Source organism: Mauremys reevesii, linkage group 11 (assembly GCF_016161935.1).
Source record: "Mauremys reevesii isolate NIE-2019 linkage group 11, ASM1616193v1, whole genome shotgun sequence".
Taxonomy (NCBI): Eukaryota; Metazoa; Chordata; order Testudines; family Geoemydidae; genus Mauremys; species Mauremys reevesii.
Window position 1 is genome coordinate 27229741 of NC_052633.1, and position 107461 is coordinate 27337201.

Sequence of the window (107461 nt, forward strand, 5' to 3'; positions counted from 1 at the left end):
TCGGTACAAACTTTTAAAAAGTCTTAAGAGAACAGCCAAGGGCAAGGAATAGGCAGCAACACTAAACAGACTGCGGATAGATTATTGGTGGATTAGTAACGTGAAGTCACAAGTACCTGCAGGTTTAAAAAAAAAAAACTTTCAGAAAAGCCTCCACAAACTTTAAGGGCCAGAATGTAGCAGAAAGTCACAAGTCTCCTGTGGGCTGAGGCACAGCTGTACTGCTCCAGGAGTTGTTGTAGTATGCACAACTCCTACTAGTTCTCCTCAGTGCAAGAACCATCCCTTCCAGTGGTATAATTTTCTCCCTCTGCATCTCTCCCACCATCTGCTTGGCTAAATCCAATAGCTGCTTTCTTGGGCAGAGAGTTCGTGTCCATGAAATTCCTCCCAGCACTCCCTTGAGTGCAGGGCCTGTGATTATACCTAATGCTTGACTAGGATGTGCTGGGGGTGCATGATAGCTTCTTGTTTCTCTTCTCCTCCTGAATATCTATGCAAGCACAGGGTACAATCCAGACCTAAGACTTCTATCAGAATATTTAAAAAAACCTTAGACCCTCAAGCAGGACTGAATAAAACAGGAAAGATCAGTAAATAAGTACCCAGGAGAGAATAAGATGTCCCTATAACCTTTAACATACAGGCCAAATCTTCAGGTGGTAGAAATTGTTGTAATCCTCGGGGAGAGGAGGAGGGTTCACAGAGTCTCGGTTGGATAAAAAGTGCTTTAGTGTCTGCCAAACACATTCATGGCTTTTCAGAACTTCTGCTGTAATTTCCATGATTTATGACATGGTTACCATTACTCCTTCATGACTTTTCCAGAAATGTATCTTAATAATCAACCAACACAACCCCAATTATAATTATAATGTATTATTTCAAAATAAGAGACGCTCTTTTCAAGAATCTCTTTACTACAAAACAACCTTCTTTGATCTAAAAATAAGTGACAACCTCCTTTGATAATGCAAATATTTATCTTTAATGTAGTCTAACACACTGGAACTAAAATATAATCCCAGGAAATAAAGGAAATTTGGAGACACTCATTCTTTACACATTTTCAAATGTTGTTAGCAAATCATTTTTCCAAGCATGTAATGTCAGGCTCCAGAATAATTAATAAAAGCTACTACAGTAGAATCTCAGAGTTACAAACACCAGAGCTATGAACTGACTGGTCAAACACATGCCTCATTTGGAACCAAAAATACACAATCAGGCAGTAGCAGAGACAAGACATACAAAAAAAGCAAATACAGTACAGTTCTGTGTTAAATGTAAACTACTAAAAAAATAAAGGGAAAGCAGCATTTTTTCTTCTGCATAGTAAAGTTTCAAAGCTATATTAAGTCAATGTTCAGTTGTAAACTTTTGAAAGAACAGCCATAACATTTTGTTCACAGTTATGAACATTTCAGAGTTACAAATAATCTCCATTCCTGAGGTGTTTGGAACTCTGAGGTTCTACTGTATATTGATATAATAATAAGGAAATCTGTTTATATGAATGCAGATCTGAAAATGCAAGGCAGAGAGCCATACTATACGTCCATAAACAAGACAAACATTGTTCCTATAGTCTCTTAACAAAGCCAGACTATGTGTGATGTGAATTCTAATGGAAGCCAGGGTGGGTTTAGTTTTTCTGTTAGGTTTTGTTTTAGACAATATTTAAAACTAAACATCTTGTGAATGTAGTCCTCCTGAAAGCTGTTTGATTGACAGGTCTGGAGATGAAATCCTCTGTTTAGTCCCAGAACAGACACAGAATGATCAGTGGCCCTGAAAGCCACTGCTTAGCCTTTCTGCTTCAATCATAAACTAGAGGGAACACCTTTAAGGTGAAGCTGTTCAATTCCCGTGCCTACTCAAGCCTTGGCCACTCTTCTGAGACTGCCAACAAGGGTGCCAACCAGGGTGGTGGAGCGTGATGTGCTTACTTATCAGCTAAAGCACCAATTCAATTCACACAGACCATCAAAAACCATCAGATAGTAACAGATTTTAGTAACTACTGGTTTGGCCTGGATTGAAACCATTAGACTTGTGGCGAAAGGCTACATAATACCACATTAGTGTATCTGTATTATAGCATCCTGTGTATTAATGTGTTATATCCCATTATGTTGAGCAGGGGTTGAGGTTACTCCATATACGGATCTCCCCATACATTGAAGCTCACTCATTTCATTCACATTTTTTCTTCTCCTATCTCCTGCTCCTTCCTCCCTGCAGAAGCCTCTCTGCACAAGCTAAGCAGAAAAGAAAGAACAACATATACTATATTTATATATTATTTAAGAAAATAGAAGTGATGGATCCATGTATCCATATATGTATACACACACCAACACACAAAATCAATACAATAGAATCATCAAAATCATCACTTTCCAAATATCCAGAAGGTTCATTCTTGATCTTCTGGTTGCAGACATTAGAAGGAAGGGATAAGTGAGGGGACTGACGACTGACTGCTTCAAGATCATAGCCTCTGTTGAGATCAGATCCAATTTTCTCCCAATACCGCCTACTTACTTTCTTTACACCTACCTTATTTTATCTTTTAATTTAAAAAAAAAAAAATATTTGAAACACAAACACAAAGAAAGCATTACAGTCTTAATATCTCTGCTGTAATTGTTTCTGAAAAAAATATGCAGCCCTGGGTGCTTGAGGGACCACTTCTCCACAGTCCAGTCCCCATTCTCTTTTTTCTTCACACACAGCACAGTTCAACAACTGAACCTCCTGAGAGGTTGGTTGAAAGGCTAGGACTATAACAGCGTTTAAAAGAGAACTGGATAAATTCATGGAGGTTAAGTCCATTAATGGATATTAGCCAGGATGGGTAAGGAAGGGTGTTCCTAGCCTCTGTTTGTCAGAGGGTGGAGATGGATGTCAGGAAAGAGATCACTTGATCACTGCCTGGTGGGTTCACTCCCTCTGGGGCACCGGTGGGCTCTGCATTTTAATTTAATTTTAAATGAAACTTCTTAAACATTTTATAAACCTTATTTACTTTACATACAACAATAGTTTAGTTATACATTATAGATTTATAGAAAGAGACCTTCTAAAAACGTTAAAATGTATTACTGGCACACGAAACCTTATATGAGAATGAATAAATGAAGACTCGGCACACCACTCCTGAAAGGTTGCCGACCTCTGATATAAGTATTTGGCACTCAGGTTAAATATGCAAAGAGTTAAGAGAAAAACACAGGGCGTAAGAGAGTGCAAATAACATGATCCATTTGCCTAATCAGTAAAAAGCGACACTTTACTAACCTTTCAAAAATCATTTATATTGTTCAGTTCCAAACTGAACCTCAACATGCATTATGAAAGATATCTAGAGTACTTACATTTTAGAAGTAGTAAATATTCCTAACAGTGCAGAATCTGGCCCACAATCTATAAATATCAAGCATAGAAATTAGCATAAACCTACTGTAACAACAAGTAGCTCTACCTATTTTCTTGTAGATCATTTTTTTCTCCCACAAAAAAACACCACCATATATTAGCTGAAAAATATTTCAAACTAATGCACTTCTGAAAAGGCGGTTAGAGATTAACAAAATAGTGTGAAATGGCTCTTCTGACTATTTTTAACTATGAGAGCTCATTTAAATCAAATATAAAAAGACACCATAAAGTACTTGGTTATAAACTGTATTATTTGCAAGGGCACTTACGGAGCATGAATGATTTGTATTGTCAGAATAAACATTCAACAGAATACACAAAAGCATGTGATGTTGTTTAAAGGGAAATAAAGTAGCTCTCAATTCCAAATAAATGAAGGCAAAGACAGATGTGTGCTTAAGCACATACAGATACTGTGCTATTTTGATTACATGGGGCAAGCTAAAAGCAGAAAGGCTCTCTGTTTTGCCATTTTCTCTTGCTTTTCTACAAAGCCAAATATTAAGTACTTGGGTTACAAATCTCCTTTCACAGTCAATCCCACTTCCTTTGACGTTCACCTCCTACGAATGACACACAATCCAACACCCACCTGCCAGCCCCGAGAAAAAGAGAATAGCGGTAGATCTAACAAACCTGTACCACTGGTTCCGGCCAAAAAGATAAAACATTCTGTAAATGCAAACAAATTATACCATTTGCTGATGTCAAAAGAGAAAAGGTGGAGGAGGGAGGGGAAAAAAGAGGAAATGACCAGAGAAAGAGCCCTTAGTCATCTTGACTTTGTGAAGTGATTTCAACTGAGGGTTGAAATTAGAATCCTCTACTAGCTTTTAAGAGCTATGCAATAGGCTGTAAAATATATTTTAACAAATCATTGCATCACAGTAGTTGGGAATGGACAGACTTATCGAATCCTCCTGCAAAGGCAGTTTATACTCTTCACCAACCCCACAACAGAGAATATTTCAGACGTTAAAATTTTTTTAAAGCTTATATTATCTAAAACACGGATTAATGAAAAAGTTTCTATTCATCTAGGTATAATGCTTAAATTATCCAAAAGTAGAAAGTTTGGTTTAAAAAGTCATAAAATGCATATAGTTAATAATCTGCAATATCCCAAATTAAGGATCTTAACCAAAAGGTCAAGAAGAAGAGATGCTGGCAGAATGGCTGGGGTCTTTGAAGGAGAGTTGAAAGGTAATTCAGTGTTATACCAAAAATTGTATTAACTTTTCAAACAGTTGCATGCAATCATTGCAGATGATATGATCTTATTTTAGGGGAGTCTCAAATATTGGGTGATGTAACATAGCCTTATGGAAGATTCAGATGGGGAAAAAAACTCATTGTGTCCAACTGCAGCAGGTCCCTGATACAGAATGAAACAAATACTAAAACTGATGCTACACTTGATTGAAAGTGTGCCTGCTGTTTGTTACTTGAGTTTCCCATCAGGGATTATTGTGGGATCCCCAGTTGCTTCAGAGGATCATATAACAACAGTGTGTCCAGGGTAATTTAATCTTATCTTCATCTGGTCCAGAGGATTCTGAAAAGCAGCAGTGAAAACTAAAATGACTCTGGGGAGTTTTCACCCTGCTGCAGCTTGGGAAAGCCATGAGAAGCAGCCAAGGCTCAGGAGACATGATGGGACAGCACTGCACTGGTTTATACTTGGTTCCCATTTGAAAGGTTCTCTTTGTCAACCGTAAAAGATAAAACTCACTTTTTGCATAATAAAAGCTTAGATGCTGAAGAAGTCGATGGCTCTCACCTCAGAAATCTTCCAACTCACCATGGCCTCTTAGGTTTTTTATGCTACACCTTAGGATCCTCTCTACCCACCACTGAAGGTTACTATTCAACAGCACACCGCACACAGTTAAGGACTGGAAGTGTATCTAACTGGAATTGTACAGGGAGTGTATTGAATCAGAATAGAATGGTCCAAATTGGAATGTGTCCAAGACACCAGCATTAACAATACTGCAAAATGTACCACTGAAATTTTAGTCACCACAGATAGGCATGGTAAAAGAAACTAGAAAGTTAGATTATCATTGTGGTATCTGAGCTCCTGATGCCACAGCCTGGACCTTGATTTTATATCTCATCAAAAAGAGAGCACAAGGTCTTCTACACTGATGTACTGTTTGACTCAGTATTGGCTGAGAGTCTACTGAATCATCAAAATCACTGCCTGCAACACTTACATTTTCTCTACCTGTCTCCCAACCAAATATTCTAATCCTGCTCAGTCCTATTAATCTTATAAGGTATGGTGAGGGAACATCTTCAGCTAGTATGGCCAAAACCAGTAAATAACTTCCCCCATTCTTTCATACCATATTTGTAAATAAATGTATTTTAAAAAAATCATTTGCCTTTAAGCTTGGACACCACGCTTTAGCTAGGGCAGGGTTGGGCAAACTTTTTGGCCCAATGGGGCATATCTGGATGGGGAAATTGTATGCAGGGCCATGAACGTAGGGCTGGGGTTGGGGTGCAGGAGGGGATGTGGTGTGCAGGAAGAGGCAAGGGGCTGGGGTGCAGGAGGGGGCTCAGAGCAGGGAGTTGGGGTGCAGAGTGCAGGAGGGGGCTCAGGGCAGGGGGTCGGGGTGCAGGATGGGTACAGCAGGAAGCTCAAGGCAGGGAGTTAGGGGGCTCAGGGCAGAGGTTCGGGGTGTGGGCTCCAGCCTGGCACTGCTTACCTTGAGCGGTTCCCGGGTGGCAGTCGTGCGCAGCAGGGCTAAGGCAGGCTCCTTGCCTGCCCTTACCCCGTGCTGCTCCCAGAAGTGGCTAGTATGTCTGGCAGTGGCTCATGGGGGTGGGGCAGTTGGCTCCGCCGCATGCTGCCCTCACCTGTAGAGACCACCCCCAAAGCTCCCATTGGCCGCGGTACCCCATTCCTGGCCAATGGGAACTGCGGTGGGTGATGTTTGCAGGCGAGGGCAGCGCACGGAGCCCTCTACCCCACCCCAGGGGCCGCAGGGATGAGGTGCCGGATGCTTCCAGGAGTGGCGTGGGGTCAGGGCAGGCAGGGAGCCTGCCTTAGCCCCGCTGTGCCACGGGGCTGGTAATCCCGCAGGCCACAGTTCACCCTCCCCTGAGCTAGGGCAACATTACAACTGAGGTCAAACACCCTGAAAATAAGAGTTGCAAATAGGAAATGATTACATCCTTAACTGTAACAACACTAGCAGACACCACCATAACAGAATTATAGCCTCTTTTATCAAGGAATACTTAATGTGGTAGAATACTGTCTAATAGATATTGTACCTTGCTTGATTGAATATGTTCTCCTTGGAAAAGTTTCTAATAGTTTTTGACACAGTGTGGTCCCCTAAAGCTACATTTTACTTCTGATTCATACTGACTGACTGAAACCCTAATATACTTATTCAAAGTTACCCAGCAGTGAAGTGCAAAGAGCTCTAGGAATGAAAATGCAAAGGCAGAAAATTGAACACAGATCTGCTCTCTCAGAAAAAAAAAGTCAAATAGGTTAACATAGAATATTTCAAATCAAAAATCTGAGAGTGATTACTTTAATAAATGTTGCTATTAACAAACCAGTTCTGTTAATAAATATAACTGAGAGGTGACATATTTATAGGAATTGATTCATTACATGAATAAACATAATTAACATGTCCAACATTTCAGCCATGACTTCAGTTGTGACAGAGAGGCTGGTAAAGGCAATCTTACAAATATCCAAACTGGATAAAGACCGTTGAAGAAACAAAACTGTTGGTGGCTCCTTTCTTTAGAGTCTGAAGTTTATGCTTAGTAAATCAAAGATATTGCACATTGTATCTAATGTAAACTATTTTGGGCCATATTCACCACTGCCTTGAAGCTTGCAAGGTAGAATCCACATTTATATCTGTGCTGAGTGAGTGCAAAGTGGGTGTAAAAGGCTACCAAATCAGAATGACAGTGCTTAACCACCCACTTGGCTCAGGTGTAAATGACTAGACAAGGTGCAAGGCAGTGGGCAGGCCTTGTAGATGTTAAAAAAAGCCAAGATGAAAAACAATATTGGCCATGAAGGAAAAGGGTTAGCTATTCAAGGGTCTGATCCAATTCTCATTGAATGCAATGGACTTCCCCCAGTGACTCCACTGGGAATTGGATCAGGTGCTAAATAATCCAGATTAAAAAAAAAAAAGACCACGACCATCTGGCACACATATTAATTGTGCAGTGACAAAAAGTATGAAGTCTGACAAAACAGAACGTAAAGGACAAATAAAGGATTGGCTATAAAATTAGCCATTAGTAATGTCAAAAAGTCTTGACCTATTCGTGCTTATTGATTTTCACAGTATATGATAAAAGAAAACATTTTACAGACACACAAACAAATGCTTAAACATCCTTCTTGTTCTCCAGCCACATCCTCACATCTTGCCCTGAGTTGCGGATGACCTGTGAAGCAAGAAAGAGTAGCGCACTTGTGGTGGAGCACTCAGACTGCATCTGACCTAGCAAAGGTTTTGATAGGTCAGACTAAAGGTTTTTTAGAAGTCTTCTGCTGTGGCTATGAAGGAGGCAAAGAAAAGTTTCTTTGTCTACACCATAACATCTGCAAAATCTCACTCAGGAGATTGCTTCTGGGAGGCAGACGGCCTGGTTAATCTGTGCTGTCTCAGCTTGGTGGCTGACACAAGCGTCCCCTTCAATGAGGAAATCTTGTTTCTTTCCAAATAGAATTGTGTGGATCCAGACCAAACTTTATGTGTCCGGAGAGGAAAGGGGAGAGTGTGCAGAGTAACAGATTGAGAAGACAAATACTAAATCCTCTATGCCTGAGTTTTGGCTGGTTTCTCAATCTGAGGTGCTAAAGTGGTGAAAGCACCTCATGCCAGCTCCTGTGCTTTGGATCCAAGCCCAGTCCTATCTTGGCTCTTGAAGATCAATTGAGAAGAACTGAGTCCATTGTTGGTGAAGACTGTCAACATTTCTTTTGGGGAGGACAGAGTGGGGGTGATGTCCCTCCAGGAAGCTTTTGTATTTGACACTGACCATGTGGTCTATTATTACCCAACATGTGATCTATTTTTAACATGCGTAATGTTAAGCATTTGCAGAATCAGGCTCTAAAAAGACCAAAAACTGATGAGGGGAGGGAAATGGAATGTAATATACAAGCAAAGGACCCAATCCTGTTAACACTTGCACACTTTAATGGGAGCTAATGTGAACTTTTCAGAACTTCAGTGGCACGGCTCATAAGAGTAAAGTTAAGCACGTGTGCAGGGCCTTACACTGTAAATTCTTTGGTGCAAATTCTTTGATTTTTTCATATACGTTTTTAAAGCACTTAATGAAACAGGTACCTGAATAGGGCTTTTTGGTACTAATTAACAATCATAAATAATTAATACCCCATTTCTTTTTTAAATATGTATTTAACACATAGGGAAACTGAGATACAGAGACAGAACCAAATCCTGTTGATGCCCTGTCCTGTGCTTTAACTACAGGATCATGTATGCACCTGATTCTGCTCCATTAAAGTAGGGCTGCCAGGTGTCTGGTTTTCGACTGGAACGCCCGGTCGAAAAGGGACCTTGGTGGCTGCAGTCAGCACTAGTCCCTACCTGTCCTGGCACTGCGCTGTGCCCCAGAAGCAACCAGCAGGTCTGGTTTCTGGTGGGGTGGGGGAAGAGCATGGGTCTCCAAACCCACCCCAAACCCAAAGCCCGAGCCCAGAGCCCATACCCCCTCGTGCACCCCAACCCCCTGCCTCAACCTGCAGCCCCCTCCCACACTCCAAATCCCTCAGCCCCACCCCCCAGCCTGGAGCCACCTCTTGCACCCCAAACCCCTCATCCCCAGCCCCACCACAGAGCCCGCATCCCCAGCAGGAGCCCTCACCCTCTCCCACACCCCAACTCCCTGCCCCAGCCCAGAGCCCCCTCCCACACCCTGAACCCCTCATTTCTCCCCCCACCTTGGATCCCGCACCCATAGTTAGAGCCCTCACCCCCTCCCACACCACACCCTTTGCCCCAGCCCAGTGAAAGTGAGTGAAGGTGGGAAAGAGCGAATCACCGAGGGAGGGGGAATGTAGTGAGTGGGGGGCAGAGCCACAGGGAAAGGGTGGGGCAGGGCTAGAGTGGTCGGTTTTGTGTGATTAGAAAGTTGGCAACCCTACACTAAAGTCAATAAGAGTTTTGCCACCGGCTTCGCTGGGAGCAGCATCAGGCCCTACCTGAAGACTAGCCAGCAGGCAGAGAAGACTCCTGAGAAATAACAATTCTGTTTTCGTGCAAGTGTCCCTACCATTGGGGAAAAAAATGAGTTTCAAAATATAACATATAAAACAGAATGGCTCCTAAACAGAATGTTTTTCAAAGTTTTCTCTAAAGTATCATCTGCTCTTTAACCTCCTTATTACTACATTGTCTAAAGTTTAAAATACATGTAGCTCAGAGACTTCTTGCAAATTATTCCAATTCAAATCCAACTGTTTCCCAACATGTCAAAACAAAGTTAAATAACAAAACTAGAGTTAAATAACAAACAGTGAGACAGAAATATTAAAAGATTAAGACAAGAAAAGATACATAATTGAGTGAGACTGAAGTAAAATGGACAGTTGATGAGACAAAGCCTGTTCCAGATGATAATAGCTGCAAAGAAAGTGGGTCTCATGTCAACAGTGATGAGACTCTTTAAAAAAAGACAGAGGAAGCCAGTGCTAAAACTGTGGAAATAGGGAAGAAGATAGACAAGGTCCATGTGCTCTATAGCACCACAGTGTAGACACTTCCTATATCGATGAGAGGGGTTTGTCCATTGATGTAGTTAATCCACCCCTCCATGAGGTGGTAACTAGGTTGACTGAAGAGTTCTCCCACTGACCTAGCCCGGTCTACACCAGGAATTATGTCAACCTAACTATGGCACACAGGGCCATCCCTACCCATATGCAAACTACGCAGCTGCATAGGGCACTAGGAAATTTGGGGCACCCTATGCAGCTGCATGCTGCATCCAGCTCCAGCGGCCAGCCCGATCCCCCGGATGGCTGAGCAGGCCCCTTGTGGACTATGCACAGCAAGGCCCATGAAGCTGTCTCAGCCCCCGCCCCTGCTCTGCCCCGCCTTGTCTCTTCCCACCCCCACTCCGCCCCAGCCCTGCCCCCACTCTGCCCCTCCCCCCAACCCCATACCCTGAGCTATGCGTCCTGGGGGACTACAGCAGGGTCAGGCCCGCCCTGCGCTCACTGGGTGGTGGGAAGTGGAGCGACCGGGCCCCAGCCATGCTGCCAGTGAGTGCTGGGAGGCAGTTCCCCCTCTTCCCCCAAGCCTGGGACCGGGGGAGCAGAGCAGGTTGGGGCTGGGTTGCTCCACTTCTCACCACCCCATTAGTGTGGGGGTGGGCCCAAATCCTGCTGCTTTCCTGAACTGGCTGCTCCTGCCTCCCAAAGCCCTTGGGCACAGACTCCCACTGCAGAGGCCTGGGGTGCCCCCCCCCCCAGAGGCACAGGGCCGGCCCCCCCTGCAGGGGGGCTGCATAGGGCACCACAATCTCTAGGGATGGCCCTGATGGCACACAGGTCACAAGATCTTTTACAGCCTGTGCAATGTAACTAGGTCCATCTAATTTTTGAATGTAGCCCAGGTTTGAGAAAGGCAGGAGCAACTTGTTAGATGATTTTAAGCATAAGGAAGGAATTTTTGAAGTAGATCCTGAAATAAATAGGAAGCTGTGGACTGGAGCAAAAAAGGAAATTCAGCAGACACATATAGATGTTCTGTTGAACAAAGCAGAGATGGACCAAATCCAGAACATCAAATTCAAACCCTTCCAACTCCAGGGTATTGGGATGTGCTTCCAGGGCAGATCTAGGGTTGTCAGCCCTTCAGAATTGCCCCGGAGTCTCCAGGAATTAAAGATTATTTTTTAATTAAAGACTATCATGTAAGGAAACCTCCAGGAATACATCCAACCAAAAATGGAAACCCCAGCCAGATCCAAAGCCATCAGGGCCCTATCTTCCGGTTCGGATGTGACCAAAACCTGGGTGAACAGGAGGGGAGAATTCAGCGCGGCCACACTCACACCCCAGCCCCAGCCCGCGCCTGTTCTGGCGGGACCCCAAACACTGTCTGGGCCACTCAGGTGAGGCGCAAAGGTTTCAACGTTTCCCATCCACAGCAGCTGCAGAGACCTCCCCTCAGACGCCGAGGCTCCCCGGGGACACTGGGTCCGTCCCCGCCGAGGAACAGCGGGAGCGCGATCTGCGGCCGAGGCAGCTGCCAGGGGACGGGGAGCCCGAGCAGCCGCACAGCTACGAACCCCACCCCGCCCGGGCTTCCCCAGCCGGGCGCCCGCCTTAGCCCGCCCCTCCCCGCCTCAGAGGCGGGGCCGCCCCTTCCAGACCCAGCCAGCCGATCGCCTCGGCCCGGCCTCCGGCTGCCGCCATTCGCAGCCAGGCGGAGAGTCGGGCCCCGCGGCGCCGGCCCATCCATCGGCCCGGGCTCGTGGCGTCTCGGCTGCCGGCTCCACGTTCCGACGCGCCCCTTCAAACGGCGGCGGGGCCGATGCAGCCCGCGGGCTCCCCGCTGCGGCTCCTCTTCCTCCTCTCGCTGGCCAAGGCGGCCAGGGCGAGCGGGGCGGCGGCGGGAGCAGGTAACGGCTGGGGCGGCCGCCCAGTGGGAGGGGGGTTCTTCAGCCGTCCCCGCGGAGCCGCTGCTAGGCCGACGGGGCTTCCGCAAAGCCCCCGGCTCTCGCCGGTGGCGCCTCTCCAGGGAGCGCGATCCGCCTGAAGCGCGAACCGGGAGCAGCCCGGCGGAGCTGGCCGTTTGGCCGCTTCACGTTATTTCTTGGGCAGGACAGCGGGGTACCGGGTGGGGTCTGAGATTCCGCAGAGGTGGCCGGGACGTGCCCCGGAACAAAAGCCCTGAGAGAAACTTAGTTTCTGTATAAAAATCCACGTGAAGCAGGTTTGTGCCCCCCCCCCCCCACAAAGGTTTTATGAAACGAAACGCGAGGCACGCTCGGTGATTCACAGTGTTAGTACAGTCATTCTTCAAAGGTAAAAAGACACACGTTGTCGAAAAGAAAAATAGGCAGTTCGGTAAGTAAAATGTAATAATGGAGTCTCCTCTCCACTCTTAGCTCTTTGAGCATCACGCTTTTTATCTACCCTTAGATGCACCCTGGCCAGTTTATTTCCATTTTCACCAGTGAACCAGTTACACAGTTTTGACCAACCAGTGCAACTGTAAAAAGAGTGATTGGACTGGCCAGGAGTCCTGGCTTTTCACTCATTAAAGGCCACCAGGAGAATTTTCTGCCTTCTAACTTCTGCAGACTTTCCACTTGTCTGTTCTTGATCTCTCCCACCTATTGATACAAAGCGACCCAAGATTTATTCAGCCTTTTAGCGAGGAATATTGCCATTGTCACAGAACCTTTTGGTTTACAATATGCATAAGATGTGAAATTGTGGCTGTATGCTCACTGCCTTTACTTGTGATGGAGGGACCCATTTGGGGGATCCAAAGTTCAAGTTCTAATAGAACTAGTAGAAAATAAAAGTTCCAGCCCAGTGTCTAGGGAGGTGCTATCCTTCTGCTAGCTTTATAAAAGACCCAACTCTAATGTTTGCTGTTTTTCTTCTATTGACCAGGTAGGAAATAGCCTTACTATAATTATTCCAATCAAGGTAACTCTGCCAGAGGTAGTGACTGGGGCTATGTCTACACTGCCAAGTTTTTTCACCAAAAGTTATGCCACTTTTATTAAAGCACTTTACTTAAACCGCTGTTGCATGTCCACACTATGCTCTTTGTCTCGCTGGAGCACATTCACACTAGCAGTTCTTTCAGCCGTGCACTATCGATAGCTATCCCTCTGTACAACTGGCCACAGGGTGCTCATGGAAGGGTTTGCAATGCCTCATGGGATAGGTACAGCATCCCCTGATGCAGGTTTCTCAGTCTCATTGTTCCATGGGCATCCTAATAGATTTCCAGCCATTATGTGTGACAGGGTGGATATGTGTGTGTGGAGGGGAGACAGACCGTGTGTGCTGGGGGAGAGTGAGTGTTGGCATACTATCTCATAAGTTCAGTAAGCCACGGGAAGCAACCAGTCCTGAGGCGGGGGAGGGGGAAACCCCGACATCAGCCCCTGCCTCCCTCCCTGGCTCTGCGCAGCACAGAGTCTGTCTGTCTCTCTCACTCACTCTCACACACACACACTCTCTCTCTCTCCTGCCTGGCTCTTGTGTTCAATGTGGGAGACAGCAGGAGCATTCTGCATTAATGGTAGGGTTGCCAACTGTCTAATCGCACAAACCCAAACACCCTTGCCCTGCCCCTTTCCTTGCACCTTCTCCAAGGCCACGACCTTGCCTCACACCTCTGAGTCCCCGCCCCACTCCTCTCGCTCTCCTGCACCCTCACTTTCACTAGGCTGGGACAGAGGGTGGGGGGTGCAGGCTCTAGGCTGGAGGTGGTGGAGGCCAAAGGGTTTGGAATGTGAGAGGGGGCTCTGGACTGAGCCTAGGGCAGAGGTTTGGGGTGTGGAGGGGGCGAGGGGTGCAGGCTCCAGGAGGGAGGTTGGATGTGGGATGGGGTTGGGGTGCAGGAGGGGGTGTGGGCTCTGGGAGGGAGTTTGGGTGGGGGTGGAGGCTCTGGGCTGAGCCTGGGGTGGTGGGTTGGGGTGCGGGCTCCGGGAGGGAGTTAGGGTGCAGGAGAGGGTTGGGGTGTGGGAGGGGGTTTGGGGTGCAGGCTCTGGCTGGGCGGCGCTTACCTCAGGTAGCTCCCTCAAGCAGCAGCATGTCCGACAGAAGCTCCTGGGCTTAGGGGTGGCCAGGTGGCTCAGCAGGCACCGCCCTCACAGCTTCCATTGGCCACGGTTCCCCATTCCCGGCCAATGGGAGCTGTGGAGTTGGTGCTTGGGGCAGGGGCAACACGTGGAGGCCCCCTAGCCACGCCTCTGCCTATGAGCTGCTGCAAGACATGCCAGGAGCGGCACTGAGCCAGGGCAGGCAGGGAGCCTGCCCTAGCCCTGCTGCGCTGCTGGATTTTTAGCGGCCTAAAATCTCCCAGATTCGCTTCAGTAGTGTCTGGGAGATTGAGCCTGATTCTGGGAGACTCCCGGCCAAACCAGGAGGGTTGGCAACCCCAGTTAATGATTTGCTCTTTGTTTCCCCGGAGCAGAGCAGAGCAGCACAGCACACTGGTTGTTAGAATGGAGTTTTGAAAGTGGAGGGGCGCATGCCTGCAGGGCTACTGAGTTCAAAACAATGAGAAGAGTGGTCACTTCAGGCATTGTGAGACACCTCTAAAGGCCAATGACAGCGATAAAAGCAGGCAAGGTGTTTATACTGGCACTTTGGCGATAAAATCTTTGCACAAAAAACCTTATCACTATCATTGAGGTGGTTTTATTAAAGTGCTGCAACTAAGGCGTTTTGTCACAAAAAGTGGCTTTGGACTCTGTACACCTCTGCTATTTCATCGCCAAAAACTGTCTTTTGGCAAAAAAACTTGGCAGTGTAGACCAGCTCTGGGATAACCAGTTCCATCCCTTCAGAAGATCCCGACTGCATCCCAAATCAGGCATTTTTCAGAGAGAAGGCAGGCTTCTAGAGGTTCAAAGGTAGTGGAAGCAGATTGCCTCCAGTCAGTATTGGCCGAGGGGAATCTCCTAGAGTTTCTAAAATTTCCACTTCTACCTAAAATAGCATTGCCCTGTAGAAAGATCCAGAGGCCTGAAACCTACAAATCTCTTAGAATCAATATTTTTCTATTATGTTTATTTCTGAATTAGAACAATAGGTATCATCCCATTCACAACCTGAAATGGCTACATCTATTTGTCTTAACCCCCCAACCCCAGCCAAGAAGTTCAATATACAGCCTACCTACTCAACCATCTTTGCTGTGACTCTTGAGGATTTCCTAGTCCCACAGAACTTCAAGAGATGATAGTAATGTGGTATAAGCTACATGTGGGGAAAATATTTAAGAATGGGCTCTTCAGTCTAGCACAGAAAAGTATAACACGAAACAATGACTGGTAGGTGAAGTTAGAAAAATTCAAACTGAAAATAAGGCGTACATTTTTGACAATGAAAGTACTTAACCATTGGAACAATTTCCCAAGGGTTGTGATGGATTTTCCATCACTGACCATTTTTAAATCAAGATTGGGTGTTTTACTATAAGATCTGCTCTAGGAATTATTTTGGGGAAGTTCTCTGGCTTGTGTTGTACAGGAGGTCAGATTAGATGATCACAGTGCTGCCTTCTGGCCTCAGAATCTGTTAATCTAGTTGATTCTGCCTAGGTGAGCTGCATGGTAGACTGCCACTGTTCATACAACAGCTCCCATAAAATGGGTGCTGATAGTGGCAGCATTTAAAGAGTCAGGAAAATGTACTTCCTTACTTGACTCATTGCTAGCTCCTCCTTTCTGAATACTCAGTTTGCTATACACAAGACACTGGAACTTTTTGGAACCTGTAGTGAATGAATCAAAGAGCCCACTGTTCCTGAGACAGGATTTCAAGGGAAACTGTCTACTTGAAATCTAGCCAATTAAATAAAAAGTTAAAACAGTTGCAGGTACCATACCTGTCCCAGAATTCCATGTCTATTTTTGTGTTTTTACAATCACACTTTCCTATATTTAACAATATTTTCTCTCCCTTGATGCTATGTGAGAGACCCACTTAAACACAAAGGGGCAGCTGACTATTAACTGATTGAACAGGGAAAACCATGAATATTCCTACAAATAAAGTGTTGTCAAATGCACAAAGTAAACACCCTGGAAAAAATAAAGAAAAATAGTTGCCCCCTCATCTTTTTTCAGTTGCAATAAACCAAGGTCTTTCTTGTAATAGTAGATAAAGCCAGTTCACGCAGAAGAGTGATTTTAAAGGTGATGGTGTCCCTTCCGTTCTCCCTGTAGTCTGGTTCATGATAGCTGAGGCAGAGTGTATCTTTCATCAGAGAGGACAATGAAATTCAGAGGGACTATTGAGATTCCAGTTGCAGCACTGATGCATAGTTCAAGAGGCATTTTACCTGCTTGTTTCCTTATTTCTTGCACTGAAGGTCTCTGCCCTTGGTTCTGTTTTAGGATTCTATAGTTGATCCTGATTCTCTCCACAGTCGTAATCTCTCACATTTAGACAGTTGCCTTCCCTTCCTTACCTCAGGTTAAGTCTTGTTTCTCCTGACGGTGAAGTCACTTGTTCAAAGGGATCTTCCTCTTGGAACTCATTTGGTTTATAGTTGCCCCAGATGTCACTCTCATGGAATTGAGGGCATGCTTGAAGTGGAGGATGGCTTGAGTCGGGTGGTTTTCTTCAGAGAGAACATGCATATTGATATGTTAATGCTTAGGGTGGTACTCGTAAGAAAACATCTACTAGCTCTCTGGGAATAACTAGCAGGGAAACCAGTTCTAACCGGAATAGACCGTTTATTGTAATCACTTAACAAATAGGGCAGTACCCTCAGCTCTTGCTTCTGGAAGGAATCCAAACTACCTTTTCCCTGGACCAGCAGAAATCTCCCTGCCCTAAGAACCTGTTACCTAGCAGGGAAGATAAATTACCTGCAGACAGTCTAAGCTGAGGTGCAGTCCTGCTTAGAGAATGGAGTTCCCTTACTACTAGGTTCACCTGACTTTTAGCCAGTGAAGGTGCCCTCCATGAACCTGTTTTTGACACCAGCAAGTAACAAATTCCCCAGATAATACAGCAAGTACCAGGATCCTCTGTCGAGCCAGATGGATGCCTTTGTGATTCCCTTTTCCAACATCATCCTTTATTCATCCATCCCCCCTAATTCTTCATAAAATAGTTAAAATATTCTGGCCAGACTAAAGAGCCATATTCACTCTTTCATGACCCAGAAGGGTTTGGTTTACAAGTTTGTATATGGACAGCTAGTGACCATTCTCTCCAGACTCCAAATCTGTTACTAGCTTTGCCCATTACTGTGGGGTATGCTCATTTAGTAGGGTTACTCTTCTGGGGTGGGGGAGGGTCTTGTACGTCTATCAATGTACTGCTTGTGTCACTTGTGTTCTCATATGGAGCTCTACTTCCTGCTGCAAGTTCCCTCCCAATGGAGCTATCCTGCAGGACCTAGGTTCCTCAGGGCTGGGTTCTTCCAGCCCCAGAATTAGATAAACAAACACACACATTAACAGAGCGTGTCTGAGAGGACCAGGTTAATCAGCACTCCTTACATGTCCCTGGACTCAGTAGGCTGGGTCGAGCAGCACTTCCAAGCTGTCACCCTCAAATGCCTTGGGCACCGCACCGGAATAGAGCACACCTGAGCAGGCTAGGTCAAGCAGCACATTCAGTCTGTCCCCCTCATATGCCCCCGAATTCAGCAGACTGGGTCGAGCAAGCTGCCACCCTTATATGTCCCAGGCTCAGCACGTCTTCATCTCCACTTCCACATTACAGTTGTTCCGGTAGTAATCTACTTGATGAGCAAACCCCACAGGATTTTTGAGCGCTGCAGGAATCTTTTAGCTTAGGTATGAGGAGCATTGCTGCAGAGCGAATGAGGAAACCAAAACACACCGAAGGGGCGGGGGGGAAGGGAGAAGCAACCAGTTTAATCATGAAAGTCATTTATTGTCAGGTAATAACCATAGGGGAACCAAACAGACAAAACAGTTATAATATTAAATCTAACTTAAGCTTGATTATAAAAGTCAGGTTTAGAAAACTATAACTGATCACACAAGTCAGGGTCAGAAGGCTACACAGAGAGAGCGAGAGAGAGAGAGCTGGGTTCTCACCATTCCATGAAGCTTGAATCGATCAGGGGTCCCAGGTGGTGGGGGTAGCTGAGGGTCTGGAGTGCTGGAGACAGGCAGAGCCCCCAGCATGATCAGTCAGGAGAAGATGAAGTCCCAACGGAACTGATGCAGATTTTGGATCCAGGCATCAGAACACTTACTTGAGCATGGATAGGGGGGTTTGTAGGGAAAGAACAATGGTTCAAGGGAGAACACTAGATTTGTTCATGCTAGACATGGAGCTGATCATTCCTGGCTTTGGGTAGTGTTCCTTGGAGGTAGCTCACAATGCAATTAGGGAGCTTCACTATTTTGGATACCAGTAAAGGATTTATTACTAGCATTGGTCTGGTAACTGCTGAGCTGGGTGGGTGCAGGCGTGGGTTTATTAACTTCTGGAGCAGAGATTCCCGCATCATGCAGTGCTCCCCTGCTTTCCTGGTCCCAGAGTTCCATGCGGTTCTTACCTTGGAATCTCTGTTCTCCATTCTGTATGCTAATGGAGATGCCTCCTTGTCCCATCTGCGACACAAATGAGGCTAAGGGAGTTTCCTTAATTGTCTTCCTTATCCCAAGAGTTTAGGTGTGTCTCCCACTGCCTTTTCGTTGCTTTTTGTAAGTCTTTCTTCTGATGCAGATTTAGTTCTAGCAGAGGCTGGATAGTCTTCCGTGAGTCAGACAGGCTGGGTACTGTGCCCTGGTTCCCCAAGAACACAGAGCTGCTAGGTAAAAAGTCCCCCAGTTGATGGAATACTTGCGACGAGCGAGTATCCCCATCACATCCTTTCTCTGTAATCTGATCTTCAATCCATTGCAGCTGCTGCATCAGTCACTGAATCCAGCAAACGAGTAGAACCAGGCCAATTTCTAGTATAATGTGGAAACTGATTATCACCACAATAGGGTGAAGCATGATATTTAAAAGACCTGTTGCACTGGGGCTCCACCCAAGCAAAGTGTCCCACCAGAAGTGATGGCCTAATGTTTTTAACTGTAGATGCTAGCCTAGAGATCTCCTGGTTGTGGTATTGAATCTCGAGTTTGCCATTCTCCTCCAAAGTTCAGAGTTTCTGCAGCTCAGTTTGTAAGGAGGAATGAGTTAAACTTGATCTTAGCCAAATGGCAGCGAGACCCATTCCCAGTGAAATGGGGGAAACCTCCTTGTAAAGCTCAGGATAGGCTTTCAAATGTTGTACAGTCTATATAGGCACAGTAAACTTAATATCACAATTAACAATAGTGGTTACATTACAGAATCAGCGATAAATGTAAGGCACCATGGGTTGAATCCAATGTCCATTAATCAATACAATATTACATTTTGTTCTTACACACACACACATGCTTTACCAACAAAGATAATAACAGACCCCTCTTCCTGGATAACATTGAAGGAAAAGTGAGACCTATTCCCAGGTGGTGGGAAGAAGCATTCATGTTCCTGCAACGCTTGGTCTTCACAGATATAGCCCAAACCTTCTTTTCTCCTACACCCCTTTACATTTACTGTGTTCCAGACATTATCTTTCTGCTAGGCCCAATTGTTAGGATCTCTGGAGTACATTAGTGAGTTATCAATAATCTGTAATCCCAGTGGGACTACTGGGTGGATTATTCTAAGAATAACTGCAAGCTTTGCTGGTTCTGATTGTATGAAGCATTAATAGTCTCCACCAGGACCGGAGGACTAATTCTTCCTCGGTTACATGGGGCTGAATCAAGTTGATTGCCTCCATGGGAATTTGTCCTGCTATGGCTTACCGAATCATTCCCATGATTATGCTCTGGGTGAGAGCCTGAGCTTGCTCACACGCTGAGGTCAATGAGACATTATTTTGGAGGGACTCTACACCAGACATTATTAACTCTTCATTTTTTTCATGAGTCTTTTCCACCCAGGAAATACCTTACTTATTAACTGCTCTTCCTCACTTAACTGTTTCAAAGATGCTATTAATGGGGTTCCCATCTTTTCTATATTTTCGGTGGCATATGATAGTTTATTAGCCAGAACTTTTAGTTTGCGGCATCAACTAAAGAGATTCCTGTTCCTACAGGTGCAATCCTATCCCTTAATTCCCTTTTTACTCTATTTACATGGTCAGCCCCTTGCCACATTCATCCCAATCCTCAAAGCTAGTTCCAGTCAAGGGAGATCATACAGGTGCTATATGAGAGATATTAATGCGTTTTAAGTGGATTTGAACCTCCTTCAGAGAAGTCTGAGGTTGAGGAACCAAATGTTCTTGATCCAATTTTAACACACGGGGCCCTTAAACGTCAGAGGGGAGCAAGGTTTGTGATTAGAGGGTCAAAATTTAAAACTTTTTTGTTGTTGGCCCAATTCCATTCTGTACAATCTGGGCTCATGGAATCCCTCCGAAATGTCAATGTGCTCAAATTGTTGGCATGAGCTTGTCACAGTGTGTGCTCTTTAATGGAACTACCCAGTCTGGGGGACCTTGTTGAATCAAGTCAGGTCCAGCTAAAGGCCAGTTCAGCAGTTCCCCATTTACGAGGAACCGTGTGATATTCTTGCCTTCTGGCTTGATCAGAGACAGCTGCAGTTCATCTCTGAGTAATGGAGGTGTCTGGATTCCGACGACAATGATGACATGTAGGAGCATAGTTACTCCCCAAGCAGCGGAGGAAACCATGACTATCCTGCACCTTCCGCCACCTAGGAGGCGGTTACTGGTTGCATTTGATGGTGTTTGTCTCTTTTGAGACCACAATGGCTTACAGAAGAATGAGACAGAGTCTGGGGTGGTCTTAGTTTCACAACAAAACTTGAGTGACTCCCCGGGGCACTCTGCATGCAATTGGCAACACTTTCCCAGGGGCAACCCGAGGAGTTGCCAGCAGCGTAGAACTGGTAGAGACGCTGCAGGGCCAGGGGGTTGCTTCCATTCCCATAGAATCCATGCATGTGGCACAGCAGTTTTACTTCCCGGGCTCCAGCTGGCAAGCACCTCCAGGGGCTCAGAGGGATCACAGGTTCAGCATAGAGCCTGGGCAGCATCAGACTCCAGACACTTATGAACAGCAGAGTGCTAGTTGAACAGTGGGATGTCATGGCTCGTGTTTGGGACCTGTGAGGGGGGCAGAGAAGAGAGAACAAACTCCCACACTCCCCCCATATATAGTGGGAGAGTCTGGGACCAATATTGCAGGGTGAACATGAAGCAGTGACCTTCGTGAGGGTGGCAATAATAAGTCGAGGACTTCTCTGGCCTTTTCCTGCCTCGACATCAGGGTAGGCACTGACAAGCCCACCCAATACATATTTTCCAACGGCCCAAAGCCGTTCCTTCTTGCTAGCCAAGAAGGGTGGCTGGCAGGATGGAGAAGACAGTTATACTATTCCTTGTGAGTCAGGTGGTTTTCTCTTCCACTCTTTGAGCTGTGAGGAATGAAACCATTTCTTCCAGGGTTTCCCATTTTTTCCATTCAGGATTTCTACCTGATAAACACAGGGGTTGGCCCGATTCACAATAAAGCAGGAGCCATCCCAGGTGTGTATCAAAGAGTGCTCCTTTGCTGAAAACTTTCTGTAAATTACTGGTTGGCCTAATTGTTACCAGCACAACATTCTTTGTTACTTACACATTCTAGGGGCATCCACTTTTACCCAGTTTGTAGGGCTCCAGGCGAAAGGCACCTAACTATACTCCTCCATGGGCTCCAGGCAAACACTCTTTCCCTGTGGACTCAGAGAAAACACCCTGTCCCTGTTCATAGGGCTGCAGGTGAAAGGCACCTAACTTAACCCCTCCATGGGCTCCCAAATCTTTTGTCCATTGCAACTTCAGATGCTAATCTATTGGAGTTAAGAAGCAATTCATTAGAAAGACAGAATGTTGGGAATAATTAAGACAGGGATAGATAAGACAGAAAATATATTGCCTCTATATAAATCCATGGTATGCCCACATCTTGAATACTGTGTGCAGATGTGGTCGCTCCATCTCAAAAAAGATCTATTGGAATTAGAAAAGGTTCAGAAAAGGGCAACAAAACTGATTAGGGGTGATACAGGTCTATAAAATCATCACATGACGTAGAAAAAGTAAATAAGGAAGTGTTATTCACTCCTCATAACACAAGAACTAGGGGTCACCAAATGAAATAAATAGGTAGCAGGTTTAAAACAAAAGGAAGTATTTTTTACACAACACACAGTCAACCTGTGGAACTCCTTGCCAGAGTTCATGGAGGATAGGTCCATCAATGGCAATTAGCCAGGGTGGGCAGGGACAGAGTCCCCAGCCTCTGTTGGATCACTTGATGATTACCTGTTCTCTTCATTCCCTCTGGGGCACCTGGCATTGGCCCCTGTCAGAAGACAGGATACTGGGCTAGATAGATCTTTGGTCTGACCCAGGATGGCTGTTCTTCTGTTCTGAAGGAGTAGTCCTTCATCTCCATCTCAAGCTGTTGGTGTTGATAGCTTCCTGAGTGAGGCGCTAAACTGCTGTACTCAAGGATTGGGATTGCCAGTCAATCCATGGACCATATTCAGTCCTGGCCTGAGAGTTTCCAGCTTCTGTTGGCTTCAATGTGGGTGAGAGTTAACTAGTCAAAGGGCTTGTCTGCAGGAGAAAGTTTCACCAGTTTAACCTAAAGTGTGGATTTAAACCAATTTAGTTAAACCAGTGCAAACCCTTGGGTGGGCAGATTTAGGCTAGGTCTACACTGCGGGGGGGAGTCGACCTAAGATATGCAACTTCAACTACGTGAATAGCGTAGCTGAAGTTGGCGTATCTTAGGTCGATTTACCTGGCCTTGAGGACAGTGGCGAGTCGACTGCTGCCGCTCCCCCATCAACTCCGCCTCTCGCCACGGTGGAGTTCCGGAGTTGATGGCAGAGCGATCGGGGATCGATTTTATCGTGTCCACACTAGAAGCGATAAAATTGATCCCCAACAGATGGATCACTACCCACCGATCCGGCGGGTAGTGTAGACATACCCTTAGTTAAGTTTCAGAGTGGCTTATTAAAGTGAGATAAGTGTGTCTAGACTGGGATTTGCATCGGTTTAACTAAATCAGTTTAAAACACAAATTAAACTGGTGCAACTTTCTCATCTAGCAAGATCAATTTTACCTACAAATAGCATTTCTTTGAGTTGACTAAAGGGCTTGTCTACACTGGCAATTTACAGCGCTGCAACTTTCTTGCTCAGGGGTGTGAAAAAAACACCCACCTGAGCACAGCTAGTTTCAGCGCTGTAAAGCACCAGTGTAAACAGTACATCAGCGCTGGGAGCTATGCTGCTCCTTGAGATGGTTTTTTTTAGAGCTCTTGGAGAGCTCTCTCCCAGCGCTGCACCGCGACCACACAAACCATGTTAAAGCGCTGCTGCTTTAGCTTTGCAAGTGTAGTCTGCACAGGAGCTCCTTTTGCTATCCTCAGTGTCTGACAACATTCTGTCCTGTATTATTCAGATAGTTGTTACATTCATACCTAGTTTTCTCTTCAGTGGACCAAATTCTTCCCTGAGTTAAAGCTATATTATGTTTTTTTATTCTGCTCTTTAATTATGTTCCTGAAATCTTGAGATGATACACTATAGGGCAGTTTGTGTGTGTGTGTGCAGGTTTGCATGTACGCTCTTGAAAATTCGCCCCACAAATCAGTTAAGGATATTTATACTGTGAGGTATGTATCTAATCTTGAAAGCAGTAGGGAGTCTCTAAAATTTCCATGAAGCAAGACAATGGAAATGATTGATTAGACAAGTTGCCAATGCCATTAGGACTGCTAGAGACAGCTAATTACCCTCACCACAAGGTGTTATCACTGAAAATTATGTTATCGTTCAGAAAATGTAGGAGAAATAATTTGATTACATATTTTAATATACTACTTAAAAATAACAAAATTATACTATTTTTCTGCTTCAAATAGGTTATGATGTTAAAACTTCTTCAATCAGCAGCAATATCGTGTAATAAATTACTATTTTAACATTAAAAGCCTGTTTTCCTCAGACTTCTACAGTCAAATTCACCATTGGTTTAAGCACTGGAGTTACACCTACTTATGCCAATAGTGAATTTGACCCATGGGCCTTATCCCAATGCTATCAAAATACTAGCACAAAAGCCATTTTTTTCTAAACGTAGTAAAAAGCCAAAACTGGCTAGAGACAGAATGTTCCAAAGTGCCAGAGTGATGTAGGCACCTAAATTCCATTGAAAATCATTGGGACTTAAGTTTCTAAATGCCCAGGCCATGTCTGAATTTTCAAATTGGGCTCCTAAGTCATTTCAGAGCTTCTAAAAATATTAACCTGTAGCAGGTTTTTTGTGCCAGACTTTCTGCAAATTGCTTATGTCCCCTGGAATATCAAACTACAGTACAACAAAAGCATGAATGGAGGAAGTGAACATGTACCTACACTTTGAAATGCACTTCATTTAGTGTTTTTCTTTCTTTAGATAAAAACTGTAGCCATTTGAAAGAAATGGACGTCATCCAAAAACCAGATGCAGATTGTTACTGTTATATGCAAAATGGAACAATGAACTTAAAATATATTTGGTCAGCTCTTCAGGTAAGATTCTGTGTTTGGAGCTTGCTTCAGATTTTTAATATGTTACATGTTTTCCCAGCAACCAATCTGATCAAGATATAAGATATCAGGTGCATCTCAGTATGAAATCAGTCTGAGGGTTGCATAGACAGAACCTAAAAAAAGCATCTTTTAGTGGCATGCTGCTTTCACTTCTAGCGTGGCTGACTTAGTAGTCTGATGTCTCTTATTTGTTGCACGGATGGGGGGCTTTATTTCTTTGCTGAGAGGCAGAGAAATGTCAACTCAACTGTGTTGTGTGTATTGGATGTTATATGATGACTTTTTGACAGCACAAGAACAAGAACAAGGCTACATAATATCAGATGCATATTTCCAATACTGACAGGAGTGGCAAGGGTGCACCTTGTAAGATATTCGCCTTGGGCTGCAAAGTACTAAGTCTCAATTACTATTGAAAGCACCAGAAGCTTAGAGCACCTCTTTAACCCCTGTGCTAAAGAGCAAGTTCAGGATCTTCTCCTTGGCTCTTCTTCTGAGGAGTTGACTCCCTGGGTGGGGAAAGAAACAGCTTCACTTCACCTCTGCTGGAGGAATGGGCTTCCAGGTGTAAGGAACTGGAGATTCCACTTCATCCCTGCCCAGAACTTTTTTCTCCAGGCAGATACAATGTGTATGGTCATTTTTATGAGCGGTGGCAGACTTTAGGCAGTGATCACATCCAGCAACTGGGAAAGTTTCTTGACGTAAATGCTTAAAAGTGAGCAGCTAAGATTTTCCCCAGCAGATCACTCTCTTCTTGCATTTCAATAAAGAAGCCTCTCTTATTAGATGAGATAATGCTTCTTCTTGTCGTTGGGCATCCATTATTTCAGATGCCCGGGCTCATTAGTTCACAATTTAAGCATCAGGAGGACTTTTCCTGTTCAGAAGGTAGAGAAGATCAGTGTTATAGCTCAGTCTTTCTTGAAGAGAAGAGGGATGGATTTTTTATTCCAGTTTTCGTCGCACTCTCTTCTGCTTTCTGACAATTTCCATTTTTGTTCTCCCTTAACATCTAATGTGCTGTTAGCATCCTTAACCACAAGAAGATTCAGGAACAGTGGGTTCATAGCCTATGAGAAAAGTGAGCCTGGGCATCTGCCAAAGAAAATGCGGGCAGTCAATGTTAGTAGTGTGTCAAACGTGTAGCATCACAGTGCCCATGATGGAATTGTAACCCTAGGATCTGGTTCTTCAAATGGATCCATGCACCCACATGGGGGCCCACTGACTTCAGTGAGGCTGTATATGAATCATTAAGTACAGTAGGACTAGGTACCTGATTTAAGAGACTGCAGTGGGATTATTATTCCCTAGGCTTCTGCTCTGTTATTTCTCCCTATGTTATGTTCAAATACTCAGAGTGTTTTTGAAAGATACTATCGATCCGAGTTCCTACTATGTATGTTTTGTTTTGCTCTGTTTACAGGTGAAAATTAACAGCACAGAAATGTTCAAGTTTGTGCCTATCTCAGCTGAAAGCAATTGTCATAATTCAGAAACTATTTTTGCATTTTTCAAGTGTGTTGTTCAAATCATTTGGCAATCAGAGGCATCTAAAGAAACTGTCATAAACATAAACCAATATGGAGAGAATGTGTGTTTCACAGTCCAACCCTACAAGAAAGTACCCTACACCGTGAGTGTACAACGAAACAGTAAGTAGAGTGATGCTTTCCATTCATCCAATGAATGGGCTGGATAATATTGCCAACATTATTGCCTGAATAGTGCATTCTGAGTTGTAAGTTACCATAATGGAACAGCTGAGACTTGTCTGATAATATTTGAACAATTAAAATCACCCAGATGAATTAGCCTAAAATGCTGTTTTTTGGATTTTCAGTGGTGGATAGGAAACTCATCCTTTTGTTCGTAGCTGGTGTTTTACTGTTCCATTTTGCAAACGCCTTGAGTAGGTAAGTATTAGCCCCTTTATCTTGGTATTCTTTCCAGAGTCATTGCATTCTTGGTGTGTTCCTATTCATTCATTGTCTTCTCTATTTATTTGTATAGCTCAATGATCCCAAGCAACTGTTTGTTTTTTAAAAAATGAAATAAGAAAAATGTATGTAAACTATCATAATAACGTAGCCATGAAGAGGAGAGATGTAATGTAAAGATATGTCACTTGTGTGGCTGTGTTAGGGCTTCCCAGATCATGGCTCCTAGCACTTGTGGGTGTATAAGGACTTTTACCTGGGATTCTCCCTATGAGCAAGTGAGCAAAGAGTAAGCAGAGCCATCACCTCCCTCCCAATGAATCCTGGGGTGTGCTGCATAAAGGGAGGTTGCAGATTTCCCACCCCCAGAGTGTGGGAATCTTAGGGAGGCAGTGTGTGTCAAATGAGGTCATCTGGGCCTCACTGTCTCTGCTGCTCCCCGCCTCCACCTCAGCCTAGAAACATGATAAACAAAAGTGGAACTGAGATGTTTTCACTGTTGAGATTTTTAGATATGGAAAAGTAAATAAAAGCTGAAATAAGGAAAAGGCAATGAGATGATTTTTAATTCTCTCAACTCTAGTAATCTAATGCTGTTTGTTTTTTAAAGAGTACTGGATCCTCAGCTCCCTTGAGTTCACACTCAGCCCAGCAGAGGAGCTGGCTGGGACCTAATGTGACTCTTGTGTAACTTAAGAGCCACTCTAAGTTCTGCCAGCTGCCCCCATCCCACAAGGTCATCTGGGCACCATTCAGGGAATGCCATGCACTGCCCCCCATCCTCCCACAGACCTCTTGCCACCCTAACACAGGGGTTGGGGATGAACAGGCAACATACAGCCATCTGTGACACCCAAAGATTCCTCTGTCAGGGAATTCTCAGCTGCCTCTTTATGGGAGTTTTCTGGCTGCCTCGTTCTGCGTCCGCAGTGCAAAGCAGATGAAGCCAGAGCTGACAATCTGTGTGATTAAGTGCAGCATTACACTTTTTGGTACTTCCAAACCAGTTGAAACTCAGTAAAAGGTTTTTACAGTGTCCCCCACCTTGCTGTTCCCTAACAGGAGTGCTATGTTCTATTACTCTGCTGGAGTGGCATTGGGTGTTCTTGCTACGCTAGTCTTTCTCCTGTTGACACTTAAAAGATTTATTCCAAAGGTAGGTGTACCATGTGGAAAACAAAATAGCAAATAGCAAGTCTGGAGCCAGATTCTGATCTCTCATTGGTTTTATGACAGAGTAACTCCATTGACATTGATGGGGGTTTACTTCAGTGTAAAACCAATGTACCTAAGATTAGAATCAGGCCCTAGATAGACTGCCCTCCAAAGTCTGAAATCAACAGTTACGTTTGCTGATGTACAATGACGAGCATTTATTCTGAAACCATAATTACAGGGGTGTGATTTTAGTCTCTCAGCTCAATTTGCTTATGTCATGAGTCAACAAATCAGTCAAAATGAAACCATAAGTTTTGTGGCAGTTGTAACCTTGACTTTATTTTTCATATCCAGTTGCAAAATTGTCTCAAGAAGGCAGGGCTGAATCTTATGCCACCCTCCCTCCAAATGCCTTGGTCTCTATAAAACATGTCAGAGTTAAGTATTAATTATTATTATTGTAATACCGAGACATGATACAGCTTCAAGAAGTTTGGACAAAAATCCCATGCAGTGGCTCCTCTTCACCTCACTTATCTTGAGACTTCAGAGCATGATATAGCAGGGTTAACAAGTGAATCAGCTCATAAGCTCTTCAGTACAGATAGTGCATATGTGTGTGAAATCCCTAGCCCACTATGTCCCAATCTTGATTGGGACCTGTGGATGCTACCATCATATAAATAATAAACCACAAGCTAGCTGGTTCACTAACTATTTTCTTTTACTCCCAGCACAGCACCTTTGGGATTTTAATGAGTGGCTGCTGGATGTCCTCTCTCTACTTTATTTACTGTTTGCAAGGGGAAATGAAGTGGCTGTGGTCTGAATATAGAAACTACTTACTGGGTAAGAGAATGAGCAGAAATGTACAGCGGACAGGTTTTTGTTAAGAGGTCAGAACGAACAGTTTGTAAGAATTGCATCTGATTAATATTTTTCTCTCATGAATGTGAGGTGTGGGAGGATTGTGAAGGCTCCTAATCCATTCAAACGAGCATTTATTCTCATTAGATCCTTAAATAGGGAGTTTGATGTTGGTTTGTAGAGGCATGAAGAAGAGGGAACGTTTTGCCCATCTTATGTTTCCAGTCATTTCCATTTCACACCCACTATGGAAGCAAAGAGGGAGGTGGTTGTGGGAGAAGACAGCTACAATCTCCTCTCTGTCTGGAGTTTGGAGTGGGGGTTGTGCTGCCTGGAAAGGGGGAGTTGCCAAGGGGGCTGGGGAACCTATTGCTTCAGCACATTTCCTCAGCATCTTCCTTGGTCAAAACAACTGTGCAGCCTCTATTATCAGCTAAAGCCATCCTCCCTGGAGTTAGCCCCATCAGACAGTGGTAATGGTAGAAACAGTGCTATCTTCCCTGACCACAGCACGCATCTCTGGCACTGGGAGATGCAGCTAGGGTGCCCTTATTCTTAAAGCATTTCCTAATATAGAAGTCATAAGGAATTCTCATGCCCCCTGCTGGCCTGGGGGAGAGAGATTGGGATACAAGCTTGTAACTTGGTTCTCCCCACTTGCTCTAGCAGTACAGAGCACTGCTCTTAGGCCACTATGCCAGCCCCTTATGCTCTGTGCCTGTTAATATTCACTAACTGCTTTCAACTCAGTTGAATACGATATCGTTTTCAAATTTTTTTTATGTTCACTCACCTTTGCTTTGGTGGCACCCCTGAAGCACACAGAGAAATGTACAGTGAGAAAAATTGTTCTTGCAGAATTGCCAGCTTGGCTGAAACAAAAAAGTACAGTGTTGAATAAGCATGGACTCCTTTGGATGCATATCCAAACTGAAGCTCCAGACCTTTCAGCATTCACTCTTCACCAATTAGGAGGGGAAGCATGGCTTGACGATGTGCTTTTAGCATGAGTGAAATTAATTTGATACACATACTGTATTTGCAAGCCTATCACCTTCATTTACAAGATTTTATTTGAAAATAAATACTGACTTATTGTTAGTATGGAGCCTAATCCATGCATATGTTTACACAAGTATTGAGGTATAATTAGGACCTTTCAACAATGCAGTTGCACACCATTCCGACAATTGCACATACAGGTGAATTAAACTGATCATTTTAATGACCATTAAATTCTGACATGTAATTGTATTGCTAATGATGTTTTAGAATGCCTACTGCCTTGGATAAGCATTGTAAGTTACGATTTAAATCTAAATAAACAAACATACAGGATATTTTGGCACATAGATAGCCAGTTATGCCTTTAACTTGCCATCTGCACATGCAGATACAGTTTGTGTATGCAGTCATCGTAATTACATACTCAAGTCCAGTGTGCCACTGCATGCATTTTTTTGCATATGTATTTTAAATATCAGGCCCTTCATGTTCCCAAAGTACATAGTAGACAGCATGAGGAGTAACAGTGAGATTTGCAGTGTTGCAGTTTTAAGCTGTCAGTCTACCATTAAAGTTAATCCTTTGTATCATTCTATATATGGCATTTTTTTCTGCTTTCACAGGGTATTTTCTGACCGTTGGATTTATCAGCTTTGTGGTTTGTTACAAGCATGGACCACTTACCAGTGAGCGAAGCATAACCCTCTTGACGTGGACATTACAATTAATAGCCTTTGTCTTGATTTATTTTGGTGTCACCATCCCACAGGTTGCATATGCAGTAATAGCTATCATCCTCTGTTCAAAAGGCCTATGCTATCCCCTTGGCATGGTCTCTTTTGTGGGCAGGTTGGTATCCATTTTCTGAACATATAAGTCACTGTATTATAAGGTAATATTAAAAGGTTAATAATAAAACCCACATAAAATGACAATTATCTGTCAGTTACTAATCCTAGTACATATTCTTACCTAATGAATACTTACATTAGAGACAAGGCTTGAAACCCCAATGCATAAACATTTAATAATTCTCAATGCAGGAGTTTTAAGCATGGATCTTGCTGTATAGAGAACTGTGACTGTAAGCTTCATAAATACTATAAATAGTAAATAAATAAATTGAACAGCTTTTCTGCAGCATCTGGTAACTGATGGCTTTTCATTCGATTGATTGGTTAGACTGCAGTGACAACATCATGGTTTAATAGGTCTGACAGGACTATGATTTTTAACAAGAATTACCTGCAGATTCCTATGGGACAAAACACTTACCACAAGATGACATGAGATATTGACATTAGGATACTCTGATAAAACTGTAGGTTAATTGGTCATCACTGTCAAGGTTAGAGTTCAGGGGTGAACTCCTACCCCTATTGAAGTCAATGGGAGTTTGCTAGTGACTTCAATAGACCCAGGTTTTCACCCCCGACATCCTTATTTACTCTTACCAGGCCCCAACACTACACTGAGCTCAATAGTGGCAGAAACCTGGACCTGCATGGAACCCACTCTATAGAAGTGGGGCTGTGTGCTGGAGCTGGGGTCCACCCATATGGAGCTGCTTCCAGGATGGAGACCGTAGTTTGGAACACTTTTAAATCGTGTTTTTGGCTTTCCTGTATATGCTGTGTAGCCACATGGGAACAAGCTTCTGTTTGCTATTGTCCTGTGAATTTAAAATATGTTTTATCATGTCAACAGTAACACACAAATGATGATTCTAAAGGCAGTCCCAACCTGTTACACTGAACTAAGGAGCCTACGGGAAGTCAAAGTCTGAAGCTGTTTTTACAACAAACTACGGCAACTTTAAAAATTATTACTTATATTTTCTATGCTTTACCACCACTTGGTTTTTAAAAACCATTTTAATATTTCTTTGCTTTCCCCTAGAAGCTTGGATAAGTGGTGGGTTTTGGGGGTTTTAGCACAATTTGTCATTTGACAAACACGGATTTTTCTACCCCAGCTGAAAAGAACAACCTGCTTTAAACAGCATCATGTAAGAACATTTATCTGATGTAAGTGGTGCTCAGCTCCCTCTGAAGTCAATGGGAAAAGCACCAGTTTAAGCCAGTGCTGAATGTAGCCAGAATATACCTTACCATAAGTACATACTCTGACATATCAAAGTGTCTTTGTTTCTGTGCTGACCCCTGGCATGATTTCAGTTTTTGTTTTGACTGCTCCTGCAGAGCCAAGAGAGTGGTAGCACGTACAATATAATATGAAAAATCTCTTTCAGAAAGGAAGTTTTTGATGGGTTTTACAAACAGTACATTTTACATTTATTTGTTTGTTACTTAATTCTACAGAACAAACCTTGACAGTTTGATAAAAATGATCACAGAGGAAGCAAACTGCATAATTCAGTTTAGTAGGCATCTGTACATACTGCTGATAATTTGATCTCCTAGTAAGCTCTAGAACCTGGTCCCATTGAGCCCACTGGGAGCTTTGTCACTGACTTCAGTGGCATCAGGATTTGACCCTTACCACACAAACAATGACAAACAAGAGCCTCAATCCATTTTCCATTGTCTCGAGGGGAGACGGAGTAAGTCAAACACAGCTGGCTAGTGAAGGTACATTTATATAGAGTTTAAACTCTGTTTATGGGCATCCAGTCCTAGCTCATCTTAACTCCAAAGTTACCACAACAACAAAAATTGAAAGCAGTCAATAGAAGGGAACAGAACACAGCACACTAAGTGATATCTAAATACATTATAAATTACTATGCAGAATCATAACAGCTACATCTGATTATAAATATTTTTGTCTCATACTATTCAGCGGTGTAATTTTAAGGCACAAGTAAACAATATGAACAATTTGCAAAAGATTTTAAGAGCACTGTTCATCTGCAAAGTTCCAAGCGCACACGGGCCTGATTTTCAGCCCCATCATCCCGGTGTGCCTATTTTGCATGTGCAAATCCCTGTTGCACCTGCAAATGGCTAGATAAGCATCCATTTATTAGTTTCCATCAGGGTTCTCTGTGTATATGAAGGACCTTTTGAAAGTCAGTGGGACTTCAGTGACTTTGGATCCGACCCAAATGAGGCAGGCAAATATACATGGACCTTGGGAATGAAAATCAGGCTCATTATGTTGGACTTTTAAAGTAGCTATTTGCCTCTCCCTCATGCAAAGGCAAGATGATCTTATGCTGTTCCCTTAATAGTAGATGCCAGAAAGAAAGAAAAGGTCATAGCGATGTGGGGAGCAATGTATTTGTAACATATGTGAATTCCATGTGCGATAGATTTGGAAATATGAATTGTGTTTCTTTTTGTTTTCAGAAAAATCAAGAATTATTTTAAATCAAAAAACCTAGTGTTTCAGCTTCTTACTGAAGAGGAATACAGGGAGCAGGGGGAAACAGAGACTGTGAAAGCCTTGGAGGAGCTACGCTCATTCTGCAGGAGTCCAGATTTCTCATCCTGGTTAGCTGTGTCCAAACTGCAGTCTCCTAAAAAGTAAGAAAGACTCTCATCTCTTAAAATTGAATGTATTTTATAGGCACTGTTACATAGAAGAGCCAAATACTCCTTAAAGCAGCATAATTTATAGGCCTGATCCTGCCAACACTCAATCGAACATGTAACTTTGTTCACGTCAATAGTCCTGTTGGTGTCCCAGGGCACAGATCTTGCAGTTTAAAGGGCTAAGGTGGCTTGAAGGGACCTCTGTGCCCTTCTGGTCCTGGGCTGCTCTGGGGCTGCAGGGTCCTCTCAGCTAATTTAGACAGACCTGGGAGCCTCTCTAAGTTATGGCAGCCCAGAATCTCTGCAGTGATGCCTGCAGCCCGGTCCCCGATAGGATCCTCCCATTCCTGCTCCTGGTATGCCTCCTACATTGGGGCTTGCAAAGGGGTCCTCAGAAAGCAACCGGATGGCTGTCCCCACAGTGCCTGCTTTGGTGGGAATCATCCCCTGGCTGGGTATGGAGCTGTTAGGATCCTTCTACACTGCTTCCTAGTCTTGTATATGGTGTAAAGGGGGAGGGTAGGAGTGAGGATCTCACCCCAAATGCTGGCAGGATCTGGCCCTATAATCATAAGTTTCTGCATTACCAAACATAAACCCATTGGAGTGACAGCCAATGCATCTTTTTCCATAGGCTGAGCACTGGTCTGCATGACACAGGTCAACATAAGGCAGCTTATGTCAACCTAACTATGTCAGTGTACACACTATGTAGAATCATAGAATATCAGGAGGTCATCTAGTCCAACCCCCTGCTCAAAGCAGGACCTAATCCCCAACTAAATCATCCCAGCCAGGGCTTTGTCAAGCCTGAACTTAAAAACCTCTAAGGAAGGAGATTCCACCAGCTCCCTAGGTAACCCATTCCAGTGCTTCACCACCCTCCTAGTGAAAAAGTTTTTCCTAATATCCAACCTAAACCTCCCCCACTGCAACTTGAGACCATTACTCCTTGTTCCGTCATCAAGTACCACTGAGAACAGTCTAGATCCATCCGCTTTGGGACCCCCTTTAAGGTAGCTGAAAGCAGCTATCAAATCCCCCCTCATTCTTCTCTTCTGCAGAATAAATAATCCCAGTTCCCTCAGCCTCTCCTCATAAATCATGTGCTGCAGCCCCCTAATCGTTTTTGTTGTCCTCTGCTGGACTCTTTCCAATTTTTCCACATCCTTCTTGTAGTGTGGGGCCCAAAACTGGACACAGTACTCCAGATGAGGCCTCACCAATGCCAAATAGAGGGGAATGATCATATCCCTTGATCTGCTGGCAGTGCCCCTACTTATACAGCCCAAAATGCCATTAGCCTTCTTGGCAACAAGGGCACACTGTCAGCTCATATCCAGCTTCTCTTCCATTGTAACCCCTAGGTCCTTTTCTGCAGAACTGCTGTCTAGCCACTCAGTCCCTAGTTTGTAGCAGTGCACGGGATTCTTCCATCCGAAGTGCAGGACTCTGCACTTGTCCTTGTTGAACCTCATCAGATTTCTTTTGGCCCAATCCTCTGATTTGTCTAGGTCCCTCTGTATCCTATCCCTATCCTCCAGCGTATCTACCACTCCTCCCAGTTTAGTGTCATCTGCAAACTTGCTGAGGGTGCAGTCCACGCCATCCTCCAGATCATTAATGAAGATATTGAACAAAACCAGCCCCAGGACCAACCATTGGGGCACTCCGCTTGATACCAGCTGCCAACTAGACATGGAGCCATTGATCACTACCCGTTGAGCCTGACGATCTAGCCAGCTTTCTATCCACCTTATAGCCTTGCGCCCGCCGATGTAAGTGCCCTACTACACCAACATAACACCTCCACCTTCATGAGAGGAATAGGAGGGCTTATGTCAGTGTAGTTAGGGCGACGCAGTGTCCATGTAGGCACTGTGTTACTTGCATTGGCTGTTGGCTGTCATTCTCCAGGCTCCCTGTTCAGAGCTGAGCTGCCCTTGGGCTCCTGGCTGGGAGCCTGGCTGCTCTGAGGCTCCCAGCTCCGTGCTGGGAGCCCATGAGGCTGCCAGCATGGAGGGGGGGGGGGGGGAGCAGGGACCAGAGAGTGGGGAGGGGAGGAGGGAGCTGGCAGGGAGCCAGGAGTCTGTGGGGCAGCTGGGCTCCTGGAGGGGAGAACCAATGGGTACTGAGAGACCAGGCTCTGAGCTCCCCACACTGCCCCTCTTCGGTCAGTAGAAGCACTCCACGAACTGAAGAACGGTTGTGTGGACATGAACCACCACAGTAATTACTGCAGTGGCTATAAAGGGGGCAGAGTGGGAGTGAGGATCTAATATAGCATTTATTGTAGACATGCCCTGAAATAGGACTAAGAGTGCTGTGGAAATAGCATGCTCTGCCCCTGGGAATCTGAGTGGATGGAGAGACTGTCTGGAACAGTTCAACAGAGACACTGCTAGCAAATTAGAAGAATGATGGTGGGCTATAAAGGAGAGGCCATATAAAATGGGGGCTGGCAGCCAGAGGAGTTAGGGACATAAGATTCATCAGAATTCCAACATGCTTATCCAAAAACCAAAATTAGAACCGTAAAATATTAGCAGCAGGGCTCTAGGTATTATGCAGCCATAGAACTCACCCTCACCCCTGAATTGTGCTTCAGAAATTAAAGCGCCATCAGCTTGGAATTTAATCTGTTATCAAAACTGAGTTCAAAGGAGTTTCGGGAATGGGAACTGCACCTGCACTTGGCTTCCCATGACACTTTCTATAGTCAAGTTTTTGTAGTTTTCAAAAATGTCTGTCTCGCTTATTACCATGGAAAAATTCATACCAAGCAGAGGGAAAACTAACTGGTTATGTGCAACATGCTGCCAAATGCACAAAGTAAACAAAGTGAGAAGAGATATTTTTTCACCAATCACTTTTAGTTATTCTCAGGAATTATTTGGAACAATAGTATGTAAAAAAGAGTCTGGCAGAAGTCTGATTCTTAAGTTGACCGTGTCTCTAAACTTTTATTAAAGAATAATTATATTTCTTCCCCTTATGGTAACAAAGAAAACCTACCAAATGATACCAAAGCAATGATGTCTGCCCAAGTCTGAATTACATTTGTAAGAAAAATGAACAGCCCACTTCAACTCAGTGAAGTTTTAGCTCAGAAATATTATGACAATGATATGAATATTAACATTAACTATTTAACTGGTGATCACTGTAACAGAGCTCTTTTTGCTAATGTGCTTTTCTTACAACCCCTCACCAAAAGTTCAGGCATCAAAATTCCCCCACTTTCCAAAAAACTCCAGCATCCGCTCTGACTTCTGCAGTGCAGCTGTCCTTTATCAAAGTAAGATTGGCAGCATTTCAAAATGCATGGGCCAGTGTCAAATAAACGGAATATAAGCTTTCAAATAGTACACAGAATGTTACTGTACTATTTGTTTCCATGTTTTATTCAATGAATCCTCCATTTTGGAGTTTACCTGGAGCTGCTGCAGAAATTCCAGCCTGTCACACCAGAGCGCCATAGAGAGCAGGGATCCTGCTGCAGAGTCTAGGCCCAGTTGCTGCAGAGTCTACAGGACTGGCTGTATGCGATGCTGTAGTGCAGGAACTCATGGGTGTTGAGCTCTTGCACTGGTTTCTGTCAGGAATAGAGTATCAGCACTTCTTGAATTCAAATAAAGGACTATGTAAGTTACAGGGGTTCTCTCTCAAGTTCTCCGCAGACATTAATGAATCCTCATAACATTCTTGGGAAAAAGTATTAGCAGCCCCACTTTGCTAATTGAGAAACTGAAACTGAGAGAAGGCAAGTGACCTACATAGGTCTACACCGCGAGCAGTAAGAGCTGGAAAAACAGGTCAGATGTGCCTGGCTCGGTCACTATGTCCTGCTCGGTCTCTGAGGAACCAAAGTTACTTAATTAAAGCATGAAGCAAAGACTGAAAATATTTGAAAGGATGACGACGAAGGAAAACAGCTAACTGAGGTGACAAAGTTCAGTCCTGAATGCTGCCCTTTACGATTTACCCTCTTGTGTGTGTGAATTCTTAGCTCAGGCTTAAACTCCAGCATGCCATGGGGGCATGATTCCTGTTTTGAATGCTGTCTAGACACATACCCAAAACATGCAGGTCTCTGCTCCAAGTCAGCTTTAATTGGCAGCATTCTGTGTATTTGGTTTTCTTCCTGTCTGATCCTTTCCCCTTTTTAAATCTGGCAGATTTGCAAACTTTATTTTGGGATCTCCCCACGTGTCACCTGCAGAAGTGAACGCATATGATGAGCTATATGGCATTGGAGGCTCCTTCTTGGAACAGCAGCTCTTTAGCATAGAGCCAGAGCTGAACCGACTAGCTAATTCCATTCAGGAGGATGATTATGAAGATGATGATGAAATGCAGGAACAAAACGAAAGTGAAAATGTTTCACACTCCAACAGTATTGGATTATTCTGAACCATTGGAAAATCCCCTGTAAGGGAAGAAAATGAAATCAAGTTGGAAAGGAAGGCTACCTAGGCTAAATGCGTGCTGTCTCGGAGAGCCCTACTTCTGACTTGGCTGTAGAGGGCAACCAAGATTCTTTGAAGGATTTATTCCCGCTTCACTGTTCAAAACAGTAGTAAGTTGCTTGGTTTCTTAAGTGAATGTTACCTCCCCTATTTATTTGCAGGGCAGGTACGAGGCAGCTGCAGTGCAAACTTGCCCCACCACTGTGCCTCAACTCCCTTGAAGAGACTGTTCTCTCTCCATGCCCTCAGTGCTGGGAGTGCCAGATGAAGAAGTCATTTATGATGCACTTTTACTAAGTGCTCTATCTGCTAATAAATTCTTTGAACTCCTTTCCTAAGGTATCTTGCTTACCGCTCTGATCTCTCCACTGAGTTCATCTCACCTTCCACGAGTTTTAAGTTCCTCACCCCTCTCCTTGAGAGCCCTGCACAACTGTGCTCCTCTGCTTTCATTGCTCTTCCCTTAGCCTTTCTACTCTAGCCAAGCCACACACCTAGTTCCCACCATCTTTGTTTCCTCTCTCACCCATCTCTGCCCTCTTCATTGTGGCCTCCTGTGCCAAGGGCCCTCCACTTGATCCAGTTCTCCATCTCCTCCTGTGGGAAATGTGTTTTCCCCAGTGTATTCTTATTCTTCCTTTCAGCCTCAATCTTCCTCCACAACTAACAAAACCCCAAACCAAAACAAAAAAAACAAAACCCCACCATTCCAGCCCCACAAGTGTGCTCAGTAAAGGCCACGTAGCCTGGGACTCTATTAGCTGCTCCAAGGAGTCTCCATCAGTGTGGGTACCTGGGGTAAGGATGGCCAGGGAGAAGCTGAACCACCCATAAGTGGCCCTGGTGTCCTGGGAATCCACCAGCTTTGGCAGTGGATCCTGCTGCTCATTTCATGATTGGGAAGAAACCTTGCCCCCAGTACCACAAGCAGGGAGGAAGTGCTGGATGGATCCTCCTGGAGATCTCCTGACCGTGTGACCTTCTCCAGGGTTTACCTCAGGAGGTGAGGATCTTACCCTGGCAAGAAAATAATTACAGTCAACTGCCAACATCCATACGAGAATAGGAGATTCCTTCTGTGGGTATCTATCCTCCCCTTACCCCTGTACAAATGGAATCTCCCTCTCTGTTGTCCTTCAGACTGTGTACCTTACCCCTCACTTTTCATACACACTCTGTGTCCCATTAACTCCACTAAGTATCTCTTTGTAGGCGAGCGGGGGCCATCATTTCTCCCCCCAGCTGCCACTCCAAACCCTCCAGGAACTGTCCGATTCCAACATTCACCTCTTTCTAAAAGGTGTCGCTCTGCAGAACAGGCTGCGCTGTGTTTGAAGCCAGGCTGGCTCAGTGGGCACACTCAAAAGGATAGTTCCCCTTTGCTGGTGAACATGCTTGGAGAGGTCTCAGTTGCTGGTCTTCGGTGGGGGAGGGGGTGGACCCAAATACCATAAAACAGTGCTAAAAAGAAACAGCTTACCATATACATGGGTGTCTCCTTACACTGAGAAGTCATCAGAGCTTACCTTTATATTAGCACTTCCCAGAATTATAGGGAGACGTCAGGAGGCTCTAGAGTTTAAATTAAAAATTTAAAATGAGAATTTTTCTGTTTTTCAGTAAAGAGAAGCCTAACACTTAAACACCATTAGACCATCTTGCTCATTCAGACAAGCTCATTCTATAGCCATACAGAGGTGTGAGAGAAGATGAGCCCTACTTATTAAACTTATAAACCAAACTGGGACCATGCTTATGTTAGCAGCAAGAGGGCTCTACTGAACAAGTCTCTAATTGTCACCAATAAAATACAGGGGGAGGGCTGCTAGATTCTCGGCCACATCTCTCCATCCCAGTCCTGGCATCATATTGGGCTTGCTTTGGTGCTTTCTACTACTAGCAAGATAAACGCAACACGTTAGTAGATACATTCACCAAACAGTGGTCAGAACCACAGGAGAGGTGGATAAAGTCCAAGATCTTTGGCTGCCTTGCAGAGGGGTGGATCTCTCCTCTAGCACAATGGCCTTACATGGCTGGAGGAGGTTTATGTTACACCTGCATAGTTGAAGCTAAGTACTTGAAATGTATTGTTATAAATATCTGGCCCATCAAGGAAAGGCAATGTAGTATGACACATTTCAGGCTCTCTGCACCATATTGAAGTAAAGGATTTTCAGCCACAGTGCTCAGGGAGCTGAAGGTTCACAATCATGATTTTTTTTGTTTTTAAAGGGACATATCTTGTCCCAATTTAAACCCAGGCAACCCCCTTGAGCTTTATGAAACAAAGCAGCTAATAGATTGGTGATGATGCCCCTCCACGCGTATATTCTCTTTGCTATGTACTACCCCTTTAAGGGACAGGCTGGAACCTACAGCTAGGATAGCCTGAGGTGTAATCAAGGAGACCCTGCTCCACCCTAGGGCTGGGCTATATAAACAGAAAAGAAACTGAGCAAGAGAGAGGGAAGTAGAAACTGTGCAGGTGATAGCAGGTGTTTGTTGTTTTCTCTCAGGCTGGTCAGTGTCCTGGAGCCTAACTAGAGGCTTTGTTTATGGATTTAAATTTGGGAGTTGAAACAGGTTCTGAGGTGAGGCCCTTATGGGTGGGTTTTAATTGAATTACTCCTGTCCTGAAGCCTTGATAAAAGAGAACTTTTCTTTGTTAGTGTGTGTAAGCTCCCCTCCAGGTGTTAAAGCAAACCTATTGCCCCCCCAGTCAGGGGAAATTAAGGGGGGGCACTGCTGCAGTACCACACTGAGCCACAAGATGATGTACAGGGACTGCCTGCACCTCCACAATGATATAGTCACATAGCTCGCTATTAACATTAATATGTTCACTGAGGGGAAAAAACATATAATTCAATACAGTTGAATTTTTCCTGCACTTTATCTGTTTTCTGGATATTTTTAGTAGATGATCAAGTAGGGTGGCTGCTTCAAACACCCTTGCCCCACACCCCCAGGAGATACACATGAATGTTTTAATGACTAGCTCAAAAAGAACATTAAAACAAACCCTTAAAGCCTCCAAATATCGCTAAGATCATGAACTCTGAGGATTTATGAATGTTTATCTATGTACTTATACATACATGTACTTATACTCTCCCCCCCCCTCCATCCGTTTCTGAGCACTTTACAAAACATTGACATTTATCCTCATGGCACTCCTGTGAGATAGGTCGGTACTATCCCCATTTTAGAGGAGCACTGCGACACAGAGTTGAAAGTGACATCCCAAGATCACATACTAAGTCTTTGTGAGAGCAGAACCCAGATCTCCTAAGTCCCAGGCCTGTGCCTTTACCACTAGAGCATCCTTCCTCCCTTAACAAAGGCTTGTATACTATTTTATCCTCTGCTTCATTTATTTTTTTCAACAATTTCAGGTTTTGGAAATATATGAATTTCATGTACAGTGCACTCGACATACTACACCTCTACCCTGATATAACACAAATTCAGATATAACGCGGTAAAGCAATGCTCCAGGGGGACGGGGCTGTGTACTCCAGCGGATCAAAGCAAGTACGATATAAAGCGGTTTCACCTATCATGCGGTAAGATTTTTTGGCTCCCGAGGACAGCGTTAGATCAGGGTAGAGGTGTATGCTGAGTCAAGCTTTTAAATAAAAATATTTTTCAGCTAGCAACGTTTGCTTGGTTCATTTTAACCACTTTATGAAAACAGTACAAAGAGCAGTCAGACAGGTGGGTGCACCTGTCCTTCGGGGGGAGGTTGAGGTCCTTTGGTCTTGTACCTCACACACACAGCTAAAGGGTGCAGTTCTCCTGCACTCCCCTGCTGCTTCAAAGAGGTGTTTCTCTATTTCCCCCCAACCCCCAGAGAAGTGTTTGCATAGAGTGAAATCTTCCCAGCCCTCTCCATGCCCACAGAAGAGCCAAACCTCAGCAGAACCACAGTGTGGTGATAGTAAGATATGTACGGTTGAAGAGGAGGAACGTAAGAATGGCCTTACTGGGTCAGACCAATGGTCCATCTAGACTAGTACTGACTTCTGACAGCAGCCAATGCCAGGTGCTTCAGAGGGAATGAACAGAACAGGCAATCATCAAGTGATCCGTCCCCCATCGCCCGTTCCCAGCTTCTGGTTGGGGTTTGTAGGAGGTTTCCCCTTAATGAGTATGGAAAAATCTAGATTCCCAAGGTCTCCCCCTTCTGCTGCTCCCACGTGCCCCACAAATTAAGCAGTCAAAAGAAAAAAGCAAATTAAATTTGTTCTGTCAAGATAAACTTCACTGTGCCAACAAACATTGCTACTGGATACACTGGTGCAAATATATTCATTTAGTTAGGAATTCGCAGTTAAGTGGTCTAGAACCAGACTTTGAAGATAGCCCCAATAAACCCATTTAAGCAGCCAAGATACAAATATTCAGAAAGTTATGAAAATGTGGTTACAAGTGGCAGCTGAGACTACTTTCTACTTTATCTTTTGGCCTGCAATAAGAAGAACTTGCATAACTCAAACCCCACTCATCCGTCTATGCCGGGCTGTTTGGGATGCACTGACCCCTTACAGATCATCCCACTACTAGCTTTCCATTACCATGAGCCTTGGGTGATTTGCTCCTACATTCTGCTCCCCCTCACAAACAGATTTTGATTTGAGATACTGATTTGCCTTTCACCTCATATACATTAAGGCAACGCAAAATCTTTCATTGGAGAACCTTGCCAAAGCTGTTTAGGATTGATTTTTTATCTCAGATTATCATCAGGTATGTGGCCAATATGTGATTATACAAAATGGGAAATTTAATAAAAATATTCAGACAGATTCTTTTAAACACATTATAGATATTTTATATTTTTCTTACTGCACTTTTACAATTTTCACAAATATCAAAATCCATGTGTACATGTTCATTTTGCAACAGGGAATGAATATACAGTTCCAAAAGAGCAGGCATTTCAAAAAACAAATTGGAAGTGTAAACACAATATGTAAGATCTCCACCTCAATGTAGGTGCTATTCAGTAGAAGTTGAGGTAATACCATATTGCATTAACTCTGTGTAAATGTTTTCGCTTAGCTGAGAAGATTTAACACCTTTAGCCTGTCACCCATTCAATTCTCCATTCCCAAAATGTTATACAAACATACAATAAATACATTTCTGATTTTAAAGGACACTTCAATGAGTCATGAGAATTTACAGTACAGTACATTTAAGTTCAAGTGCAAAACATAACTAGTGGCTAGTTATTAACATTTATTTGTACTCTCTTTGTGGTGCTGGTCCCAGGCACCAATGTGTGCGCTCTACCTCAGCCCCATAGACCTTGCTAAGGCATGTGCGAGGATGGCAGGGGAGGCCTTAGTTCATTCAACTGGGGATCAAAGGGTCTGGAATTTCCACCCACTGCTTCATTCTAAACCACCATCCTTCTCTTCCTCCCTCACACTCAGCTGTATCATGCCACAGGCTGTGCACTGAAGTCAAGTGAGACAGCAAGGAAGCCTGTTGAGCATGTGTCTGATTCCTAGACAGGCTGAGCACCTGCAGTTCTTAGTCACTTCAATGGAAGCTACATGGGCTCAGCCCCTCTCAGGATCAATTCACGGACGTGAGACACTGGGCCAAACACTGTCCTGACTTACACCCCATGCCAGCCCATTGATTTCAACCTTGAACCCAAGTTTTTCTCTCAGCAACAATCTGTGTTATGAACCAGCCAGTGGGCTGGCTACAGTTAACATCGAAAAGCATGACTAGACATAACTCACAATCTCACAGTGTCTGACACTGTCTGTGTAAAACAAGTCTCTAAACATACGGTCATTTAATCATGTTTCTTTATTTCGGAGGGTTTTGCTCATTGAAACTCCTGTTAACAGTATCTTCCCCTCCCTACCCCCAATCATTATGAGTTATAGGCAATTCCCTCCCCAGGCACTTGAAGCTCTTATCTTCTATACATAACCACAGTAGGAACGCTTAGTTCAACAATATTTAATATGATGAAATTAAAAATAAAAATAAAAAGAGGTTTCCAGTGGACACTCTCAATCTCAAACTGCCCAATCTTGAACGAGGTCTGTGGTCTTTAGGGTGACCAGATGAGAGGGAGAAAATATCAGGACACATATTGGTGGGAGCGGGGGGTGTCCGCTGGTGGAGAGAAAAAAAAGCTGAGTGCTGCCAGCGGAACGAAATATCTAGGACAAACACCTAAATATCGGGACGTCTGGTCACCCTAGTAGTCTTGGGCATATCATCAAACCTAAAATTATACACACATGCATTTAGCAAACACCCTGTTTAGTGAAGGGCTGTAAGCTTACTAACTTGATTTAACCTCACCTCCATTTGGTTCTTTCTAAAATGCCCTTTTCAAAAGTTTATGCCTTGCCAAACTAAACCTACCTCTCAGAAGAGCGTTAATGGCAGCTTTACTATTCAAAGATTCCACTCGGTGTCACTTAATCCATCACCACATTATAAAAACATTCTTGCTGAAGCTATTCAAGGTTTTTGAGAAGTCATTGCAAAAGACTAGGCTGTGCCTTTATTTATGTATTTACTTTGTCCAGTGTCTCTTAGTTGTTTGTTTAACTTTTTCAGGGAAATGCAATTTTTCTCCTAAAAAGAAAGACCATAGTGTTTTCTTTTCCAGTTTAGTTTCTCTGTGGGAAAAAATTAAATTTAAACTAACTGATCAAATAGGGGAAATTATATCAAGTGACTTAGTGTTTTTTCTTCACATTACACAGTATAAGCTCCCCTTTCTCTACAGATTGAAAAGAATTTCATAACATTTGACCAAACTTTAGCAAAGCAACTGAGAATTTCTAAAGCAGTGACATTCAGTCCCATTTCCTCTGCCAAGCCTTCCAGACCTTTAGCTTCCCCATGCAATGTTGCTACTGTATATTGTCATATGAATGGTCTTAAATATTTAAAAGCTTGTGCTGCATCATGTGATGGGTCTGATTTCAAGATGTGCTGAGCACCTGTAGTTCCTAGTCACATAAGGTGAAGGGCTCTTTTGAGCTCTTGTTCCACCATTTCCCAGCAGAGCAGCACGATTTCATGCAGTGGGTTTGATGAGACGAACTCATCTTAGTGCTCTGCAGCAGCAGATGGAGCATTACTGACAAAGGGAAGCTGATCCAACACTAGGGGGCTCTGGGTCAGTTTGGGAGTTGAGTGTCGCTGCAGGTATTGAATAATCTCTGGATTCATCAGTTTCTCTCAGATTTGGGGGCTGTTCTGTTGGACTGGCTGCTGGAGCACTCTGATTCTCACTGGCTTTCTAAAGAGAGAGAAAACACATGCAAATATAAGTGCATACTCTCATTACACTACCCTATGGAAAAAGGCATTCAGAGACATGGGAAAAGTGTTCTTGCACTGCATGCATGCAACACAGCAAGTGAACATAAAGCAGGAAAGCAGTAACATAGTAATGTGATCTACATATGACTGTAACAACAAGCAGAAAACTTACCTTCCATTTTTTTTCCTAACTGCACTTCCACAAGAAGCATGCAAAAAACAAACTCGCTATGTTTTAAGACAAAAACTATGAATAGTCTTCTACTGTATACAGACAATAATCATTATGACTGTATTGTTTGCTAAAACATACTTCATGCTCCCTTCTGCAAATCCACCTATATTTCCTTAACATTTTTTTTCTAAGTAAGATATTTCTCAGAGCCACTGAGTGACACCACTTTTGCAGTAAAAGCACATAAATTTCATCCAATTTACTTAGCAATAGGCCTTTTCTTAGTAATAATGGTTAGGTCAGTGATTCAAGCAGGCAATTCTCTGGTTCAGTCAAGAAGAAAATAGTTGAGAACAATTTTCTGAAAGGCTCAGTGCACATTTTTAAAAGCTTTCCCAGATTATGTGATCTTATTTTAAAGACAAATGCTAGCTGCATTCCCTGAGGGCCAAAGACAAAAAAAGTCTTGTACAATATTAGTACTACCACATCTTCTAACCTCAGGATTTATCTTGGAAGATTTGTTTTGTATCAAGTAATTAGAGTGGTGAGCATGCACCTTTCCTTGAAGGATTACTATAAGCAAGCAGTAATGTGAAATGAGGAACCAAAGTTTTTCTGTCATTAATCCCCTTTTCTATGCCCAAGTTTCTCCTCCAAATGACCAACTGTCAAATTAATTCTTTAGGAATGGCATTTAAAATGTTTAACAAGATAGCTAGGCAGCCTTTTCTGGGTTTAGTATTTTGTTAAATTCAGGCTACAAGAATAAGGTGAAATAAAGCAACAGCAATGCATAGGGAGGTTTTTTTTTTTTAATTTTTAGAATTAAAATGTGGGTGTGTTCCGTAAAAGTAGGCAATTTCTCCAAGGAGCTGAAATGATTAAATATATCTCTAGCTTCATGGAGCTGGGATGCATCATGCGTGCATCTTCAAATGGAGGGTGTGGAATATTGCTTCATTCTGGGTCTACACTAGTTTTTAAATACCAAAATTTTACATACACTACAGTGGGAAAAGAAGCTATGCTTTGCAGGCGCTTAAGTGTCTTCTTGTCGTGGTAGGGCTGAATGCTCTTTAGCCATCTTTTATTCACAATCTGGAAGACAGAGATCATTGAAACTGGCCAGTTGCAGAACAGCAGACTGCCCTGACACAAGTGCAACGAGCCAGGGGAGGGAAGAAACATTAAGGGTCATATTTAGCCTAACTTTAAAATCTGGATTTGGTTGAGCAAGAAATAGGGTTTTTGATGTTTGACCCTACAAACACAGGCCTTAATGAGAGACAGTGGGGAACTGCATGGGTGCAAAGATATACCAGTGCAGATCCAACTGCAGGATTGGGGCCTTAATAAAACTATCCCATGGAAACAATTTTCTCCCAACAAAGATTCGTTGTTCCCATAAATACTAACAATCCTATCTAAGGAATGGTCCTCAATTCTGTCAGTCACATGTGGAGTAGATAATGCGACGCCCAAAATGTAATAGTATTAATAAAAAGGCTCCATGAATAGCTGCATGAAGTTATGAGAAGGGGAAAAGAGGTTATTAAGAGAACATGTTCCTGAAGATGGCAGGGAGTTATAGGAGGCAATTCCTAATTGCTCAAGTCATTTACTGAGGGTATCTCCAATACTATGAACATTTGTTGATTCTCTCTCCTAGAGAGTTTACCACAAACAACAGACCAGTTTTCTTGCCCTGGGAGGTATGGCAGATTCTGTGTGACTGCCATTCTCCAATTTGCAATTGATGCGACCGACAGGGCCAGGCTTATATTAATAACTGCTTAAGAGAAGACTGATGGAAAACTGCTTGGGCGAGTGGCATGCGTAGAGAGTGTAACACGACAGCATTGTGTCAAGGAGGATTTCATTGTAATTCAAAAGGAGACATTTGATTTTTCCAAGATGTGTGTGTCTGAAATTCTTCTTGAACAGTATAAACAGACATTCTAGAGTCATTTCAATATGGATGCTCACTCTCCCTGAGGCATGCAAGTTAGTCTCATTAAAGCTAATGGAAGCTCAGCGTGCATATTGAGAAGGGAATATATGCATAGGGCTGTTTACAAGAATATAGGCCAATGGGGGAGGAGTGAGACAGGTGGTGAAGTTGGGATTTCTTCAAATGTTGCTTTGGCACATCTGCAAAGTCATGTCCAAAATCATCACCTTCCAGAGGTAGGACAGGTGGAAATGACATTTGGGTGCATATGAGATGGCAAATATGTATGGGGGAAGCTGCACCACTCCTCCCCCAGGCAGACAGGAGAAACAGGAAGTTTATTACCCACACTGTTTTTAAAACGAGCATTGACAGCAGCAGCACAAGTTTCCCTACATTGCCTCACCAACAACCACTGTGCTCCAACTCCGTTCTGGAGGGAGCACCCCAAAAGATCGGATGATAGTCCAGTCTCTGAGTCCGTCCAGTCCTTGGCCCTTCTGCCAAGATTCCTAATAAGGGTGCTGGGGGATTCTGTAATGTGAACACTGGAAAACAACAACTCATTTCACACAGGCCACAGAACACTCAAGCTGTAGTCACTTTCAGTCACCACAAGCCCAGGCCAAGCTAAAGTGGGTGAAGGGCTTCATATTCCATTATTAATTCGCTGGGGTGCCCATTTCCACCATATTTTGGATGTTTGTCAAGTCTCACTCCCCCCATGCCTCCAGGCTAATCTCAAAAAGGAAACTCCCCCCCCCCCCATTTTAATTAAAAGACAGACAGGCATAGTACACCTTAATAATTATGCAACTTTGTTAATGCTCACCCTGAAGCCACAAAAGTTCTGCAAGTGCACAAACGTGTTCAAACTAATATGAAAACACTGTAATTTAGAGGCAATTCCAGTATATCCCACTTGTCATGACAAAGGAAAGAGGAGAAAGTGGAAATTAGACTATAATTAGCAGAAAGATCTGCTCAAATGCATTACTGAACACTCCCCCCGTATCATACACATGCAGCAACTGTGTTTGTTACTATCATTCAACTATTGCTTTACACAACTCCAAGTTTCTGATATACTGATGAAGAATGTTTGCCAGGTATTAATGATGTTATGGTGCTGTAGATTACATTTGGTCTTAAAACCTTCAGCAGGATATTTTTAGGTTAACATTAATGGTGATACGAACATCATGTATTAAGAGCGGGTTACCTGCAAAGGCTGGTTTTCAGGCATCAGATTGCTTTTAGACAGCTGTACCATCTCCTTTATTTGATAGACAGCATAAGCCAGAGTAACCCAAGGAGAAGAACTGATCCCCCACGCAGGCTTGTTCACATCTTCCTGTTCTTCTTGGTGCTTCGTTTTCTTGGGAGGAAGTCTGGGCTCAGTTCGAGGCATGATATCTTCTGACTGTTGATGTATGAGGTCAATGGTTGCTATGGGAACAGGGCTGGAAGGCACTGGAATCCTTTCTGCCAGCATTGTCTTCTCTGAAGTATAGGGCAACATAATCATCAATGAAGTCAGTGATCATTACAAGGAAATTGAGAATCAAAGCACTGAACATGAACATACACAAACATGCTTTGCAACACACTAAGAATTACTCTGTTCCCTAACTGTGATTCAAGGACCTCTTGATACCAACTGGCAGTGGGTACAGGGATTCCTCTGGGCTCACCAAAAGAATGTCATGTAAGGTCTCTAATGAAAGCCCGTGTCACACTGGTCATCAAATAATCATTGTGAGATGTATGTATGGAAAATATGCGGAGTTATGCATCTACACTAAAATTGTTCTTTTAGGTCTGCAAGTTAAGACAGGCCACCAAAAGATAATCCACAAGTCCAGGGAGTGTTCAGTGGAACAGAGGTTGCACATTCCAGAGGGAGGATTCATGGGTTAGTGGGCGTTTATCTCTAACACGTACAGAGACAGCGAGGCCTGCAGAGCCTGGAAGCCAGTGCTTGCATTGCCAGAGGCTGGTGGCTTCAGGGAGCTGAGCCCCAGGCAGCACAGGCAAAGCTTCCTCATCCTAAGGGAAGGTGGTGGTGAAGTGTCTCATAACCCTGGCAGTAAGAATTTCGCTGTTCCCTCCCTAACATACACTTCTATTGTACGTACACAGTTAAGAATGTGGCTCTATCACAGTTTTACTTTTTATTTGAAAAGGACTGTTTGCAATCTAGGTGTCATACATACAGAAGAGCTGCACCTGTAACCTCAGTGACAAGTATCAGACCCATAACAGCAGAGAGGCCACCAAGCACATCGATCACCCATGAGCTGCCCAGGAAAGCTACCCAGCCTTGACCTGGATTCATGTCTCTCTGCAGCACCGCTGCGCCAAGACATGCAGGTTTCCAGGCATCTATTTTTGTTTCAGTATATGTTTGTAGTTCTATGTTAAGTACAATTTAATAAGGCTTTTGAACAAAATAGTAAACTTCACTCTTTACACCCAACTCTCTCCTTGTGACTGACCATTCAGTTATAACCACCAGGCACCATGTGATGAGATTCTGTGGCCTGTGTTATACAGGATATCAGACTAGATGATCATGATAAAGTGTCTTCTGACTTTAAATGAAAAACCCTTCCCCAGGAAGTTACAGAGAAATTAGGGAGTTGGTGACAACAAAGGAAACCCAAGCCTCTGTTGTGGTGCTTTTGGCTACAAGCAGCCAGTTCTAACACAGGGTAGAAATGATCCACTTTTACTTCAGTTCTTATAGGTGATATGATGCTGTTTCAGACCAAGATAGTTTTAACAATTGCCTGGAAATATCTGATCAATGCAATGATTTATTGCCTAACGAACTGTGCCCTATAGATTCTGGATCGTTGCAGGACGGACAGACGCACGCACGCGCACGCACAGGGGCGGCAGCTTATATGGGCTCAAGGTGCTCAAGCACCAGGAATATTCAAGGCTGGGGGCTGTGCTCCACCAATAGTTGGAGCTGGGTTTCTCCCTTGCCCCCGCCTCGGAGCTTCCCTGCCTGAAAGAAAACAGCCAGTGACTCTCTCTCGTTTGTGCTGCTTCTGCCTAAGGCTATAGAGATCAGCGGCAGGCAGCCTCTTGGAGCACCGGGGGAGGGGGAAGGAAGCACACAGGTGCTTGGGAGCTCTCTCCCACGCCCCCCCCACGCCTGGCACCCAGGGGTAGTAGCAGGGGTGGGGAGGCCACACATGATGGCAACCCCCCGCCCCAGTACCCACCATAGGGGAGGTGAGTGGGCTTTCTGGACCTGAGAGAGTCCCTAGGAGCATGTGCAGTGACTGTGGTGCAGAGTGAGTGTGCTGCTGGGGGTGAGGGGGGCGGGGGAAGAGAGGAGGGGTCCCTCCCCTGGAGCTTGCTGCTGCCAGTAAGGGGGGGGCAAGAGTCCTCTCTGGCCCTAGCCCTGGGGCAGCCTGACTGCATCCCAAGTTCCTTATCCCCAGCCCTGTCCCACCCCAGAGCCTGCGCCCCCCAGCACCCGAAGCCTGAGCACCCTGCTGCACTGTGAACCCATCATCCCCAGCCCCATCCCAGAGCCCTCACTTGAGGGGAAAAACGTGCAACTTAAATTTGGTAGTCAGTTTGGAGTATCATTGTGTTTATCACAATACTTGATTATTTTACACCCTTTAAAGTATACAGGTGTTACAAAGTGGTAATGTTCTTAATGTTTTCTCTGAATACTGTGTGGGTGCCTTAGTTTCCCCTATGCATTTCTCAAGGATCTAGGTGGTGGGATAAGGGTGTGAGAGTGCCAGTGTGATGCCGTCTGCACAGAGAATGGCCGAAACCCTGTCTCCAGGCAACTGATGGCCTGGGTCGCTCTCCTGCAAGGTGCCAACTGAAGATGTTGGAGAACAAAGAGATCAGGTGGCCTCCTAATGCCTGGAAAAGAGACAAAGGCCGGAGGAGGAAGTGTCAGTGCCTGTGCGGACTTCTGGGAGGCGCATGGTGTGGAAGGGGATGCTGGGATGCTTTGGAACTACTCCATACAAAGCCAGTCAGGACTCTGGGGGAGCCTCCTCTCTCTGAGCATACTGACTCCAGGGCAAGAAGCTTACACCTTCCTGGGTCTGACCTCAGAGCATTCAGCATGCCCTTCCACACTGTGCGCTTTCTGCAGCGAGTCTGCCCAGGCGGGGTCCTGGGGCAACCAGAGGTCCCTGCACCCCAACTCCGCAGTCAGATGTGACTCTCAGCCAGCCGGTAAAACAGAAGGTTTATTAGACGACAGGATCACAGTCTAAAACAAAGCTTGTAGGTACAGAAAACAGGACTCCTCAGTCAGGTCCATCTTGGAGGGTGAGGAGCCTAGACCCAAGTTCTGGACCTCTCCCCATTTCCCCAGCCAGCTCCAAACTGACACTCCCTCCTCTAGCCTTTGTGTCTCTTCTGGATCTCTTCTGATCTCTTTGTCCCCAGCACCTTCAGTTGGCACCCATACAGTCTTCAGAGAAAACATTAAGAACATTCCCACTTTGTCACAACAGGCGCAACAAAATATAATACCGTATATTGAAGCAGGCAAGTGCTGCTTCTGACTTTCCACTTTTAATTGACCCTTGTAATCTTGTGGTGCCAACACGTTGTAGCTTCATTTTATATCGGCTTACAGGGCGAGAGCGGGGGGCGGGCACCACCATTTTGGGCACCATCAAAAATCATACAAACCTGCCGCCTATGCGCGCGTGCACACACACACACACACACTAGATTTTTTAAGCAATAGCTCTGTCATGTAAAACAGTCTAGAGATGAAATATACTATTTTTTCCCTTAGACATTTTCAAAAGAAAGCTTAAATAAAATACAAACAAGTAAAACAGTTAAGGTACTGCTATGGCAAACAATTAAGCACATGCTTAGCTATACTCATGTGAGTAATCCCATAAATCAATGAGACAAAGTTAGGCTTACATTTAAGTGGATGCAAGACTTATGTTTAAGATTTACAAACAAGTACACAGATGCAGAAGGAAAAAGAATAATTGGAATATTCAATTCTAGAGAACTATGGCCCAAGAGAAAAATATGAATCCATTGAGGAGGTTCACACATGTACTCCATATGCAACAAACAGCGTTTATCCCGTCCAAGTTTCTCTTTTGTGCCATTATCACTGGAACACAGGTGGAAGAAATTAAGGCAAAACAAATATTTGAACATTCTTAAACCCAGGCAACTCAAGAACTATTGAAGGACAACCCTTGTATTTTTAGGATAAAGAAAAATGAGCTTCAGTTCTACTTAGGTTTTAGCATGGAATAAAAACAACATTTGGGTAAAAGACATTAAATGTTTGCTTATTATTTTTCATCTCTATGAAACAGGTTTATTCTCTGTCTGTAAAAATAATAATATATAGGATTAATAAAAAAAATAATGTGTCAGCTCCTGTGGAATGATTCTGGGCTAGTTTTCCTGTATTATGACTACAAATCTCAAATATCACACAGTGTCTCGAGGTAAGAACATAGGAACAGTCTTGGTCTCATTGACCTGAGTATTTACCTTCTTTTTCATCAGGAACAGCTAGCCACTGGATTAATGCAAAGAGTAGTAGGATCACTAAACAGGCCATTCCTATCCCCCTGAATGTTGCAGCAGCCCCTGTAATGAGAATTATTTTTAGAGCATTTGTTTAGGTAATACAGAAAGAGACAGATAATGTGATGACTTCATTCAGCGCTTAATATCCCATGTAAACTTTCTTTTTATGTGGCATCTCCATTGCTGGAGGTTTGCAACCATAGCAGCTCGTTCTGTATGATCTTCTGCTAATCTCTTTGTGGATGAACAGTCCTTTTGATCTACTCCGGATACCACATCAGAGTCCATCCAAGATCAAACTCATTAGGTTATTCCCCTCCCTTCTGGCACTTTCAGCAGCAGGTTATTTTACATGGACTCTGAACAAATTATGCTTTCACTTCTCGATTGAGTGTGCAGAGGTTGCATGACAACCACACAATAGTGAACAGCCATTGGTCATCTCATGAAGGATTCATCCAGCTGCCTAGCTGAGGACAGGGCAGTGCTTATGAGTGGATTTGCTCACATAATACTAAAAATTCAAGGCATACTATTACAAACACATACACATATAATTATCAATGTACAAATCTACATGTGTATAAATAGATTTTGTATGTGATTGAGTGTAACAAATATGGCTTCATTAGCAATACATTAAGTGTACATATGCACTACTAAGAAACTGCAATCACACTTAAATAAAATGTTTGCTTACCAAGATAGTTGACCAAAACCCCTCCGATCATAGCCCCACATCCTCTGCCCAGACCCAAGTGGAGACCTTGTAGAATCCCCTGAGCTGAAGTTCTTAATTCTGGAGGCACTGCAGCACTAAGATACGAAATACAAGCTGCCCATATGGCTGCATGGGTTACACCTATGGAGAGGAAACATTTTAGAAAGCACTAAGTTTGTTGTCATGATCTGTTTTCATTTATTAGTTGACAGTCGCAGTTAAATGTCCTGGGAAGGAAGTGTTTATATTAAAAGTACTAAAGTCAGCCATATTCTTCAGTCTTTCATGAAATAACAAAGCTTTCAATTTTTTCTGTGATGCCCAACCTGCCTAGAGATGCAACAACTACAGCTGTCAATCGCCATTAACTCACACGATTAACTCAAAAAAATTAATTGCGGTTTTTAAAAAAATCACGATTAATTGCACTGTTAAATAACAGAATACCGATTGAAATTTATTAAATATTTTGGATGTTTTTCTACATTTTCAAATATATTGATTTCTATTACACAGAATACAAGTGTACAGTGCTCACTTTATTTTTTTATTAAAAATATTTACACTGTAAAAATGATAAACAAAATAGTATTTTTCAATTTACCTTATACAAGTACTCTAGCGCAATCTCTTTATCGTGAAAGTGTAACTTACAAATGTAGATTTTTTTTTGTTACATAACTGCACTCAAAAACTTTAGAGCCTACAAGTCCATTCAGTCCTACTTCTTGTTCAGCCAATTGCTCAGACAAATAAGTTTGGTTACAATTTTCAGGAAATAAGGCTGCCCACTTCTTGTTTACGTCATCTGAAAGTGAGAACAGGCGTTCGCATGGCACTTTTGTAGCCAGCGTTGCAAGGTATTTACACGCCAGATATGCTAAACATGTATATGTCCCGTCATGCTTCGGCCACCAGTCTAGAGGACATGCAGACACTTGTTAAAAAAAAATAATGCATTAATTAAATTTGTGACTGAACTCCTTTGGGGAGAATTATTCGTCTCCTGTTCTGTTTTACCCACATTCTGCCACATATTTCATGTTATAGCAGTTTCAGATGATAATCCATTGTGTTTGTTTTAAGAACACTTTCAAAGCAGATTTGACAAAACACAAAGAAGGTACCAATGTGAGATTTCTAAAAAGAGCTACAGCACCTGACCCAAGGTTTAAGAATCTGAAGTGCCATCCAAAATCTGAGAGGGATGAGGAGCGGAACACGCTTTCAGAAGTCTTAAAAGAGCAACACTCAGATTCAGAAACTACAGAACTCAAACCACCAAAAAAGAAAATCAACCTTCTGCTGATGGCATCTGACTCATGATGAAATGAACATGCATCAGTCCGCTCTGCTTTGAACTGTTATCGAGCAGAATCCATCATCAGCATCCATCTGAAATGGTGGTTGAAGCATGAAGGGACATATGAATCTTTAGCATATCTTGCATGTAAATATCTTGCGACCAGGGCCATTCTTAGGCATATGCGGCTGCCTACGGCACCCGAAAATTTGGGGCACCCCTGGGTCTTAATGTCCACCCTCCCACATTTTCCTATCCTTGTTCTGACCGTTCCTGCGGTCTCCCACAGCTAGCCTGGTGAGTCTTCCTCCCTAGGGGATCTAGTAACTTAAAATGAAAAAGCCTTCCAGACCTATTAGCACAATATTGAAACTGTTAAAGAGCCATTCAAGTGGTAATGAAGCCATTTAACAGGCATTTGCCAACCCCTTGGTACCGATGCTCCCTGGATTACGCAAACCCGATTTACAGAAATCTGGATTTATGAAAAAAGTTCCGTATGCTTTTTTTTTTTGGCGCGCATGCAATTGTCGGAGATACATTCCCGATTTACGCAAAATTCAACTTATGCAAGGCGTTCCACAACGGAACACTTGCGTAAGTCGGGGAGCTTCTATATCTATTGTCAGTTTCTGAATTTATTGACAAAAACAGTTGTGTATGACTGTAATATTTACTCAGAACGTTAGTCTACAGGACCTTATTTTTAAAGATAATTTTAAACTATTTCATTAGAAGATTATAGAATCACATCTCTAAAAAAATCCTTCCGTAGATTATTAGATGCACAATCTCCGTATTCATCTTTAGCTTTAAATGCTTGGATCTTCAGACATGTAGTTTTTGAAATAAATCCTTCAAAGGACCATCCTTATCTAAAATACACATTTTAATTACTATACTACAAAAAACTTGCTTCCAAAGTCCTCTCTCCTTTCTGTCCATCCCTATCTCCCTTCGCCCCGCTGTTGAAGAGATCCCTTAAAGGGACAACACCCCTTTCCTTCCAGATAGCCGGACAAACGAGTTTCCCTTTCTTTACTGCTGACTATTTGATGAACTAGTTTTAAGAGACCCTTCCAGCAAAATCAGTTCCTTAGTAAGATATAAAATCCTTTGTTATGCCTAAAATAACATATTGGAAACGTATTTTTTAAAGTTGGTGAAATTTCATAAACATGTCTGTTGTTACGGAGATTAAAGTAAATTAGTGTTCCTTTTTCTAAAAGCAATGAATATTGTTATGAACACACTAAACCTCTGTGACTGATTAATTTAAAATAATGTATTTGTTTCAGTGAGTTAAATATGTAGTAATCTGGAATGATTACTTTATGAAGGCTTAAGAGTACATTTAAAATATAAAATCAGTTTAGAAATACTGGTTAAGAACATGTAAAACAGAGAAGAGCTGCATCATGTATTCCATTATATTTAATGCTGTATTCAGCAAGACAGCTGCCTTGCCCTTACTACAAAGTTTTTGCAAAAAAATCTCTGGCAAACTTCAGGGCATATCAAAATACCCGTGACTGACATTTTTTATTCCCAAGTTTAGTGCTTTTCATTAGGTACCTTCTGCATATCCAGTCTTCACCATCTGGCATGCAGTGGAAAACATCCTCCATTTTCTTTTGAAAAAACCACTCTTCTGCAATTTCTTTCTAATGTCATTTGGGTTCAGGGATTTGGCTGGAAAGGGGTGAGCAGAGAGGGGGAGGGAAGAGAGGAGGGAGACAGTGGGGAGAGGGCGGGGCCTGGGCAGGGAGAGGGCGGGGCCTGGGGCAGAGTGGGGCAGGGCCTGGGGCAGAGCAGGAATGGAGTATGGGTGAGTCCACAGGCAGAAGAGATGGGCTGGGAAGCTTGGTATCCTTGCTGCCTCGTCCCTCCTCCCACTGGGCTGCAAGCCCAGACTGCTGTCGGGCATAGGAGCACCAGTTTAATAATACTGCGTAGGGCCCCATAAATTCTAAGGACGGCCCTGCTTGCAGTGCTGGCTAGAACAGTGTCATGCGATCGCCTGTTCTCACTTTCAGGTGACATTGTAAACAAGAAGCGGGCAGCATTATCGCCTGCAAATTGTAACCAAACTTGTTTGTCTGAGCGATTAACTCAACAAGAAGTAGGACTGCGTGGACTTATAGGCTCTCAAGTTTTGCATTGTTTTGTTTTTGAATGCAGTTATTTTTTCTACATAATTCCACATTTGTAAGTTCAACTCTCATGATAAACAGATTGCACTACAGCACTTGTATTAGGTCAATTGAAAAATACTATTTCTTTTGATTTTGACAGTGCAAACATTTTAATAAAAATAGAATACAAAGTGTGCAGTGCTCACTTTATATTTATGTTGTAATTGAAATCAATATATTTGAAAATGTAGAATACATTCAAAAATATTTAAATAAATGCTATTCTATTATTATTTAACAGCGCGATTAATCACGGTTAATTTTTTTAATCGCTTGACAGCCCTAGCAACAACCCATCTTTCTGTCAATAGCTCCTCCTCCTCATGAAAGTAGCTGGGGGCTTCACAAACCCTAAGACTGGCTCCTAGCCTATGGGCAATCACACTGTCAATGTTTCTTAGGCTACGTTTGCAATACTGAGCCTGCGCTGGCATAGCTATAGCTGCCAGCACAGCCTTGTAGTTTAGACGCAGCACACACCTACAGTACAAGGAGTTCTGCTAGGGTAGGAACACCACCTCCCTAAACAACGTTAGCTATGCTAACAGAAGCACTCTTGTGTTGGCATAGCGGCATCTACACCAGGGGTGTTTTCAGTCTGGCTCTACTGTTAGGGGGTATGGTTTTTTCACACCCCATGACTGACACAGGTATGCTGATATATGTTTTAAATGTAGAAAGGCCTTAACATTACTGCCACATTGGAAGGCGTTCAGAGGCTAATCCTTATATGTACACTGACATCTCTCTATGCAAATCAAACTGTTTTAAAAAAAATAAAATAAAAGCATGTTCTAAGAACCACCTCAAAAATCAATTCTTTCCAAACTCTTGGCACTACTCACTTTGCATTTGCACTTGGCTTTGGGAGATCTTGGCTGACAGACCATAGAGGTTCCTCAGGGTTAGGCAAGGTACAGCAAGCTTTGCTTAGGCTGTTTTGAGTCAGACGCAACAGGGTTTCTCCCACTGTTGTAAGTCTGCTTTGATTAAGCATGCCATTACAAAGCAGTTTTGCCCACCGGCTGACAGACATCACCAATTTCCATTGCTAACAGTGGTAGAGGTCCTTTCAGATATAAATAATGCATATGCATTTGAGGCACTCTTGGCTAATCAAATAATAATACATTTTGGGTGCCTTTATTATTTTTTTTTCCTTACCATGGAAAATCAGACTATGCAGAGACAATTTTGCCTAAGGCAGAACATAGCAGTCAGATGTCATGGAGAAGAAAAAAATATATCAGCTGGCAAGGAGAGGGGAAGGTTGCTATCTGCAGCCTCAATTTGAAATCCTGACTTTGGGGCAAGAGGCAAGAATGAAATGGCAATTTTGTAGAGAGTTACATGGTGAACACACCTAAAGCTATTTTACTGTGGTTCTGCTTTAAAAAACCCTCATGGATTGGCTGGTGATATTTTTTCAAGGTTGGGTGGAATTAAATATAGTCACAGCTCATCCCCTGACTAGCCATTGCTAGCATTTGTCCAATTGCCAGTTTAGAAATGTGGTTTGGAGAATGGATGATGTAACCAACAAGGATCAGTCCTATGTACCTGATTTATTAACCAACATCAGGGAGAGACAGTTCGGTTCTGCAATTGCTGATCAGTGTAGACTGAACAACCGCATAAGCTAAATTAAATAAGACAAGAGTAACAAATCTGTAGGTGGCATACTGACATTCAGGATTCCACAGTATTCATTTAATGAATGGCAATATATTTTGATGTCTAGAAAGTTCTATGTTTATTTTTCACTCTCTGCAAAAAGTCTGATTTAGATACTTTACAACAAAAATATCTGCGAGCTTCAGGAAACTCAGTAACAGAGGATTAGTCAGCAGATTACAGAACACACCATGATTAAGTACACATCTAGAAATAATTTTTGAATTGTGAGTCTGTCCTTACTTATAACACATCAAGCTTGTTGAAAGACGACTTATGCTAGATATGCTGAGTGATTTTCAGACTACTTTATACAGTATACATGGGTCCAAAAATAATTTTAAAAGTACTAATATTGAAAAACCTACTGGTTACATAATGATGAGATCACTGATTGATTTCATTGCAAGTAGAAAGTAACTATTGTCTTCTTAATCCCCAATTTAAAGGCATAAACCAACAAGGGTGATTCAGTTTTTGGAAAACTATGTCTCATGCTGATTAAGGAAATCACTTAAAAGCTTATGTAATGCACTCAGACTGTCAGTTACGAAAAAGAATAAAATATTAATCATCAAGTTAAAAACCTGGCAAATCCAAAACATTTCTGGTGTACTTTTAATAATTTGAGTACCGTGATAATTTATTTGGTAAGGAAAACAAAGGCTACAATATTAAAAACACACATACACCCCAAGTCTAAAACAATATGGCCCAGAGAAATGCCTGGTGTTTTTAATTCCCTTCAAAATGAACCCAATCCCTCCTTTAGAGCCAAATAGGATGAAGTTAGCTTTTTATTTTCTGTATGTTACTAAATCATTTGGTTTTTGTGATAGTCATCTATATAGCGTTGGCAATTTCAAACTACTTTAAAACCGAACCCTAGTAAGAAATCTGTTTGGATCAGAACTAGTTAAATGTTTCAAGAGAGACTGTCCATGTGAAATATAAATCAAAAATCAAATACATTATCTTGCTTTAGCCACTGGAATCTCTTTGGACACAAGATCTACAGTAACAATTTACATCAAAGTTTTCTACTCATGCTAACCTCTAGCAAACTAAACTTTAGAGCACGGATATTTTATGGGATGTAGTTCATCCAAACAAAAAAGGAAAGATATTTCATTAATTACCCACATACCCCTCTCTCCCTTGAGGAGTCAGATAAATATACTCTGACTCTCCTACCTAGCTGTTTAAAATAGCCACAAATTAGAATGGGGTCACTGAATCACTGTTGCACAATCCTGATGTACAAAGGAAGCTCTATTGCAGAAGACACACAGAATCATAGAATATGGGCTCAACGGGTAGTGATCAATGACTCCATGTCTAGTTGGCAGCCGGTATCAAGCGGAGTACCCCAAGGGTCGGTCCTGGGGCCAGTTTTGTTCAATAGCTGCATTAATGATCTGCGTGGACTGCACTCTCAGCAAGTTTGCAGATGACACTAAACTGGGAGGAGTGATAGATACGCTGGAGGATAGGGATAGCATACAGAAGGACCTAGACAAATTAGAGGATTGGGCCCAAATAAATCTGATGAGGTTCAACAAGGACAAGTGCAGAGTCCTGCACTTTGGACGGAAGAATCCCATGCACTGCTACAGACTAGGGACCAAATGGCTAGGCAGCAGTTCTACAGAAAAGGACCTAGAGGTTACAGTGGACGAGAAGTTGGATATGAGTTGACAGTGTGCCCTTGTTGCCAAGAAGGCTAACGGCATTTTGGGCTGTATATGTAGGGACATTGTCAGAAGATCGAGGGACGTGATCATTCCCCTCTATTCGACATTGGTGAGGCCTCATCTGGAGTACTGTGTCCAGTTTTGGGCCCCACACTACAAGGTGGATGTGGAAAAATTGGAAAGAGTCCAGCGGAGGGCAACAAAAATGATTAGGGGGCTGAAGCACATGACTTATGAGGAGAGGCTGAGGGAACTGGGATTGTTTAGTCTGCAGAAGAGAAGAATGAGGGGGGATCTGATAGCTGCTTTCAGCTACCTGAAAGGGGGTTCCAAAGAGGATGGATCGAGACTGTTCTCGGTGGTAGCAGATGACAGAACAAGGAGTAATGGTCTCAAGTTGCAGTGGGGGAGGTTTAGGTTGATATTAGGAAAAACTTTTTCACTAGGAGGGTGGTGAAGCACTGGAATGGGTTACCTAGGGAAGTGGTGGAATCTCCTTCCTTAGACGTTTTTAAGGTCAGGCTTGACAAAGCTCTGGCTGGGATGATTTAGTTGGGGATTGATCCTGCTTTGAGCAGGGGGTTGAACTAGATGACCTCCTGCGGTCCCTTCTAAGCCTGATGAAGAGACCTGTTCTGTCTTGGCTGGTCTTGTGAGAACTGTTCCATTTTATGTCAGTTAACTATTCTATTGGAACAAATCTGGCATTGTTTCTCAGATCATAACAACTGTGCATTGCTCCTCCTTGAAGAGTCACAATCAAATTATAACCTTTATATAACCAGATGGTCAGCGCCTACATAAAGGGCTTTCAAACGAACTCTGATTGTGTAAAAGGAAAGATTTTAGTATCATAGCCTATCCAAAAAACTGGCAGAGTCTAATAAAACTGTGATGAACAAACCACCCCTCCCTCCCCAAAGTTATTTACTCCACAGAAGTAACCATCTTTGCTAACTTAAACTGGAGCTTCAGGTGCACAAGGAAAGCAAGATTGGTCCTGGTACTCAGTTCTGGAGCTTTTTAGCCAGTTGCCACTTTTGTAACAGCTCCATATCTTTCAAATTGATATTTTCAGGTGACCAGTCTCATCACCCAGCTGGACAATTTAGAATGGCTGCTATTTGACAGATGAGGTAATTTTATACTGGGAAAAATTCTTTGCCAGAATAGAGTTCAGCCCATTGTTTTGAAACCGACATGGCCCGAGTATTTTAGTGTTAAAACTATAGTCACTCTATTGAGACAGAAAAGTGATTGATTAGGCTCTTAAGCGTCTTTATATCTATTAAATGCAAAAAAATCAACACGTTTGAAAGACAACAGTTAAGAAGGGTGGATTTATGCTTGTGTTAACTTTTTTTTTTAAATGCTCTAGCCACCAAGGAAAATGTTCTGGAACATCCTGTCCCTGTTAAATTTTTCAATGGCTTTCTGTTTGGAGAATTAACACATACAGCATTGTATTTACACCCCATAGGCACTCATTTGGCAGGGAGCGTTGAAACTTCTAGCAATTTAAGAGTTAATCCAAACCCTTATTTTCATAACACCATGCATGTGTGAATAAACAAGGCTTATAGTTTCCAAACTCTTTCGTTAGGAAATAAGTGTAAAATAAACTCCTCTCATTTTCTGTCTTAAGAAGATGCCGTGCTTGGAGCAGCTCTCACCAACTTCTATACACGGATAGCTACGAAATTGTAGCATGGTTAAAATTACAATTAATAGATGCAGTTTGCACAGTCTCTTCTAGAAATCTCTCCATACCCTGCAGTGGTCTTGAATGTTTATCTAGAAATTCAATGTAAATTTCTAATTTTATGTTAATTAGAATATTTAATCTTCTTTAAAATTAACTTATCCACCGTTATATACAAGTATTTCATTTACTTTGATTTGACAATCAGAGACCAATAAATGAAACAGTTTTCATAGAGAACTTCAGTAATCACAAATATCAAATCCCACCCTAGGTAATAAACAGCACAAGTTTGCCATATGTTACTCTCTCAGTTCTGCTAAATATATAGTTCTACAGAAAAGTCATTAGGCATTGGAAACACTGTTAGAGCATATTGTGATAAGACACTTATCAAATCAACAATTTTGAAATATTACATTAAAATGCGCTCATGCGACGTATATAATGAAAACAAACATTTGGAAACCAGAAGCACTAGAGCAAAACAGAAGGTTCATTAACACCACAACTTGTAGTGACTTATCGAATGTTGCTCACTTTAAATGGGAGAGTCAAGTAATCTAGGTCTCAGATTAGAACCACCTCAAAAATGGTAATATGGTGGGGAATGATCTTTCTGTGAACTGTGTTGCATGCTACAGTAAATTAAGAGTATAAATGGTAGAAAGTAAATCTGAATTATAGTAATCTAATATGCTTTTAGTAACACAGCTAAGGTCTTTTTAAAAAAAATATGATTTTTCATCTGACAGGAGGACTCAAAATGATGCTTCTGCACAGACCATGCATATCATTAATCTCTAATTTAAAATAATGGTCCTATTACTTTTTATTCAAATCAACTGCTTAAACTAAAAGGTTTGCCTTGTCTTGCAAGCACATAGAGGGCTTTGTTGAAACCTAAGTTCCTGTCAGGTTATAGTAGCCTAAGCTATAAATCACAGAATGCCACTGAAAAACAATTGCAGAAAAATTTAACAGACAGGATGTTCCAGAACATTTTCTTTGGTGGCTAGGGCATTTAAAAAAAAAAGTTAGCATAAGCATGAATCCATTCTTTTTAACTGTTGTCTTTCAACTGTGTTGATTTTTTGCATTTAATAGATATAAAGAAGCTTAAGAACCCCAGCAACATGTGCAGGTGTGTATTCAACTCATACGCCTGTCTCTTTGTTTAGTTATAGGGTGTGTTGCTCTCAAGCAGATCTGTTTGGATCAACAAACAGAACAGTGTGCAGATCAAATGCAGAACCAACCTCCTGACGTCAAACCTTTTCCATGACAACCACTGTAAAAATGTATGAGACCATAAAGTCTTTTGGGATATTTATAGTCAGAAACAAAGAGCTACTGGACTTTCTCTTAATCACAGCTCAGATGGCAACATGAATAATTTAAGTGGTTCACTTTATACTATAAGATCATAACTGCATCATCTTACCTTGAAGTACTTCCATAGGGAGAACAGTCCAGGCATTTTCCAAATAGGAGATATAAATGTAGCGAGCTGTATTACAGGCAAGGCCAATATAGAGCACTCTAAAGAGAGGAAGGGGAAAAAAAATAGTCATAGAGGTTTGCAGTTTCCGTGTCTTGTATGGTACTTGAAATACACCTGATTGCTTTCTAAATCCTAATACGAAAGCGAAATGCAGCACAAGGAAGTGTGTGCTCACGCACAATTTCTTAGTCAAAAATCTTCCGTTACAAAGATCCCACACCCAAGCGCAACCTCTTCCCGCTCTGCGGGCATGCAGTTAAACTTGTTCCAAGTTAAAAACAAAAATGTGATTGATTAAATTAAAACAAAACCCCAGGAGAATTCTTTTCAAACCACTAATGGAAAACAAATTAATCCTAAATCTGTCTAGAGTTAATAGACCCTCTGAACTTCTGACTAGGTAATGTCTAGTGTCTAGACATTACATTTTATGTAATGTCCTACTGCGTTATATTTTAGAGAGAATATGGTTTCCATCACACCTGACACCAGTCTTTTTAAACGCCTCAATGATTCACACATCAGCCATACAGTTTAAGAAGAGTATAGGTCCATATTATTATAGGAATTTATTTAATCCAAGCTGATGTAAAGTTAGCATTCCAGGAGTTGCATCCAGTTCACTACTTCTTTGAAATATGTACTCTTCCCCCCAAAAAACCACAACAATAAATACTCCATGTAGTGACAACACTATTGTTGTCACCTGTCTAGTTTTCAACAGGACAATCCAGTTTGGAAGCAAGAGGCTAAGAGTCAGGTTTTAAAATAACTGTTGACCAGAAAGCTCAAGCCCAGTTTTCCCAGTTCATTTTCTCCTCACACTATTTAACCAAACATTTTCTCTCCTTTCCTGACTTCAGGCTTCAACCCAATTGCTTCTTCCTCACCAAGCTAAACTATCATTACTAGAAGCAACCTTTGTTGTACATCATATCTTTTCTGTGGCTCTAAAAAGGAAACATTCTAGTAGGAGCAGATAAATCATCTCTTTTCCAGGACCAGGGGAAGAGGTAGATTTGGATAACAGACTAAATTAGTCTAAATTAGCAACAAGTCACTTTCCCTTGTTGTCCATCACTGACTGGAAATACAATCTCTAAAATCAGAAAGGAAGAGGAACATGACTAAATCCCCTTACCATTCACCCATACATACAGGGGTAACATTAACTTCCTCCCTGGTTTGCATTCGACAGGTACCAGGTTCACCTAACTTTACAATAACCTTTTCTGATTTTAAAAAAAAAAAAAAAAGGTTATTTTTCGCTCTTGATTTCAACCACTCTTTTAGCTTATTATACCCTGCTTATTATACCTCTCTACAAGGCAAAGATGAGACTGCAGTATTTACTGATCTGCACTCAGGTGTTTTGTAAAAGATCTTGTTATTCAACTTGCAGTTTTCTAGTGGACCTGTTCCTAGTGGGAGCGACAGCAGAACATTTAAGGTGGACCGACAGATGTTAAAAAAAAAACCACCAAAAAACAACAACCTTAATCTTAGAACGATGCACTGCACCTCTTAAATAACCAGGGTTATGCTCAGGATTGACCCACAGGAAAATTAAAAAGGAAAGGTTGGCCTAGGGGTTAAGGCACAGACCTGAGTCTCTGAATATCAGGGCTTTATTTCTTCCATAGCCTCAAACTCACTATGCACTCTTAGCAAAGTCATTTAATTGTCATTTAATTGAATTTACCATGTGTAAAAATGAGCTAATGCTTTCCTATTTCACATAAGTATTGTGAAGCTTAAATCAACATTGTGTTAAGAAACTTTGAAAAATCTAAGATGGAAAGTACTAATACAAATGCAGTATTTTTTTTTTTTTAAAGAGGTCCCATGATGTTCAGTCTTACTGGCTTCCACTCAGACAAATGCCACAGCATGTACTATGCTCATGCTATCACTACCCAAACATAACTACACTGGAGCCAGTCTACTGGGATCAGGTAAGCTTGTGCAATAATGCCCAGATTTGCAAAGTTTGTAATATTTTATACCTTATAGTAATTAATGTATTTTTGCAGAAAGTCTTACCATACACCCCAACAGGCCGGCTCCAGAGACTCTGCTTCCACTGGTGTGGCAGGGGGTCCATAGCTGATATGTGTTGCCAGGATAGTGACACTGGATCACCACTTAGAGCAGAAAATGGGGAGCAATGGCAAGGCTGGACATTAACAGGCAAAGTGGGTAGGGAGATTAAATCTGTAGTGCACAAGAGCTACAACAAATTTGTTCCTTTCATCCATTCATCTCTACCATCTTTCTGTCCAACAACTTCACTTCTTTTCCTTGATTGACTCCTGTGCATACAATTTCTTGCCAACTTTCTCCCAAAGAGAAAAATGGCCCTATCCAGGAAGCACACTTTTCATATCCCTCCTCATCAGTTTCTCTTCCTTTCTGCCAGCCTCCCTTAGCTCAGAAGCAACAAATCAAGTAAGGAATACGGACAGAGTTCTTCTGTTTACTTGTCTTTCAGAATGTTCAGCTAGATATTTATAAATCGAACCCAAAATGATCACATTTGAGTGTCAAAAGTTTAAACACCTAATTAAAAGTGGCCTGATTTTTAGAAGGGCTGAGCCATTGAATTTAGGAGCTAGTAAGTACTTAGGGAGCCTTCATCATAACCTCTGAGCAACTGCTTGTTTGATTTTTCTCATCTTTCCATGATCCTTCATATCTTAGGACACAGCTGCTTAGCAGAGCTGGGCAAATATTTGATATTTCTGTTCACTGACAGTTATGAAAAAATAATAAAAAAAGGTTCAGGTTGAACTAAAATTGAAAAATTACAACAAACTGGAAAAAAAATCTATGTTGGGCAGTTGTAAAGGGCTAGATTTACAAAAATACATGGAGGAGCCACTGTCCTCCTTATAAAACTTTTAGTCCAGTGGTTAGGGCGCTCATCCGGGATGTGGGAGACCCACCGTTCAATTGCTCTCTTTGCCTGATGTGGAGCAGGGACTTGACTTGGGTCCTCCCACATCCTGGGTGAGGACCCTAATCACCAGTCTATAGAGTCATTCTCCTGCTCTTTCCCTGGCCCAATGACTATTCATTGTCATTCACAGTGACAATTTATAGTACACCACCACCACCACCTCCTCCTGCCATTTTGTGAATGGCATTTAAGGCCTGTGGGGGGAAAATGGGGATCAAAACTATTTGGCAAATTTCTGTCAAATTTACTAATAGTTTCTGGTCAACTAAAATTGCATTTTTCAGTGAGTAAACTGCACACATGAAATTTTTTTCCCAACTCTAGACATCATTCAACTGTTCCCCAGGAGAACAATGGGTGCTAAACAATTTTGAAAATTTGTCCACTTAATTTGGGTGTCTAAATGAGAGCTATTTTGAAAATCTGGCCCTGATGCTTTAAACTTCCTACCCTCCATATGACATGCAGACAAAATAGCTAAGCTGCAGCATATAAAAACTAGGAAGCAACTGGAAGAGTAGGCTTATGCCCAGAATAGAGCAGTGGTATTCAGAGCTGTCTGAGTTAGCAACCAAAGAAAGAAGTGCTCATTGCCAGAGAGAACAATTATCTCAATTTGAAGAAATTTGGACCCCTTTTCTAGAAACATCTGGACAGAAAATATTGAGATGGTTCAAAGAATGTCATATCTTCATTCCACCTAACCTCTTTTTCCCTGCCCCCTCCTCTGCCTATTCATGTACATCTCCTCCTAGCTTATTACTGTTAACCCCACCCTGACATGTTATGTTTCTGTATTATTGTCTGGTTATGTATTGGCTTGTCTTGCCGGTTTGACAAATTGTAAGACTGCATAATTCCATTAGACATCCTGTGAAGCATGTGAAATTTGGAAACATAAAAGCTGTAAGTCATTTACCTTTCTATTGTCTGATTCTTTATGAAAAAAATTAATATATTCTTTTTAAAAAGGAAGCAGAATTTCAGTGCAACATAGCACATAACTCTCAGCAAGACATCCTGCAAATACCCACCCCACCACTACCTACAAACCTCTCTATCAGAGAACATACCAAGGAAATGCATTCATATGCTTCTTCTTAACCTGAGTAATCACTCAATTAAGTCACAAAACCTCAATTTGCTGAAGAGAAAGGGGGAGAGTGACAAATAGCATGGTAATGAGGGTTAACGAAGGAGACTTGGAATAAGGACACCTGAGTGCTAAGCCTAGCTCTGACATGGATTTGTTCTGTTGTACTGGGCAAGTTATTTAACTTCCAAATACCTCTTTTTTCCACCTGTAAAATGGGGAATACTGCCCACCTTTATAAAACGCTTTGAGATACCCGGAGACACAAGCGGAAGGCACTAGATATGAAGTACAAATACTATTAACACTCTTATTAATTTTCTGGTTGCATGTATAGCTTTGTAACTACTTTGCTGGCACTGAATTGTGCACAAAGCGCTATGGTAATCTCTAAAATGTTTACAACATAATTTGAGTATTAGTACAGTCATATGTGAACCTGCTGTGTGTCTCAGATCTAGAGTTGGGCAACATTTTTCAGCTGAGTAGTTCATTTGCTGAAAAATGCAGCTCTGGTGGACCCAAAACTATATGCAAATTTAACATGAATAGTTTGGCCAGTCACAGAGGAGGAGGCAGCTGGAGGAGATGGTGATGCCACCACTCCCTTTTCTTGTAGCCTTTAGCCCAGTGGTTTGAGCACTCACCCGTGATAGAGAAAACCCACGTTTGAATCCCAACTCAGAAACAAATCCAAAATGAACTTTTTCAAGATTCAGTTCAACCCAAAATCAATAATTTTTAATATAATATATGGAGATATACCTATCTCATAGAACTGGAAGGGACCCTGAAAAGTCATTGATTCCAGCCTCCTGCCTTCACTAGCATGACCAAGTACTGATTTTGCCCCAGATCCCTAAATCGCCCCCTCAAGGATTGAATTCACAACCCTGGGTTTAGCAGGCCAATGCTCAAACCACTGAGCTATTCCTCCCCCAGAACCTCTACCACATCAAAAAATCAGTTACCCTCCCAGATCTACTCAGAGCTCACATGAGGGTCTGAACCTGGAATCAGCAGTTTCATGATACTGGTGGATGACAGTTGTGTGAGTAGCTGAGAGGAGACAAGTGTTTGCTCAGCTAGCTCCCAGATCTACCTAAGTGCAGCTTACTGTGAAAAGTGCCAATACATTTCCCCCCCATATTTATCTGTGTCAGAGCTTGTGATTACAAGAATCAAGCCTGTGCCTGTCTCCAAAAACTCAGGCAGGAGGGATAGTGAAGGTACTAGTGCTAAGCTATCAGAAAAATTACAGCAAGAGCTTCTATTCCCTGAGGTCCTTTCCAACCCTGATATTCTAGGATTGTAGTTGGTCACGGTCGGGGCTGGGACACAAACTGGATAGGGGGTAAGAATATGGCTGGAGGGGATATTAAACCTTATCCTTCTGGACTTGAACCGGTGATAGTCAAACCTCAGGGGTTAAGGAGCTGAATTAATGATCAACATTACCCGAAAGAGCCACAGTAGTGTGAATGACAGGGGAAATGTTTAGTGTGTGTCTACACATAGAGATACACACTAAATATATATTTTAGGGGGAGGGATAGCTCAGTGGTTTGAGCATTGGCCTGCTAAACCCAGGGTTGTGAATTCAATCCTTGAGGGGGTGACTTAGGGATATGTGGTAAAAATCTGTCTGGGGATTAGTCCTACTCTGAGCAGGGAGTTGGACTAGATGATCTCCTGAGGTCCCTTCCAACCCTGATATTCTATGATACTAGTCCAGGGGTTGGCAACCTTTCACAAGTGGTGTGCCAAGTCTTCACTTATTCACTTTAATTTAAGGTTTTGCGTGCCAGTAATACATTTTAATGTTTTTAGAAGGTCTCTTTCTGTAAGTCTATAATATATAACTAAACTATTGTTGTATGTAAAGTAAATAAGGCTTTTAAAATGTTTAAGAAGCTTCATTTAAAATTAAATTAAAATGCAGAGCTCCACGGACCGGTGGCCAGGACCCAGGCAGTGTGAGTGCCACTGAAAATCAGCTCGCGTACCGCCTTCGGCACCCGTGCCATAGGTTGCCTACCCGTTCTAGTCTATTCTTTAAAATGGGAGGAAGAATACGTAGATATCAGTGTACTACTTTGCTAGTAGTAAGGCTTAAAGGAAAATAACTTCTGCTGTGACCTTTCCACACCATAACAGAAAACTCATAGTCATCTCTCTCACAATAGACCTAGGAAGTCTTCAGGGCTGGGTGTGGAGTGGGAGGAACCTTTCCCCTACCACTATGATATGAGACCTTACAGCACAGTTTCTGGAGACACTTAATCCTGTATATGCCAAAATGGTTCACATTCTGGTTTGGACCATTAAAAAATTATACACATGTACAGTAACTCCTCACTTAACGTTGTAGTTTTGTTCTTGAAAAAAATGCGACTAAGTGAAACGATGTTAAGCAACTCCAATTTTCCCATAAGAATTAATGAAAATGGGGGGGTTAGGTTCCAGGGCAGCTTCCCCCACTCTGGAAGGACCAGGGGTGGGGAGCTCAACCCTCAGCCTGCCCACTCCACTCCTTCCCCGCAATCCTCCACCCTTAACCCACCTCTTCTCCCCCTCATCACCTCCTCCTTTACTTCGCATGCTGCATCCTGGCTCCTCTCCCCTTCCTCCCCTCCCTTGAAAACGCCGCAAGCCAGCTGATTGCCACGTTCGGAAGGCAGGGGAGGGAGGGAGGCGGCGCGCCGAGTCCTCACTCCTCCCCCCTTCCTCCTGCCTGTGGCAATCAGCTGGCTTGCTGCGTTCGGGAGGCAGGCGGAGCCTATGCACCAAGTCCTTGCTCCTCCCCCTCTCTCCTGCCTCCAAAATGCCGCAAGCCAGCTGATTGCCGCGGGCAGATGGTGGGGGGAAGGCGCTGATCCATGGGGTCTGCCGGTGGGCAGGAGGCGCGGGGGTAATAGGGAGGCTGCCAGCTGTGGAGAGAGCAGGCAGCCAAACAACCTAAGAGTGGAGCATTGCACAACTTTAAATGAGTACGTTCCCTAATTGATCAGCAACGTAACAACGTTAAGCGGGGTGACTTTAAGTGAGGAGTTACTGTACAACCATAGATTCATAGAATCATAGATTATTAGGGTGGGAAGGGACCTCAGGAGATCATATGGTCCAACCCCCTGCTCAAAGCAGGACTAATCCCCAAATGGCCCCCTCAAGGACTGAGCTCACAACCCTGGGTTTAGCAGGCCAATGTTCAAACCACTGAGCTATTCTCTCCCCCCCCCCCCCCCCCCAACATACAACCGTGGTCTCGTCTGGTTATCCCTGTTTTCCATAAGATACATTAAACATCCCTAATGCATTAGTGTAGTTGAAATCTAATGCTACTCATTTTATTAATAGGTGGAGTAACCTTAAAAGTAAAACAAAATAAAATAAAGCAATCATACCAGTCAATGTGTATAAAGCAGTGCAAAGGGGATCACATACAGGATCATTAACTCCGCACCGCTGCCAGTTAGCTTTCACTTTTTGGGAGAAGGGGCTTTAATGCAGTGGACCAAGAGTCTACGTTATTTTGCAAAGTTCAAAGAGCTAGTGGAGAAAGATAGTATCTGAGGCGGACAGTTTGCAAGTTGCTATGACTAAAATATAAATAAGTATTAAATACTAAAATATGAAAAGAATAGGACCAACAGTTAATTTACATTCATTGTTCTGGCTGTGGTTATAAAGGGACATGTGTTAAACTGACACTAGCTACTGTATCTAAGCAATTTAGGCCAAGTGTCGCAATACACTCTGCCCAATATCCATCTAAGTTTAGAAGAGATGGAATTTCTTTTTAAAAAGAAATCCTTAGCATGGGAAACGTAGAGCAAAAGCAGCAAGGTCTACACCTCCATTCTTGTCCATTTTATCCCCTTATTTCCACAATCCTGCCATTTCTCTTTCCTACTTAAGCCAAACATGAAAGAAAAAGGACTAAACCTAAGTTTTTGTACTATAATCAAGCACATTTTGAAAACACCAGGAAATGGAAGTAACTTGATGTAACCCTATGACTGACTGCCTTGACCACTTTGCTTGGTATATTTTAGCACCTCCTCCTCATACATGTTTTTAGAGGCTTTAAGGTCCTTAGGGCAGGGAATTTCTTCCTATATATGTGCGTACAATATCTAGCACATTGTGGGTTCTACTGTAGTATAAAGAAAAATATTAAGAGGGGGAATTAGATCTCATGTTGAGAGTTGATCTTAACTCCCAAGGTTGCACGGGAGCATTATACTACAGAGCTTTATAATTAGTGTTGTGTAAACTAACTCCTATTGATAGGAAGAGTACGAACATCAACGATTAATGGAAAAAGCAGTGTTTAAAGGTACTCTAGGCAGCCAGTAGCTATGGAACTGTAGATTCCAAAGAATTTTGATTGTAGGAGACATATTTCAAAACCGGCAGCCTCCTATTCAGCAAAACATTGATTGCATCATACCCAGATTTAAAACAATTTTGACTATGATCTGCTAATGATTGTTCTTTCCATGATTATTATACATTTCTCAATGTCACTGTGACCCTAAAAGAAAATTATGCATTTAACTTAAGTCCCAGGTCCAGATTATCTTCACAATTACATTGCATACACACAGAAAAGATTATTATCTCTTGTTCATTTATATACATTTATAGTCAATATACATACACACGTAAATTTCAGCGCTTCAGCTCCATCAAGGGGTACTTTCTGGTGACATCAGGTGCCACATACGTATCTCTTACCTGGGTCATGTCATTACCAAAACCTCCAGTATATAGAACTTAGCCATAGACTGTCAAATAAATAATCCTTAAATCTAATTTTTTACTTAAAAAGAAAGCTTTCCCTTCCATGATCACTCCTTCCACTTCCCTTTTCCATCCAAATGGATCTAGATCCAGAGTAATGAATATACTACATTCACATATCTGGCACAAGACCTCTTGTCAAAACATAGTGCCTCATAACTCCACCAGATTATTTATGTTTCTTTTTCCAACATAAATGTAAATGTCAGAGGAGAAACACATATCCTTTTAGACTGCAATCCATCTAGTGCCTGTCACATAACAAAAGCTAATATTCAATACACTTCGTATGAGAGGAGGAAAGCAAAATTTAGTATGCCAAACAAGACATTTTCATGCTGCAGGTGTAGAGACCGTCTCAAGGTTTCAGCATCGTCTATGAGCTGAAAATGAAAAGCATCTTTTGCTATTAAATTACACTCTTCTTTTTTCCTTTGCCTGTCAAGTGCCAGTAAATTTTGTCAAACTAATTATGTGTAAAATTTAAAGTTTTGAAAGCTATTTATCCTTATTATGCAACCCGCTTAAACGGAAGAAAGATGAAAATATGACAACTCCTGCTTCACCAATAAAAACAAGCAAAGGGAAGAGAGAGAACATCTTGTGATCAGCACAGAAAAATTTATATTGGTTTGATTAATTAAAAGCCTAAAGACGCTACTTGGTATAAAATTTGATATCCCAAGTTCCAGGCACAGTAACTTGAGAGATCACCTGAAACATACCTTTGATTGAGGTCAAGAGAAACACCACAGAGGGATCAACTCACTGAAAACAAACAGGACAAGATGCAGAAAAAAAAACTGCATGACTCATACGGTTGAAAATGCACTGACATCTAGATAACAGATCCTCTGGTGTACTGGGAGAGGGTATGGGAACAAGACTACATATACAGTTCTGTGAAAATATGATTTGCCTCTGTTTAGGAGACCACCGTGAGATGTGACAATATTACACACTTCAAGATAAACAAGCCCAGAATAGATTGTTGTTCAAACAAATCATGGAGTTTTGAAGCAAAATCATTGACGGTGCACTTTAAAGTAATCCTTTCAAGGTTAAACTGCCAAATTTCACTAAAGTGCTGAGAAAACATTTTGGGTGTTATGAAGAAGTTATATTATATACCTGTTTAAAATGAACATTTACTTCATGAGGCAGTCACCTATCTGAGTATATGCAGGTCAGGACAGAGATCTTTAAAATAAGGGGCGGGAGTGGTTTTGGAGAAGTGTTGCCTCACTGTTTAATTCCACAGTAAAACAGTGCTGCAATTCAGAGACTGTAACCTAGTTCCATTTTCTAGAGAATGTATTCAAGGTATTTATATACATTTTTGTAATATAAAGTTATAGCACTGGAATATATTACAGATTCAGTGTGTCACATTAGGAATTTGAAAGAGATTGGGGAAAAGGATCACATTAAAAATAAGGCTTGCTAGAAAAAATTCATAGTAAACTTTCACCGGTTTCTAAGCATTTTTTTTTTTTTTAATATTGGGTAAATGCTACAGGGATCTTTATGTTATCTCTTCTGTTTCTATCGCACTGGACCACTGGACTCCTACCTTGCCTGATGTATCAGAGAGACTACACTATTTCTGGATGTACGGTGTTCTAGCACCAACACAATATTACTCCCTGAAATACTTCTAGGGATGGTGCTGGCAAATACTGACATCTTCACCGATGGTGCTCTCCAACAGTTAAGAGATAAGTGAGGTGGCCTGAATACCCCACTTATCTGCAGGACTGAGGGAGGGTATCAGCTCCAGGCAGAACCATTCTTGGTCCAGCTCAGCCAGGAAGAGCACAACTTAAAAGAAGTCTCATTTATAAGCAGCACAAATATAGTCAAACACAGATTCACAGGAGGAGACTCTTTAAAATAGAGAATCATGAGGCTAACTCAACTTAATACTCTACAAACATAGCTCCACTAACATGTGCACAGTTCTTTAGTGATTATTGTCATTTGCTTACCGGATGTGACCAATCAGTTCAATCAACTTGTGGCTAAAGAAGTAGGCAGTCAGCTCAGACACGTGGCTCAAGACAGAACAGACTCCAAAGAGGGTGGTAGTGCCATTCAGGTCTTCCAAGTGCCAGTAGAGAAAGGTGAACACAAACCCATACCCAAACCCCATAAACCAAGCCACAAACAGCACAGACCCATACTGTATACTGCAAAGGAGCTTTATCAGGTCCCAAAAACTGAATGACTGAGACTGGCTTATGCTGCTGGGGGTGTCATCAGAGGATTCAGTGGAGGCATTTCCATCCACCTGTGGGATCTCTACTTCCTTCCTCTTGTTTTCATCTTCTTTGTAGTGGTTATAATGGAATCTGAACTGGGTGGCCACAATAAGCGCCATTGACATCAGTACACCAAAGACTATGAAAACAATCCTGTAGTTCTTGTACTCTGGAGCTTTACACCCCAGACCTTCGATGATCACTTCTATACGGGTATAGTCTATACCAATTCCCACCGACAGCATGGCCAGTCCCCAGCCCAGAGAGCCCCACATCCGTTGCAAGCCATAGCGATCCCTATGTTTGCCAAGGTATTGGAGAGTCACAGTATCCACAATGGTAACAGATGAGGCACTGAAAAACTCTCCTATAATGACAACCAAGAGAATGAGTAGAAAGATAGCCTCTACTTCTTGATGATCATAAACTAGCATGACGTGGTCAGAAAATACTGGCTTCGTGGTGACAACAGGTGGTGATGTAGGGTGGGTCATATTTCCTGGCAGTCCTGGGTTTGTGGTGGTATTCTTTGAAAGAAAATTTGTATTGTTGTTATCCAAGGCAAGGTCTCCATTTCTAGTCTGAGCAGAAAATGGAAACAATTCCAAAGTTGGGGGACTGTTAGCTAACAGGTCCCGCTTCCCACGACCCTTCTGTAACGTAGCACTAGCTGTAGTTAGCAGAGAAGGAATGGTGGCATTTTGCGGCAGCGATGTTAAAAGGTGGCTGGCATTGGAAGGATGTGGTGGTGGAGGGACCTTTGGTACACATCTTAAGGTAGCTGGTCTAACAAATCCAATCCCCAGGTTAAATAAAATCCAACATAAAAGTGAAAAGAGAAGGACAACTTTCCCTTTTTTAAAGCGATCTGCCACCACTCCCCAGAAAGGAGCACTGCAAAACTCAATAAAGTACCTAATGCCCACCAGAAGTCCACTCTGACTAGGCGACATGCCCAGCTGCTTATAATACACAGGAAGCAATGGGTAAAGGGAGCCATATGCAGAATAAAAGAAAAAATAAAAGACCTTGGAGATCAGAAGATCATTGTTTATTTTGACACAGTGCCTTTCTAACCAGTCTAGCTCCTCATCTGGGACAGTGGTGGTCTCAGTTGAAGGGGTTTCATTTTGGGGCTGGAGATCTTGCTCCTTGGAAATTCCATTGAAAGGATCAGCAAGCACATACTTTCTCTTCTGCTCTTCTTCATCATCAGTTAAGATGGCAACTTTATCATCAGCCGCCATAGCTCACCACAAGCATCCGATACTCAACACACTCTCCACAATGACTGCAGGTATCCTGTAGGGCAAATAAAATAGACTACAGTTAAAGCACAACACAGAAAGAAGGGTGCAATCATGGAAGGTCAGGCACTGAGGAATAAAAGAAAGAGCCTCTTTTTATTACTTACATGCCTTGCCCATAAATTCCTCAGGACCTGAGGAAAGAAAAACACTGTATTCAACCGTTAATTCACATTGATAATGATAGACAATACTGGCAATCATGAAAAAGTGGATTTAGTGACTGCCACTACTATAGCAACTTATCTTTCAGTAGCAGTTCTGTAGCTCTTTGCAATAACCATCCTATACATTTATTACAGGAGAGATTTTCAAAGGCACAAATAGGAGCTAAGCAACTAACTGCAATTTGTGCCTTTGAAATCTTCCCCTACAAATCATCTGCTTTTGTAAGAATCTAACTCCAGTATTTACAGTTTTGCTTAAATAACCGTAGGACAGGGAATGAGGTGACCCAGGGGACAAGTAATGAGATATGGAGCTTTTCTTCACCAGTCATATCCATTCCACCTGAAGGCCTATGCAAAATTATTTGATCTCCAACTGGAGTCCCATTTTCAGAAATGCTGAGTATCTGCAACTTCAGCTGAAGTCAGTGTGACTGTGGTTGCTCAGCACCTCTGGGAAACAGAAAAGTAAGACCCCCTAGTTCCTAGTGGACGGGTACCTACATCATAAAAATCATCCGCACAATTAGGTTGGAAGCCTCAGTAGCAGAGGGCAAGGATTGAACAGACATGGGACTAAACTGATCTTTTTTCCCTTCCAATCAAAGTTCAGAAATACAGGAGTGACTGAGAAGAAATCATATTGCCACTGCAGGCCCCATACTTATTCTGTGGAGAAAGAGTGGATTTCAGGAAGGTCAATCCTGTATCTTTTTACAAATATTAATTCATTTAAAAACCAATTTTAAAAGCCCCTAGGATTTAGATTTTAGTTCTGAGAGCATCTTTCATACTCAATAATAATTAATAATAGTAGAGTTAGCCATTAGTAATTTTCCTTATTGGGAACAAAAAAAATGGTCTCCCACACAGAAGTGCAGTCCATTAGTTCTTGGCTACCAGACTGGAGACATATTGTATAAATCTGAAATTTTGCAGTATTAATATTTGTGAGCATAACCTGGAAAAAATATTAGATAAGCAAACTATATATTGTAAATATATTTCATTCTAAATAAATATTTCAGTGCATGTTTCTGGATAACTCAAAAGATGCCACAAAACAATTTAACTTAAATATTTAATAGATACTCTCTTGCCTGAATCAATATATTTTTGTTTTTCACTCTGGATCAACTTACATTCCAAAGTAGAATTTTTTTTAAGGACTAAGCTTTAATTATAGTGGTTTCAAGCTCTTTTGGATTGCTGATAAACTGTTCCACTGAAACTTATTAATGTCATAATATTTAAATTGTGAAATATAGAACATGATTCTCCAGTGATTCCTTTAATATTCTGTAAGGAACTTAACTTCCTATTCTCAAAAAGCCAAGAAGCCCTCACAAGATTCCAATCTCTAATATTTTAGAATCAAATTGGAAGCTTAGTTTTGCCTGCTTACAAATTCATTGTTGATTGAGATAAGCAGAGATTATCCCTTTAAATAACTGATTATAGTTCAGAATTTTCTCCCAAACATTAAGGGCAATAACTGACAAGGGATGTAAGTTTAGGCCAGAAAGAAATCTTTTAATAGCATTCACAGGTATTATTCTATTTCAGTGATATTTATTAAGTTCTGTTCCATATTAAACCAATGTGCATTAGGTGGTGGTGTTTTTTTAATTAAGTACATCAGAAGTAGGAAGCCTGCCAAACAAATCAGTGGGGCCACCAAATGATCGAGGTGCTTAAGGAGCACTCAAGGAAGACAAGGCCATTATGGAGAAGCTAAATGAATTATTTGCATCAGTCTTCATTGAAGAGGATGTAAGGGAGATTCCCATGCCTGAGCCATTCTTTTTAGGTGACAAATCTGAGGAACTGTCCCAAATTGAAGTGTCATTAGAGGCGGTTTTGGAACAAGTTGATAAATTAAACAGTAATAAGTTACCAGGATCACATGGTATTCACCCAAGAGTTCTGAAGAAACTCAAATATGAAATAGCAGAACTACTAAATGTGATACGTAACCCATCATTTAAATCAGCTTCTGTACCAGGTGACTAGAGGATAGCTAATATGCCACCAATTTTTTAAAAAGGCTCAAGAGGCGATCCTGGCAATTACAGGCTGGTAAGCCTAACTTCAGTACTAGGTAAATTGGTTGGAAACTATAGTAAAGAGCAGAATTATCAGACACATAAATGAACACGATTTATTAGGGAAGAGTCAACGTGATTTTTGTAAAGGGAAATCATGCCAATCTATTAGAATGATTTGTGGGGGTCATTAAACATGTGAACAAGGGTGACGCAGTAGATATAATGTACTTGTATTTTCAGAAAGTCTTTGACAAGGTGCCTCACCAAAGGCTTTTAAGCAAAGTAAGCTGTCATAAATAACAGGGAAGGTCCTCTCATGGATCAGTAACTGGTTAAAAGATAGGAAACAAAGGGTAGGAATAAATGGCCTGTTTTCAGAATGGTGAGAGGTAAATCGTGGTGTCCCCCAGGGCTCTGTACTGGGACCAGTGTTTTTTCAACACAGCCATAAATCTGGAAAAAGGGGTAAACTGTGAGGTGGCAAAATTTGCAGACACCACAAAATTACTCAAGATAGTTAAGTCCAAAGCAGACTGTGAAGAGTCACAAAGGGAACCTCACAAAACTGTGTGACTGGGCAACAAAATGGCAGATCAAAGTAAATTTTGATAAATGCAAAGTAATACACATTGGAAAATACAATCCCAACTATACATATAAAATGAGCATGTCTAAATTAGCTGCTATCACTCAAGATAAATCTTTGAGTCATTGTGGATAGTTCTCTGAAAACATCTGCTCAATGTGCAGCAACAGTCAAAAAAGCTAAAAGAATGTTATGAACCATTGGGAACGGGACAGATAAGAAGACAGTCAATATAAAACCACTATCTAAATCCATGGCATGCCCATACCTTGAGTGTGTATATTAAAAATAGAAATGGTACAGAGAAGGGCAACAAAAATGATTATGGGTATGGAACAGCTTCCATATGAAGAGAGATTAAGACGACTGGGACTTTTCATCTTGGAAAAGAGATGACTAAGGAGGGATATGATAGAGGTGTGGAGAAAGTGAATAAGGAAATGTTATTTACTTCTTCACATAACACAAAAACCAGGGGTCACCCAATGAAATTAACAGGCAGCATGTTTAAAACAAACAAAAGGAAGCACTTCTTCACACAAAGTATACTCAACGTGTGGGACTCATTGCCATGAGATGTTGTGAACGCCAAAAGTATAACAGGGTTCAAAAAAGAATTGGGTAAGTTCATGGAGGATAGGGCCATCAACAGCTATTAGCCAAGGTGGTCAGGAGTGCAACCCCATGCTCTGGGTGTCCCTAAGCCTCTGACTGCCAGATGCTGGGACTGGAAAACACGGGATGGATCACTTGAGAATTGCTCTGTTCATTCACTCTGAAGCAGCTAGCATTGGCCGCTGTTGGAAGACAGGATACTGAGCTAGATGAAGCATTGGTTTGACCCCGTATGCCATTCTTATGTTTGTGGAATGAGCTGCAGTGGCCCAGTAATATAATCTAAAATTTAGTCTGGAACACTCTTCCCTTTCTCTAGACTCCAGCATTGTGGTTGATTTTATCTGCAGGCATTTTTTATTACAAAGTCACCGGTGGGAATTTGCAATTTTAAAACAAGTTCAGTGTTGCCAATTCCAGGATTTTACCATGAATGTTGCAATACCTGGTCTTTTTCTCACCAACCCCAGCTGATGAATAATATTACCTGAGAATCTCTTTTTTCCATTTCAAAAAAAGGTTCTATCCCTCATGATTGAAAACAAGAACCCTAAAGGTTCTAAAACCACAAGACAAAGAAGAACAAAAAGTCATTTTTATTTTTTTTTTAAGACTCATGATTTTTAAATCAATGTCATAATTTTGGGGGCCTACATCTTGATTTTTAAATGTTTGGAGTTGGCCGTATTGCAAACTGCAGAAGCTTACACTGATTTCTAATTAACTGATGCACATTGTTGTCAAATTTGAAAATAATTTTTCTTGCTCTTATTCACTAATATCATAAGATACTCTTAAAACCATTTTTTGTAATATACATTAGATCTGGTACGTTAAATACTATTACTAATCAATTTAATTAGGGTGCTGGAATCATTGAGGCAAGTTCTTTTGCACATTTACAGTGGACTTTTTCCTATTATTGCTCATTTTTGGTTGAAAAACAGACAAAACAAATTCTACTGATTACCAGATTAGATTTGCCATTGAGTTCTTCAGTTTTTCTTTTAGGCCTGCCTTGGTTCTGCAACTTGTGAGTGGGCAGACCCCTATAACTGTGTGGAACCCCGCTGACTTTAATAGGAGTCAATTGAAGGACCATGGCCTTACTCTCTACCCTCAGATTAACCTTATGAACCTATACAAGTAGCTACATGCTCATTTAATTCTAGCTGCTAAGAGTTATTGTGTCAGAGTTTGCTTTCTCTCGATTATGAACAAGTTCTCTCTTACATGGCAAGATCAAGTGGCAAAATGCTGTGCTGTTTGACATCAGCCCTTCTTAGGTCAACAGAAGCCAACCTGATGTGGAGAAGTCAGAATAATCTTGATTAAAAACCAAAAACAAACATATTGTATTCCTAATCCTATGCATATGGATTCAAAACTATCTGTTTTGCACCAAAAATACATGGGTGGCAACATACAAGGAATTTTTAAACACAACAAACATGATTCTTAATTTCTCTTTTTATTTTCAGTTTCCTTTCCAATTGCAATAGGTTTCAGATTTAGGTTTCCTTGAGTATGTTAATTTTATTAGGTTTATGGATAACTAATATATTAAAATTGCTTATTATTGTTGGGGTTTAAAAATATTAAGCTATTGGATCTTGTCCTCATACGTTTTTACATCTGCTATTGCATCCATTTTCTTCTAAATTTGTTATGTATGTGTAATGTGATAGAAACACCCGTATTTTCACTGAATTTTGTGAAATGTTATAGAAATAAATTTCATAAAACAAAAGTAAAGTAAATATTTCATTGAATTCCATTAATAATGCACTATATACCCTTCAGTAATAGGACACAGTATCAGCATTAGCAGAAATTTCACAGGATTACTTTTCAGATTTTGAGGAGAGTCAATTTTTAAGATGCGGTGTTAATTAAAGGGGGCGGGGGAGATAGTGGAAATGAACAAACTAACATAGGTTCCTTGGAATTTCCTACAATGGTTCCAACGATGGCTTTCCAACTTATAACAAAAAGGCAATACAGCTTGGCCATTGGGCACCTCTACAGTGAAATCAAACTAAGCAGCAGCAAAAACATTTCTAAAGTATGTATAATTTGAAGTGAGAGGAATCGACTATACCTTCCCCATTCCAAGGTTAGTTTAACTACAACATCACTATTGAAATTTTACGAATGTTACTGCTTTGTAAAAACATTTTCCATATCTACAAGATTGTAGTCCTAAGGGACAGTGTGTGAACTATAGTTCTAAGGATCAGCTTGGGCAAACTACAAACGTTTGTAGCCAGGAACAAACGTGTTGAGAACGTCCAGACTAGATCCCTTACAAATGTATTCACTATTGTTAGAAAAATAAGCCAAATACAAGCCTGTGAGCAAGACTAGGCCCTTAGCATAAGTAGAATCAAGGCCTTAAAATGCAAGTAGAGAGAAAAGCCTGTGTCAGCTATTATCAGTTTATGCTTGATCTGTGCTAGTTCATACTTATCAGTTGGCCTACGCTTGGCGTAACATACATGCAGCTGTCTTCTCATGCTCATGGCCAAAAGTAGTTCGCTTAATGGGTCACCTTCTCATGCGTGAAGCCAAAAGTAGTTAGTATGTTAGTATAGTAGGTCAGAGGGGATATCTTATGTCTTCCTTACAATGATAAATGTATCCGCACAGCTGCATCCTTATCATGATGGATGTATCCGTGACAGTTATGCATATCTTGTTCCTTTTTGATTGATATATGTATTCTATGTACTCCAATATTCCCTATAGATGCATTTACAGGGTCCATAAGGTTAGCCAGATAACGTAAATAAGACGTCAACGAAGTTGTTTGTTTCGGGGTATAAAGGTAAGCCCATCTGGCCATGTAAGGTCTCTCTCTCTCGGGCATTAGCCGGGACGAGAACACCCGCTCAGCTGATCGATCAATAAAGCTAATGGTACTCGTCTTCCTGGTCTTCCGTGCCTCCTTGGTGTAATTAGGTAAGCTCCGGGGGGAAACGAGCCCTTTTGGCTAACACTATCTTGAGTTAACTGGCATTCAACTGGAGCCAAAAAAACTCTAATGAAGACAAGGCCTTAGAAGAACATGGTGATAGAGTGTGGAGTTTTAGCTATGGGCTACTGAACACTGATTTCTGGCCTCATCATAGAAATCATGAACATAAGTTCTGAAGGCACCTTTTACCAACTTACCCAAGTGACAAGGTTAAATTGAAGAGTAGCTGCTAGCAAAGATCATGTGTGCTCCAATTTAGTTGTAGTGATTAAAGGATTGCCTGTGGTAGATCTTGAACAGCCTAATAAACCTTTTGCAAAGAGGTGAGGTGTATCATGTTGCACAAATCCGCCTGTGTGATACCACCAAGAGGGATCTTGTCCCCCAACATGCAGGGCAAATAAACAAACTTTCCAGAAGTTAGAGTGCCCAAATCACTCACACAGACTTAAGGGAGAACTATGTATGTAGGTCCGCAATATCTAAACACCTTCCTGACATGAAGGTCATAACGCTCCCTCTCAGTTATGAGGTATTATTGTTCCCATATTACAGATGCAGAGAGGAAGCCACCTGCCGAAAATCACACAGGAAATCTGTGGCTGTTCCAGGAATAGATGCATAGACTCGGTCTATGAGACCACCCTTCCTCTGAGACTACTTACATAAATGTACACTGGTTTCCTTTTAACTACAAGCCTATCCTTCCTCTCTCTTTTGTGACTGTGTATTGTTTCTTTTTAGTTAAGGATAAGTAATCAGTTATATGCAAGAAAAACTTTGAAAAATAAATGATTCCTTCTGTTATAAGTCAGTGTTCCTATTCTTTCACCTCTGCTGTATTTACTTAGGTTTTATTTCAACCATACAAATCTACAACCATTTTACTCTTTGTGTGGCTGATTTTATCAAAAGGATCATCTAGCCTTAATAATGAATGATCTTCCACAATAACTGTTAAACGCAGGGAGAAAAGGGAGGCAACCCTTTGCTCTGAGAAACGAATACAGATAAAGTGGGTGTCTGGTGCTTCCTTTAATATCTGATATTACCCTCAAGAGAAAACCCCAGTGACTTGTTATAGTCAACTGGCTGGCTGTCACAATATTTCCCACTATATGTTAACCAGACATCTTATGTAGATTATTTTAATACTTAACATTAAAGAATGAGTTTTAGATAATCAAATGAAGATACATTTATAAAAATCTTTAAAAGAGAAAAAACAATCTGATCTGTTCCTAAGGCAGCTAGAAAAATCATAGAAAATGTGTGTTTTTTGAGGCACCCCACTGTCTTCAGACAATTTAGTTTTTCTGTTGCATATAGTGACATACAACATATACAAGCCTGTAACAGGCAGAATCTTTTGGAGAGGCTAAGCAGAGAATAGCAGGCTTTTAGACTCAAAGTAATATAAAGAAGGTTGCACACAAAGCAAACTAGTTTCTCTTCACATTAAAGTATCTCATTAAAACACTTATTTCTATTTATTTTTAATTTCATAAAAGGTGCTTATTCACACTGACTCTAGGCATTCTCATAGTTAAAAGAACACAATCATACAAGGAATTGGAAAATACAACAAGCCAATCTATTCCAGACAGCTCAACCTGGCACTACAAATCAATCCCTATAATCAAAGGAAAGGATCGAGTACATCAAAGCTCAATTCTCCCCCTTCACTTACCCTTGACAAAAGTTTGAGAAAACACTGTGCTTTGCAGTGTGCCCTGAAATCAACAAATCTGATAGGGGAGTGAATGCCAGAGCTGAGGGGCCCCCCTTTATAGAAAGTGTCCTATCATTAGCCCCATCTCATTTAAATCAAAGGAGTACACAACTCAAGTGCCTCCATCCAGCAAGTGCAGCAGTATAGCAGGGACACAGCAGCAACCTCCCAGGGAGGCAGATCCCAGGCCACTTGGGATATGTCTACACTGCAATTAAATACTTGTGGCTAGCCCATGTCAGCTGGGCTATTTGCCAGCCACGGGTGTTTAACTGCAGTGTAGACATAAACGTAGGGCTTTATAAGCCAAAACCAGCACCTTAAATTCCACCTAGAAACCAACAGGCGATTAGGTTTGATACCTTAGGGGGAACTGCTAATACTTAAATATATAGCATAAATATGTGATTTTAACAAGAAATTGAGCATAGTTAAGAATCAAAAAGCAATATAAAGTTAGAGAGCCTCAAAAAATAATCATATTAAGTGCAAATGGCTAAGCATATTAAGTGCAAAAGCCATAATTTATTATACACACAGGGTAGACACTTACAGAAGAACTTTGATGAGTTAAGTACACAATTATATTTACATATCACTGAAAACTAATATATTGAGAGCATCCAAAACAGGAAGCATTAACTAAACCCCTCAAACCCATATGTAGCTATAGCAAAAAGAGCAGATTGGATTGCAGTCTGCATGATGTTAATAAATCAGAGGAGAGTTTATCTGTCAGGCCTTCCATGTCAAACTTACCAATATGGCATCAAGTTCCCATTTAACCCTCTCAAATTTTTGTTAAACTTGGCAAGTAGAGCAGGTTTGCAATGAACAAGAGAAATTTCACAAGAAACTTTCTATTAACAGATTTTCAAGTGTTCAGGCACTCATTCCTCTAAAATAATACTTCATAAAATTTACTCAATATTTTGCTAATCACTTTTTAATTTAGAAATACCCCTGTGCTACAGCTGAAGATGCATCTGTGTCAATGCTTACAAGTTGTGCGCTTCTGTCTTAACAGTTACTGAATATTCGTTGCTAGCCATCAGAGCCAATAAACAGTACATGAACCTACGTAAGGCATCGGAAGTGGTGTTTCTGTTTCTAGTGTTGAGCTGTAGAAGTACTAGAGCTAACTTTCCTCCACAAACATCCTGACAAGACAATCTGTTTCAAAGAATGGGTGAATGAAAGATTAGTAGCAAATGCAGAATTATGGGCTAAATGGTGTTTCTACTAAAGCCCTTGGATATTTTGCGATTGAAACACCAGCAGAATAGGGCTGAATCTGCAATGACAAACAAGTAGTGCCATGTTGACTACAATGGGATTACCCCCTTTAACAAAATTACATATGCAAGTCTTCATAATATTGTGCTCTATATCTGTATTATGCTTTGTTGTTTTAATATTACAAACAAAAACAGATGTGCAGGACCTTTCATATAGCCTTTTAGGAGTATACCCATCATAACTTGATTGCTTTGGCATCAGTTTACATTCCAAAACACTGCTATAGAGTACAGACTCAGGCCCACAGTACTGTACTATCAGAATTTCTAAAGCCACCACTTTATCCTCCTTTAAATCAATTTTTAAAAGGTCCTTTGGTGTGGTGCCTACAAATCACTACCATTGATTACCTGGTGACCACTTGAAACGTCCAACACCTCTATGACTACTTATTTATGCAAACACCCAGGTCTCTGCTCTTGCCTCATCCTCCCTCTTCTCCATCTCTCTGTTGATTCACCTGTTTAGTATTTAGAGAATGTGATTGTCAGGGGCTGGCTCTGTGTTATTTATTTGTCCAAATCCTCTAAACCCTTTGTGGGGACTAAGGCAATACAACAAAGAAACAACAGTAAATTCTCCACTGCCCAGCACTTTGTGTATTTGTTTACGCCTGAGCAAAGTGGATGTAAATGCTACCCTTCTGGTTTGGTAACATTTTACACTCACTTTGCCCATGTAAATGACAACGCAAGATGCAAGACAGTGGGCAGTCAGACCCTGCATTTATTATATGTATAGACCAGCGGTTCTCAAACTGTGGGTCGTGATCCCATTTAATGGGGTCACCAGAGCTGGTGATAGACTTACTGGCGCCCAGGGCCGAAGCCCGAGCCCCACTGCCCAGGGCTGAAGCCCAAGTCCAAGGGCTTCAGCCCTGGGTGGTGGAGCTCAGGTTACAGGCCCCACCCCCACATGAGGATGAAGACTTTGTGCTTGGGCTCCCCCACCCCACCGCCCCGGGTGGGCTCAGTCTTCAGTCCCCACTCCTGGGGTCATGTAGTAATTTTTGTTGTCAGAAAGGGGTTGCTGTGCAATGAAGTTTGAGAACCCCCTGGTATTGACTAAACTCTGTTCAGGAGAGGCTGGTATTTCCAAAAGAGACAGCCTTTATCAGCTCCTCTGGACCACCAAATTTATTTACACTATCTGCTTAACTGGAAAATATTTATTTAACCTTATTTCAAAGTACTGCAGAAAAATATTTGCCAAACAACAATATAATTTATTCAGCTATAATATGCTTTTTACTGCTAGAATTTTCTCCACTCACTCACAGAAGAGTATTGTTTTGGGCTGAGAATGGAAGGGTTTTTGCTAAGCAGTTTAAATCCAAGATTGAACCAATCTTTAATAGGTTATAATCTGATAAGTGAAAATCATATGGATTTTAAATATGTAGTTTTTATTTTAAAACTACCAGTAGCTACATCTTATGAGATGCTAACACAAAACTAGGTCTTAAACTCTATACATGGCAGCAAACAATATTCACAGATAAATATTAAACTTCTGCTGGGTTTGGAGGTAAACTCATATACTACATATTCCCATAGCTATGCTGATAAATGAAGCATGCAAGAGTATGAACAAAGCAGTAAATAAAAAGTTCCTACTGAGAACTTGGTTCGTTCACTAAGATCTTAATTTTTTTTAAATATACAAAAATTGAATATCTGCCCGAGGGAGTGTCATATGTAGACACCGCCAACACAAGATAAAAAGTGACAATGCTTCTTTAGATGTTTTAGAGGAAACTTGGTATTTGGTCAGCTCCTCCAGTGAAACGTGAACTATTAGCACAATATACTCCATCAAAACCTGGACGTTCAACTGGGAAGCACTGGTTAATTTGGCATGGAATGACTCAATTACACAGACTGTGGTTAGGCCTCACCCACAACACTGAATACTGTGTTGCTACAATTCCTAGAGAATGAGGCTAGCGTCTGATGGAGGTTATAGTCTAACCACAGCAGATGCCAAAGTTTCGAACTAAGAGGAAAAATTGGATGTGACCAGTTTCCTTAAAAAGCAGCATGTGTGCCCATCCACCCGAAACACTAATGTTCTTATAATGGACCTGGGAAAAATTGGTTAAACAGAAACCTGTTTGTCAATCAGAAAGATCAAACATATTTGAAGAATAAATCTCAGAGATACCAGGAAAGTGCTATGAGAGAGGATTCAACCTGAGGAAAATACCTAAACATCTCCAACTACAGTGTAAGGGAAGGAAGCAAATACTTGGAGAAATGGGGGTGAGGGATATAGATAGTCTTCAAAGTAGAGGGGAGGCACTGCAGGTTACAGGACGGGGAAGAAGAGAGGGCTGCACTAGTTGCAAGAGAAGCTTGGCTAGTATGATGATTATCAGCCTCTTAATACTTTAGATAGAAAGAAAATCGGAGTGGTCCCCACATGCGGGAAGAGCAAGCTGGAAGACTGGTGTGTAGTCAAAAAAAGGAAGCAAAGCAAGTCCCCATTATCACAGTGAGAAACACCCTCAAGGCAATCCCCGTAACTGCTAAATCCTCCTGCACAATTAAGAAGAATTGTGCTTCATCTCATCCCCACATATAGCACACACACCACTGAAAAACACTTCAACTGAACCCCCAAATTACCCAATCCCTATATGGAAATACCGGATCACTCCTCTTAATTTCCAAATCCTGATCCTTCCATCCAAGAGCCCTGACCTTTCTTCCTGATGTCAAAAATCTTTCATCCCACCATTGTGGCCCTCAGAGAAGAGAAATGGAATGGAGTTTAAGACACTGGACTAGTTCTCAGGAAAGGGGGGTTCTATTGCTAGCTCAGCCACAGACATCCTGAGTGACCTTGGCCAAGACACTTATTCTCTCTCAGTGCCTTACCTTCCTACCTCACAGGGTGTTGAGAGGATATGTATATCAATGTTTGTGATGTACTACTCAGATACTACAGTGGCACAGCACCACAGAAAAGCCTGCTAGCAAAAACATTTGGTCCTATCAATTATGCCTGCTCCTCCCCTTCTTCTAGTTTTACCCATTTGAAGGGCCACACCCTCATTTCTGGTTATTTTAAAGGCCACCTCCTTGTGATGAAGGCTTTTCACTATGCTGCAAAGAGACATGTACATCTCACTCCATTTTGCTCGGTAATTCATTCAGTTTGGGGTATCACTCATTCAAACGGACCTAGCTTGGCAGTGGTGCAGAGATGACATCTGTCGATGTAAAAAGACAACAGCTCGCTGGCCGGGCAGGGGGGTTTCATGCCGACGGACAGGTGCATGTCGGGGGATGGCTCCTCCGCACGCAACCCCGGGCACCCTGCTCCGCAGCGCCTTTGTTTGCAAGTGCAGTTACGTTTGCGGAAGTCCATGCCCGGGCGGTGCAGCAGCTTCCACATTACAAAACAAATACGAACCGGATTACTCAGTCTCACCTCCCTGCTGCTGTGGCACCCATGGTGGAGCCGGCGCTGCTTTCCCCAGACCGGGCAGCACGCAAAGCCCCGTGTCAACCCCAGCCGGGGCGGGGAGGGGAGGGGAAGGGATGGGGTTAAACCCAGGTAAATAAAACATCCTCTGAAATAAAGCAACAGCAGCTGCCGGCACAAGTCTCGGCACCAATGCAGTCACAGCAGACACAAGTCACTGCCAGCCCCCCGGGAATCGCACCCACCCCGCCCAGAGCCTCCAGTTCTCAGCCAGCTGAGGCGGGAGGGGCAGCGAGCCGGGGCAGATCTCCCTCTCCCCCCGAGTGCGTGTGGAGGCGACGGGCAATGACTCACCTCGTGACGGGGGGTCCCTCACAGCCTCTTCGCTCTCGCGGCTGCTCCCGGAGCGCACTGCAGCTGTGCTGCGGGCGGGGGCCGCGCACCATCCCCAGCCGCCGCCGCCAACTCCTCTGCGCACGAGCGCGGCGGGGCTCAGCAGCCGACCCGACCTCCAGCGGCGGCTGCTGCAAGGTGCCGGCTGGAGCTACAGCGCGGAGGGAAGGGCCCGACCCGGCCAGCCAGGACTCCGCCCTCCCGGCGCTTCGCGTCCCGCACGCCAGGGGGCAGCCCCGGCACAGCGTGGAGCGCCCTCCCGCGGCGTGGGCCGGGGCAAGGAGCAGCGAGCTGGGCACACCAGCCCCGGTAACAGCCTGCAGGGCGCGTCCCGGGGGGGCCCTTACCCTGCCTGCCCCGTGCCCCGGTCCGCCCAGGCGCGGGGGTATCGGTGAAAGCCCCGGATCTCAGCCTTCATCACCCCCAACCCACAGCCCCTGTGGTATCCACCCCCATCGTCTCCTACCGACACCCCCTGCCCTGTGGTGTCTGCCCCTCATCACCCCCTACCGACACCCCCTGTGGTATCCGCCCCTATCACCTCCTACCAACACCCCCTGTGGTGTCCGCTCCCATCACCTCCTACCCACAGCCCCTGTGGTGTCTGCCCCTCATCACCCCCTACCAACACCCCCTGTGGTATCCGCCCCTATCACCTCCTACCAACACCCCCTGTGGTGTCCGCCCCCATCACCTCCTACCGACACCCCCTGTGGTGTCCGCTCCCATCACCTCCTACCGACACCCCCTGTGGTATCTGCTCCTCATCATCTGGTACCGACACCCCCTGTGGTGTCCGCTCCCATCACCTCCTACCCACAGCCCCTGTGGTGTCTGCCCTCATCACCCCTACCAACACCCCTGTGGTATCCGCCCCTCATCATCCCCTACCGACACCCCCTGTGGTGTCCGCCCCCATCACCTCCTACCAACACCCCCTGTGGTGTCCGCCCCTATCGCCTCCTACCGACACCCCCTGTGGTATCCGCTCCTCATCATCTGGTACTGACACCCCTGTGGTGTCCGCCCCCATCACCTCCTACCAACACCCCCTGTGGTGTCCGCCCCGTCGCCTCCTACCGACACCCCCTGTGGTATCCGCTCCTCATTACTTCCTACTGACACCCCCTGTGGAGTCCACCCCTCATCACCCCCTACCGACACCCCCTGTGGTATCCGCTCCTCATCATCTGGTACCGACACCCCTGTGGAGTCCACCCCTCATCACCTCCTACCGACGCCCCCTGTGGTGTCCGCCCTCATCATCGGGTACCGACATCCCTGTGGTGTCCGCTCCTCATTACTTCCTACTGACACCCTCTGTGGTGTCCGCTCCTCATCACCCCCTACCGATACCCCCTGTGTATCCACTCTCATTACCCCATATTGACACCCTGGGTGATCTCTGCCCCTGATCATCCAATACTGACACCCCCATGTGATATACATCCTTGATCACCCAGAACTGACACGATGTAATATCTGCCCCCATCCCTCAGTACTGACACCTGGGTCGTATCTGCCCATATCAGACAGTGCCAACTCCCTATATGATATCTAACCAGGATTATCCAGTACCAACACACCATGTGGTGCCCACCACAGATCACCCCATACCATTACTCCACGTGGTATCTGCCCCAATCACCCAGTACCAATACCCCACTTGATATTGGCCCTTAATCACTTAGTACTAATACCCCAGGTGATATCTGCCAGTGTCACTGATCATCCAATACCAACAATTCATATAAGGTGACCAGACAGCAGGGGTGAAAAATCGGGACAGTTTTTCTGCCTATATAAGACATCTGGTCACCCTCTACCACTGTGATATCACCACTGAGCATCCAGTACCGACACCCTCTGTGATCTTCTCCACGTATTAACTAGTACTGATGCCTGTGTGATATCCACCACAGATTAGCCAGTACCAGTACCCCATACAATCCATACTGGTTGAACTAATCAGCTAGTTCCCTGCACACTATGCAATATCTAGGGCTGTCAGATGATTAAAATAATTGTGATTAATCACACTATTAATTTTGTTAATAGTAATTAATTGCACTATTAGTAATAGAATACCATTTATTTAAATATTTTTGGGTGTTTTCTACATTTTAAAATATATTGATTTAAATTACAACACAGAATACAAAGTGTATAGTGCTCACTTTTTAATTATTTTTTATTACAAGTATTTGCACTGTAAAAAAAAATAGTATTTTTCAATTCACCTAATACAAGTGCTGTAGTGCAATCTCTTTATCATTAAAGTTGAACTTACAAATTTAGAATTATGTACCAAAAATGCATTCAAAAATAAAACAATGTAAAATTTTGGAGCCTACAAGTCCAATCAGTCCTACTTCTTGTTCAGCCAATCACTAAGACAAACAAGTTTGTTTACATCTGCAGGAGATCATGCTGCCCACTTCTTGTTTACAAAGTGAGAACAGGTGTTCTCATGGCACTGTTGTAGCTGGCGTTGTAAGATATTTACATGCCAGATGCGCTAAAGATTCATATAGCCCTTCATGCTTCAACAACCCTTCCCAAGGACATGCTTCCATACTGATGATGGATTCTGCTTGATAACAATCCAAAGTAGTGCGGACAGATGCATGTTCATTTTCATTATCTGAGTGAGATATCACCAGCAGAAGATTGATTTTCTTTTTTGGTGGTTCGGGTTCTGTAGTTTCCACATTGGAGTGTTGCTCTTTTAAGACTTCTGAAAGCATGCTCCACACCTCATCCCTCTCAGATTTTGGAAGGCACTTCAGATTCTTAAACCTTGGGTCAAGTGCTATAGCTATTTTTAGAAATCTCACATTGGTACCTTCTTTGTGTTTTGTCAAATCTGCAGTGAAAGTGTACTTAAAACAAACTGTGCTGGGTCAGCATCCAAGACTGCTATAACATTAAATATATGGCAGAATGCAGGTAAAACAGAGCAGAAGACATAAAATTCTCCCCCAAGGAGTTCAATCACAAATGTAATTAACACATTTTTTTAACAAGCATCATCAGCATGGAAGCATGTCCTCCGGAATGGTGGCTGAAGCATGAAGGAGCATATGAATGTTTATCATAACTGGCACGTAAATACCTTGCAATGCCGGCTACAAAAGTGCCATGCAAATGCCTGTTCTCACTTTCCAGTGACATTTTAAATAAAAGGGCAGCATTATCTGCTGTAAATGTAAACAAACTTGTTTGTCTGAGCGATTGGCTGAACAAGACATAGGACTGAGTGGACTGGTAGGCTCTGAAGTTTTACATTGTTTTGATTTTGAGTGTAGTTATGTAACCAAAACAAATCTACATTTGTAAGTTGCACTTTCATGACAAAGAGATTGAATTACAGTACTTGTATGAGGTGACCTGAAAAATACTATTTCTTTTGTTTATCATTTTTACAGCACAAATGTAATAAAAATAATGTATACTTTGATTTAAATTACAACACAGAATACAGTATATATGAAAATGTAGAAAAACATTCAAAATATTTAATAAATTTCAATTGGTATTCTATTGTTTAACAGTACAATTAAAACTGTGATTAATCATGATTAATTTTTTTTAGTTAATCACGGGAGTTAACTGCGATTAATTGACAGCCCTAGTAATATCCAACCACTAATCAATGAGTATCAGGATCTGTACAAAATCTGCCACAAAGCAGTACTGGGAACTCTATAATATCCTCCACAAATCAGTCAGTAATGACATCCAGATAGGATTTCACCACTAATTAGCCATTACCGGCACACACACATTTTCTACCACAAATCATTCAGGACTGCCAGTATGCCATGTTCAGCAAAAATTGACCAGAGTTGGCACCTATATTGTGCTTTTGACAGGAAAGGAAATAAGAGCTTCAAAACAAATGTTTACTCTCACTATCATTTATGCTTAAATTAAGCATCTGCTAGTCTTGGCCATACCTTTTAGATTGCAGGTGTTATCCTCATTCTCCAACCTCCATGATGTGCATCTCTGGATACTCTGCCTACAGGATTTTGTTTCTATCTGTACCTGATACAACCTGTGCTATCTAGTCTTGGCTACAGGTCTGACCTAATAATATAATTAGCTCTGGCCAGAGGCTGCTGCTCTCTGCCAGTAGGCATACAAATAAGAAAACAATAAAATGCTATGGAGTTCTAAGAAAGATGCTGGGAGCAGCCAGGAAATATTAAGGCAATACTTTTTAAGGAACAACAATATGCATTGCTGCTGCACCACTTTAACTGTCAAAGGGGAAGAGCTTTTGGCAAAAATTCAATCTGATTTTACCTGAGTTATTCTGGCATGTCACAGTTCATCACCATGGTAGCAACTGGGCTGTGCCAAACAGTTGATTATATCATAGCATGAATCAACCAAGATTGGGTGGCGTGGCTGAATAGAAAAGGCAAGTTTCCCATGCACAAAACTTGCAGTAATCAGAAATGACAGGAAAAGAAATGGGGTGTGTGTGTGTTTTGCACAGTTTTCTGGAATATGGCAGTATTCAGAGTTAAATTAATTTGGAGCCCGATCTTGCAGTTCATTTTCAAGAAAAATTCTACTGAAGCCAATGGGAGATTTCCCTCCACAAGGGAAATCATTTTGAGCCTTTTAGGTTTTTAAAGAAATGCTCTTGGAATGCTTCGGAAAGCCCAAGACAGTCAGACCTCTCTCACTTTTACAGCATTTCTTGCTGTTTGGAAGTAAGTAACATCAACTACATGCTACAATGTGTAATTTTGCTTTAAGTAGTATTGTTACAGACATACATAAAAGCAGAGACAAAAGAGTTAAGACACATGGGAAGGGAAGAAACACTAGTTTTTTAGATGAGATCTGAAAATAGTATGAAAGTCAATGTAGCAAAGAGATATAGGAAACCTGTTCCAGATGGCAAGACCTACAAAAGAGAAGGATCTTGGCTCCAACAGTGGCAAGTCTGTGTGAAATGCTAGAAGGGTGATCAGTGCTAGATGAAAGGAGAGAAACAATCAGGAAGAAGATGAAATTTCATGTAGTAGTCACTACTGAGGGAGAACATCCTGAATGGAACAGGAAGTTAGTGAAACTAAGGGTATGTCTACACTGGCAAGTTTCTGTGCCACAAGTTATACCACTTTTATTAAAATGCTGGAATTAAACCACTGTTGCGTCTCCACACTGTGCTCCTTGTGATGCTGGAGTGCATCCACATTAGCAGCTCTTGTAATGGCAAAAACAGCAGTGCATGGTAGTAGCTATCCCACTGTGGAACTGGCCACAGGGTGCTTTGGGAAGGGTTTGCAATGTCTCATAGGGCAGGCACAGCATCACATGACACAGGTTTCCCAATCCTATTGTTCCATGGGCATCCTACTACATTGCCAGCTGCTTTTCAATTGAAGTGGATGGGGGAAAGTGTGTGACAGGAAGAGACTGTGTGTATGGAGGGAAGGAGAGAGACTGTGTGTTTTGGGGGACAGAGAGTGTGTCAGCATGCTGTCTTGTAAGTTCAGACAGCAGCCGGAAGCAATCAGTCCTGAGGCAGGGAGAGGGGTAAACCCTGCCATCAGCCCCTGCCTCCCTCCCTGGGCTCTCTGCACAGCAATCACTCTCTCTCTCACACACACACACACACCCCTCTGTGTTCAACAACACAAGCATTCCACATTAATGGTTTGCTTTGTGTCCCAGAGCAGATGAGCACAGCACATAACAGTTGTCAGAAATGGTGCTTTGAAAGGGGAGGGGCACATGTCTCCAGGGCAGCTGAGTTCAAAACAATGAGCAGAGTGGTCACTTGAGGCATTATGGGTCAGCTCCGGAAGCCAATTACAAAGCAGAGAGCAATCAAGTGTCTACACTGGCAATATAGCGCAGGAGCCTCTGCGCAAATAGCCTTACGAATCTCGTCTAGGTGGTTTTTTCACAGTGCTGCAACTGAGGAGTTTCTGTGCACAAAGTGGCTTGGCAGTGTGTACACGTCTGCAGTTTGAGTGCAAAAAGCTGCTATACTGCACAGAAACTTGCCAGTGTAGATAAGCCCTAAGAATGGAGCCGGTGTGGTTTTATTATGCATATGACAGCTAGAAACTTGGAGAGGTTACTGAGAAGGGAGTGGCAGTACTGCAAGCAAAGGGAGGCGAAGGAATAGATGAGAATTTCAGCAGAGGCAGGCAACTCAATGGCATGCATAATGTTGTGGGGCTTCTTAAAAGCAGATGTCCAAGCCAGGAGATGTAGGAGGGAAAAGTCATGTAAGTCAAGGATGATGACAAGATTACAGACAAACAACACGAATGAGAGGCGATCAGGCAAATGAGAAGTGTTAGGGCAGAAAGGAGGAAGGAGATGAAGTTGTGCTTTCCCAAGAAAAACATTCCTATCTTTGAGACATTTAGCTTAAGGAACAGGGTGACCATACGTCCCATTTTGGCCGGAACAATCCCTTTTTTAAGCCCTGTTGCAGCCATCCTGACTCTTTTGGCAAACAGGGGCATTTGTCCCGTTTGCTCAGTTTGCAAGAGCAAACAGGATAAATGCCCAATTTTGCCAAAAAATGGGGTTCAGAGGATTGTGCAGGGGGGGCCAGCAGTGATGTTAGCCCTGGACGCGGGGGGTGGGGACAGGGCTCTGGTGGGGGGCAGGCAGGGCTTGAGCAAGCAGTGATGTCAGCCCTGGCCTTTGGGAAATATGGTCACCCTATCTTGTATGTGCGTCGCTGCTCATCCAAACCCTGCCTGCCCCGTGCGTGGGAAGGGGGGCTCCGACGAGTGGCTCAGCCCAGTCCCATAGTATGGGGGAGGGCTCAGGCCAGCCCCACGCGGTGTCCTGTTTTCCCTTTGGGAAATAGGGTCACCATATTAAGGAAGGAAGTTGAGAGAAAGCCGCACGTTTACAGAGTCAAAGTAGACAGAGAGGATGGAATAATTTAAAGTTTTAAAACCAAATGTGCAGTAGAGTATCCTCACTGTAAAGATGATAACTGCGGTTATCAGTAAAAATAATAAATTGGAGAGCGAAGTAAGAGTATGTCTTTACTGCAGTTAGCCCAGATGATTGGCACCTGGGGTTAGCCTCACCTGGTGTGAGCAACCACACTGCAAAGTCCTACCTGAGTTACGGTGCACTCACTGACTGCATCCACAGGACTTCCGTGAGCACAGCCAATGGTTCTTAATGTAAGGAGATTGTTGGCCCCTTACTAAAACTTAGTGGAGGGGGGGGGTTGGTTGGCCATTTCCTAGTACCAAAGAAAGGGGAAGGGTCAATAGGAAACCAGGACCCTGAGACTGACAGTCCCCACGGGCAACGGGGAGAAGCCAATGCTCCAGGTCAGCCTGATTGACAGGGCAGGCAGGCTAATGAAGGAGTCAGGAAGCCAGGGGTCCTGTCCTCCGTGTGAGCTGGAGCTGCCTGACCAGAGTGGGGCTGAGCTAACGAGAGAGCAGGATCTTGAGCTGCACCAGAGCCAAAGCGAACCAGAGCAGCAGCCTGAGTTAAGCTGAGCAGAGCAGTAGCATGGCCAGAGAAGCAGCCCAGAGAGCTGTGCTGAGAGCAGAGCTGCAGCAACCAGGACCAGAGAAGCAGCCCAGGGAGCTGCACTGGTGGCTGAGCAACAGCAGCAGGAGAGCTGAAGCAGAGTGGAAGTGGGGCTGGAGCTGTCTGGAACCAGGTGCAGTGAGTGGCTGGGAAGCATGAGGGGGACCCTGGGCAGCGGGCCCAGCGCAGGGAGATGCTCCCAGCCAAGAGGCCTTGCAGGCCAGACTTGGAGGGGGTTCGTAACCCCAATGGGACGGGGGGTGATGGGGGGAGACGATGCTGGGAAGAAGGATCCTGCCACCAAGAGCCTGAAGGCGTATGACCACCACCAGTGCAAGAGTCTGACCTGCAGCATCCCTGACCTGGCACATGTGAGGAACAGGCTGTGAACTTCCCTTACATTCCAGAGACAGCTGTTTGTGATGTCCCCATGCCACAGAGTGGGGTTACGTTTCCCTTTAACTTTTCCCATTTTTTCCTTATTTTTTAAAATTGATTGCTGTTTAATAAATTGTATTTGCTTGAACTATATGCAATGATCAGTGGGTCAGGGAAGCATCCAGAGCAGAGTGAGTACCCCAGAGTGGGGACAATCTAGCCCTGTCATAAAAGACCATGACAAGATAGGGGATCAAGCCCCTCAGGAATCCTGGGCCCACCCTTTTTGGGGTTATGAGGACTCTGCCATATAGAAGTGTGGAAGGGGAGTCCTCAAGGTCAGGCAGGCCTCTGGGTTAAGGGAGTGGAAGCAAGGACTCAGATCCTTTCACTAGCCAATTCCACTAGGGTAGTGTAAAAGCCGGGAAATTCTCAACAGTAGCAGGACTATTCCCCCGCTTATACTTGTGCTGCAGTAAGCTGAGCACCTCTATGATTCTTTTCCAGTGAAATGTGGGAGAACTCCTCTGTCCTTTTGAGCACAGGGGTTTACTGGGGGAACACACTGGAGGACTATCAAAGCTTGAGTGATTTAGTCCAAGTGCTGACTGCAAAGTGGGTGGGTTACCTGCCTGAATGAAAGCAGAACCTGGGCTCTACCCCCAAGCTGGGCCAGCTAGCCTGGCCTGAGTTGCAAGCACCACTAAACTCAGGTGAGAGGTTTTTGTGTGTGAACGGGAGGAGTTTAGGGGCAACATCCTAAAGGGCAAAGGGCCAAAACCCGAACTCCAAGAAGGAGATGTCTTGACACAGTGAAGAACTAACCTAACATTTGTCTATGGCAGTGAGTCTCAACCCGCAGCCCGATCAGCACACAGCTGTAGCCCATGTGACATCCTCAGGGCCATACAGGTAGTGTGTATATATAGTGTGTGGATGAGGCCCACATAACACACACAGAGAGCTGCATATGTGGCCCATAATGGTGAATAGGTTGAGAACCGCTCAGTGGTGCTAGAACATTTTTAATAGTGGGGGTGCTGAAAGCCAGCCCCCTTACCCCTGTCCACCCTCTCCCTCCCCTGCCCCCCTGCTGAGGCCGGGAGCCTGGGCATGCGGGGCGGCAGCCAGGACCCCAGGCCGGCAACTTGAGACTCCCTAGTTCCTGCACCTATGGAACCGCTGGTCTATGGGGAATATTTTCAAAGGTCCAAATGGAGTTGGACACTCCTCTTTTTGCCTTTCTAAGTCTCCCTCCTCTGTCCATTTCAACTCCTCAGATACGGACACAGGAACTATATAAGATGAGAGCAGGAGCATGGGACTCTCACAGCCTCACAGACTTCACAGGACAATTATAAACTCTGACATTAACATTCAACAGCAATAAAAAGACTGAAAATTATTTTAATAATGGGAGTGCCAAACATTTTAAAACATCTTACAGTCTACCAGCGCTGGATACATTTGTCAGACTATACAAATGTTTTCAGGGCCAGTAAGCATTTGTAGTCCGTGGTCGTGGGTCACAAAGAAAAATTTGATCTTTGCAGTCTCGGACTCCATTGGCTGAAGCTGTCAGACCAAGCTATCACTGTAGTTCAATTAGCTCAGTACTGCAAACACAGGAAGCCCCACTGAGGGCTGGAAATAGAATGCTAATATGCTGCCTCCTCTTGCAGGCCCAGCTATGTCATTCCTCAGAGCTATGTTTTTAAATAGATGGACTTAACCATCCCTCTCTTTTATGGCTTGCTTTTGACATCCCTGGAATATTTCTTAAAGGATATATTCTCCACTCTGTGAATGGAGGAATTTTGGCAAACTATATAACCATATAACATCTGTTAGCAAGAGTGAATATAGAGGTTTGCTATAACCTGTGATGGGAATGTGAAATTATAGCTGAGGAATGCTGAGTGTTGATGTTGAGCAGCAGGTAGTAATTTACATTGATTTATTTTCCTGTATATAAAAGAATGTCTCTTAGTAAATCTACACAGCATTCATGAGGACCTGAGCCAGTATTGACTGAATTTGGCAAAGATTTCCATTGACTTCAATGACAGTTAGATTGAGCCCTGATGGAGTCATCCTGTTGACTTAAGCCAGTAAGGACTACTTACATAAGGAAAGATAGCAGGATTCAGCAATATTACAAACAAGTGTCTGGATCATGGCCCATGTCTGAAAATCTTCACCCTCCTTGAGAATACAGATCCCTCCATTCTTTCAGACATGGAACTGAGAATTAGCAATGCCAGGAAAGCTATGTACTTATAGCCAAAGAAATTCTCTAAAAAGAGAGAATGTGGTTACAATTTATTCCATCTGCAGTATTTTTAAGGAAAACTCTAAGATAATATAAAAGATATTCTCATCACTGTTCCTGAAATGGGTATGGGTTTGATCCAAAGCACATTGAAAGCAGTGGCACATTTTTATTTATAAAAATGTCTCGTGCTTAAAACAACTTTGACATTTTCATTGCTATGAATTGGGAACTGAATACTCTCAGTCCTGCTGCACATCAAGGGCTGGGCATCCTGCTGAGAAATACAATGCCGTATTATCATAATTGTAGTGTTAGCCTTCACTGATGGTGGACGTACTAATCAGAATTGTAGGGAAGGGCAATACTGCATTTTGGTTGATTGCTGGAGATGTGCCCATCTTGACTTATAGAGATTTAAATTATCCTACTATTTTCCCAGCTATATCACTAAAATATTGTAGAAAGAACATTAACTGTGTTGAACATCTTTAAGTTACCAGTAGACTATAAATAGCTACATATGCTTCACTGTTTAAAAATCCTCAATACATTGTAACCAAATGCAGATATTAAAATAGTGATAGGTATTTGAAAAAACTATTATTGCTCTGGCAGTATGTGCCTGCCTAGAACACCCCACTGTGCTAAAAAGATGTGGCTCCTGCTGGGAAAAGGCTCAGTGGCGTCTGTTGCCTCATCTAGCTAGAATAGAAGTTGGAGAAAAATTTGAACATAAACCATAAGTCATTTAGTGCAGTATGAACAACACTTGCTGTGGAAAGAAATATTGGGCATTATATACATGGTATGCACTTTTTATACTTTGCCTTTGCCATTATTTTTCAAGAGAGCTGAGAGACACCTAGTGGACAGGATTGTTAGTTAAACAGCTTAATTTCCCTTACAGGATCCACCTTATCTGACAGTGCTTCCACATTGTAAGATTGTACTTTGAAGGCAAAAATTCTCAGTTGATACAATATAGTCAATTTTTTCATATAGTGGCTTCAATACTCTGAGTCACCAAAGCCTTTACTACATCAGTCAAACAAGAAAGAAAGGTTCATGCCATTTATGCCATTGATTTATGCCATTATGGCCTGCTCCAAAGAATACTGTTATTAAAGGAAAGACTCCTGTTTCAGTCAGGCCCCAAATATGTTCCACAGAAAACTTAGATAACTGTATCACTAGTTTAATTAACTCCTACGTGACTTGATCTGATTATATACATAAGGGATTCAGCAAACTGCCAATATCAAGGAGGCTGAGGAGTTTAATGCATAAAAAACTTAATGGTGATGAGATTCTCAACACAATATTAACAACAAGGGGGGGAGAAGAGCAAGTCAAAACAGGGAAAGAACAGGTTAAAGAATATTACATAAGAATGGCTGTATTGGGTCAGACCAAAGGTCCATCTAGCCCAGTATCCTGTCTACCAACAGTGGCTAATGCCAGGTGCCCCAGAGGGAGTGAACCCAACAGGCAATGATCAAGTGATCTCTCTCCTGCCATCCATCTCCACCGTCTGACAAACAGAGGCTAGGGACACACTTCCTTACCCATCCTGGCTAATATCCATTTACGGACTTAACCTCCATGAATTTATCCAGTTCTCTTTTAAATGCTGTTATAGTCCTAGCCTTCACAACCTCCTCGGGCAAGGAGTTCCACAAGTTGACTGTGCGCTATGTGAAAAAGAACTTCCTTTTATTTGTTTTAAACCCGCTGCCCATTAATTTCATTTGGTGGCCCCTAGTTCTTGTATAATGGGAACAAGTAAATAACTTTTCCTTATTTACTTTCTCTACATCACTCATGATTTTATATACCTCTATCATATCCCCCCTTAGTCTCCTCTCTTCCAAGCTGAAAAGTCCTAGCCTCTTTAATCTCTCCTCATATGGGACCCATTCCAAACCATTAATCATTTTAGTTGCCCTTCTCTGAACCTTTTCTAATGCCAGTATATCTTTTTTGAGATGAGGAGACCACATCTGTACGCAGTATTCAAGATGTGGGTGTACCATGGATTTATATAAGGGCAATAAGATAATCTCTGTCTTATTACAATCCCCTTTTTAATGATTCCTAACATCCTGTTTGCTTTTTTGACCGCTGCTGCATACTGCGTGGACGTCTTCAGAGAACTATCCACAATGACTCCAAGATCTTTTTCCCATTTACTATCATCTGCAAACTTTGCCACCTCACTTTTTACCCCTTTCTCCAGATCATTTATGAATAAGTTAAATAGGATTGGTCCTAGGACTGACCCTTGGGGGATACCACTTGTTACTCCTCTCCATTCTGAGAATTTACCGTTTATTCCTACCCTTTGTTCCCTGTCTTTTATCCAGTTCTCAATCCATGAAAGGATCTTTCCTCTTATCCCATGGTAACTTAATTTACGTAAGAGTCTTTGGTGAGGGACCTTGTCAAAGGCTTTCTGGAAATCTAAGTACACTATGTCCACCGGATCCCCCTTGTCCACATGTTTGTTGACCCCTTCAAAGAACTCTAATAGATTAGTAAGTCACGATTTCCCTTTACAGAAACCATGTTGACTTTTGCCCAACAATTTATGTTCTTCTATGTGTCTGACAATTTTATTCTTTACTATTGTTTCAACTAATTTGCCTGGTACTGATGTTAGACTTACTGGTCTGTAATTACTGGGATCACCTCTAGAGCCCTTTTTAAATATTGGCGTTACATTAGCTATCTTCCAGTCATTGGGTACAGAAGCCAATTTAAAGGACAGGTTACAAACCCTAGTTAATAGTTCCCCAACTTCACATTTGAGTTCTTTCAAAACTCTTGGGTGAATGCCCTCTGGTCCTGGTGACTTGTTACTGTTAAGTTTATCAATTAATTCCAAAATCTCCTCTAGTGACACCTCAATCTGTAACAATTCAAAAGCCGGCTCAGGTTTGGGAATCTCCCTAACATCATCAGCCAGGAAGACTGAAGCAAAGAATCCATTTCGTTTCTCCACAATGACTTTATCATCTTTAAGCACTCCTTTTGTATCTCAATCATCCAGGGGCCCCACTGGTTGTTTAGCAGGCTTCCTGCTTCTGATGTATTTAAAAAACATTTTTATTACCTTTTGAGTTTTTGGCTAGCCTTTCTTCAAACTCCTCTTTGACTTTTTTTATTACATTTTTACACTTAATTAGGCAGTGTTTATGTTCCTTTTTATTTACCTCACTAGGATTTGACTTCCACTTTTTAAAAGATGCCTTTTTATCTCTCACTGCTTCTTTTACATGGTTGTTAAGCCACAGTGGCTCTTTTTTAGTTCTTTTACTGTGTTTTTTAATTTGGGGTATACATTTAAGTTGTGCCTCTATTATGGTGTCTTTGAAAAGCATCCACGCAGCTTACAGGGATTTCACTTTAGTCACTATACCTTTTAATTTCTGTTTAATTAACCCCCTCATTTTTACATAGTTCCCCTTTCTGAAGTTAAATGCCACAGTGTTGGGCTGTTGAGGTGTTCTTCCAACCACAGGGATGTTAAATGTTATTATATTATGGTCACTATTTCCAAGCAGTCCTGTTATAGTTACCTCTTGGACCAGCTCCTGCGCTCCACTCAGGACTAAATCGAGAGTTGCCTCTCCCCTTGTGGGTTCCCATACCAGCTGCTCCAAGAAGCAGTCATTTAAAGTATCGAGAAATTTTGTCTCTGCATTTTGTCCTGAGGTGACATGTTCCCAGTCAATATGGGGATAATTGAAATCCCCCGCAATTATTGAGTTCTTAATTTTGATAGCTTCTCTAATTTCTCTTAGCATTTCATCATCACTATCACTATCCTGGTCAGGTGGTCGATAATTGATCCCTAACTTTATATTCTTATTAGAGCATAAAATTACTATCCATAGAGATTCTCTGGAACATGTGGATTCACTTAAGATTTTTACTTCATTTGATTCTACATTTTCTTTCATATATATATTGCCACTCCACGCCCCTCCCTTGCCCCCCGCAAGACCTGTTCTGTCCTTCCAATATATTTTGTACACCGGAATGATTGTGTCCCATTGATTGTTCTCAGTCCACCAGGTTTCTGTGATACCTATCATATCAAAAGCCTCCTTTATCACGAGGCATTCTAGTTCACCCATCTTATTATTTAGACTTCTAGCATTTATATACAAGCACTTTAAAAAGTTGTCACTTTTATTTGTCTGCCCTTTTCTTATGTGTCCGATTCTTCATGTGAATGTTTCTCATCTAATCTGGCCCCTAGATTATCCTCTTCCATCCTCTCCTCCTGACTAAAACCTAGAGAATCTCTATCAATAGACTCTCCTCTAAGAGAAGCCCCTGTCCTATCCACGTGCTCCTCTGCAGCAGTCGGCTTTCCCCCATCTCTTAGTTTAAAAACTGCTCTGCAGGCTTTTTAATGTTAAATGCCAGCAGTCTGGTTCCCCTTTGGTTCAGGTGGAGCCCATCTCTCCTGTATAGGCTCCCCCTGTCCCAAAAGTTTCCCCAGTTCCTAAACCCCTCCTCTCTACACCATCATCTCATCCACACATTGAGACTCTGAAGCTCTGCCTGCCTACCTGCCTGGCCCTGTGCGTGGAACTGGGAGCATTTCTGAGAATGCCACCATAGAGGTCCTGGATTTCAGTCTCTTCCCTAGCAGCCTAAATTTGGCCTCCAGGACGTCTCTCCTACCTTTCCGTATGTCATTGGTACCTACATGTACCACGACCACCAGCTCCTCCCCAGCACTATACATAAGTCTATCTAGATGCCTCGAGAGATCCGCAACCTTCGCACCAGGCAGGCAAGTCACCATACGGTTCTCCCGGTCATCACAAACCCAGCTATCTATGTTTCTAATGATCGAATCTCCCATTATTAACACTTGCCTTTTCCTAGTGCCTTTTCCTCCCCCCGAGAGGTAACCTCAGTGCGAGAGGATACCCCAACACCATCTGGAAGGAGGGTTCCAACTGACTGCTCTACTTCCCTGGACCTTTCATCCTCCTCAACAGGGCAGGGGCTGTCTGAGCGGAGGTGGGACAATTCTACAGTGTCCCAAAAAGCCTCATCAACATACCTGTCTGCTTCCCTTAGCTCCTCTAGTTCTGCCACCCTGGCCTCCAAAGCCCATACGCAGTCTCTGAGGGCCAGGAGCTCGTTGCACCGAATGCACACATACGCCACCCGCCCACAGGGCAGGTAATCATACATGCCGCACTCAGCGCAATAAACTGGGTAGCCCCCACTCTGCTGCTGGGCTTCTGCCTGCATTCTCTCCTACAGCTACCTAGTTAATGAAAAGGTATTGTTTAAATCAAGAAGTTTTGAATATAGCTTAGTTTACAGGTTTTAAAGAACGGCAAGTGAACCTTGCCCCCTTCCCACTCCCCTTCCAAACTCCCTTGTGAAACTCCCTGTTCTTCTTCGAGTGATTACTCCTATGCATTCCAGTTAGGTGTGCGCGCCGTGCGTGCACGGCTCTTCAGAAGATTTTTACCCTAGCAACTCCGGCGGGCCGGCTGGGCGCCCCCTGGAGTGGCGCCGCTATAGCGCAGGATATATACCCCTAGCTGGGCCCGCTCTCAGTTCCTTCTTCTTTTCCGCCCGTGGCCGTTGGAACAGTGGGAGCGCAGCTTAGCTGACTCCACTTCCCCTACTACGTAGTTTTTTCTCGTTCTGTTTATAGTTGTAGTTAACTTTGTTTGTTTGTAGAATAGTATAGTGTATTTATTTTACAGGGTTATTCGGCGTTCCCCTTTCCCTTCCCCACTCGTCCGCCCGGTCCCATGTTCGGTTCTAATTTTTTCTGCGCTGCCGGCCGCAACAAGAGATCCTCTCTCTCCTAAGATCCTCTCTCCTCGAGGGATCTCACCACATTTGTGAGCCCTTTTAATGAGAGAACAAGGGAGAACAAAGGGGAGCTTAAGCTCTAGCTAGGGAGCTGAGCTCCAGCTTCTGCTCCTCGGCTCGGCGAAGCGTTAGTCTTCAAGGCGCGCGCTCGCGGCACCGGCCGCGCCGCCCGCCCAAGCCCTCCTGCAACGTCGCTGGCTCCGGCGTACCCTCGGCATGGATCCTCTCCTGGAGGATGAAGAGACAACAATGCGCCAGCGCGCGGCGCCGCTTGCGCCTCTGCCTTGTCCGATCTGATCGGGCACGGTGTCCGCTGCGCGCGGCACCACTAACTCCGCTGGCTGTCCACCGCGCCGTCCGCAGCCAGCTCCGTCCGCTGGACGGTGTCGGCAGCGGCTCTGCTGCGTCGGAGCGCTCGGCTGCAGCGCGCTGCAGCCTGCCGCCCGCCTGCTTGCCGCCGCAGCTGCGCTCTCCGCGGCCGGCGCGATGGCTGCAGCGGCACGCACCGCACAGGCAAGAGCCTAACTCGGGTCCGGCCGAGGAAAGCGCGGTGGCACGGCTCCGCGATGCGAGCACGTCGGTCTCTTCGAGGTGAAGCGCGCTCCCGACCAGCCGCGCTCCGCGGCAGCGCCTCGCACCGGCGCCCGCGCCGCGGCAGCCGACTGCGCGCTGCACCCAAAACGCCAGTGGCTAACTCGGGCGTCCCAGCCGCGTCAGTCCCGGCCCGGACCCCCGGTACGGGTCGTCGTCGAGCTCGCTCTGAAGCTGCCCGCCAGCCTGCTCCGCCCGCGCCATGCGCGTCGGAGTCGTCTTGCGCCGTCTGCTGTCTGCTGCGGCTGCGGCAATGCCGCCCGCCCTCCGGCTCCCCGGCAGCCGCCCGGGTCCGGTGCTGAAAGACTCCCAGTACGGACCATGGTGGAGGCCGCTATGATGCTCCGTCCCCGGTGTGAGCTATGGTCAGCTCACTATTCCCCTTCGCTCGAGACAGGCGTGTCGGGGCGGCTGCTGATTGCAACGACAGTGTCTGCGCTGCCACACGCCCGGCACCGCGGTGCGGGTTACATAGTCGCTCGCCTGCCAAGCCTCACCTCCGCACCCTCCGCCGCACCGCAGGGCGGCACCGCTCATGATCGGCGTCGCGTGTCCCGTCGACACCCCCGGAGGTCCCGACGCTCGCACCAGTCTCGCACTGCTCCATGTTGGTACGTACCAGTAGTGCGCACCGTCGCATCAGCATCGCGTTCGTCACCGGGACACTCACCATCGAGCAGCCGCACTGCCCCAGGCACCCGGGGCGCTGTAGCCACTCTGATCATCGAGCCTCTCGCACCCTCAGCGACCGCCCAGCACACTGCTCTGGTGGCAGGTCCGTTCTTGGTACGGTATGTCTGCGGCCCTGATCCGGTACTGATCGTTACACGTACAGACCGACGCCAGGCTCTGCAAGAGACTTTGGCCAGGCTTTCCCAGCCCCTCCAGTTTTCATGCAGCAGGCCATCTCGCGACGCTATTGTTCTGTCCTAGCTCTTCTGTTCTCTCCAGAGTCTTCCAGTTCCAGGAGAGCCAGTGGTTTACCTGGGACGGCTACCTGTGGTCCCATACCGCCATCTCCTCTGATCGCCTGCCTCTTCCCTCTCCAGAGTCGTCCTCTCCACGACTTCCACAATCCCCCGCGTTCATATCAAGAGCCACCCCAACCCAATTCAGCAGGGAGCCCCCCAGGAGATCGGGAGACACAGCACAGCTCGGGCCACACAGGACCAGCTTGCTTCTCCCCTCTCTTCTTCCCCTCCTCCCAGATGAGGCGGGGCCTCCTCCCCCCCTGACCCCTCCGCCCCTCGGCCCTCCCTAAATCCCCAAAGAGTGTGTGGTCTTGGGGAGTGGCCGTGGATGTAGGAAGGGGTGGGCCCTGCAACCCTGTAGCGAACTGGCAAGCCAATGCCCTGCTTACTGTGTGGTGGCTGTGTGGCTGTGGCAAGTCGGTTCAGTCGGTTCTCTTCAGAGAGTCAGAGTTGCCGCCTGCAGCAGGACGGAGCTGGAGAGCTTCCCCTCCCAGGCCTGTTGGGCGCAGACAGACAGCGCTGCTGCACGACTCTCCTCCACTGCTGGTGTGCGCGCGCGCGCGTCATGGCTCCTCGGTTCGAGCCGCGGCTGCG

At 43.3% G+C, this 107461-nt stretch overlaps 2 protein-coding genes across 20 annotated transcripts; one reads left to right on the forward strand and one right to left on the reverse strand.

Moving 5' to 3' along the window:
• Nucleotides 1–11828: 11828 nt before the first annotated feature.
• Nucleotides 11829–83058, forward strand: NEMP2 (nuclear envelope integral membrane protein 2). 8 transcript variants are annotated; one of them, XM_039494260.1, is made up of 10 exons: nucleotides 11829–12102; nucleotides 24703–24818; nucleotides 26269–26497; nucleotides 26686–26758; nucleotides 27845–27938; nucleotides 28675–28789; nucleotides 30436–30661; nucleotides 33124–33300; nucleotides 65418–65534; nucleotides 82954–83058. In XM_039494260.1, the coding sequence occupies exons 1-9, from the start codon at nucleotides 12015–12017 to the stop codon at nucleotides 65503–65505; spliced, it is 1206 nt and encodes a 401-aa protein (XP_039350194.1). In that variant the 5' UTR covers nucleotides 11829–12014; the 3' UTR covers nucleotides 65506–65534; nucleotides 82954–83058. The 8 variants fall into 8 exon arrangements, 7 of the variants coding, with proteins under 7 accessions (XP_039350194.1, XP_039350193.1, XP_039350197.1 ...); XM_039494259.1 differs by lacking the exon at nucleotides 82954–83058 and adding an exon at nucleotides 65613–66338; XR_005586124.1 differs by lacking the exons at nucleotides 65418–65534; nucleotides 82954–83058 and adding exons at nucleotides 37488–37888; nucleotides 41177–41283 and having other exon boundaries at nucleotides 11833–12102.
• MFSD6 (major facilitator superfamily domain containing 6) lies at nucleotides 43752–93467 on the reverse strand. 12 transcript variants are annotated; one of them, XM_039494244.1, is made up of 11 exons: nucleotides 93211–93467; nucleotides 85780–85889; nucleotides 85212–85303; nucleotides 80655–80723; nucleotides 76113–76139; nucleotides 74426–76000; nucleotides 63520–63617; nucleotides 53487–53648; nucleotides 52748–52846; nucleotides 48444–48724; nucleotides 43752–45069 (listed from the first exon to the last, which is right to left on the reverse strand). In XM_039494244.1, exons 6-11 carry the CDS (start codon nucleotides 75943–75945, stop codon nucleotides 44905–44907), a joined length of 2325 nt encoding a protein of 774 aa, XP_039350178.1. In that variant the 5' UTR covers nucleotides 75946–76000; nucleotides 76113–76139; nucleotides 80655–80723; nucleotides 85212–85303; nucleotides 85780–85889; nucleotides 93211–93467; the 3' UTR covers nucleotides 43752–44904. The 12 variants fall into 12 exon arrangements, with proteins under 12 accessions (XP_039350178.1, XP_039350179.1, XP_039350182.1 ...); XM_039494245.1 differs by lacking the exon at nucleotides 93211–93467 and adding an exon at nucleotides 88132–88250; XM_039494248.1 differs by lacking the exons at nucleotides 85212–85303; nucleotides 85780–85889.
• Between the last annotated feature and the right edge of the window lie 13994 nt (nucleotides 93468–107461).

Bases quoted from the DNA above. Each gene is read 5' to 3' on its own strand.
- NEMP2 (XM_039494256.1), top strand. From the start codon at position 12,015: ATGCAGCCCGCGGGCTCCCCGCTGCGGCTCCTCTTCCTCCTCTCGCTG. The intron at 12,103-24,702 runs GTAACGGCTGGG...TTCTTTCTTTAG, and splicing joins CGGGGCGGCGGCGGGAGCAG to ATAAAAACTGTAGCCATTTG. The intron at 26,759-27,844 runs GTAAGTATTAGC...GTTCCCTAACAG, and splicing joins TTTGCAAACGCCTTGAGTAG to GAGTGCTATGTTCTATTACT.
- MFSD6 (XM_039494254.1), bottom strand. From the start codon at position 75,945: ATGGCGGCTGATGATAAAGTTGCCATCTTAACTGATGATGAAGAAGAG. The intron at 52,847-53,486 runs GTAAGCAAACAT...TTCTCATTACAG, and splicing joins GGTTTTGGTCAACTATCTTG to GGGCTGCTGCAACATTCAGG. The intron at 48,725-52,747 runs GTAAATACTCAG...CCTATACTTCAG, and splicing joins TGTTCCTGATGAAAAAGAAG to AGAAGACAATGCTGGCAGAA.